This window comes from Budorcas taxicolor, chromosome 5 (genome assembly GCF_023091745.1).
Source record: "Budorcas taxicolor isolate Tak-1 chromosome 5, Takin1.1, whole genome shotgun sequence".
Classification (NCBI taxonomy): domain Eukaryota; kingdom Metazoa; phylum Chordata; class Mammalia; order Artiodactyla; family Bovidae; genus Budorcas; species Budorcas taxicolor.
Genome location: NC_068914.1, coordinates 78,597,076 through 78,741,254, shown reverse-complemented (window position 1 = coordinate 78,741,254; position 144,179 = coordinate 78,597,076). Strand labels below are relative to the sequence as shown.

Sequence of the window (144,179 nt, the reverse complement as noted above, 5' to 3'; positions counted from 1 at the left end):
GGCAAGAGTACTGGAGTGGGGTGCCATTGCCTTCTGGGATGGTTATTATAATTTCCATTTTGTGATCAAGCAAACTGAACCTGATAAAGATGAAGAAAACCTACTCAAAGACACTTTCCAGCAAAGGTTAGTCTGAGTCCAAAGCTGTGTTCTTTCTACATTCTCCTAGACAAGGCATTTGTCCTTGGATCATGTGGCGAATCCTGGAAGAGAAGACCAGGCATTATGTGCATGCATGTGCACACATACACAAACACACACACACACCCTGTAGTCTAGCTTTGCTCCCAATCAGACAAGGGATTAGTGCTTGTAGAGCTGACTGAAGGGCATCTCTGCTCTGCTTAGTGCACCAGGTCTCTCCAAGACACAGCTCTTCCTTGATGCCTCACGTGGTGACGGGCAGCACTGCTGAGCAGTTTTGTTCAGGCCAGTTCTCCAACTCAAGAAAGGAACTTTGCCTCTACCCCAACCACCTAAGGACCACTCTCCAAAAGAGAGGCCAAGACAGCTCCATAAAGGCAGGGCATGATGGATGCCTTGTTGGACAGGATGGAAGACATCCTGGCTTCCATCCATTGGCTTGCAGGCAATGCTGTATCTCTGGTGTGTAACAGAAACTTCCTTAAGAGGACAGACTCCTTTGTCAGTGAGGACTTCACTTTACCCACTTGACATATAAGATGGACCCTCCTTACCAAATTCCTCTCTGTAGTAAAGAATGTTGTGAAGTTCCAGTCTACATTTAATAAATTTTCAAAGCAATCTCTCCGCCGAACAAAGTCAGGAAAATTGGACAAGTAGCCATTTCTACAATACAGTTGTTTTTTTTTTCATTCATCCAGCAAGTATTTATTGAGCTCCAATTATGTACTAAGTACTATGTTAGATATGATTTTTTTACAGCAAAACAGTCATTTGGTGCAAAATTTCTAAAAGATCTTTACAGTCACTTTTGATTAACCAGTTTGGTCTGAACTGTGTAATTCGGGAGACCTGAGTTCAATTCCTAGGTTTGGAAGATCCCCTGGAAGAGGGGATGGCAACCGATTCCAGTATTCTTGCCTGGAGAATCCCCATGGACAGAGATTCCTGGCAGATTATAGTTCATGGGGACTCAGAGAGCCAGACATGTCTGAGCAACTAAGCACAGCACACTGTACTGTACTGTACTATGAAAATGAAAGGTGCTAAGTCATATCTGACTCTTTACAACCCCAAGAATTATGAAGTCCATGGAAATCTCCAGGCCAGAATACTAGAGTGGGTAGCCATTCCCTTCTCCAGGGGATCTTCCTGGAGGGAAGATGCGGTTGCAAAGAGTCGGACACAACTGAGCAACTTTAGCTTTCACAGTACAGTACAGTGTGCTATGCTTAGTTGAAAAGTCGTGTCTGACTCTTTGCAACCCCATGAACTGTAGCCCGCCAAGAACCTCTGTCCATGGGGATTCTCCAGGCAAGAATACTGGAGTGGGTTGCCATCCCTTCCTCCAAGGGATCTTCCCAACCTAGGGATTGAATTCAGGTCTCCTGCATTGTGGGCAGATTCTTTACTGCCTGAGCCACCAGGGAAGCCCAAGAGTACTGAAGTGGATAGCCTATCCTTTCTGCAGAGTATCTTCCCAACTCAGGAATTGGACTGGGGTCTCCTGCATTGCAGATGGATTCTTAACCAGATGAGCTACCAGGGAAGCCCTATGGGGTCGCAAAAGAGTAGGACATAACTTGGTGACTAAACAATAATAGCAAATAGATTTATGGTTGTTGTTGTTCAGTCTCTCAGTTATGTCTGACTCTTTGTGACCCCATGGACTGCAGCACACCAGGCTTCCCTGTCCATCACCAAATCCCAGAGCTTGCTCAAACTCATGTCCATTGAGTCAATGATGTCATCCAGCCATCTCATCCTCTTTCATCCCTTTCTCCTCCTGCCTTCAATCTTTCCCAGCATCAGGATCTTTTCTAAAGAGTTGGCTCTTTGCATCAGGTGGCCAAAATATTGGAACTTCAGCTTCAGCATCAGTTCTTTCAGTGAACCTTCAGGACTGATCTCCTTTAGGATTGACTGGCTTGATCTCTTTGCTGCCCAAGGGACTCTCAAGAGTCTTCTCCAACACCACAATTCAAAAGCATCAAATTTTTGGTGCTCAGCCTTCTTTATGGTCCAACTCTTACATCCATACATGACTATTGGAAAAACTGTAAATTAATTTTTCCTTGTTTTGTTCTGAAATCTAAGATGATTTTGATGTTGTTATCTGAGGCAGCTGAAAAGTAAATGAAATTAGGTGCTTGCCTCAGTCCCCACCTGTATACAAGCACCATTAGATACAATGAAGATTCTCTCAGCCTACCTTGAGGACACTCGCTGTGTGAACAGTTTCCTGCTTCATTTATAAAAGGGTGTATGAATAAACTCTATAATATGAAGATTCACACACATCTTTTCAGATGTTTTGTGAACACAAAACTAAAATCCAATACAGAATAAATAGAAATGCCAAAATAACAAACATTTCAGCATACCCCTCTAAAATGATGTCAAAGAGAGCTCTTCCTTCTAAAAGCCAATGAGGTCTGAAGAGACAGGATGTGGTGAAATTTTCCTGTTCTTTGGGAGAGTTTTGGAATTCTGCTTAATGGTCAGACGTAGTTGGATATTATTTTAGAAAGGTAATTTAACACTGGAAAAGGGTCTGTTTAGAATTGGCCTCAATGATAAGAGAGATGAAGTGGGTGCAAAGAGCTTCCTTTGAAGGCCACTTCCATGAAAGCGGAATCACTTTATTTTAGAGAGAAGCTGGAATGATAAAAATTCTATTACCTAAATTTCCTCTATTGAACCTCTTTAATACATGTTTTAGAAGATCTTAAGATTATCCAATTATTTGTCAAAATCAAATATAGCTCTAACTTTTGGAGGAACTTCCTTAGATATGAGCTTATATCTGTTTGCTGCTTAGTCAGCGGATTGGTCTGCAAGGTGTAAACAGAAAATCAAAATGGAGTCAGTGTGGCCAAGACAGCTCTCTACAATAGAGCCTGAGGTCATTGAGGAAGTATAATTTATGCACATCTCAGCACGAATGGAATCTGACCTTGTGACTACTTACTGTCTTAATGCAGGCATCCAGAACATCTGCCCAGTGTTCCAGAAACTCAAGATACTTATCGGACCCTGACCCTAAAATAGCTCACCACAGCCTATCCCTTCAGGGCAAATACTTCCTTTCTTGTGATAGAAAACAGTCACATGGTTTTTGCCTTTATAAGACCCTGACTCTTTCTCTTATTCTGCATATTCTTTCAGTTTTACTTGAATCTGTATTCCAAATTGCAGTTATTAAGACCTCAAATAAACTCTTTTCTTATTTGCAGCCTTTGTTTTTCTTGGACAACATTACATGGTGTCAGACAAATGGGATATGGAATGACCAACCTCCTCATCCAGCACTGTCGCAAATTTAAGTAACGTATCTACAAAAATTCATTGTGCTCTCTTGTCTCCTGGGTGGCTCCAGGTCAAGGTGGTGAGTCCTGCTGTACTCCAAAATTTGTCTCAGTAGAGGTTATAGCTCATTTGAGTGTCCTCTGTTGGAATATTCTATTCTTAGGACTTCATTTCCCATTTTGTTCTGATAAGTACTTAGTCTGAGACTAGTAAGAGATGTACTTTTTCAAGGATAAGTTGACAGAGGAGCTTCGTTCTGGAACTTCTAAAGCCTTTATGTACAAGAACTATAGGCCAGCCCTCCTCTTGTAATATTTGTCTCTTTGAACTATGATTACCTGGAATGACTTACAGTTAAGTTGGCTAACTTGGGGTTCCTCTGTAATTCCAAAATTAGTCTGTTTAGTCAGTTAGCAAAAAGTTGTAAGAATACAAGAACGAGAAACACATCTCAAATGGTATTTTGAAGCCTCTAAACATAATAATTAATCCACTATTGCTCCCTTCAGTTCAGTTCAGTCGCTCAGTCCTGTCCAACTCTTTGTGAACCCATGAATCACAGCACACCAGGCCTCCCTGTCCATCACCATCTCCTGGAGTTCACTCAAACTCATGTCCATCGAGTTGGTGATGCCATCCAGCCATCTCATCCTCTGTCATCCCCTTCTCCTCCTGCCCCCAATCCCTCCCAGCATCAGAGTCTTTTCCAATGAGTCAGCTCTTCTCATGAGGTGGCCAGAGTATTGGAGTTTCAGCTTCAGCATCAGTCCTTCCAATGAACACCCAGGACTGATCTCCTTTATGATAGACTGGTTGGCTCTCCTTGCAGTCCAAGGAACTCTCAAGAGTCTTCTCCAACACCACAGTTCAAAAGCATCAATTCTTTGGTGCTCAGCTTTCTTCACAAACCAATTCTCACATCCATACATGGTCATTGGAGAAACCATAGCCTTGACTAGATGGATCTTTGTTGGCAAAGTAATATCTCTGCTTTTTAATATGCTATCTAGGTTGGTCATAACTTTTCTTCCAAGGAGTAAGCGTCTTTTAATTTCATGGCTGCAATCACCATCTGCAGTGATTTTGGAGCTCCCTAAAATAAAGTCTGACACTATTTCCACTGTTTATCCATCTATTTCCCATGAAGTGATGGGACCAGATGCCATGATCTTCGTTTTCTGAATGTTGAGCTTTAAGCCAACTTTTTCACTCTCCTCTTTCACTTTCATCAAGAGGCTTTTGAGTTCCTCTTCACTTTCTGCCATAAGGGTGGTGTCATCTGCATATCTGAGGTTATTGAGATTTCTCCCGGCAATCTTGATTCCAGCTTGTGCTTCATCCAGCCCAGTGTTTCTCATGATGTACTCTGCATATAAGTTAAATAAGCAGAGTGACAATATACAGCCTTGATGTACTCCTTCTCCTATTTGGAACCAGTCTGTTGTTCCATGTCCAGTTCTAACTGCTGCTTCTTGACCTGCATATAGGTTTCTCCAGAGGCAGGTCAGGTGGTCTGGTATTCCCATCTCTTTCAGAATTTTCCACAGTTTATTGTGATCCACACAGTCAAAGGCTTTGGCATAGTCAATAAAGTAGAAATAGATGTTTCTCTGGAACTCTCTTGCTTTTTCCATGATCCAGCGGATGTTGGCAATTTGATCTCTGGTTCCTCTCCTTTTTCTAAAACCAGCTTGAACATCTAGAAGTTCATGGTTCACGTATTGCTGAAGCCTGGCTTGGAGAATTTTGAGCATTACTTTACTAGCATGTGAGATGAGTGCAATTGTGCGGTAGTTTGAGCATTCTTTGGCATTGCCTTTCTTTGGGATTGAAATGAAAACTGACCTTTTCCAGTCCTGTGGCCACTGCTGAGTTTTCCAAATTTGCTGGCATATTGAGTGCAGCACTTTCACTGCATCATCTTTCAGGATTTGAAATAGCTCAACTGGAATTCCATCACCTCCACTAGCTTTGTTCATACTGATGCTTTCTAAGGCCCACTTGACTTCACATTCCAGGATGTCCGGCTCTAGGTGAGTGATCACACCATCATGATTATCTTGGTCATGAAGCTCCTTTTTGTATAATTCTTCTGTGTATTCTTGCCACCTCTTCTTAATATTTTCTGCTTCTTTTAGGTCCATACCATTTCTGTCCTTTATTGAGCCCATCTTTGCATGAAATGTTCCCTTGGTATTTTTAATTTTCTTGAAGAGATCTCTAGTCTTCCTCATTCTGTTGTTTTCCTCTATTTCTTTGCATTGATTGCTGAGGAAGGCTTTCTTATCTCTCCTTGCTATTCTTTGGAACTCTGCATTCAGATGGTTATATCTTTCCTTTTCTCCTTTGCTTTTTGCTTCTCTTCTTTTCACAGCTATTTGTAAGGCTTTCTCAGACAGCCATTTTGCTTTTGTATTTCTTTTTCTTGCGGATGGTCTTGATCCCTGTCTCCTGTACAATGTCATGAACTTCCATCCATAGTTCATCAGGCACTCTATCTATCAGATCTAGTCCCTTAAATCTATTTCTCACTTCCACTGTATAATCATAAGGGATTTGATTTTGGTCATATGGCTGTGTAGGCACAGGAGCAGCCGAGAGGAGCTACCCCACATCCAAGGAGTGGCGGCTGTGCCAGCGCAGGAGGGCTGAGAGGAGCTACTCCATTTTCACAGTCAGGAGGGGTGGCCTTGAGGAGATACCCCTCGTCCAAGGTAAGGAGCAGTGGCTGCGCTTTCCTGGAGCAGCCGTGAAGAGATACCCACGTCCATGGTAAGAGAAATCCAAGTAAGATGGTAGGTGTTGCAAGAGGGCATCAGAGGGCAGACACACTAAAACCATAATCACAGAAAGCTAGCCAATCTGATCACATGGACCAGAGCCTTGTCCAACTCAATGAAACTAAGCCATGCTGTGTGGGGTCACCCAAGACGGACAGGTCATGGTGGAGAGGTCTGACAGAATGTGGTCCACTGGAGAAGGGAATGGCAAACCACTTCAGTATTATTTCCTTGAAAACCCCATGAACAGCATGAAAAAGCAAAATGATAGGATACTGAAAGAGGAACTCCCCAGGTAGGTAGGTGCCCAGTATGCTACTGGAGATCAGTGGAGAAATAACTCCAGAAAGAATGAAGGGATGGAGCCAAAGCAAAAACAATACCCAGCTGTGGATGCAACTGGTGATAGAAGCAAGGTCCAATGCTGTAAAGAGCAATATCGCATAGGAACCTGGGATGTCAGGTCCATGAATCTAGGAAAATTGGAAGTGGTCAAACAGGAGATGGCAAGAGTAAATGTCAACATTCTAGGAATCAGTGAACTAAAATGAACTGGAATGGGTGAATTTAACTCAGATGACCATTATATCTACTACTGTGGGCAGGAATCCCTTAGAAGAAATGGAATAGCCATCGTGGTCAACAAAAGAGTCCAAAATGCAGTACTTTGGATGCAATCTCAAAAATGACAGAATGATCTCTGGTCATTTCCAAGGAAAACCATTCAATATCATGGTAATCCAAGCCTAGGCAGGCTCCAACCAGTAATGCTGAAGAAACTGAGTTTGAACGGTTCTATGAAGACCTACAAGACCTTTTAGAACTAACACACAGAAAAGATGTCCTTTTCATTATAGGAGACTGGAATGCAAAAGTAGGAAGTCAAGAAACACCTGGAGTAACAGGCAAATTTTGCCTTGGAATGTGGAATGAAACTGGGCAAAGGCTAATAGAGTTTTGCCAAGAGAACACACTGGTCATAGCAAACACCCTCTTCCAACAACACAAGAGAAGACTCTACACATGGACATCACCAGATGATTAACACCGAGATCAGATTGATTATATTCTTTGCAGCCAAAGATGGAGAAGCTCTATACAGTCAGCAAAAACAAAACCTGGAGCTGACTGTGGCTCAGATCATGAACTCCTTATTGCTCCCTTAGAGAAACTAATTCAGAACTATCTCAAAGGATTCCTATATTGGAAAAATCCTCTGAGACTTCTGAGAACTCTCTCTCTTTCCAGCCCCTCTGTTCCTTCTTTCTGCTCGGAATGTTCACTGTAATGCTCTTCTCCTTGCTATCCATTTCTCTCCAAACTTTCTTTTTATAACATGGAGATTGATCCCCTGTAGAAGGCTAGTCATACTGCCTCTGCCCCCACCTCATAACCTCCCATAATGATAGCCTCTTTTCTTTTTTTTTTTATAGCCTCTTTTAAAACAAGGTGTAACATAACTGCATGGGTAGACTGGCCTGTGACGTCATTTAGGTAACATCTTACGAATCTTTGCAAAACTGGAAATCCAGCCCTACAGGCAGTTCAAATTCCACTCATTCCTTTACATAGATACCCATACCTCCCTTATTTATCTAAAAAAAACCTGTAACCTGGGAACTCTGATCTAGACCATTTCCAATTCCTAAGACAAAAAAGAAAAGAAAGAAAAACAAATTGCTTTAAACACAAATTGCTAAAAGGACTCTCTTGCTCAAATAGCTTTCTTAAATTTCTTGTCAGGTGTCAATAAAGACATTAAAAATCTCCTGAGTGAGTAGTCTTAATTTGTTCCATTTGTTTCTTATAAGCTAATGAGTTTTATGTTATATCTGATTCATGAATAAAGATTTAAAATGAAAATTACTAGATCTTTGTGTTTACCTGTATGTAGGTCTATGTATGCACATTATAGATAAGGTATTTTTCTGTCTCTGGATGGTATTGCCAAAATTAATTTGTGAAAGAGCTCTACTTAATTGGCTTAAAAAAACAAGTGCCTATATAAAACTCTCAGAAACATTATAGAAACTAACTCAAATGAATTTCAGGTTAATGTGATCTAGGAAAGTATTTGATATTAAAGTTAGTAAGTTTGTTGGTTTAATTAATACAGACATCTTTAGAATTATCAACATTAAGTATAATACTTTGATTTTACCTAGGTTTACTAAAAGTCAAACAACTTTATATTATTTCTTATAAAATTTGTCTACAAGAAAAATTACTTGGTATGATGAATTATCATAGACAAATTAAATGTAAATGGATAAGAACTTTCAAATGAACTCTTTAATGACAATTATGTTTTGAAATGGCAACCCACTCCAGTACTCTTGCCTAGAGAATTCCATGGACAGAGGAGCCTGGTGGGCTGCTGCCCATGAGGTCGCACAGAGTTGGACACAACTGAAGTGACTTAGCATGCATGCATGCATTGGAGAAGGAAATGGCAACCCACTCCAGTATTCTTGCCTGGAGAATCCCAGAGACAGAGGAGCCTGGTGGGCTGCTGTCTATGGGGTCACACAGAGTCGGACACGACTCTGAAGCAACTTAGCAGCATATGTCTACTTAAAAACAGTTTCCCCAAATCTTTTTGGTAACTTTAAGCTTCAGAGTTTTGCTAAGTTAAGATAAATGATGGGAATTCATTGATTATCTAGATCATTTCCAAGTAAGTTAAAATACTGAAATATTAATTGGTAAAAAAGTCTAAGGTTATCTACTTTTGACATATTATTTCATAAAGACTAAATATGCATGAGTCTATTAGTAAACATGTGTAGACATGTATACATGTGTTTATGTGTACTCAGTCATGTCTGACCCTTTGCAACCCCATGGACTGTAGCTCATCAGGCTCCTCTGTCTATAGGATTTTCCTGGCAAGAATATTGGAGTTGGGTGCCTTTTCCTTCTCCAATAAACACATATACCTTTTGCATTATTGAAAGATTATAGTATGAAGCAGCATATGTTTCTAAAAAGTATAAAATTTACAAGTTCTCCAAGCTACAAAATGTTAATACATTAACAAATGTTTGCTCCTTTATTTTCACTAATAAAGTCAGATTTCAAAGGATTAAGATTCTTAATTAATATAGGTAATTAAAGCTACTAGAATTAATAAGAAAAATCTTCCAGGCAAGGAAAATTTTTTAAAGGTATAAGGAATGGAAATTGATTTTATTAAAGGAAAAGAAGGTAAATTTGTCCCAAAGCTGGTAAATTTTAAATGGGAAAGAAAGCAAGGGATAAGTAAATGGCCAGAGAAAGTTGTGAAAGATTTGGTGGGGGGGGGGGGGGGGGGGCGGGAAGGAATCTTTAGAGAGGAATTTTGTGTGTAGTCAGAATTGGCTAACATTAGAATAAATTTAATGCAGTGAAAGAGTTTTAATATCAAAAGTAAGATGGTATGGACCTTAAATTTGATTTTTATCTTTTTTTATTTTCATATTGGCCTGCTTTTGACAGTAAGAAATTATGAAAGGCTTCCCCCCACCTCCTTTGAGTAATATACCTCAAAAAAGAAAGAAAGAAAGGAAGAAACAGCAAAGACTTTATATCTTGTCAAGTTAATCTCTTATGTTCTATGTTCTTTATCAGGGCTTTGACTATTTTGGTAAACTTTGTCCTCTTGATATTGAAAGAGCTAAGATTTCCTCAGAACTGTATTTTGAACTTTCTATATTTGTCTATGAGGTCTTTAATTGTTATTTTGGTTAAACAGATAACTAAGCATTGTTTCACAGAGATCTATGATCCTATTTGACCAAGTGTTTTTTAAAACTTTTGATATTTTTGACAAATGTCCTCAAATTGAATTCTAAATGAAGTTCTTTTGACTTAGAACTAATTTTGAGATATGAGAGGGCTGTCATATCTCAGAGGGGTCTGGAAATATCTCAAAGATTGCTCTCTTTTTATGAAAAGAGAGATTTTAAATTGATTAGGCTTATTTAATATGTTAAATTACATGGAAAGCATTGTCAAATTAGAAATAATACTAAGCCTTCTTTGTGTTGTGTCTGTAAAGGTATATTAGTGTTTTAGAAACTATGTGAAATTCCTGAAAACCTGATAAGTCCTGATATGATATTACCAGCTACAATTCTAGTTGTTATTTTTAAATGCTGTATACCACAGAAATAATTAAAATTTCCTGGCAATTGTACTGTAACCAGATCTTTAGCCGTGCCTTTCTAAGTCTTTTAGCATAGTGAAGTCGCTCAGTCGTGTCCAACTCTTTGTGACCCCATGACTGTAACCTATCAGGCTCCTCTGTCCATGGGATTTTCCAGGCAAGAGTACTGGAGTGGATTGCCATTTCCTTCTCCAGCGGATCTTCCCAACCCAGGGATCAATCCCAGGTCTCCTGCATTGTAGACAGATGCTTTACCATCTGAGCCACCAGGGTAATCCTTTTTTTTAGCATATATAGGCAGTTATTGTTTTACTTTGATGCTTTTGCAAAAATGCTTCATCTTTGAGAAAATTCATGGAAAGGACTTTTTGATAAATATAGGTTTCTGATAATTTTCAGATCATACCACTAAACTGGGTAAAAATAACTATATATGTCTAATGGAAAACCTGATGACTTCAAAAAACTGCTAACAAAAGGTCAAGAACTAATTATAACTACAATGATTTTTTGTTTTAAACATTGCTGGTTCTTTTGTGTTTTGCTTTTCTAGATTTAAGGAATCTTTTTCTTTCAAACTATCTATGATTTACAGCAGTTTGGTAGAGTATACCTTTGTAAACAAAGATGAAGCATTTATCTTTTTCTCTCTACCTGACCCCTCCAGAATTCAGAAACTCAACTATTCTTGTTGTAACGGCAATAAAGTATTTGTAGAAGTAACACAAAAATACATTTTCCTTATAATGAATAACGTTATCCAATCTGACATGGTCAGAAACACTGACTATATTACCAAGGCGTTGACTTTAGAGCACACATAAACTCAGATATGATCATGTGGCTTTAAGGAACTAAGATTGACTTTTGTAAGCAAAGTTGTCTTAATTTGGCTACATTTGGTAGACATTAGCATTATTTTTGAGAGAAAAATTATGTTTCAGTAATATGTATTTGTGGATATTAGATTTTAGTGCTATTAATTGTCTCTGAGGTTTTGGTATTTACCTAAACTGGGCTAGATCCTAAATTCTTCTCAGTTCAGTTCAGTTCAGTGGCTCAGTGGTGTCCGACTCTTTGCAATACCATGAATCGCAGCACGCCAGGCCTCTCTGTCCAGCACCAACTCCCGGACTTCACTCAAACTCACGTCCATTAAGTCGGTGATGCCATCCAGCCATCTCATCCTCATCTCATCTCATCTCATGCCTTCTCCTCCTGCCTCAAATCCCTCCCAGCATCAGAGTCTTTCCCAATGAGTCAACTCTTCGCATGAGATAGCCAAAGTACTGGAGTTTCAGCTTTAGCATCATTCCTTCCAAAGAAATCCCAGGGCTGATCGCCTTCAGAATGGACTGGTTGGATCTCCTTGCAGTCAAAGGAACTCTCAAGAGTCTTCTCCAACACCACAGTTCAAAAGCATCAATACTTCGGTGCTCAGCTTTCTTAACAGACCAACTCTCACATCCATACATGACCACTGGAAAAACCATAGCCTTGACTAGAAGGACCTTTGTTGGCAAAGTAATGCCTCTGCTTTTCAATATGCTATCTAGTTTGCTCATAACTTTTCTTCCAAGGAGTAAGCGTCTTTTAATTTCACGGCTGCAGTCGCAATCTGCAGTCGCAATCTGCAGTGATTTTGGAGCCCCAGAAAATAAAGTCTGACACTGTTTCCACTGTTTCCCCATCTATTTCCCATGATGTGATGGGACCGGATGCCATGATCTTCGTTTTCTGAATGTTGACCTTTAAGCCAACTTTTTCACTCTCCTCTTTCACTTTCATCAAGAGGCTTTTGAGTTCCTCTTCACTTTCTGCCATAAGGGTGGTGTCATCTGCATATCTGAGGTTATTGAGATTTCTCCCGGCAATCTTGATTCCAGCTTGTGCTTCTTCCAGCCCAGCGTTTCTCATGATGTACTCTGCATATAAGTTAAATAAGCAGGGTGACAATATACATCCTTGACGTACTCCTTTTCCTATTTGGAACCAGTCTGTTGTTCCATGTCCAGTTCTAACTGTTGCTTCCTGGCCTGCATACAGATTTCTCCAGAGGCAGGTCAGGTGGTCTGGTATTCCCATATCTTTCTGAATTTTCCACAGTTTATTGTGATCCACACAGTCAAAGGCTTTGGTATAGTCAATAAAGCAGAAATAAATGTTAACTAAATTATTCTAGTTACCTCCAATATGTGGCTGTGACTCTCAAAACTAATGTTTCTAGTTTTTCTCCTTGAAATCATTGAAAACTAAAATTGCCTTTTCCCCAAAGCCATACAAGCTAAAATTACACAACTTGATATAAACCCCAGAGAAATCACTGTCACTGTCTACATGTATTGACAATCCTTATGACTCTTGCTGTATGAGACATTCAGAAAGTTTACCTAAACATCCAATGACATCATCAGTTCAGTTCAGTTCAGTCGCTCAGTCGTGTCTGACTCTTTGCGACCTCATGAATCGCAGCACGCCAGGCCTCTCTGTCCAGCACCAACTCCCGGAGTTCACTCAAACTCACGTCCATTAAGTCGGTGATGCCATCCAGCCATCTCATCCTCATCTCATCTCATCTTATGCCTTCTCCTCCTGCCTCAAATCCCTCCCAGCATCAGAGTCTTTCCCAATGAGTCAACTTTTCTCATGAGATGGCCAAAGTACTGGAGTTTCAGCTTTAGCATCATTCCTTCCAAAGAAATCCCAGGGCTGATCGCCTTCAGAATGGACTGGTTGGATCTCCTTGCAGTCCAAGGGACTCTCATGAGTCTTCTCCAACACCACAGTTCAAAAGCATCAATTCTTCAGTGCTCAGCCTTCTTCACAGTCCAACTCTCACATCCATACATGACCACAGGAAAAACCATAGCCTTGACTAGACGGACCTTAGTAGGCAAAATAATGTCTGTGCTTTTGAATATGCTATCTAGGTTGCTCATAACTTTTCTTCCAAGGAGTAAGCGTCTTCTAATTTCATGGCCGCAGTCACCATGTGCAGTGATTTTGGAGCCCCAGAAAATAAAGTCTGACACTGTTTCCACTGTTTCCCCAAATATTTCCCATGATGTGATGGGACCGGATGCCATGATCTTCGTTTTCTGAATGTTGACCTTTAAGCCAACTTTTTCACTCTCCTCTTTCACTTTCATCAAGAGGCTTTTGAGTTCCTCTTCACTTTCTGCCATAAGGGTGGTGTCATCTGCATATATGAGGTTATTGATATTTCTCCCGGCAATCTTGATTCCAGCTTGTGCTTCTTCCAGTCCAGCGTTTCTCATGATGTACTCTGCATATAAGTTTAATAAGCAGGATGACAATATACAGCCTTGACGTACTGCTTTTCCTATTTGGAACCAGTCTGTTGTTCCATGTCCAGTTCTAACTGTTCCTTCCTGACCTGCATACAGATTTCTCAAGAGGCAAGTCAAGTGGTCTGGTATTCCCATCTCTTGAAGTATTTTCCACAGTTTATTGTGATCTACACAGGCTTGTGATCCAAAGGCTTTGGCATAGTCAATAAAGCAGAAATAGATATTTTTCTGGGACTCTCTTGCTTTTTCCGTGATCCAGCTGATGTTGGCAATTTGATCTCTGGTTCCTCTGCCTTTTCTAAAACCAGCCTGAATGTCAGGGAGTTCACGGTTCACATATTTCTGAAGCCTGGCTTGGAGAATTTTGAGCATTACTTTACTAGCTTGTGAGATGAGTGCAATTGTGCAGTAGTTTGAGCATTCTTTTGCATTGCCTTTCTTTGGAATGGAACGAAAACTGACCTTTTCCAGTCCTGGTGCCACTGCAGAGTTTTCCAAATTTGCTGGCATATTGAGTGCAGCACTTTCACAGCATCAGTTTTCAGGATTTGAAACAGCTCGACTGGAATGACATTACCTCCACTAGCTTTGTTTGTAGTGATGCTTTCTAAGGCCCACTTGACTTCACATTCCAAGATGTCTGGCTCTAGATGAGTGACCATATCATCATGATTATCTGCGTCATGAAGATCTTTTTTGTACAGTTCTTCCATGTATTCTTGCCACCTCTTCTTAATATCTTCTGCTTCTGTTAGGTCCATACCATTTCTGTCCTTTATTGAGCCCATCCTTGCATGAAATGTTCCCTTGGTATTTTTAATTTTCTGGAAGAGATCTCTAGTCTTTTCCATTCTGTTGTTTTCCTCTATTTCTTTGCATTGATTGCTGAAGAAGGCTTTCTTATCTCTTCTTGCTGTTCTTTGGAACTCTGCATTCAGATGGTTATATCTTTCCTTTTCTCCTTTGCTTTTTGCCTCTCTTCTTTTCACAGCTATTTGTAACGCCTCCCCAGACAGCCATTTTGCTTTTTTGCATTTCTTTTCCATGGCGATGGTCTTGATCCCTGTCTCCTGTACAATGGCATGAACCTCATTCCATAGTTCATCAAGCACTCTATCTATCAGATCTAGGCCCTTAAATCTATTTCTCACTTCCACTGTATAATCACAAGGGATTTGATTTAGGTCATACTTGAATGGTCTAGAGGTTTTCCCTACTTTCTTCAATTTGAGTCTGAATTTGGTAATAAGGAGTTCATGATCGGAGCCACAGTCAGCTCCTGGTCTTGTTTTTGTTGACTGTATAGAGCTTCTCCATCTTTGGCTGCAAAGAATATAATCAATCTGATTTCAGTGTTGACCATCTGGTGATGTCCATGTGTAGAGTCTTCTCTTGTGTTGTTGGAAGAGGGTGTTTGCTATGACCAGTGCATTTTCTTGGCAAAACTCTACTAGTCTTTGCCCAGTTTCATTGCACATTCCAAGGCAAAATTTGCCTGTTACTCCAGGTGTTTCTTGACTTCCTACTATAGCATTCCAGTCCCCTATAATGAAAAGGACATCTTTTTGGGTGTTAGTTCTAAATGGTCTTGTAGGTCTTCATAAAACCGTTCAACTTCAGCTTCTTCAGTGTTACTGGTTGGGGCATAGACTTGGATTACCATGATAATGAATGGTTTGCCTTGGAGACGAACAGAGATCATTCTGTCATTTTTGAAATTGCATCCAAGTACTGCATTTCAGACTCTTTTGCTGACCATGATGGCTACTCCATTTCTTCTAAGGGATTCCTGCCCACAGTAGTAGATATAATGGTCATCTGAGTTAAATTCACCCATTCCAGTCCATTTTAATTCGCTGATTCCTAGAATGTCAACGTTCACCATTGCCATCTCCTGTTTGACCTCTTCCAATTTTCCTAGATTCCTGGACCTGACATTCCAGGTTCCTATGCAATATTGCTCTTTACAGCATTGGACCTTGCTTCTATCACCAGTCACTCCACAACTGGGTATTGTTTTTGCTTTGGCTCCATCCCTTCATTCTTTCTGGAGTTATTGCTCCACTGATCTCCAGTAGCATATTGGGCACCTAATGACCTAGCGAGTTCCTCTTTCAGTATCCTATCATTTTGCCTTTTCATACTGTTCATGGGGTTCTCAAGGCAAGAATACTGAAGTAGCTTCCCATTCCCTTCTCCAGTGGACAACATTCTGTCAGATCTCTCCACCGTGACCAGCCCCTCTTGGGTTGCCCCGCAGGCAGCAACGTCGCAGGAACAGCTGAGAGGAGCTACCCTGCGTCTGAGGCCAGTGGCGGCGGCTGGGAGGAGACACCCCGCGTCCGAGGTCAGGGCGGCGCCCGGGAGGAGCTACCACATGTCCGAGGCCAGTGGCGGCTGGGAGGAGACACCCCCCCATCCGAGGTCAGGGGCGGCCAGGAGAAGCCACCCCAAGCCCGAGGCCAGGGGCCGCAGCTGGGAGGAGCCACCCACGCCGAGGCCAGGGCCGGTGGCCGGGAGGAGTGGTAGCTGCGCAGGCGCAGGAGGGCCTAGAGGAGCTATCCCACCTTGAAGGTCAGGAACAGCGGTGGTAAGGAGATACCCCTCATCCAAGGTAAGGGCAGCGGCTGTGCTTTGCTGGAGCAGCCGTGAAGAGATACCCCACGTCCAAGGTAAGAGGAACCCAAGTAAGATGGTAGGTGTTGCAAGAGGGAATCAGAGGGCAGACACACTGAAATCATACAGAAAACTACGACATCATCAGAGACATTTAAAACTGCAAAAGATGCTTTGAACTTGACATTTAGAGATCTTTTTCCCCGCTGGACTTGGTATCTTATTGAGATCTAGATTGCAAATAATTATACTGGTAATAACTCTAATTTGTTTGTTAGAATGTTGTTATTTTACCTCTCATGTTGCTGTACGATGATGCCCTCCACAGGAATAATGATAGCTCAGTGTCTGGAGATGATTAACCACTCCTGTGAGATTCCTCCTGATGAAGATTTATGAACTTCTCCTATTTTGAGTGCTGGCTAAGACTCACTTCCTGGATGGTTCCTTGTTGCTCATCTGTGGCCATAAACTCTCTGACAGCATACCTTTCACACAGCCAGCTCTTTCTCTCCTCCACAGGATATGACTCTCTGGGAATGAACCGTCTCAGTGCTGGGAATTAGATGCCAAATAACTAAATGGTTGATCATCAATGCTTTCTAAAGAAAGATTTTAATCAAAAGGGAGAAATGTGAAAGGAAAATAACGCTGGAGTCAATATTGCTGAGAGAGCCTTGTAAAATGCATCTAGGAGGCCGTCAAGGACGTGTGACTTAGGCACACATCTCAGTCTGGATGGAACCCCATCTTTTGAACACTTTTTGTCTTAACATAGGCATCCAAAACAATGTTTCAGAAACTCAAGATACTTATTGGACCCTTACCCTAAATAACTCTAACTCATGACAGCCTATTCCTCAAGGAGAAATATTTCCTTTCTTGTGTCGGATTACAACCTCATAGCTCTTGCCTTTATAAGCCCCAGAAGCCCCTGATACTTACTCTTTCCTAGAATACTTTTAAGGTTTTAATCCAAATCTGTGTCTCTTGAATTGCAATTCTTAAGACCCAAAATAAGCTCTTTTCTTATTTGTAGCCTTCTGTGTTTGTTGGTTAACAGAGGAAACTATAGTCAAAGACTGCAGTTCTTGAATGCTGTGCTGTACCTATTCACTCAGTTGTGTCCAACTCTTTGCAACCTCATGGACTGTAGCCCACCCGGAACCTCTGTTCATGGGGATCCTCCAGCAAGAATACTGGAGTGGATTGTCATGCCCTCCTCCAGAGGATCTTCCCAACCGAGGGTTTGAACCCAGGTCTACAACAATACAGGAGGATTCTTTACTGTTTGAGCGACCAGAGAAGCCCAAGTATACTGGAGGGTGTAGCTTATCCCTTCTCCAGGGGATCTTCCTAACCCAGGAATTGAACCGAGGTCTCCTGCATTGCGGGTGGATTCTTTACCACCTGAGTTACCAGGGAAGCACCGCAGTTCATGAGTACATTGTTCTAAGTAATGTTATAGATGATAGTCTGCCTAACATGGTTTGGTCTTGAGTTAATTGATATTAGTAAGTGAAGTAAAATACAATGGGTCACAGAAATTGTTGAACCAAGTAAATGTCATCCATGACTCCTTGTCAGTCATGAATATGGATTGTTTTCTGAATAAAATCTTCTTTTTAGGTTTTTTTTTTTCCACTCTTTTTTAAAATTTTACTTTACAATACTGTATTGGTTTTGCCATACATCAACATGAATCTGCCATGGGTGTACACATGTTCCCAATCCTGAACCCCCCTCCCTCCTCCCTCCGCATGCCATCTCTCTGAGTCATCCCCATGCACCAGCCCCAAGCATCCTGTATCCTGCATCGAACCTAGACTGGCAATTCGTTTCTTATATGATACATGTTTCAATGCCATTCTCCCAAATCATCCCACCCTCTCCCTCTCCCACAGAGTCCAAAAGACTGTTCTATACATCTGTGTCTCTTTTGCTGTATCGCATACAGGGTTATCATTACCATCTTTCTAAATTCCATATATATACGTTAGTATACTGTATTGGTGTTTTTCTTTTTGGCTTATGTCACTCTGTATAATAGGCTCCAGTTTCATCCACCTCATTAGAACTGACTCAAATGTATTCTTTTTAATGGTTGAGTAATACTCCATTGTGTATATGTACCACAGCTTTCTTATCCATTCATCTGCTGATGGACATCTAGGTTGCTTCCATGTCCTGGCTATTATAAACAGTGCTGCGATGAACATTGGGGTACATGTGTCTCTTTCAGTTCTGGTTTCCTCAGTGTGTATGCCCAGCAGTGGGATTGCTGGGTCATAAGGTAGTTCTATTTCCAGTTTTTAAAGGAATCTCCACACTGTTCTCCATAGTGGCTGTACTAGTTTGCATTCCCACCAACAGGGTAAGGGGGTTCCCTTTTCTCCACACCCTCTCCAGCATTTATTGCTTGTAGACTTTTGGATCGCAGCCATTCTGACTGGTGTGAAATGGTACCTCATTGTGGTTTTGATTGGCATTTCTCTGATAATGAGTGATGTTCAGCATCTTTTCATGTGTTTGTTAGCCATCTGTATGTCTTCTTTGGAGAAATGTCTATTTAGTTCTTTGGCTCATTTTTTGATTAGGTCGTTTATTTTTCTGGAATTGAGCTGCATAAGTTGCTTGTATATTTTTGAGATTAGTTGTTTGTCAGTTGCTTCATTTGCTATTATTTTCTCCCATTCTGAAGGCTGTCTTTTCACCTTACTTATAGTTTCCTTTGTTGTGCAGAAGCTTTTAGTTTTAATTAGATCCCATTTGTTTATTTTTTCTTTTATTTCCAGTATTCTGGGAGGTGGGTCATAGAGGATCCTGCTGTGATTTATGTCAGAGAGTGTTTTGCCTATGTTCTCCTCTAGGAGTTTTATAGTTTCTGGTCTTATGTTTAGATCTTTAATCCATTTTGAGTTTATTTTTGTGAATGGTGTTAGAAAGTGTTCTAGTTTCTTTCTTTTACAAGCGGTTGACCAGTTTTCCTAGCACCACTTGTTAAAGAGATTGTCTGTAATCCATTGTATATTCTTGCCTCCTTTGTCGAAGATAAGGTGTCCATAGGTGCGTGGATTTATCTCTGGGCTTTCTATTTTGTTCCATTGATCTATATTTCTGTCTTTGTGCCAGTACCATACTGTCTTGATGACTGTGGCTTTGTAGTAGAGCCTGAAGTCAGGCAGGTTGATTCCTCCAGTTCCATTCTCCTTTCTCAAGATTGTTTTGGTTATTTGAGGTTTTTTGTATTTCCATACAAATTGTGAAATTATTTGTTCTACCTCTGAAAAATACCGTTAGTAGCTTGATAGGGATTGCATTGAATCTGTAGATTGCTTTGGGTAGTATACTCATTTTCACTATATTGATTTTTCCAACCCATGACCATGGTATATTTCTCCATCTGTTAGTGTCCTCTTTGATTTCTTTCACCAGTGTTTTATAGTTTTCTATATATAGGTCTTTAGTTTCTTTAGGAAGATATATTCCTAAGCATTTTGTTCTTTTCATTGCGATGGTGAATGGAACTGTTTCCTTAATTTCTTTTTCTACTTTCTCATTATTAGTGTATAGGAATGCAAGGGATTTCTGTGTGTTGATTTTATATCCTGCAACTTTACTATATTCATTGATTAGCTCTAGTAATTTTCTGGTGGAGTCTTTAGGGCTTTCTAAGACTTGGTGCTTCCAATGCAGGGTGCCTGGGTTGGATCCCTGACATGGTTTCTTAATGTAAAAACCCCACCCTCGGGGGTTGCTGCCAGCGTTCGAGTATAAGTGCCCAGGTGTGACCTGAAGGTACCTTTTGTTATTAACCTCCCCCCCCCCCCCAACCCCCGCGCTGCCAATGCTCCAGCAGAGAAGGCATTGGCAACCCACTCCAGTACTCTTGCCTGGAAATTCCTGTGGATGGAGGAGCCTGGTAGGCTGCAGTCCATGGGGTTGCTAAGAGTCGGGCAACACTGAGCAACTTCACTTTCACTTTTCACTTTCATGCATTGGAGAAGGAAATGGCAACCCACTCCAGTATTCTTGCCTGGAGAATCCCAGGGACAGAGGAACCTGGTGGGCTGCCATCTATGGGGTCGCACAGAGTTGGACACGACTGAAGCAACTTAGCAGCAGTAGCAGCAGCAGCATGTAGAGGGTCATGTCATCTGCAAACAGTGAGAGTTTTACTTCTTCTTTTCCAATTTGGATTCCTTTTATTTCTTTTTCTGCTCTGATTACTGTGGCCAAAACTTCCAGAACTATGTTGAATAGTAGTGGTGAAAGTGGGCACCCTTGTCTTGTTCCTGACTTTAGGGGAAATGCTTTCAATTTTTCACCATTGAGGATAATGTTTGCTGTGGGTTTGTCATATATAGCTTTTATTAGGCCATGGTTTTTCCAGTAGTCATGTATGGATGTAAGAGTTGGACTGTGAAGAAGGCTGATCACCGAAGAATTGATGCTTTTGAACTGTGGTGTTGGAGAAGACTCTTGAGAGTCCCTTGGACTGCAAGGAGATCCAACCAGTCCATTCTGAAGATCACCCCTGGGATTTCTTTGGAAGGAACGATGCTAAAGCTGAAACTCCAGTACTTTGGCCACCTCATGGGAAGAGTTGACTCATTGGAAAAGACTCTGATGCTGGGAGGGATTTGGGGGCAGGAGGAGAAGGGGCCGACAGAGGATGAGATGGCTGGATGCCATCACTGACTTAATGTATGTGAGTCTGAGTGAACTCCGGGAGTTGGTGATGGACAGAGAGGCCTGGCGTGCTGTGATTCATGGGGTCGCAGAGTCAGACACAACTGAGTGACTGAACTGAACTGAACTGATATTGAGGTATGTTCCTTCTATTCCTGCTTTCTGGAGAGTTTTTATCATAAATGGATGTTGAATTTTGTCAAAGGTTTTCTCTGCATCTATTGAGATAATCATATGGCTTTTATTTTTCAATTTGTTAATGTGGTGTATTACATTGATTGATTTGCAGATATTGAAGTATCCTTGCATCCCTGGGATAAAGCCCACTTGGTCATGGTGTATGATCTTTTTAATGTGTTGTTGGATTCTGATTGCTAGAATTTTGTGAAGGATTTTTGCATCCATGTTCATCAGTGATATTGGCCTGTAGTTTTCTTTCTTTGTGGCATCTTTGTCAGGTTTTGGTATTAGAGTGATGGTGGCCTCATAGAATGAGTTTGGAAGTTTACCTTCCTCTGCAATTTTCTGGAAGAGTTTGACTAGGATAGGTGTTAGCTCTTCTCTAAATTTTTGGGAGAATTCAGCTGTGAAGCCATCTGGACCTGGGCTTTTGTTTGCTGGAAGATTTCTGATTATAGTTTCAATTTCTGTGCTTGTGATGGATCTGTTAAGATTTTCTATTTCTTCCTGGTTCCGTTTTGGAAAGTTGTACTTTTCTAAGAATTTCTTCCACGTTGTCCATTTTATTGGCATATAATTGCTGATAGTAGTCTCTTATGATCCCTCGTATTTCTGTGTTGTCTGTTGTGATCTCTCCATTTTCATTTCTAATTTTATTGATTTGATTTTTCTCCCTTTGTTTCTTGATGAGTCTGGCTAATGGTTTGTTAAATTTATTTATCCTTTCAAAGAACCAGCTTTTGGCTTTGTTGATTTTTGCTATGGTCTCTTTTGTTTCTTTTGCATTTATTTCTGCCCTAATTTTTAAGATTTCTTTCCTTCCACTAACTCTTGGGTTCTCCATTTTCTACTCTAGTTGCTTTAGGTGTAGAGTTAGGTTATTTATTTGACTTTTTTCTTGTTTCTTGAGGTGTGCCTTTGTTGCTATGAACTTTCCCCTTAGCACTGCTTTTACAGTGTCCCACAAGTTTTGGGTTGTTGTGTTTTCACTTTCATTCATTTCTATGCATATTTTGATTTATTTTTTGATTTCTTCTGTGATTTGTTGGTTATTCAACAGTGTGTTGTTCAGCCTCCATATGTTGGAATTTTTAATAGTTTTTCTCCTGTAATTGAGATCTAATCTTAATGCATTATGGTCAGAAAAGATGCTTGGAATGCTTTCAGTTTTTTTTAATTTCCCAAGGGTAGATTTATGGCCCAGGATGTGATCTATCCTGGAGAAGATTTTAATATTTGTTCTTTGTGTTTGATCTTTGTTAATTTTTTTAATATGTGTCTTGGGGTGTTTTGCCTTGGGTTTATCCTGTTTGGGACTCTCTGGGTTTCTTGGACTTGGGTGATTATTTCCTTCCCCATTTTAGGGAAGTTTTCAACTATTATCTCCTCAAGGATTTTCTCATGGTCTTTCTTTCTGTCTTCTTCTTCTGGGACTCCTATAATTCGAATGTTGGAGCGTTTCATATTGTCCTGGAGGTCTCTGAGATTGTCCTCCTTTCTTTTAATTAGTTTTTCTTTTTTCCTCTCTGATTCATTTATTTCTACCATTCTATCTTCTACTTCACTAATCCTATCTTCTGCCTCCATTATTCTACTATTTGTTGCCTCCAGAGTGTTTTTTATCTCATTTATTGCATTATTCATTATATATTGACTCTTTTTTATTTCTTTAAGGTCCTTGTTAAAACTTTCTTGCATCTTCTCAATCCTTGCCGCCAGGATATTTATCTGTGATTCCATTTTTATTTCAAGATTTTGGATCATTTTCACTATCATTATTTGGAATTCTTTATCAGGTAGATTCTTTATCTCTTCCTCTTTTGTTTGGTTTGGTGGGCATTTACCCTGTTTCTTTACCTGCTGGGTATTCCTCTGCCTCTTCATCTTGTTTATATTGCTGAGTTTGGGGTGGCCTTTCTGTATTCTGGCAGTTTGTGGAGTTCTCTTTATTATGGCGTTTCCTCACTGTGGGTGGGGTTGTATGGGTGGCTTGTCAAGGTTTCTTGGTTAGGGAAGTTTGTGCCAGTGTTCTGGTGCATGGAGCTGGATTTCTTCTCTCTGGAGTGCAATGAAGTGTCCAGTAATGAGTTATGAGATGTCAATGGTTTTAGAGTAACTTTGGGCAGCCTGTATATTGAAGCTCAGGGCTCTGTTCCTGTGTTGCTGGAGAATTTCCATGGTATGTCTTGTTCTGGAACTTGTTGGCCCTTGGGTGGTGGTTGGTTTCAGTGTAGATATGGAGGCATTTGATGAGCTCCTATCGATTAATGTTCCCTGGAGTCAGGAATTCTCTGATGTTCTCAGGATTTGGACTTAAGCCTCCTGCTTCTGGTTTCAGTTTCATCTTTACAGTAGTCTCAAGACTTCTCCTTCTATACAGCACAGTTGATAAAACATCTAGGTTAAAGATGAAAAGTTTCTCCACAGTGAGGGACACCCAGAGAGGTTCACAGAGTTACATGGAGAAGAGAAGAGGGAGAAGAGGGTTAGAGGTGACTCGAATGAGATGAGGTGGAATCAAAAGAGGAAAGAGCAAGCTAGCCAGTAATCACTTCATTATGTGCACTCCACAGTCTGGACCGCTCAGAGATGTTCATGGAGTTATACAGAGAAGAGAAGAGGGAGGAAGGAGACAGAGGTGGCCAGGAGGATAAAAGGGGGGAATGAAAAGGAGAGAGACAGATCCAGTCAGTAATCAGTTCCCTAAGTGTTCTCCACTGTCTGGAACACACAGAGATTCACAGAGTTGAGTAGAGAAGAGAAGGGGGAGGGAGGAGACAGAGGCGACCTGGTGGAGTAAAAGGAGAATCCAAAGGAGGAGAGAGCAGTGAAGCCAGTAATATCGCTCTCAAGTAAAAGTGGGTACTGAAGATTGGGTTTTTGAAGGTACAAAATTGATAACAAATACCAAAAAGCAAAGATTAAAAATCTAGAGTAGAGGTTGGATTTTCAAAAATACAATATTAAAGAAAAGAAGAAGAAGAAGGAAAAAAAAAAAAAAACAAAGTCACAAGAATTATTAAAATATATATATATATATATATGAAGTTTGCTTTAAAAATAGGGTCTTTTTTTTTGAAAAGTAATAGTAGGTTATAAAAAATGAAAATTAAAGGAGTAATAGAGGACTTAAAAATTAAAAAAGTTTAAAAAAAGAAGAAAAAAAAAGAATGATCATAAAAATAGTAAAGATATATCTAGGACTTTCTCTGGTGTTCTTGTGGGCAGTGTGGGGTCAGTTCATTTTCGGATAGTTCCTTGGTCTGGCTCATATTTCTCAAGATCTATAGGCCCCTTCCTATGTAGTCGGTACTAATGACAGGGTTTTAATCTATTGCACCTGTCACTTCCAAGGCGGTTCCCTCTGTTTTAGCTTCTTCTGTTTGCTGGTCTCTTCAGTGTCTGATTTCCACCCTGACACAAGGGGGGGCGGTGGTGGACACTTTTTTAGGCTCACTTGCTCAGTCGCACTGTGGGGAGGGAGGGACACTGCAAACAAATAACACTGGTGTGTGTTCACAGTGTCTCAGCCACACTGGGCCTGCCCCTGCTCACGGTGCACACAGCTCAGGCTCAAGGTTGCTCTGCTGGGAACTGTCTGAGGCTGGCCCTGGGCTGCATACACCAACCCCCTCCTTCCCCGCCCCGGTCTAAGCCGCTCAGGTTCAGGCACTCAGGTAGTCCTCAGATGTGCAGACTTGGTTGGGCCTGCATTTTGTGCCTTTCCCAGGTCCAAGTGCTGTCGCTGTGACTTATCACCTCTCCTGTCCCTGCTGCTCAGTTTTCTGGGTGTACAACTGGTGCACATTCTCAGGTGGATGATGACTGTCCAGAACCCCAAGAAGTCTTAGTTAGCAAAGAAGCCTGCTTGCAGTTTGGTAGATAATGTCTCTCTGGGGCTGCAATTGCCTACTTCTGGCCCTTCTGGCTCTGGCTGCCTGTCACCGGAGGGGGATGGTCTGCAGCCGGCTAATTCTGTTCCTTCCTTTGTTCTGTGCGCAGTCCTGGTGGTGTCTATGTTAGAGCTTTTCGCATGGTAGCTATCCCACAGTCTGGTTTGCTAGCCCAAGTTAGCTCACTCTGGTTACACTTGGGGCATTTGGGCCCGATCCTTAAAAAGCACTGCAGCCCGCACCTCCCTGCCCAGCCCCTGCTTGCTAGTGGTGGAATCAGGCATCTGTGCTGCTTCTCCGCTGGGGGAGTTACCGTTGGGCTCGTAATCTGTGGGGTTTAATTAATTATTTATTTATCCTCCCTGTTATGTTGCCCTCTGTGCTTCCAAGGCTCGCCACAGACTTGGCAGTGAGAGTGTTTCCTGGTGTTTGGAAACTTCTCTCTTTTTAAGACTCCCTTCCTACCAGTACTATTGCCTGGAAAATCCCATGGACAGAAGAGCCTGGCAGGCTGCAGTCTATGGGGTCGCAAAGAGTCAGACATGACTGAGCGACTTCACTCCTGGGATGGAGCTCCCTCCCTACCTCTTTTGTCTCTTTTTTTGTCTTTTTTATTTTTTCCCTACCTCTTTTCGAAGACAATGAGTTGCTTTTCTGGGTGCCTGATGTCCTCTGCCGGCATTCAGAAGTTGTTTTGTGGAATTTTGTTTTGTGGAATGTTCTTTTGATGAATTTGTGGGGGTGAAAGTGGTCTCCCCGTCCTATTCCGCCACCATCTTAGGATCACCCCCTTCTTTTTTAATGTTTTTAAAGAGTGACATTAAAAAAGATGAGACACAGAATAAAAGATGAAATAGTATAGACAAATTAAACTAGGGCAAAGTCCCTTCACCTATGATAAAAGGTTTTCAAACTTTAACATGCACCAGAACTCTCTAGGGAGTTTATTGAGCATGCAGATTCCTGGCCCAACCGTATGGCTTAATAGATCTTGGGAAGACTCAGAAATCTGCATTTTTAAGAGACATCCAAATATTCTCATTCAGGTAGTCCAGAGATCATGCTTTAAAAGACAATAAAGCCATACAAGAGAGGATTAATGATGGCAGATGCTAATCAACATTTCTTCAGACAGTGAAATTTTTGGAAGTTGGAAAGACAAACCTGAACACAGAAACTTTGGAACCCGTTTGTTGACTAAGGCTTATATATTGTTTTATTCCTTCTGTCTTATAAAATTATATTCAGGAAAAGTAGAGAGCAGCAACAACACTCTACACACATGCACATCTATAATTTCTAAACTAAATGTCTTCAACAAACATATTCTGAGATGCTTATTTCCTCATTAGTAGAGGAAATGTCCATTAATAAACATTTGACTTTCTCACTTTCTTCACATCCAGAATGTATAGAACAGTTCAAACTCAAGAACTGACAAAGGACTTTCAGTCGAGCCTTACACTGCCCCAAGACTGAGAGAAGCTGCAGGCCTTTTCTCCCTTTCCTTTCACCTACCTCTGCTTTGACCAGACTCTCCTATCTAAATCCTTTGAGGTAGACGATATCTATAAGCTCTAATCTGGTCCAGTCTTGACCCCCTTTATTTTTTTTTTTTTGAAATTAGCAGGATGTGAACAGATTTAGATTCTTACCTCAAACCAGCAGAATTTAACATTGAAATCACCTTCCATTCACTCATCATAATTTGAGTGCTACTCAGTATTTGAGTGCCTACTAGGTGACAGATACAGTTTTAAGACTGGGATACATCTGTGAACACAATAGAAAGACTCCTGACCTTGCAAAGCTTATCTTGTTGGGAGACAGCCAACAAGCAATAAACTTTACTTAGACAGCAATTGTTAAGAGGAAACAAAAAACTAGGGCAAGGGACATTTATGTATATGTATGTGTGTGAGTGGTGGCCTTACGTAAGAGTGGTCGGAATAAGCCTTACTAAGAAAGTGAGAATTGTGCAAGGATTAAAAGGATGAGAGGGAGTTAGCCAGAGGATATTTATGGGAAGAGCTGCAAAGAGCAAAAACCCTATGACACAGATATGACGTGTGTGTTCAAAGAACAGTCAGGAAGCCAGTGTAGCCGGAACAAATTGAACAGGTGGATAATAGAAGAGGATAAAACAAGAGGTAATAAAGGGGAAAGTCAGGAATATATTCAAATTTTTTGTCTGATTTACCAGGAGATTGGAGTTGACATCAACTGAGGGAAGCAGGAGGCATGGAGCAAGTATAGGGAATGAGGGGAAATCAAGAGGTTTGTTTTGGAGATGCTGGGTAGGCACTTGAGTATATGAGCTTGGAGTTCAAGAGCGATATGAAATATGGGAGTTGTCAACATATAGATTTTATTTAAATACATGGGGCTGCCAGAGGTTATCAAGATGTAGATGAAGATAAGATTCAAAACCTGATCTCTGCAGTACTCTAAAGTTAACAGGATAAATTAAGAGAACCAACTAGCAAAGAAACTGAGAAGAAACAACCAGAATAGTATGAAATGTAAGAGACTGTGACATGCTGGAGAGTATGAGGGAGAGGTAGGCAGGTTAAGCTGCTGACAGGTTGAGGCCTGAGGTCTGACCACTGTAATTAATACCAGTGAGCTCAGCTGGTAAAGAATCCATGTGCAATGCAGGAGACCCTGGTTCGATTCCTGGGTCAGGAAGAGCCACTGGAGAAGGGATAGGCTACCCACTCCAGTATTCTTGGGCTTTCCTGATAAAGAATCTGCCTGCAATGTGGGAGACCTGGGTTTGATCCCTGGGTTGGGAAGATCCCCTAGAGATGGGAACAGCTGCCCATACTCCAGTATTCTGGCCTGGAGAATTCCATGGACTGTATAATCCATGGGGTCGCAGAGAGTTGAACACAACTGAGTGACTTTCACTTTCACTTTTCACTTTGACAAAAGCAATTTTGGTGGAATAATGGGGTTAAAGCCTGAAGCAGGTTCAAGGGGAATCAAAGGAATGTAATTGGAGACAGTAAATATAGACAATTATTTTTAGGAACCTTGCTACAAAGGGAAAGGAAAAGAAAAGAGGCAATTGCTAATAAGGAGTTAAAAGTGGTGTTTTTATGGCTGTCATTGTGTCATAGGCTTCCCTGGAGGCTAAGATGGTAAAGACTCTGCCTGTAATAAGGGAGACCTGGGTTCAATCTCTGGATCGGGAAGATTCCCTGGAGAAGGGAATGGCACCCACTCCAGTATTCTTGCCTGGAAAATCCATGGACACAGGAGCCTGGAGGGCTCCAGTCCATGGGGTTGCAAAGAGTTGGACACGACTAAGTGACAGACACTTTCACTTTCACTTTTATGGCTGAGTTTTAAATGGGGGAAATATAAACATGCTAGTATGTCTATTAAGAATGATCCAATAGAGAGGAAGATCAATAGTATGGAAGAGACAAAGGAAAATTGCTAGAGCAATATCCTTGATTAGGTGAAGGAGGGTGGGTTCCTCAAGTACAGAGGCTGGCTTTGTAGAGTGTTCAGATAGTTCATCACGGTAACAAGCAGGAGAGCTGAATATCTGGGAGATAATGCTGGTAGGAGGGTACAAGAGATGGTGTGAGTCTAGGGAAGTTCTCTTCTGATGCTTCAATTATCTCAGTGCAGTAGGAAATAAAATATTCCCTTGAGACTGAAGAAGAGGATGAGGTTTGGGGGTTTCAGAAGAGAGAAGGTGTGAAAATTTTGCTTGAGAGAGTGGGAGAATGAGTGAACTTGTAATAAAAGTTGTGATTGCCTGTAGCCAGTAGGGACCCAGTTGTGATTCCTGGTCATAAATTTATAGTGCAACTTGTCAAGAGTTTGTGGTTTTCCTCCAGTCATATTAAGTTATATACACAGGTGCAGGCACAGAGTAGGCTTTCAGCTGGATTTAACTGAGGGAGAAAAGTGAAGTGACTCTCAAGAAGAGTGATTGAGGACAATTAAATGGCGGGACAGTCTTGAAAGGTAAGTGCAACATGAAGGGAACCAACAACAGTGCAGAAGCATCCTAGGGATAGCAACAGCAGAGAGCTGTTACTACCCCAACGCTGAAAGGGCAAGAGGAATGATAGTCATCAGAACTTTCTGAGTAGTACGGCTGCAGGGGAAAGGCCTGCTGATCTGGAGCTGTGGCCTAAGAGAAAATTAGCCACTGCAGACCTGCAGACTGTAACAAAGGGAGCAGGGAATTAATACCCACACTTCTCTTTCTTCTGCCTTCCATTCTCTTGCCAGTGCCTCTCATTGACTAAACCTAACTGGTAGCTAAAGGGTGAGGAAGCCATGCTGAAGCATCTATAAAGTGCAGCTCCCAGTGCACAGAGTAGAGTGCAGAAGGATGCAGAGGGGCTCTGCAGGAGCAAACATAGGAGAGTACCCAGTCTGACCAGAGCTATGCTTCTGCCAGATGAGGACCCTGAAGTGAGAGAGAGCAAGGGAGGCAAGTCAATATACACAGGAGCCATTATAATGGTTGAATGTGGGATTCAGGTATAACCTAAAACAAATCCCTTACCGTTATACAGTGGAAGTGACAAATAGATTCAAGGGGTTAGATCTGATAGACAGAGTGCCTGAAGAACTATAAACAGAGCTTCATGACATTGTATAGGAGGTGGGGATCAAGACCATCCCCAAGAAAAAGAAGTGCAAAAAGGCAAAATGATTGTCTGAGGAAGCATTACAAAAAGCTGTGCATAGAAGTGAAAGGCAAAGAAGAAAAAGGAAGATATACCCCTTTGAATGCAGAGTTCCAAAGAATAGCAAGGAGAGATAAGAAAGCCTTCCTCAGTGATCAGTGCAAAGAAATAGAGGGAAACAATAGAATGGGAAAGACTAGAGGTCTCTTCAAGAAAATTAAATATACCAAGGGAACATTTCATGCAAAGATGGGCTTAATAAAGGACAGAAATGATATGGACCTAACAGAAGCAGAAGATATTAAGAAGAGGTGGCAAGAATACACAGAAGAACTGTACCAAAAAGATCTTCACAACCCAGATAATCACGATGGTGTGATCACTCACTTAGAGCCAGGCATTCTGGAATTCAAAGTCAAGTGGGCCTTAAAAAGCATCACTACAAACAAAGCTAGTGGGGGTGATGGAATTCAAATTCTAAAAGATGATGCTATGAAAGTGCTGCACTCAATATGCCAGCAAATTTGGAAACCTCAGCAGTGGCCACAGGACTGGAAAAGGTCAGTTTTCATTCCAGTCTCAAAGAAAGGCAATGCCAAAGAACGCTCAGACTACCGCACAATTGCACTCAACTCACATGTGAGCAAAGTAATGCTCAAAATTCTCCAAGCCAGGCTTCAACAGTACGTGAACCATGAACTTTCAGATGTTCAAGCTGGATTTGGAAAAGGCAGAGGAACCAGAGATCAAATTGCCAACATCTGCTGGATCATGGAAAAAGCATGAGAGTTCCAGAAAAACATCTATTTCTGCTTTATTGACTATGCCAAAGCCTTTGACTGTGTGGATCACAATAAGCTGTGGAAAATTCTGAAAGAGATGGGAATACCAGACCACCTGAACTGCCTCTTGAGAAACCTATATGCAGGTCAGGAAGCAACAGTTAGAACTGGACATGGAACAACAAACTGTTTCCAAATAGGAAAAGGAGTATGTCAAGGCTGTATATTGTCACCCTGCTTATTTAACTTATATGCAGAGTACATCATGAGAAACCCTGGGCTGGATAAAGTACAAGCTGGAATCAAGATTTCTGGGAAAAATATCAAAACCTCAGATATAAGGATGACACCACCTTCATGGCAGAAAGCAAAGACCTAACAGCCTCTTGATGAAAGTGAAAGAGGAGAGTGAAAAAGTTGTAAAACTTAAGATTCAGAAAACGAAGATCATGGCATCCGGTCCCATCAGTTCATGGCAAATAGATGGGGAAACAGTGGAAACAGTGGCAGACTTTATTTTTGGGGGGCTACAAAAACACTGCGGATGGTGGCTACAGCCATGAAACTAAAAGACACTTGCTCCTTGGAAGAAAAGTTATGACCAACCTAGACAGCATATTAAAAAGCAGAGACATTACTTTGCCAACAAAGGTCTGTCTAGTCAAAGGTATGGTTTTCCCAGTAATCATGTATGGATGTGAGAGTTGAACTGTAAAGAAAGCTGAGTGCTGAAGAATTGATTATTTTGAACTGTGGTATTGGAGAAGACTCTTGAGTGTCCCTTGGACTGCAAGCAGGTCCAACCAGTCTATCTTAAAGGAAATCAGTCCTGAATATTTCATTGGAAGGACTGATGCTGAAGCTGAAACTTCAATACTTTGGACACCTGATGGGAAGAACTGCCTCATTTGAAAAGACCCTGATGCTGGGAACAATTGAAGGCAGGAGCAGAAGGGGACAACAGAGGATGAGATGGTTGGATGGCATCACTGACTCAATGGACATGAGTTTGAGTTAACTCCAGGAGTTGGTGACCAACAGGGAGGGCTGGCGTGCTGTAGTCCATGGGGTCGCAAAGAGTCAGACATGACTGAGTGACTGAACTGAACTGAATTGATGGATTCAAATAGGTAAAGAAGGACAAGAGGATATGAACAGCATGAGGAACGGTGAGAATAGAAAAGAATTGCCATCTGGTAAGGGGAGAAGACAGTTGTCATTCAGGTAGCAAAAGGAGTGATGATAGGAGGTTAAAGCAGGTGATGGTCAAAAAGTGAGATGGATGGAATTGAGATTTTTAAAAATTATTTATTTATTTATTTAGTTGCAGCACGTGGAATCTTCCTTATGGTGCATGGATTCTCTAATTGTGGTCTACCAGCTCAGTAGTTGGTGGCACCTGGGCTTAGCTGGTGGCGTGCAGGTTTAGTTGCTGTATGGTATGTGGGATCTTAGTTCCTGACCAGGGATAGACCCTGCGTCCCCTCCGTTGCACTGTGGATTCTTAATCAGTGGGCCACCAGGGAAGTTCTTGGAATTGAGATTATGCAGGAGATGCGGTTACTGATGACAACACATTCTTGATATTATGATGTGAGTGAGTGGCTGGGTTAGGGTGAAAAACAAAAGCATTGCCATTATTTCAGAGATTGAACAAGATGGAAGAGGAGTCGATGGATGTGGAATACATCTCTCTCTATGGATACGTCAGGAATACAACTTCAGACACAGAAGTGAATACAGAACACCAGCTAAGAACAGACAGGAGTACCTGACCAGTGGAAAAGAATACCTAGAACCACACAAAACTTGGTAGGATGAAGGAACTAGGGGAAAAAACAGAAGTGTTAGTTGGATTGGATCCACCCTTGGCAGGTGGGGGAACTGAAGCAGGGGTCCAATCCTCACATCAGGACAATTGTCTGAGTCAGAGGAGAAACATTTAAGAGTGAAACAGCTGATCTGTGGCAGCCTAAATGGAATGAGAACCAGACAGTCCTTACCACAGCCATACATACCCTGGACAGGGACGCAGGTCCCCTAGAAGGCACAGCGACTGGGAGGTGGAGTTTAGAGATTGTGGAGCTATCCCAGGGTAAGGGCTGCTGTTGACTGTGGAGAGACAGAGCGAGGGGATGTAAGGGAGGAGATGGTGGTGGGAAATGCCCATGGAGAAAAGCCCCATAGCCATGGAAGAAGGCGATACTGCTGAGTAATGTGTAGGGGGTGGAGCCATCACCATAGCCTCTCTCTTCCCACACACCAGCATCAGCAACTAAACAATGGAGAGGCTGACCCATCAAATGCTTGATGCACTGAACTACAGAGCAGGACCCCAGCCAGGGGGCTCCCTCTATGTGGCTGACGTGAGGAACAACAGAGGACCCCAAGCAAGGGAGCCGTCTAAGTGCCTGAAATGTGGAGCTATGGAGAAAGACTGGCCAAATAGGCCTTCTGATTGCCAGCTACAAGAGGATTGACAAACGAGTCTGATGAGGCCATAAGTCCTGTGGTGAAGGCACTCCACCAGGGTCTCTGCAAGCCAAGCAGCTGCACCACCCTCATGCTCAATTCTCACTAGGGTAGAGCTGCCACAGGCAAAAATTGTCAAGCATGTGTGCACAGGGTTGCTTTGGTAGTGTCCAACTCTTTGCAGCCGTGTAGACTGTGGCCTGCCAGGCTTCTCTGTTGGGGGTGGGGGGGTGGAGGGTTCTCCAGGCAAGAATACTGGAGTGTATTGGCCAATACTGGTTGACATACCCTTCTAGAAAACTATATTTCCTGCTGCCCTAGCCGCCAAGTCCCCTGAGTACCTGGTGCTGCCAGAAGCTCTGCAACCCAAGCAGCTGCAGCACCTCCACAGCTGGCCCTCACAGGGGCAAACCCAAGTCCTCCAGGGCAGCCTCAGGAGCAAACCCCAGTGGACGACCCACATGCAGAGGTAGAAATAAAACCACAGTTGAAACCCAGGGGCAGTGTGGCTAAGGAAGAAGACCCAAAACCTTCCCACCAGCTGTAGAAGCTGCAGATTAAATCCACATGATCAACTAGGCAGACTCCGCGTCTATGGAATATATAAAAGATCATGAGAACTCCCACAAAAGGTGTACTAGTTCTGATAGCTGTGGACATTGGAGGCAAGAACACACAGGAGTAGGACCAGATTAGAATCTGAGCTGCCCCCACAGCAGGTCCAGAGATCAGCAAAGCTTTGGAGGGCATCTTAGGGAGGTGAGGTGGACTGTGACTCCCAGCGAGGGAAAGGACTCTGACAGCAGTGATTCAAGGAAAACATTTATTATTCTTATGTTTTGATTTGTTCTCTAGATATTTTTGGAAATTTTTTTTCCTTTTGTTTTCCTTCCCCCCTCCCCTCGTCCCACCCTGGTGTAGTTGTTGATTTTATTGGCACTATGAAGTCTAATTAAGCTTTTGAGTTTTGCTTTTTTTTTTCTCAGTCACATTTTTCATTGTTGCTATAGTTTTGTTTTCATTGCTGTTATAGTTTTGTTTTCATTGCTTTATTCCCCACTTGGCACCTTGCTTTAGTTTCGTTTTCCAGTTTGTGCTTAAGTTAGTTTTGTCCTTAACTGGTAAATAAAATTTTTATTTCCTTTGTTCACCAGGTCAATATCCTGTATTTTATTTTTGTTGGATTGTTTTGACTTTGCTCATGGGTGCATATGTATATGTGTATGTTCCATTATTTTAATTATTATTTACATGATTTTGTAACTGCCATTTTTCTAGGGTTCATCTTTGGTTTCTTGTTTTTGGACATTTGTTTTAATTTCACTTACTGCTATAACAAACCACCTGTGGAATGTTTGTTCCTGACCAGAGATCAAGCCCTGAGCCTTTGGAGTGGGAGCACTGATTCCAAGACCCTAGACTCTCAGAGAACTAACCCTAGGGAGTATCATATAGTGAGAACTCACACAAAGGAAACCACTTGAATGCAAGACTGGCATCACCAAACCACCAGTAGAACCCTGTGCAGGATGCCTCATCTAAACAACAAACAAAACAAAAATACAAACCCAATCATCATCAGACAGGATCACCACTTCATTCAGCCTTGCCCATCAGAGGGAAAACAAACAAAGAAACAAGCAAAAACCCAGGACAAATCTGACCCTATATGAAGTTTGCACAAACCACTGGACCAACCTTAGGAGGGCAGAAACCAAAAGGAAGGAAGAATTCAACCTTGAAGCCTGCAAAAGGGAGACTTCAAACACAATAAGTTTAAAAAATATAACGAAAAGGCAGAGAAATACTATACAAATGAAGGAACAAACTAGAAACACAGAAGTCCAAATAAATGAAAAGGAAATAGGCAAACTCCCTGAAAAAGAATTCAGAATAATGATAGCAAAGATTATAAAAAACCTTGAAAACAAAATGGAGAAAATGCAAGAATCAATTAACAAAGACCTAGAAGAATGAAAGAATAAACATACAGAGACAAACAATACAATTACTGAAATTAAAAATCCTCTAGAAGGAATCAATAGCAGAATATCTGAAGCAGAAGAACACATCAGTGGGCTGGAAGATAAAATGGTGGAAATAAGGTCTGAAGAACAGAATAAAAGAATGAAAAGAACTGAGGATAGTCTCAGAGACCTCTAGGATAATATCAAATGTACCAACATTTGAATTATAGGGGTCCCTGAAGAAGAAGAGAAAAAGTAAAGGTAAGAGAAAATATTTGAAGAGATTATAGTTGAAAATTTCCCCAACATGGAAAAGGAAATAGTCAATCAAATCCAAGAGGCCCAAAGAATCCCATATAGGATAAACCCAAGGAGAAACATGACAAGACACATACTAATCAAACTAACAAAGACTAAACACAAAAATATTAAAAGCAGCAAGGGAGAAGCAACAAGTAACATACAAGGGAAACTCCATATGCTTAACAGTTGATCTTTCAGCAGAAACTCTGCAGGCCAGAAGGGAATGGCAGGATATACTTAAAGTACTGAAAGGGAAAAAAATCTACAACCAAAACTACTGTACCAGGCAAGGATCTCATTCAAAATTAATAGAGAAATTAGAAACTTTTCAGACAAGCAAAAGTTTAGAGAATTCAGTACCACCAAACCAGATTTACAACAAATGTTAAAAAGATTTATATAGTCAAGAAACACAAGAGAAGAAAAAACATCTACAAAATCAACCTCAAACAATTAAGAAAATGGCAATAGGAACACATATATCAATAATTACTTTAAATGTAAATGGATTAAATTCTCCAACCAAAAAACACAGTCTGGCTGAATGGATACAAAACAGGACACACATTTATGCTGTCTACAAGAAACCCACTTCAGACCTAAAGACACATATAGACTGAAAGTAAGAGGATAGAAAAATATATTCCATGCATGTGGGAAGCAAAAGAAAGCTGGAGTAGCAATCCTCATATCAGATGAAATAGACCTTAAAGAAAAGTACAAGAGATAAGGAAGGACACTACATAATGAGCAAGGAATCAATCCAAGAGGAAGACATAACAATTGTAAATATCTATGTACCCAACATAGAATCACCTCAATACATAAGACAAACACTAACAGACATAAAAGGAGAAATTGACAGTAACACAATAATAGTAGGAGACTTTAACACCCCACTCACACCAATGGACAGATCATCAAAACAGAGAATTAATAAGGAAACACAAGTATTAAAAGATACATTAGATGAGATGGATCTCATTGATATCTTCAGGACATTCCATCCAAATGCAGAATACACTTTCTTCTCAAGTGCACATGGAACATTCTCCAGGATAGACCACATCTTGGGTCACAAATCAAACCTCAGTAAATATAAGAAAGTTGAAATTGTATCAGGCATCTTCTCCAGCCACAATGCTATGAGACTAGATATCAATTACAAGAAAAAACTAAGAAACACAAACACACGGAGATTAAACAACACGTTTCTAAATAACCAACGGATTACTGAAGAAAACAAAAGGGAAATCAGAAAATTTCTAGGAACAAATGACAATGAAAACACGACAACTCAAAACTTATGGGATGCAGCAAAATCAGTTCTAAGAGGGAAGTTTATAGCAATACAATCCTACCTCAAGAAACAAGAAAAACATCAAACAAACAACCTAACTCTACATCTAAAACAACTGGAAAAAGAAGAAGAACAACAGAAAACCCCAAATTAGTATAAGGAAAGAAATCATAAAGATCTGAGCAGAAATAAATAAAAAAGAAATGAAAGAAATAATAGTAAAGATTAATAAAACTAAAAGCTAGTTCTTTGAGAAGATAAAATTAACAAACTTTTAGCCAGATTCATCAAGAAAAAAAGAGAGAAGAATCAAATCAACAAAATTAGAAATGAAAAAGGAGAGGTTACAATAGACAATGCAGAAACACAAAGGATTATAATAAACTACTATGAACAACGATATGGCAATAAAATGGATAATCTGTAAGATTGGACAGATTCTTAGAAAAGCTCAATCTTCCAAGACTGAACCAGGGAAAAATAGAAATTATGAACAACCCGATTACAAGCACCAAAATTGAAGCTGTGATCAAAACCCAAAAAACAAAAGCCCAGGACCAGATGGCTTCACAGGAGAATTCTATCAAATATTTAGAGAAGAACTAATGCCTATTCTTCTAAAACACTTTCAAAAAACTCTTTTCCTGCAGAAGAAGGAACACTTCCAAACTCATTCTATGAGGCCACTATCACCCTGATACCAGAACCAGACAAAGACAACACACAAAAAAGAAAGCTACAGGCCAATATCACTAATAAACATAGATGCAAAAATCCTCATCAAAATTTTAGCAAACATAATTCAGCAACTCATCTAAAAGCTCATATGCCATAATCAAGTTGAGTTTATTCCAGGAATTCAAGGATTCTTGAATATACACAGATCAATCAATGTGATACACCATATTAATAAGTTAAAAGATAAAAATCATATGATAATCTCAATAGATGTAGAAAAAGCCTTTGACAAAATTCAGCACCCATTTATGATTAAACCTCTTCAAAAAATGGGCATAGAAGGAACCTATCTCAATATAGTAAAGGCTGTATATGACAAGCCTACAGCAAACATTATTCTCAGTGGTGAAAAACTGAAAGCATTCCCCTAATATCAGGAACAAGACAAGGGTGTCCACTTTCACCACTGTTATTCAACATAATTTTGGAAATCCTATCTACAACAGTCAGAGAAGAAAAAGAAGTAAAAGGAATCCAGATCAGAAAATAAGAAGTAAAGCTCTCACTGTTTGCAGATGACATGATACTGTACATAGAAAACCCTAAAGATAATATCAAAAAATTGCCAGAACTAATCAGTGAACTTAGCAAAGCTGCAGGATATAAAATCAATACACAGAAATCACTTGCATTTCTATATACTAACAATGAAAAATCAGAAAGAGAAATTAAGGAATCAATCACATTAACCATTGCAACAAAAAGAATTATATATCTAGGAATAAACTTACCTAAAGAGACAAAAGAACTGTACATAGAAAATTATAAGACACTAATGAAAGAAATCAAAGATGACATAAACAGATGGAGAGATATTCCATGTTCCTGTTTAGGAAGAATCAATATTGTGAAAATGACTATACTATCAAATGCAATCTACAGATTCAATGTGATCCCTATCAAATAACCAATGGCATTTTTCACAGAATTAGAACAAAAAATTTCACAATTCATATGGACACACAAAAGACCCAGAATAGCCAAAGCAGTCTTGAGAAAGAATGGAGATGGAGGAATCAACTTTCCTGACTTCAGGTTATACTACAAAGCTACAGTCATCAAGACAGTATGGTATTGGCACAAAAACAGAAATAGAGACCAATGGAACAAGATGGAAAGCCCAGAAATAAACCCATGCACCTATGGGTACCTTATTTTTGACAAAAGAGACAAAAATATACAATGGGGCGAAGACAGCTTCTTCAATAAATGGTGCTGGGAAAACTGGACAGCTGCATTTAAAAGAATGAAATTAGAACACTTCCTAACACCATACACAAAGATAAACTCAAAATGGATTAAGGACCTAAATGTAAGACCAGAAGATATAAAACTCTTAGAGGAAAACATAAGTAGAACACTCTATGACATAAATTAAAGAAAGATCCCCTATGACCCACCTCCTAGAGTAATGGAAATAAAAACAAAAGTAAACAAGTGGAACCTGATTAAACTTAAAAGCTTTTGCACAGCAAAAGAAACTATAATCCAGGTGAAAAGATAATCCTCAGAATGGGAGAAAATAATAGCAAATGAAACAACTGAAAAAGGATCAATTTCCAAAATATACAAGCAGCTCATAGAACTCAATACCAGAAAAACAAACAACCCAATCAAAAAGTGGGAAAAAGACTTAAACAGACATTTCTCCAAAGAAGACATACAGATGGCTAACAAACATGAAAAATGCTCAACATTGTTCATTGTTAGAGAAAGCAAATCAAAACTATAATGAGATATCACTTCACATTGGTCAGAATGGCCATTATCAAAAAACTACAAATGATAAATGTTGGAAAGGGTGTGGAGAAAAGGGAACCCTCTTGCACTGTTGGAGGGAATTAAGTTGATACAGCCACTATGGAGGATGGTATGGAGATTCCTTTAAAAACTAGGAATAAAACCACCATATGACCCAGCAATCCCACCCCTAGGCATATACCCTGAGGAAACCAAAATTGAAAGAGACACGTATATCCCATTGTTCATTGCAGCACTATTTACAGTAGCTAGAACATGGAAGTAACCTAGATGTCCATTGACAGGTGAATGGATAAAGAAGCTGTGGTACTATACACAATGGAAAATTATACAGCCATAAAAAGGAACACATTTGAGTCAGTTCTGATGAGGTGGATGAACCTAGAACCTATTATACAGAATGAAGTGAGTCAGAAAGAGAAAGATGTTTATAGTTGTATTCTAACACATATATACGGAATCTAGAAGAATGGTACTGAAGAACTTATTTACAGGGCAGCAGTGGAGAAACAGACATAGAGAACAGACTTACGGACATGGGGAGAGGGGAGGAGAGGGTGAGATATATGGAAAGAGTAACATGGAAACTTATATTACCATATGTAAAATAGATAGCCAATGGGAATTTGCTCTATGGCTCAGGAAACTCAAAACAGGGGCTCTGATTCAACCTAGAGGAGTAGGATGGGGAGAAAGATGGGAGGGAGGGTACATATGTATAGCTATGGCTGATTCATGTTGAGGTTTGACAGAAAACAACAAAATTCTGTAAAGCAATTATCCTTCAATTAAAAACAAAAAACGAAAGCCTTGAATGTGGAGATATCAAGTGACTAAGAGCCCTGATCAGGATCTATTCCCAGATCATCACTTAGTGTTGTACACATGACATCTGGGCCCTCCTGTTGCTCTATAAATTTCTTAGGAATAATTTTAAAGGGAAGGTAATGGATGGAGGAGACTGGTAGGCTGCAGTCCATGGGGTCACTAAGAGTCGGACACGACTCGGTGACTTCATTTTCACTTTTCACTTTCATGCATTGGAGAAGGAAATGATAATCTACTCCAGTGTTCTTGCCTGGAGAATCCCAGGGACGGGTAAGCCTGGTGGGCTGCCATCTATGGGGTCGCACAGAGTCGGACACGAGTGAAGCGACTTAGCAGCAGCAGCAGCAGAGAACCTATATGAAGCAGATTGTAAAGTCTTTCTGAAAGATATACAATAAGATCTACATAAATTGAGAGAGATTTTTGTTTTAGATGGGAGGAAATCTTGGACTCCAAAATCACTGCAGATGGTGACTGCAGCCATGAAATTAAAAGACGCTTGCTCCTTTGAAGAAAAACTGTGACAAACCTAGACAGCATGTTAAAAAGCAGAGACATTACTTTGCCTACAAAGGTCCATCTAGTCAAAGCTATAGTGTTCCAGCAGTCATGTATGGATGTGAGAGTTGGATGTAAAGAAAGCTGAGAGCCCAAGAATTGATGCTTTTGAACTGTGGTGTTGGAGAAGACTCTTGAGAGTTGGACTGCAAGGAGGTCAAACTAGTAAATCCTACTCAGTCCTGAATATTCATTGGAAGGACTGATGCTGAAGCTAAAGCTTCAATACTTTGCCCACCTGATTTGAAGAACTGATTCATTGGAAAAGACCCTGATGCTGGGAAAGATTGAAAGCAGGAAGAGAAGGGATGACCGAGGATGAGATGGTTGGATGGCATCACCAACTCGATGGATAAGTTTGAGTACACTCCAGGAGTTGGTGATGGACAGAGAAGCCTGGCGTGCTGCCGTCCATGGGATTACAAAGAGTCAGACACAACTGAGTGACTGAACTGAAGACTCAATATTTTAAAGTCTATTCTTAATACTCTAATAAAATAAGATTAGTGTACTGTCATTCCATCATGAATTCCAAAAGGCTTTAAAAAAATCTAAGAAAATTTATTTTAGAATCAAGAGGCAAGATTAAATATCTAAAAGTAACCAATACTTTTTTAAAAGGAGGATTAAGAGGTGCTTGCCTTCCCAATTATCAAAGCATGAAATGACTGTAACTATAGTTGATAGCACTGTGTTGTATAATTGAAATTCACTAAGAGAGTAGAACTTATCTGTTTTCTCTCTCACACACACAAAAGGATAGATATTTGAGGTGATGGGGGTGTTAATTTACTAAATGAGAAGAATTCTTTCGCAATATATGTTTACTCATGATGTTACACCTTAGATATATTACATTTTATTTGTCAATTATACTTCAATAAAGCTAAAAAAGGAAAAATGTCAAATGTAAATTCAAAGTGTTTTTAAAATAAAAAATAAAACAACACCTGGTGGACTAGTGGCTAAGACTTAATCCTCCCGGTGCAAGGGGCCCAGCTTTGATCCCTGGTTGGGAAACTAGGTCCCACATGCTGCAACTAAGAGTCCTCATGCCTGCATGCCACAACTAAAGATCCCACGTCTGCAACCAAGACTAGATGCAGCAAAATAAATAAAAAGTATTTTAAAAATTAAAAGATGGTTAAGATGGTAAATTAGAGAAAACAACTGTAAATTAGATGGCTTTGGCATAGGACTAGAAAAATTGATGGGAAGAATAGAAAGCCCAGAAACAGATCAAAATATACTTGAAAACTTAACAAAAAGTAGACAGAGTGGTTTATATGATAAGTGCTACTGATACCAACCCATTAATCTATATGGAAAGTTATATCCCCACCTCTCACACACACAAGTTTACTTCACATGGGTTGAAGACCTTAAATATTCTAAACAAAATATTAATAATAAACACATTAGATGAAATTTTAAGAAGATATTTTTATTACTTGGTACTAAGAAAGAATTTCTTTATAAAGTCTAGAAATACAGAAAAACCTAAAGCCATCTAGTAAAAATATCTATATTTGATCATATGAAAGCAGAAAATAAAAGGATTCAATATATCACAAGTCCAAAAACAAACACAGCAGACTGGGGAAAAGTAAATATTTAACAATACATGTAATAAAGTGTTCCTTTGTCCCTTTTTATAAGAATCAATTTTTAAAATCCTATTGGACAACTGGTAAAGAATATCAATAGGCATTTCATTAAAAAGGAAATGAAAACTGCTAATATATGAAAAAATGATCAATTTGATTAACAGTTTAGAAATTTAAAATAAAAACACGATCCTATTTATTGGTTACAACTTGGCAAAACTTCATAAGTGTCCCAGTGTCAGACTTCCCTGGTGGTCCAGTGGCTACACCTCTGAGTTCTCAATGCAGAGGACCCAGGTTTGATCCCTGGTCAGGGAACTAGATCCCATATGCTGCAAATAAGAATCTGCATGCTGCTACCTAAGAGCCAGCATGCTGCAGTGGAGGCCCAGCCCAGTGAAATAAATAAATATATATCTTTAAAAAAGTGTCCCAGTGTCCAGGTCTAGTGAAAATGCAGAAAAGGGGAATATATATATATATATATATATATATATATATATGGGCAAATTTATATTATTTGTGAGGAAGTGGATTATTATAACAATTTAGAGAGTAATTTTTCAATTTCTATTAAAAATAAATAAACACAGACCTTTCAGCACAGTAATCTCACTTTTGAGATTTTTATCCTAGGGAAATAATACATCAATTTTCAAGGACCTGCAGTCTTACATATTTATTGTAGTCCTGTATATACTGGTAAAAACTGTAAAAATCTGTAGGTCCATCATTAGGGGAAAGACTGAAAAAAATAATTTCTCTGGCTTTTCCATACCAGGAAATGCTATGAAATTATTCACAGAATGAGTTAAATCTATAGGTACTTTGTTAAAGGGATATCCAAGCTCTACTGTTAAGTGGGGAAAAAAATTAAATCATGTACTTTATACTTACAGTACAATATATACTATTCTAAGTTTTGGTTGTTGTTTTAATTAAGTCATTGAATCCCACAGCAAGCCTATGGAATGATTCTGTTATTACTACCACAAAGGCAAAAACAAGCATCAAAATATTAAGTAACATGTCTGAGCTTGCAGAGCCAATACATATTTTTGGAATCTATGTGTGTAACCACCATACTTAAATTTTTATTTCTCACGTTTAGTATTAGTCTAGTGGTCTAAAAACAAATTCAGCCCCATATCTATTTGAGATCTGTATGAGTGTAAGGAAAAAGGTATTAATTACTGCTGCCTCAGAAAGCAGATTATAAGAGATTATTAATTACTTCTTAATGCATCTGTACAAAGTTTGCCTTGTTGCAAGGAGGTGCTTATAATTTTAAAAATATCTATAAAAAATATTTCAAATTAAACTTAAAAATTTTGTAAAGGGGCAGAAAAACAAATCTGGAAGCATAATATTGAATGCTGAATCAGATTATCACACTTTAAGAAGGAAAATGACTTAATGTAAACACCTTAATTTACTCATTCAACGAATATTTATTGAACACCTACCATGTTCCAGTTTCTGGGATTACAGCAATGAATGAAATAGACATAACCCTGTCTTCTATGCCATGGAGGAGGAAATGGCAACCAGCTCCAGTATTCTTGCCTGGAAAATCCCATGGACAGAGGAGCCTGGTGGGCTACAGTCCACTGAGTCTCATAGAGTTGGACATGACTGAGCAACTGAATATACTCACACTGCCCTCTATGAGTTACAGTTCAGACAGGGACAGACATATCTTAAATAAAAGAACAAAATAAAGCATTTCAGATGGAGATAAGAATTCTAGCAACAAGAAGAAAATAAGATAAGTGATGTAGGGCAATGTCAAAGAATGTTCAAACTACCATACAACTGCTCATTTTGCATGATAGTAAGATCATGCTCAAAATCCTTCAGTAGTATATGAACTGAGAACTTCCAGACTACAAACTGGGTTTTGAAAAGGCAGAGGAACCACAAATCAAATTGCCAACATTCTTTGGATTATAGAGGAAACAAGGGAATTCCAGAAAAATATCTACTTCTGCTTCATTAACTACATGAAAGCCTTTGACTGTGCAGATCACAATGAACTGTGGAAAATTCTTAATGAGATGGGAATACCAGACCACCTTACCTGTCTCCTGAGAAACATGTATGCAGGTCAAGAATCAAGTTAGAACTAGGCAAGAAATGATAAAGTGCTTCAAAACTGGGAAAAGAGTATGAAAGCCCGTATATTGTTACAGCCCTGTTTGTTAAACTTATATGCAGAGTACATCACATGAAATGCCTGGCTGAATGAATCACAGGCTGGAATCAAGATTGCAAGGAGAAATATCAACAACTTCAGATATGCAGATGATACCACTTTAAAGTATTTCCTCTGCAGAAAATGAAGAGGAATTAGCCTCTTGATGAGGGTGAAAGAGGAGAGTGAAAAGCTGACTTAAAACTCAACATTCAGAAAACTAAGATCAGGGTGTCTGGTCCCATCACTTCATGGCAAATAGAAGGGGGAAAAATGGAAGCGGAGATAGATTTTCATTTCTTGGGCTTCAAAATCACTGTGGATGGTGACTGTAGCCATGAAATTGAAAGACATTTGCTCCTTGGAAGAAAAGCTATGAGAAACATAGACAGCATATTAAAAAGCAGAGACATCACTTTGTTGACAGAGGTCTGTATAGTCAAAGCTATGGTTTTTCCAGTAGTCATGTACAGATGTGAGAGTTGTACCATAAAGAAGGCTGAGTGCTGAAGAATTGCTGCTTTTCAATTACAGTGCTGGAGAAGACTCTTGAGAGTCCCTTGGACTGCAAAGAGCTAAAACCAGTCAGTCCTAAAGGAAATCAATCTTGAGTAGTCACTGGAAGTCTATTGGTGAAGTCAAACCTCCAATACTTTGGCCACATGATGTGAAGAGCTAAGTCATTGGAAAAGACCATGATGCTGGGAAAGATTGAAGGCAAAAGGTGAAGAGAGAAACAGAAGATGAGATGGTTAGACAACATCACTGACACAATGGACATGAATTTGAACAAACTCTGAGAGATAGTGAAAGACAGGGAAGCCTGGTGTGCTGCAGTTCATGGGGTGGCAAAGAGTCAGATGCAACTTAGTGACTGAACGACAATATAGAGTGAGGTATGAGTCTTAGATGAGTTGCTATTTTTTAAATAGAATGGTCAGAGAGGGTCTTAGAGAAAGAGATCTGAAAGCAAAGAGGTTAACTACCATGTGGATAACTATGAGAAAACGATAAGATAAAGAATCAGTTCAGTTCAGTCACTCAGTTGTGTCTGATTCTTTGTGACCCGATGGACTGTACCATGCCAGGCCTCTCTGTCCATCACTCACTCTCAGAGCTTGCTCAAACTCATGTCCATCCAGTCGGTGATGCCATCCAGCCATCTCATCCTCTGTTGTCCCCTTCTCTTCCCGCCTTCAATCTTTTTCAGCATCAGGGTCTTTCCCAGTGAGTTAGTTCTTCGCATCAGGTGGACAACGTACTGGAGTTTCAGCTTCAGCATCAGTTCTTCCAATGAACACCCAGGACTGATCTCCTTTAGGTTGAACTGCTTTGATCTCCTTGCAGTCCAAGGGACTCTCAAGAGTCTTCTCCAACATCACAGTTTAAGAGCATCAATTCTTGGGCACTCAGCTTTCTTTTGGAGAAGGCAATGGCATCCCACTCCAGTACTCTTGCCTGGAAAATCCCATGGATGGAGGAGCCTGGTAGTCTGCAGTCCGTGGGGTCGCGAAGAGTTGGACACGACCGAGCGACTTCCCTTTCACTTTTCACTTTCATGCATTGGAGAAGGAAATGGCAACCCACTCTAGTGTTCTTGCCTGGAGAGTCCCAGGGACGGGGGAGCCTGGTGGGCTGCCATCTATGGGGTCACACAGAGTCGGACACGACTGAAGTGACTTAGCAGTAGCAGCTTTCTTTATGGTCCAGTTCTCACATCCATACATGACTGCTGGGAAAACCATCTTTGACTAAGTGGACCTTTGTCGGCAAAGTAATGTCTCTGCTTTTTAGTAGGTTGTCCTGGTTGGTTATAGCTTTTCTTCCAAGAAGCAAGATTCTTTTAATTTCATGGCTGTAGTCATCATCTGCAGTGATTTTAGAGCCCAAGAAAATGAAGTCTCTCACTGTTTCCATTGTTTCCCCATCTATTTGTCATGAAGTGATCGGACTGGATGCCATGATCTTAGTTTTTTGTATGCTGTTTTAAGCCAGCTTTTTCACTCCTCTCTTTCACTTTCATCAAGAGAAAGGATAACAAGTGCAAAGGCCCTGAGGTCAGAGCATGCTTGATATGTTTAAGGAACAGGGAGGCCAGATTGGGGTGGATAGATAAAATTTTAAAATACCATGGAAACACCCCATGTAGAGAAGGACTTCAGCTTTTTCTGTGAGTAATATAGGAAGCCACTGGAGGATTTTAAACACTGATGTGACAGCTGCAACTTCAATACTTTGGCCACATGATGCGCAGAACTGACTCATTGGAAAAGACCCTGATGCTGGGAAAGACTGAAGGCAGGAGAAGGGGATGACAGAGGATGAGATGGGTGGATGGCATCACCAACTCAATGGACATGAGTTTGAGCAAGCTCCAGGAGCTGGTGATGGACAGGGAAGCTTGGCATGCTGCAGTCCATGGGGTCGCAAAAAGTCAGACAAGGCTGAGCTATTGAACTGAACTGTAACAGGTCATTAACTTATGACCTGAAGGATATTTAGTTGGCCATTGCAGTTTGAAGGCAGTACAGTATTTGCCATTTACTCCACATAACACACAGAAACACTGCAGTGTCTCCCGCAAGGGCCTTATGTGAAAAAAGGATGTGGCCTAGAGGGTTTCCAGAGGATTCTGAGAGGGGCCTGAGCGGGCTTGTTGCGGGCACTTGGAAATCCTGTTGTCATTCGTGTGGGCCCTTTCTTACAAAAAGCGCTGTTCTGTGTCATTTGTTTTGTGGCTATCTTGTTCAAAGAAAAGAAACTCTGGAAAATTGATAAGGATATTTCATTCCAGAAGGATGGTTGTTTTTTTGACTTTGAATGAGGGGAAGAAGGTCCCCAGGACTGCACTACTCCCCCCGCCCAAAACCCCCAAAACACAAAATCCCCAGGATTTTGATTTGTTAGAAAGCTCAGATCATTTATTTTATAAAGTGTGTGTGTGTGGTAAGTCACTTCAGTCATGTCTGACTCTGCGACCCAGTGGACAGTAAGTAGCCTGCCAGGCTCCTCTGCCCATAGGATTCTCCAGGCAAGAATACTGGAATGGGTTGCCATGCCCTCCTCCAGGGGATCTTCCGACCCAGGGAACAAACCCACATCTCTTATGGCTCCTGCACTGGCAGGAGAGTTCTTTACCACTAGTGCCACCTGGGAAGCTGAGGCAAACTTCGTGTCTTAAGTTGGGTTCCCTAGAAGCAAATCCTAAGCAGAATTTGTGTAGGGATGATTTATTAAGAAGTATTCCTAAGAAGAACCCTCAAGGGGGATGGACAGGGAGTAGGACTGGGAAGGGAAGGAGTCAGGCAAGGAATTGGGCAGAATTGATCACAGATGTCTGAAGGAAAACTGCCCTGGCCCCCAGAGGAGCTATGCAGACAGTAGGCCTCCACATCAGGCATCTGATTCCACAAGGGTACCAAGCTGTGGTATGTCACACCTGTCGGACATTGCTCATATGCTGTGGGAAACGGGGAGGTTCTGCCTCCTCAGGCATGTGGGCCACACAGAGGGCTCCACTGGCAAGTGGAAATACAGGAATAAGGACATTGTGTGCCAAAGGGATCTGTGAGGTGGATGAAACTGGAGCCAATTATACAGAGTGAAGTAAGCCAGAAAGAAAAACACCAATACAGTATACTAATGCATATATATGGAATTTAGAAAGATGATAACAATAACCCTGTATGTGAGACAGCAAAAGAGACACAGATGTATAAAACAGTCTTTTGGACTCTGTGGGAGAGGGAGAGGGTGGGGTGATTTGGGAGAATGGCATTGAAACATGTATAATATCATATAAGAAATGAATCGCCAGTCCAGGTTTGATGCAGGATACAGGATCCTTGGGGCTGGTGCACTGGGATGACCCAGAGCGATGGTAGGGGGAGGGAGGGGGGAGGGGGGTTCAGGAAGGGGAACACATGTGCACCTGTCAGAGATTCATGTTGATGTATGGCAAAACCAATACAATATTGTAAAGTAAATAACCTTCAATTAAAATAAATAGATTTATATTAAAAAAAAAAGAAAACCAGATTTCACACATTCCTTTCCACTCTTCCAAACCTTCATGCTTTTCCACAGGAAAACACATGTATACCTCAGATGTAAACTTTGATGTGTGAAAAGTGAAAAGTAAGCTGCTTCCCCAAGCTGAAAAGACTGCTTCTCAACTACTGAGAAGAGCCATCTTCTCAACAGGCAGGGACAGTACATACTACTTCCTCTGACACCCGGTTTCCAAGTGCTGAGATAGTCATATAGACCTAGTTTGTTTCCAAAGCCTGAGAAGGAAATAGGCACCAGCTGGTGGTCAGAGACCTATCTCGCTCTCAGATGTGTTTTGTTTGATCTGTGTAATATGTTTAAAAATTGGACTTTCAGTATTTGTCCATAAAAAAGTCTCAAAAATTTTGCCCACAAAAAAGTATCAAAAATTATTTTGTGTCCAGAGTGTTCATATTATGAACAAGAGGTTGAGAATCAAAGATAAAAAATAATCTATGCTTGAGGGAACAGTGAATATGGCAACATAAAATATCATAACAGTGGTAGGAATTTCACATCTTAGAGTTTTCTTAATAGAAGGAATAAGCTCAAGGTAATACACAGCCAATCTGAAGTAAGATAATAAAACCAGTTTGAAAGGCATTTTTAGGGACTGGTTGTTTATCAGCATTTTAAAAAGAATGAAAAGGTGGCAAGAATACACAGAAGAAGTGTCCAAAAAGATCTTCATGACCCAGATAACCACAAAGGTGTGGTCACTCACCTAGAGCCAGACATCCTGGAGTGTGAAGTCAAGTGGGCCTTAGGTAGCATACTATGAACAAAATTAGTGGCAGTGATGGAATTCTAGCTGAGCTATTTCAAATCCTGAAAGATGATACTGGTAAACTGCTGCACTCATTATGCCAGCAAATTTGAAAAGCTCAGCAGTGGCTATAGGACTGGAAAAAGGTCAGTTTTCATTCCAATCCCAAAGAAAGGCAATGACAAAGAATGCTCAAATTACTGTACAATTGCACTCATTTCACATATCAGCAAGATTATGCTCAAAATCCTTCAAGCTAGGCTTTAGCATACATGAACTGAGAAATTCCAGATGTACAAGCTGGATTTAGAAAAGACAGAGGAACCAGAGGTCAAATTGCCAACATACGCTAGATCATAGAAAATGCAAGGGAATTCCAAAAAAATCTACTTCTGCTTCACTGACTATGCTAAAGCTATTGACTGTGTGGATCACAACAAACTGTGGAAACTTCTTGAAGAGATGGAACTCTCACCTGCCTCCTGAGAAACCTGTATGCAGGACAAGAAGCAACAGTTAGAACTGGATATGGAATAACAGACTGGTTCAAAACTGAGAAAAGGAGTACATCAAGGCTGTGTATTGTCACTCTGCTTATTCAACTTATATGCAGAGTACATCATGTGAAATGCCAGGCTGGATGAATTACAAGCTGGTATCAAGATTGCCAGAAGAAATGCCAACAACCACATATATGCAGATGATATATATGCCACTTAAGTGGCAGAAAGGGAAGAGGAACTAAAGAGTCTCTTGATGAAGGTGAAAGAGGAGAGTGAAAAAGCTGACTTAAAACTCAACATTCAGAAACCTGAGATCATGGCATCTGTTCCTATCACTTTATCGCAAATAGATGGGGAAAATGTAGGAACAACTCAGATGGTGACTGCAGCCACAAAATTAAAAGACGCTTGCTCCTTGGAAGAAAAGCTATGACAAACCTAGACAATGTATTAAAAAATCAGAGACATCACTTTACTGACAACGTTCCATATAGTCAAAGCAATGGTTTTTCCAGTGGTCATGTATGGATGTGAGAGTTGGACTATAAAGAAGGCAGACGGCTGAAGAATTGATGCTTTCAAGCTGTGATGCAGGAGAAGACTCTTGAGAGTCCCTTGGACAGCAAAGAGATCCAACCAGTCAATCCTAAAGGAAATCAACCCTGAATATTCATTGGAAGGACTGAGGGTGAAGCTGAAGCTCCAATACTTTGACCACTTGATGCAAAGAGCTGACTCACTGAAAGGGACCCTGATCCGAGGAAAGATTGAGGACAAGAGGAGAAAGGGGTGACATAGGATGAAATGGGTGGATATCATCACTGACTCAATGGACATGAATCTGAGCAAACTCAGGGAGATAGTGAAAGACAGAGAAGCCTGGTGTGCTGCAGTTCATGGGGTCGCAAATAGTTGGACATAATTTGGGACTGAACAATAGTAACAGAAAAGAATGATAGAATAAGATTGCTAAATTAAATACAAAGATTTTCAGGTTTTATTTTGACTGGGCAGAAGTAATTTTCTTCTCAGACAAAAATCTATAAATTAACACTTAACATGTGATATTTAAAATTATGATTTCCAATATTTTCACATTATATATAAAATATGCATTCCATATATAAATATGCAATTATACATTATAAATTGCATATGTAAATATATAATTACATATTATATTTAAATATCACAAATGTAATTATGTATGTTGTAATATTATAAGCTATGGACTATCACAAAATCTGGGCCTATATACTCAGTAGTGGATTTCCGTAGTGGCTCAGATGGTAAAGAAACTGCCTGCAATGCAGGAGACCCAGGTTTGATCCTTGGGTTGGGAAGATCTCCTGGAGAAGGGAATGGCTACCCACTCCAGCATTCTGGCCTGGACAATTCTATGGACAGAGGAGCTTGGCAGGCTGCAGTTCATGGGGTCACAAAAACAGTTGGACACGACACATTCTTATAGATGATTAAATAATCTGTGGGTGGCACTGATAAATAATGTCCCAGTTCGATATTATGTCTTTCTTTTCTTTGTCTTATTTTTAAGTTTTGGATAATTTTGAAAATATCTCTGGTTATACGACTATAGATTTTATGATTAAATTGGCCTGAAGACAAGACTCTAGCATAACTCCTCTGGAGAAGGAAATGGCAACCAACTTTTGCCTGGGAAATCCCATGGACAGAGAAGCCTGGCAAGCTACAGTCCATGGTTTGCAAAAGAGAACAACAAGACTTAGCAACTAAACAACAACAACAAATTCACAAAATATATAAAAGTTACCCATCCTGTTCTGGAACTAGCTATGAAAAATCAAGCTGTGGTTGAACAAGAATCATCCAATTAAAATTTTCTGATGCATAAGATCAGAAAATGTCTCTCATTTCTATCTGGGATGTGGAGCTAGGCTGACTGGGAGCCTGAATATGAAAAATATGGAGGTGGGGCTGGGTTTACTTGTGGGGAAGTGTTAACATAAGGACTGTTCAAGAGTATAGTATGAAGAGACAAAGAAACAGCTGAAGGGAAGCAGAAGCAGGGAAAAAAGAGAGACAGGAATATGAATTGGGATGAATAGATGAGGATCTGATAGTATATTACTCATTTATTTTTGTACCTTTTTGTGAGTTAGAAAAATTCACAGATGTGGAATTGATGGGCAAAAGTTAAGAGTATTTACAATATTAACAGATATTGCCAAATTTATCTCTAAAAAGTTTGCAACAGTTTACACTGTCATCAGTTGCATATCAGAATGGCTGTTTCTTACATCCTTACTAGAATTACATTAGCAATTGCTTTAATCTTTGCCAGGATGAAAGTAAAAATTTTAAAGTTATATAAATGTTATAAACTACATTTATTTACCTATGAGTTAGATTATTAGATTGGGCACCATTTCAAGTGTTTCTTTTTCTGGTAGCTCCTCTTTACATTTTTGTAGCCCATTTTTTATGGGGATTTAAATTTTTTTCTTACTGATTTTTAAAGGAGATTAGCTCTCTGCTATGTAGCCAAGGACTGGGTAGGCAGAACTATAAACTGTTTCTTTGTGAATACAGTTTAGCAACTTTCAAAGAAGAAAAAATCAATGGAATGGCCTCTCTAAAGTTCTAAATAGGAGCCGAACATACAGGCATCCCCTCAAGGGAGAACTGTATCAGAAATATTTTTGTGGTTTAATGTGACTGTTTGAAGCCAAACATCCCTTGAGGTATCGAAACAATGACAGTTGGAAAGTCAGGCAAATTTGCAGAGACATCACAAAGATAGGATTAATTCTGCTACCAGTACCTTCTCTTTTGAATTTTGCTACTTTAAGAACCTCTGTCATAGATTCCCTAAAGAGGAACTCACCATGAGGGACATACAGAATGGAGATCTGACATCAATATCAGGTTTAAATACCCAGCGGAGTGGAGGGGGAAGGGGAAGAGTGGACCCTGATACCATGTGCAGCTATAATGGGAGTCCTGCCTAAGCCAGACAGCCTGGAGGGCATGAGTTGGGAACAAGCTTTGGCAAACTGCTCTTCTTTGCTTGGGCTCCCAAGGTGGCAGTCACCATAGCACTGCCTGCACTAGTCATCCTTTCTCTGTGGCTTCAACCCTGGATGAGTTGTGGACCAGCCAGGGCACCACGGTTAACAGTAGAGGCACGTTAACAAACTGTGCAGCGCCAGTGTTCAGCAGCAACGCTGTGTGGCAGCCACAGAAACTGCACCGCAGTGGGATGAAAGCCTGCTGTGAGCAGATAAAATTCACTTGGAAGTTCGCTTTTGCCTGGAGTTTGGAAGCAGGCACTTCTGGAACTAAATGCCTCAAGGGTTCTTGGGCAATTTGGAATGGGGACTATCAGGAAGGAAGCATGGAGCATCCTGGTAATATGATCAAGGGAATACTTTGAATAATTTCCACCTCAAATTTGAGAGTCAGGTCATAGTAGTCGCAACTGGCATGTAGCAAATGTTAGTTTCATCTATTTGAAAATTTTTTTTCTTCACTTTGCTACTTTGTAAGCCATAGAGAGTTTAAAAATATTTATAGCTCAATTACTTTCTTTGTGACATCTGCATTTTGTATGCAGAAAGGCCTTCCCCTCTCCAAGATACTGTATATATAAGATACAGATATCTGTGTGTTGTTTAGTCATGTCCAACTCTTTGCAATCCCATGGACTGTACCCAACCAGGCTACTCTGTCTATGGAATTCTCCAGGCAAGAATACTGGAGTGGGCAGCCATTTCTTCTCCAGGGGATGTTACTGACAGGGATTGAAATCGGGTCTCCTGCATTGCAGGCAGATTCTTTACCATCTGAACTATAGGGAAGTCCTACAGATACATAGATAGTGACAGGAAAACTCTGAAAGGCTTTGGAATAGGCAAAAAAGATTACTGGGTGTACTTTCAGTGGAATACTACATGGCTCTTTAAGGTTTTCTGGAAGAATAATTAAGATAGAATGGAAACCATTAGTTACCTAGGAAATTAACCACAGCTTTTCAGTCTCGTTATTAAACAGGTTCTATGATTCTTGAAAGTGGTCTGAGGTCCTGCTATAAGCTGCAGGTCAAAGTCTGGATCTTTAGCAGACATTGAAGAAAATAGGGAAAACCACTAGGCCATTCATGTATGATCTAAATCAAATCCGGTATGATCATACTGTGGAAATGACAGATAGATTAAAGGGATTAGACTTGGTAGACAGAGTGGCGGAAGAACCATGGATGGAGGCTCATAACACTGTACAGGAGACAGTGACCAAAACCACACCCAAGAAAAAGAAATGCAAGAAGCAAAGTGGTTGTTCAAGGAGGCTTTATAAATATCTGAGGAAAGAAGAGAAGCAAAAGGCAAGGGAGAAAGGAAAAGACATACCAAACTGAATGCAGAGATCCAGAGAATAGCAAGGAGAGATAGAAGGCCTTCTTAAATGAATAATGCAAAGAAATAGAGGAAAACCATAGACTGGGAAAGACTAGAGATATCTTCAGGAAAATTGGAGATATCAAGGGAACATTTCATACAAGGATGGGCACGATAAAGGACAGAAACAGTAAGGACCCAACAGAAGCAGAAGAGATTAATGAGAGGTGGCAAGAAAACATGGAAGAGCTATACAAAAAGGTCTTAATGACCAGAATAATCACTATGGTATACTCGCTCACCTAGAGCCAGGCATCTTGCAGTGTGAGTTCAAGTAAGCCTTAGGACGCATTACTACAAAAAAAAAAAAAAAGCTAGTGGAGGTGATGGGATTCCAGCTGAACTTTTAAAATCCAAGTGCTGCACTCAATATGTCAGCAAAGTTGGAAAACTCAGCAATGGCCACAGGACTGGAAAAAGTCAGTTTTCATGCCAATCTCAAAGAAGGGCAATACCAAAGAATGCTCAAGCTACCATACAATTGTGCTCACTTTTCATGCTAGCAAGGTTATGCTCAAAATCCTTCAAGCTAGGTTTCAGCAGAACACGAACTCAGAGCTTCCAGATATACAAATGGGCTTAGAAAAACCAGAGGAATCAAAGATCAAATTTCCAGCATTCACTGGATCATAGAGAAAGCAAGGAAATTCCAGAAAAACATCTACTTCTGCTTCATTGACCAGGTTTGACTGTGGTAAAGCCTTAGACTGTGTGGATCACAAAACAAACTGGAAAATCCTTAAAGAGATGGGAATACCAGACCACCTTACCTGTCTCCTGAGAAACCTGTATGCAGGTCAAGAAGCAACAGAACTGGACATGAAACAATGGACTGCTTCAAAGTTGGGAAAGGAGTATGTCAAGGCTGTGAATTGTCACCCTGCAGAGAACATCATGCAAAATGCTGTGCTGGATGAATCACAAGTGGGAATCAGGATTGCTGGGAGAAATATCGACAACCTCAAATATGCAAATGATACCACTCTAAAGGCAGAAAGTGAAGAGGAACTAAAGAGACTTTTTAATCTTTAAATTTATTTATTTGTTTAATTGAAGGATAATTGCTTTATAATATTATGCTTCTTTCTGCCAAACATCAACATGAATCAGCTATTGGTAAAGAGCCTCTTGATAAAGGTGAAAGAGGAGAGTGAAAAAGCTGGCTTAAAGCTCAACATTCAAAAAACAAAGATCATGGCATCTGGTCTGATCACTTCTTGGCAAATAGGAGAAAAAGTGGAAATAGTGATAGGTTATATTTTATTGGGCTACAAAATGAGTGCAGATGGTGAGTGCAGCCATGAAATTAAAAGACACTTGCTCCTTGAAAGGAAAGCTTTGACAAACCTAAACAGCATATTAAAAAGCAGAGACATCACTTTGCTGACAAAGGTCTGCATAGTCAAAGTGGTTTTTCCAATAGTCATGTATGGATGTGAGAGTTGGACCATAAGGAAATCTGAGCACTGAAGAACTGATGCTTTTGAACTGTAGTGCTAGACAAGACTCTTGAGAGTCCCTTGGACTGCAAGGAGATCACACTGGTCAATCCTAAAGGAAATCAACCTGAACATTCATCAAAAGGACTGATGCTGAAGCTCCAATACTTTGGCCACCTGATGCAAAGAGCCAACTCATTGGAACAGACTCCTATGCTGGGAAACATTGAGGGCAAAAGGAGAAGGGGGTGACAGAGGATAAGACGGTTAGATAACATCACTGACTCAATGGACATGAGTTTGAGCAAACTCTAGGAGATAGTGAAGGACAGGGGAGCCTGGAGTGCTGGAGTTTATGGGGTTGCAGAGTCAGACATGACTTGGAGGCTGAACAGAAACAACAAAGCAAAGACGCAGAGGCCCATTGCATCATGGAAAAGGACTTGCCAAGTATATTAAACTACTGATACTTTCACAGAATAGACATTTGGGTACAAGTTTCTGGGCTGACGTTACTTAGATAACTGTCAAGCTGTACCTGTGAAGTGAGTGTGACTTTCCATGACTCCTTTTAGTCCAGAAGCAGGTAAGTTTATGTCAGCAGAACCTTAAACCAAGATCCAGCAGAGCAGAATTACACAGGATGGAAGGCGCTAACGAGGGAGTTTTCTGTGGTTCTGTTGAGACTGTTTTAATACTCTTTTCCGGATAAACAAGGAAGCCATTTCTATTTCTTTTTAAGCTATCTTTAATCTACATTAATTCACTAAACTCTGCTTTTGTAAAATGAAATTAAACTCATTGATCTTCCCACCATCAATAAATTAAGAAGCTCCAAGTTCTTTTACTCTTTCATAGCAATGTATAGTTATTTGCATAGCTTCCTTTCTACCAGTATATAATTGAAAAAAATTGTATATCAATTTCTGGGAATGTTGTATTTGTGAAGGATGTTCATTTAATTGAATACCTCTAGTGAACATAGGTTGATTTTACTTATGAAGCCTGTGCCAACAAAGCCATCCCAGGAAAGCCAGTTCTTGCACCATCCTTATAGATTGTGAGAAAGGGCACTTTCTAGAAGACCAGACTCCTTAGCAAATTTGGGAACTCACATAGAGAGGAATTCATTCAAATTTATAGGCAACATGGGCAAAGTATGGTGGAATTTCTTGGGCTTGATTTCCTAGCCTTGAAAGTGAAAGTCACTCAGTTGTGTCCAACTCTTTGTGACCCCATGGATTGCAGCCCTCCAGGCTCCTCTGTCCATGGAATTCTCCAGGCAAGCATACTGAAGTGGGTAGCCACTCCCTTTTCCAAGGGGTCTTCCCAACCCAGGAATCAAACCCAGGTCTCCCGCATTGCAGGTGGATTCTTTACTTTCTGAGCCACCAGGGAAGCCCTTCCTAGGCTTGAGCTGGCAAATAATAGAGACTTTTAAAAGTGCAATTCAGAGCTCCAGTAGTTGTACAACACAAACCCAAGAAAGCCCTGTTGTTGTTTAGTAGCTAAGTCATGTTCCACTCTTTTGTGACCCCATGGACTGTAGTCCAGCAGGCTCCTCTGTCCGTGGGATTTCATAGGCAAGATATTGGAGTTGTCTGCCATTTTTCTCCTCCAGGGTAATCTTTCAGACCCAGGGATCGAACCTGAGTCTCCTGCATTGGCAGGCACGTTCTTTATCACTGAACCACCAGGGAAGCCCCAAGAAAGTCTACTTGGTTAACTGACACTGCACCTATGTGAATTACCAGGTCAAACCTAACGAGGTCATCTTTTTTTAATGACCAAAAATAATCTTAGAGACTTTATGGTTAAAAAGGGGAAAGATATTAAGAAAATTTGGAAAGAATTTGAAGTTTTAAAAGGAGCAAAAAAAAAAAAAAAAAATTAGTAGGTTTTCTGTGTAATACTAGATGTCTCTTCTGAGTTCTGATTCCAAATGAATTTTGCTCATTTTTTGTTTTTGAGTTGTTTCATAACCCTGTAAATTGTAGAAAGCTAATAGAGACCGAAATGATTATTGCCCAGAGAAGCAAATGAATTCTGTCTGATGGAGATATAATTGATTTCTCCTTGTGGAAAGAGCCAGTTTTACATCTTTTAGCAAATTCATTTCAGCATCCTTCGTTGCTCATATATGTCTCTTTTCTTTGAATTCTCCTTGGAACCAGTTTAAAACATCTTATTTGTTCCTTTGTTAATAATGAGCTAAATAAACATTTTGACACTTGACTACTTTATATGAGAGTCATAGCACTACATTTGTAAAAAAAAAAAAAAGAGGCATATTTACCTGTGTGTTTTAAAGTTTTTTAGATGAGCATTTTTTTAAAGATATAAGGGGCAATATAAGGATGCAGCTTTATTATCTTCATAAAACTAAGTCATTTTTTTCACCATTTATTGAGTATCCCTTATTTTCCCCATTAATTTGAAATGCCACTTTTCTGATGTTATTTGTGTTCTCTATTATGATCTATTTATTTCCACATCATAAGTCTGTTTTAAGTGTTATTGCTTTATAATGCATTTTGATAATTTGGCAGGTTATTTTAATGTTACGCCAACTACTGAAGAACAGATTGTCCTGCCAATTTGGATCAGTCTAAAATTAGAAATAATGAAAGATAAAACACTAGTATACAAAAATTGGCTCAGTTATTTGGGCCTGATCAACTCCTTCTCAGACTATGCTAATGAGAGAATCTAATTATAAATCTAGAAGGTAAGCAAGCAGGTCTTCTAAGTTGCAAGGTAGTCTGTAAGTCCATAGTTTATTCCATTTTGGAAGTCCATAGTTTATTCCATTATGGGTTACTCTCCCCATACCCAAACAATTGTGTATAAAATAGGGCAGAATAGAACATTAGCATGGAATGGTAGTGGAAGCAGTCAGAGCCGTTAAAAGTACAGTAGGACCAGAACTTTCTATTCATAACAAAACCTGCTCATATTCTAATGCACTTTTACAGCTGCTTGGGTTTGAAAGTGAAATGACTCGCACCCTTTGTCCCTGGGGTTTTGATTAAGAAACAGAAACAGGAGTCAGGAGGCACATAAGGATAAAAGTATCAGCTTTATTGATAATGAAGCTAGGTTGGAGTCCACAGCTTGGACTCCTGTCTCCAAATTTCCACCTTGAGATCCACATGGGCAAGAAGGTGGCCCTGAGGAATGAGCTGTCTCCAGGGCAACCCAGTGAGGGTCAAGAGCAGCCTCACATCCAGTCATACCTTGAGGTGCAGGTTGTTCCTGCACTAACCCTGTCCACAGATAAATGCAGACATCAGACTATGGCCATCTTGCCACCTTGGTCGGATAAACTTTGCTAAAATCATGGGGAGGAGCCAATGATGGACAAGGGAAAAATCAGGCTATAGGAGCTTTCCCCTCAATAATTCCTGGAGAAATGGAAGTGTTGATAAGATTTCCTATTTTATGAGTGGTTACAATGTGGGCAGAGAAAGACTAGAGTCCCTCCTACAAGACGGCACAGAAACTGATACTCAGAAAGTTGAACTTGAGTTTAAGAAGAAAATATTATGTTCAACCTACTCTGATTATTAAGGATTGGAGAATTGTAATGTGCTTCAGATCAGATAGACTCCTACTGGAAGTATTTTTCTTTTTTTTAGAATTCTCAGTTGTCTTTAACCACTGAGTTTTAGCTTTTACAAATAATCTTAGAACAATGCAGTGAACTGAGATTTGGGGGAGCCAGTTCTTACTGGCACATGAAGAACTATTCAGTTCCATTGCTCAGTCATGTGACCCCATGGACTGCAGCATGCCAGGCTTCCCTGTCCATCACCAACTCCTAGAGTTTGCCCAAAGTCATATCCATCCAGTCAGTGATGCCATTCAAACATCTCATCCTCTGTTTTCCCCTTCTCCTCCTGCCTTCAATCTTTCCCAGCATCAGGGTCTTTTCCAATGAGCCAGTTCTTCTCATCAGGTGACCAAGTATTGGAGTTTCAGCTTCAGCATCAAGTCCTTCCAATGAATATTCAGCACTGATTTCCTTGAGGATTGACTGATTTGATCTCCTTGCAGTCCAAGGGACTCTCAAGAGTCTTCTTCAACACCACAGTTCAAAAGCATCAATTCTCTGGCATTAAGCTTTCTTAATAGTCCAACTCTCACATCCATACATGACTACTGGAAAAACCATAGCTTTGACTAGAGGGACCTTAGTTGGCAAAGTAATGTTTCTGCTTTTTAATATGCTGTCTAGATTGGTCATAGTTTTCTTCCAAGGAGCAAGCATCTTTTAATCTCATGGCTGCAGTCTCCATCTGTAGTGATTTTGGAGCCCCCCAAAATAAAGTCAAACTACCGCACAATTGCATTCATCTTACACACTAGTAAAATAATGCTCAAAATTCTCCAAGCCAGGCTTCAGCAATATGTGAACTGTGAACTTCCAGATGTTCAAGCTGGTTTTAGAAAAGGCAGAGGAACAAGCGATCAAATTGCCAACATCTGCTGGATCATGGAAAAAGGAAGAGAGTGACAGAAAAGCATCTATTTCTGCTTTATTGACTATGCCAAAGCCTTTGACTGTGTGGATCACAATAAACTGTGGAAAATTCTGAAAGACATGGGAATACCAGACCACCTGACCTGCCTCTTGAGAAATCTGTATGCAGGTCAGGAAGCAACAGTTAGAACGGGACATGGAACAACAGACTGGTTCCAAATAGGAAAAGGAGTATCTCAAGGCTGTATATTGTCACCCTGCTTATTTAACTTATATGCAGAGTACATCATGAGAGATGCTGGGCTGGAGGGAGCACAAGCTGGAATCAAGATTGCCGGGAGAAATATCAATAACCTCAGATATGTAGATGACACCACCCTTATGGCAGAAAGTGAAGAAGAACTAAAGAGCCTCTTGATGAAAGTGAAAGAGGAGTGAAAAAATTGGCTTAAAACTCAACATTCAGAAAGCTAAGATCATGGCATCCAGTCCCATCACTTTATACCAAATAGATGGGGAAACAGTGGAAATGGTGGCTGACTTTATTTTTCTAGGCTCCAAAATCACTGCAGATGGTGACTGCAGCCATGAAATTAAAAGATGTGTGTTCCTTGGAAGGAAAGTTATGACCAACCTAGACAGCATATTAAAAAGCAGAGACATTACTTTGGCAACAAAGGTCCATCTAGTCAAGGCTATGGTTTTTCCAGTGGTCATGTATGTATGTGAGAGTTGGGATATAAAGAAAGCTGAGCAAAGAAGAATTGATACTTTTGAACTGTGATATTGGAGAATACTCTTGAGTCCCTTGGACTGCAAGGAGATCCAACCAGTCCATCCTAAAGGAGATCAGTCCTGGGTGTTCACTAGAAGGACTGATGTTGAAGCTGAAACTCCAATACTTTGGCCACCTGATGTGGAGAGCTGACTCATTGGAAAAGACCCTGATGCTGGGAAAGATTGAGGGCAGGAGGAGAAGGGGACGGTAGAGGATGAGATGGTGGGATGGCATCACTGACTCAATGGACATGGGTTTGGGTGGACTCCGGGAGTTGGTGATGGACAGGGAGGCCTGGCCTGCTGCATTTCATGGGGTCATAAAGAGTCAAACACGACTGAGTGACTGAACTGAACTGAAACTGAAAATAGTCTCTCACTGTTTCCATTGTTTCCCCATCTATTTGCCATGAAGTGATGGGACTGGATGCCAGGATCTTAAGTTTTCTGACCAAACGAGGTCTACTGGAGAAGGGAATGGCAAACCACTTCAGTATTCTTGCCTTGAGAACCCCATGAACTGTATGAAAAGGCAAAAAGTTATGACACTGAAAGTTGAACTCCCCAGGTTGGTAAGTGTCCAATATGCTACTGGAGAAGAGTGGAGAACTAAGTCCAGAAAGAATATACAGATAGAGCCAAAGCAAAAACAATGCCCAGTTGTGGATGTGACTGGTGATGAAAGCAAAGTGGATGCTGTGAAGAACAACACTGCATAGAAACCTGGAATGTTAGATCCATGAATCAAGGTAAATTGGAAGTGGTCAGACAGGAGATGGCAAGAGTGAACATCAACATTTTAGGAATCAGTCAACTAAAATGGACTGGAATGGGCGAATTTAACTCAGATGACCATTATATCTACTACTGTGGGCAAGAATCCCTTAGAAGAAAAGGAGTAGCCCTCATAGTCAACAAAAGAGTCCATAATGCAGTTCTTTGGTGCAACCTCAAAAATGACAGAATGATCTCTGTTCATTTCCAAGGCAAACCATTCAATACCACAGTAATCCAAGTCTATATCCTGACCAGTAATGAAGAACTGTTACATGCTCAATTTTCTGTAAATAATTCAGTTGGTTGGAATAACATTGTCACAGGAACAAGATTATTTTTAAAGCCATAAACAAATATGCATTTCTGCTTACTAGTAGAACTGGAAACATTTTTTAAAGTTTGGACACTTGAATATAAGCTTCCATGAACTCTCAGTGTCCCAAAACACTGACAAGTGTGGCAAATCTCTCTCCAACAATCCCAAATAGTGATTTTAGCAAGTACCCAATTACTCCCCTTGCCCTTTTAGTTAGTGTGTGTGTGCGTGTGTTCAGTCACTCAGTTAGGTCCAACTCTTTGCAACCCCATGGCTCCCCATCAGGCTCCTCTGTCCATGGGATTATCCAGGCAAGAATACTGGAGAGGATTACCATTTCCTCCTCCAGGGGATCTTCCCAACCTAGGGATCGAACCCGTGTCTCCTGCATTGTAGGCAGATTCTTAGCCATTGAGCCACCTTTGTATTGTACCCTAGAAGAATGAACACAAAAATTCATAAATGCTTTATTCCAGGTTTTAATGCTTAAAAACTATGTTAAAAGAGCAGCTTTACAACAGAACTTTTTACATGTCTTTATTTACACCACATCCTGGGGGGAAAAAACAAAACTATGTGTTTAATCAACCATGAATGACCAAGTTTTCTGACATGTGACTCACTTAAATCATCCATCTGAAACTCATTGACAAGGTTTTACATTAGTAAATCAGTGGTGTGCTACTGGTAGATGAAGTCTAGAATACACTGAACTCTAGAGAGTATTTTACATACCAGCGATCAAGATTCAAGTCTTTTGGGAAAAAAAATTACTTAAGACATCCTATGTTGGCGTGGACACTGAAAAGGCAAACATGCAAGACTTTCAAAAGCTTGATAAAGTAATACTTTTTTTTTCTTTCTTTCAAATTTGTGCTCACAGTTAATTTTCAGGTCTTTCCCTTTCAAAGGGATTTGGGAAACAGAAATTCAATTTTGGAAAAAAAATTCCTCTTCCCCAACATCTGTTTTCATAAATACTGTGTAGTAGTATCAGTGTTAACAGTGAAACAGTATTGTGAAGAAATAACTTATTATTCTGGGTATTCTATTTCTATACAGCAATAATTTGGGTCTAAAATGTTCCTTATTATTTGTAGCTCAGAGGACTAGCTTTGAAATAATTAATCTTAATACCAGTATAAGAAATCAACATAACTATTTCTCAGACATTTCTTTCTCTAAACAAGTAAGATTTGTAGGTTCCAAGTTTACTTTCAGAGAACTGTTACCTGGGAGAGAATGTAAATTTTTCTAATTCCCAAACAAAACCACTAATATCAATGAAGACATTTATTCTTGATACGCAGATACTAGCAACTTCTATTTCAATGTGGATCAACAACTTCAAAAATATACAGCCTCCTATTTATTTACAATGTATTTACATACAAATGAAGTATTTCCTACAATAAGCCTCAACTGCATAGATTCTTCCTTTAAAAAACACGAATTCAAGCCTGTATGCACATGGGCCCAGTTTCACAGTCCTTCCTTATAGAAAACTCTAAAGAAGGAGGTCTGAGCCCTGTGAATTTTACATGCTTTTCAAGAACTTTTCCTTTAAGATTTAGTGGTATTTTTCAGTTGTCAGCCACCCCGTCCCCAATTTTGTATCTGAAAACCTTAGATCATTATAAAGAATTCACTGTATTTTAGAGGAATGGTGTTCTGTTGCTAAAAGATTCTCAGATTGGCCATTCCTAAGGAAAACATTAACATCTTTAAATGATAAAATCTCAATCTTTATTTTGAAAGTGGATAGAAGTTTACCATGAACTGGAATGGAGGAATTACATTCTTAAGGTTTACATCCTAAGCCTCAAGCCAATTTACATTGAAAAACAGAGGGAAACTGATGGCTTTTGCAATAAAAGCATAAAATCAAATACCTGATCATTTCACCAATCTCCTCCGCACCCCCGACCCAACAAGATGTGCCATGCAGCACTCTGATCCGCTGAAAGAGTGGAGCACTAACCTTTTCAGAGCAGTCTGTAACCCCTTTCAGCAGAGAACTTCCTTTAAAGGGAGGATAGGATTGATCATCGTATGATGAACCCAAACATTCTAGAGAAACTTCTGACCTAAATTCACTATTTCCTCCAACAAAGGGTATATCTTTTAACTGCTTTCAAAAAAGAAAAAAAAAATCTAAAACACCTCATTTTCATTTCTTCACAGCTGCCAAAACTGTAACCTTACTGTGTCTCAGGCCCCGTGCAGGCAGCCTTATTTGCAATGATGCACCTATACCAGCATTTCCAGTGGGAAGGGGGCTGCATTTCTCCCCTCCGTAAGTCCTGGTTCCCATTCTTATCCCTCAAGTCCCAGGAACCACTGTCTGAGAATGACAGATAGGACTAATGGGGAGAAAAAGGACAGATGAATTGGCTGTGTGGGTCTCTAACTGGACCTGTGCCAAGATCACTGGGAGTGATTATAAAATACAGTTTGCTGGACCTCCACCCCCAAAGTTTCTGATCTTATTTGGTCTGGGCTGAGGCCTGAGTATGTGCATCCCATCGAGTTCCCAGGTGATGCTGATGCTGCTCATCTAGGGAGCCCCACTTTGAGGAACACTGACTTAGAGGCTTGAATCCAACTCTAGAAAGAAGCTAATTCTGGGGTGACTACTAAGGTGTCCTCTGAAATACCATGACACCTTATCGCAGCCATTAGTCCACCCCAAGCTCTATGGCCATCACCCACGTATGTCTTTCTCAACAGGGTCTGCAAATGTAAGAGGAAAAGTGGGTAGGGAGGTTTTTACCCCTCTTTGACTATTGGGCAGTTAAACTATGACTTCCTAGCACTAAATCCATTGAAAGTGCTGTGTGCTGGCATCAGCGACTGGCATGCAAGAGAAGATACACAGTGACATCATCCATGGTAGTGGGCGTGAAGGAGATAAACTCCAGGAGTAAAAGGTCCTACAGACAGAAGCAGGCAGGCCAGGTCTGAGCCTCCAGAGAAAGGGGTGGCAGCGGAAGATGTCCCTGGTGATGTACGGCCCACCAGAGGACCCCTCCTCCTCCTCCTATAAGATCTCTGGTTGCCCTGGACCTGGTCCCCTTCCTTGGCTGGGGACCCAGCTGTAGGCCATCTGGGCACTTCTAATTGGTGGCTATTCTGGTGCCACCACCCAGCAGGCAGTGTGAGGTTGGAGCGGTTGATCCAGATTCCACTAACAACACGAGGGGCAGATTCTCAGCAACTCTGAGCAAACATCTGCTAGGAACAAAATCATATTCATTGCTTTGATTCCTTAGCAATCTTGTTAATATAGTATCCTATTTCAGCTAAACTATGAGTTTAGATCATCTTTTCTTTGATTTCTGAAGGAAAATACATTTCAGGTTGCAAACAACCAACCGACAGTTCTGCACTACGCTCTGCCTATAAGCTGGCTCTGCACTAGCTTATAAATTGGGGACTGCCTATGATTAACAAGACTGAATTTCTTTCCTGTACATATGCTGCTGTCCTCACTTCCAATAAGTAACATGAAGGAAATTAGGGATTTACAGTGTGCTATGTTATTACAACTAGAGAACAGTTTATACCCCAAAGCATGAACCTAGCACTGTCCACTGGTGCTGAGATCCCGTCTCCCCAAGGAAAACATGCTCCCAAAGGCTTAAGGTATAAAATTCGTTAGTCTACTCACATAGCAGAAAAACTTGTACAGCACTTGACTGTGTGATTTAAATTCTACCTAACATCTGTGGTACATGTATTTTTGGCTAAGGGTTCACTACTCTGAAGAAGAATAAGAACAGTACACTTTACAGCTAATCCCACACAAATCATGAAATTAATCACTGATATCTGACAAATTACAGTAGGGTCTATTATATTGTCAACAATAAACTTAAATAAACATACAAAGGTTTTAAAAACCTGTAGTAGTGCAGACATCAACAAGTGCCTCCTCTAAATAAGCATATTTTAAATAATTTAAAAAATCCCGTTCTGACACATAAAACCCAAAGATCCAAAAATATCACTATACATCCCAAGAGCTAATGATAATCTTCTAAACTGACTGTATGGGCAGAAAGTGAATTTTTATAAGTTAACGAAGAAAACAGGAAGTAGCCTAATATAGCTTGCAAATGAAATTTGTATTTTTTTAATGGAGGGTCATCCACTATCTTGCTATTACATGACTGGGCGCCCCCGGACAAGGTCCAAGGCCCATGCATCTTGTTTGGTTGAGTTTCTCTTCTGCTTATTTATGGAAGACTGTTGAGAAGGACAGAAATGTCTGTGGGTTTCACTGGGTTAGGAATTCATACATAGGTAGGTACTCATTTCTAAATACCTGAACTCTGATCTCTGTGGATGTAATTCTGGAGCATGACATTAGAAGCTATGATGATACTACTAAGACAGGCAGAAAATAATCTTTCCTTTTCCCCCAAGAGGGTCAGGAATGATCCTGATGCTTGCTTTCTGTATGGGATATTAGTCTGTAAAGGGGAGGGGAGAGTTCTGTGTTACTCCTGGTAAGTGTGGAGGCCTCAGTGCAGGAGGAACAGAGCCCAGAGTTAAGTGCCTCAAAACTCTGCCAAGAGTCTGTGGTTAGAGGCTACTTATCTCTGGATAAGAAATCTGTTCAGTGAACTGACGTGTTTGTTGAATTCAACCAGGATGTAGATATAACACAAGCCCTGTTTCAAGAGACTAGCTCACAGGGTACACATGCTTCTCGTTGTGTGACACAGACAATCCAAGCACGGGTGATGGCCCAGCACAGGGGGAATGTGGTACTGGGTTTCTATTCTGTCCCCAGTGCCTTTCCAAGCTACCGTGCCCCAAACTTCTCTTCTTCTGCAGTCTCTCGGGAAATTCCTTCACTTGCTTTTAGGAGAGGGGCTGGGGTAAGAGTGTCAGCAACTCTGTCCCCCATGTGGGTCACATCAGGTAGGCAGTGACAGCCCACCCTTGACCAGGGATGAGGAGAGGGACAGCACTGCCACCAAAGTCCCCATCTTGGGGGAGAAAGGTACACAGTGCTTTCATCACATGCTGTCCTCAAAATCACCTCTGAAGGCTCTTTTTCTTTTTTCAAGACTGGACGGATGGCTAGTGGAGAAGAAATAGGAATGAGGCTTATTTAAGGTACAAAAATCTTATATTTGCAATAACCTAAATTTATAGATACAAAGTGTTAGTCGCTCAGTTGTGTTCACCTCTTTGCAACTTCATGGACTATAGTCCGCCAGACTCCTCTGTCCATGGACTTCTTCAGGCAAGAATACTGGAGTGGGTAGCCATTCCCTTCTCCAGGGGATCTTCCCAACCCAGAGATGGAATCAGGGTCTTCTGTACTGCAGGCAGAATGGGTTCCCTTGGTGGCTCAGACAGTAAAGAATCTGCCTGCAATGCAGGAGACACCAGTTCAACCCCTGGGTGGGGAAGATCCCCTGGAGAAGGGAATGGCTACCCACTCAGTCTTCTTGCCTGGAGAAGTCCATGAACAGAGGAGCCTGGTGGGCTATAGTCCATGAGGTTGCAAAGAGGTGGACACAATTGAGCAACTAACACTTCCACTTTCATAGGTATAAAACAAATATTTTAAAGACCCCCCCCCCCCTCAAAGTACCTAATATAAAACAGGACTTACTTTCCCTAGATCAGCCTTGGTTAGATACACATGATTTTCTGTGCAAAAAGCTGATGGACATGAGTAGAAGCTGCTGGGTTTATAATTAAAGAAAATGTTTTTCCCCCTTCAACAATATAGTTGTTGGGCTGAAGGCTATCTGCATCTGAAAAATATTTCCTCATGCATTTTGGACAATCTTTTTGTAGGACTCTTGCTTCTCAATTTGTTATAAAGATGTCGTGGGTCTTCCCCAACAAAAGCTGACTCAGATTATATAGAGTAACTTTGACAGAGGGAAACAAAACTTCATTTGCTAGATAACCCATATGTGTAGTTCAGTATATTTACCAAGGTAAGAATCATTCCCACCCCTTTCCGAGCTGAGAACACTCGCTAGAGAAGGTCTCTGCACAGAGTGGATGGAATGCCAGCGAGGTCATGAGCTGCTGAAGCTCGCCTGCCAGGTGATCAGAGCTGCCTCAAATATTGGGCATTCTCTGATCCAACAAGGGTATGTGCCCTGTGACTCTCATCTGATTATCCCTATGTGCTATTTTAACCAAAATAGGCAAATTATTTACGAAACCATTTTTTTCTGTAAAGCAAAATAAATATATACAATTCAAGATTCTTTTCTCTGCTAAAAAGGTACAGATATAAGCTGAACATCAGTAGGAAAATTATTTCAGAATCTGGATGTACAATAAATAAACACGATGGATGATCATGTCTTCAAAGTTCTAAGAGGCGATGAAATCACAAAAAAATAGAGTTAGTAGAGTGAAAAACAATCAACTGTGAAAAGTACTGGAAAATATGATTGCATGAAATTTGGAACCAAAAAATCCACAATCTTAAAATTGATCCCCAATCCTGGAGGGGCATGAGGCATGATAGAAACAGGTCTCTTGTTTTGCTTCCAAAGTATTATTTCATTGTGTATCTTGTAAATTTCTGTTTGCTTCTGTAAACTTGCAGACGAAGTGATGAAGGGTTGCTGATGCGTGGTAACTTGACGGTTTTTCTCAGCTGGTCTCAGTGGCCTTCGTCACCACTTGATGAGTAGGCCCAGTCGTAGATGACCAAGGGAATGCTTACCAGGGAAAACAACACCCCCAGACCCAAGAAAAGGGCAGCCTGGAGTAACAGAAAGGCAAGGGTTATTTTTAGGGAAGCAAACATTTTCCACGTACACCTGGGAAAAAACGAAAATGATTTCCCTCTCTTTTCGTGTCCCCTCATATTTGGTTGGTTACATCTATTATCGAACTGTGAGATTCTTTCTAAAGTTTCGTGTACCTGATTCTCCAAGGATGGGATACTAAGAAAAACTAGCTGTTTTCTCTGTATTCTGCTCTTTGACTTCATGGTCATCTTTGAGTGAATCTGCTCTACAACTGACTGGGTATTACTCTTGCTAGCTTCTTTCAGACTAAAGATGAAAACGAAAAAAAAAAGATCATCCTTCGACAACATACAGGTCATGTCATCAACCAGCCTAGTTTATCACTGGCAGGTAAACATTTCTGTTTGAAAAAGTGTTAAAAGGATATCTAAAAGCAGAGTAGATTTGATCGAGTGAGACAGGAAATGGGTATACAAAATTAAATGATTTCTAGGGTTGATGCAGGCCCAGGGGGCAGGTTATTAAATCTAAAATCTGGAGAACACAAGCTTTTAAATTGCTTGGTGCTGAGAGTTTCCAACGAGAGCTGAAATTCAGGGAGAAGGATGAAGCGTCATGAGAGCCAGGGCGGGCTGAACTGGAGTCTGGAGAAGGAGACACTGTTATGGGAAGGGGAGGGGGCGGAGAGTGGGGTTGAGAGGGTTGCATCCAGGCTCACCATCACCGGTCTGGTGTAACTCCCAGTGAGCCCCTACATAGACTGGATCTCTTGTTTAATGCTATTTGGTAGATCTTCCCAGTGGTTTTATAATGGGAGCAAGGTTAGAGAGGCCCAGAGATTCGTGATTAGTAGGTCTCCACCACTGTCAGATTGAATCTTAAGTTTACTACCAAAATTTAAAAAGCAAAAGCAAAAAGCAAAAGTCCGCGACCAGAAGACTGGTTCTTCCTCTCTATTCTCATGAAGCCCCCACTGGTTAGATTCAGAAGGATTTGAGATTTACGGCTTTAGGGATAGTCCTGTTGGGGAAGCAGATGCTCCAGTGGCATCAACGATGCTTCCTCCAAATACACAGGGATGTTCCCCCGTGCCTACACCCCTCACTGGGGTCTGTTGACTCAGGTAACGTGTGTGACTGGAGTGCTTACACTATCTGGGAGGGCGGCCGAGAAGCCTTCTCCAAGGCCAAACATAATGGTGCTCCAGAAGGTGCTCATGTAGCAGCCACTTCACCCCTGCTTCCCTCACTGTCTCCAAGTGCACCACCTTCAAGATGCCCTTGAACTTCACCAGACCTGGAAACAAGAATTCCAATATGGAAAGGTAGTTTCTGAATCCAGGTCTGTTGCTCCAAGCATTTCTGTCAAATCATAAAAAGACTCAATGCTAACTCAGCTGTTTCAATTAAGGCATTGCAGGTTCCCTGGGCTGATGGATGGAGTTACAGGACCAGGGACTATACAGAAACAGTGGACTGCAGAAAAGTTTGAGTCCCTTTCCACTTCAGATCTTGCTAATGACAAGGCATCACCCTGGAGAGACAAAGGATGATCAATGTCTAATTTCTTGGCTGGCCACTCTGACACAAACGGAGCAGAACCTGAAGATATTTTGAGGGCATGGAGAAGATCCTGATATGATATTTTAAATTTCCCGAATGGGCAAACACTAGGATGGTTGCCTCCTTTTGAGGTCACTGTAAGTACTGGTTGGTGGAGATGGACTATTTACCTGGGACAGTTCAGTGAAAAACAAATTAGAAAAATGAGAGTGGCCGGCATGAGACATACCCAAATTCGCTGAGTTCCCTTATCCCCATCTTGGCTTGTGATTTTTAAATAAAGAGATGAAGGAAGAATGAAAATAAGCATATTAGCAGATGTAACGCCTGGAAAATAAGAAAAATTGAGGTTACCATTGTGAAAGTTTAACTTTCTAAACAGCTATCATAGAATAAGCGGCAGGTCAGAAAGCCATACCAACGACTCCAAAAATATCCTTCATGGAGGGTATGAAGATCACCAACAAGTTCATAATAACCAGGAGTATGAAGGTCACCGAGACATGGTGACATAAATTAAACTTTGTTTTCTTAGACAGTTCAAATAAAGAAGATCGAACCTGCAGAAAAAAAAGGCAAAAGGTTCTGTCATGCCTCCAGCTCGATGCCTTTTGTGTTTCTCATCAGTTACGGACGGACTAGGGTGTAGGCATTTGGACATGTTCAGTCCACACCTCGTGAGTTTACAGATGGCTTAACTGTCTGGGGAGCCAGGGGGCTGGACATAAGATGGAAAGTCCTTTTCTTTATGAGTAGGTAGTTTTCTTTTGCAGGGGGCGGGGCGGGGCGGGGGACAGTTTCTATTTTATCTGTCACTGAGCACTCTCTTCTGGTCCTTCTATACTGCCCTGCCTTGGATGACTGGGATTCAAATAGTCTATCTACATTTCTCTGTAAGGAGGAGGGATAGATTAATCAAAATTAATTCATCTGTCAGAAGCCTACCCTAACTCACTGATCCTACTTTCTTTCCAAAGACCCTTGAGATTCTTCCCTGAGGCAGTTTCAATGATGCAGGAATTCCCCACAGCAGCCTTGCTCTGCAAGCGGCTCCTGAAGGCAGCACGGAAGAGGAGCCCTCAGCTTTTCTCAGATTGCACTAAGGCCTTTTACTCACCGTGAAAAATAACACGGGCACGGTGAGAATGACGGCCACAATGACTGCCAGCCGTACCGTCAGGATAAGGATGTCATCCTTACTCTGATACTTGTGGAGGAGGTCGGACTGCACGTTTTCTAAAATGAGGCGGAATGTGAAAGGGCGTTAAAACAAGACAGAAGAATTATCATGGAGTGACGGGTTTTCTGAACCACAAAGGATCTGTAAACTAAAGGAGGCAAGGAAAGCAATGTTCTGGGGACTGAAATGTCTATTCAGTTTATAAAGTTGAAGAGCAAAATCCCCCATGTGAGACATGCCCCACCTGTCCATACCTGCAGCAAAAAAGAGTGTAAGAATAATCACCAGAAATTACACAGAATGTAATTTACACTTAACTAAACCTAGGAGTGAGCTGAGGTTAGGAATACCATACAGTTGAAACACAAAGCCCTTCTTCATCTGGATTCTCTTCAACTTGGTGCCACTCATCCAACAACGTCCATCAGCCTCAGTCTAGCTGTGTGGGCTGCAGGCCACCTGGAGCCTCTTTCAAAGACTTCTGTTATCACTCAACATCCAAGCAGAAGTGCCCATGGAACTTCACTGCTGCAAGGAACTCATTCTTCTCTTCCAGATATGTTTTCTTCATAAAGCTTATATACCAACCACTTTGAACTTTTTCTTAACACTGAACTTTAGAAAGTGTCATTTCAAAGACAATCAAAGCTAGAAAAGCAGTCACTGAGCAAGAAAAAGCTCACCCCCGCCCTTTTTAAAAGAATAATTGCTGTTTTTTTAATATTTATTTTTATTTATTCACTTGGCTATGTCAGGTCTTAGTTGCTGTGTGTAGAATCTTTAGTTGTGGCATGTGGGACTTAGTTCCCAGACCAGGGATCAAACCCAGGCCCCCTGCATTGGGAGCGTGGAGTCTTAGCCACTGGACCACCAAGGAAGGCCCACTCCTGTCTTTTCTTAATCGATGACTGTACAGTAATTAGTTGTAATTTGGATGTGCTCTGGAGAGGAGCTAAGCTCAAGGTCCTTCTACTCTGCCATTTTGTCTCCAACTCAAAAATCCACTCCTTTGACTAGAGATAGTTTCGTTCCTTTCCCATCTCAAGGTTCAGGGTGTGGAATTCCAGTTCCATTTAACAGTCTGGGCCAGAGACAGGTTTCAATTTTAGAAAAAGGAACCTAGATTATAATAAAAATCTCCTTAGTTGTAATTTCCTTGATTCAAAATTCATAACCATCTAAAAACAGCTGAGCTTTTTTTCTTTGACCTAAGAGTATTGAAAGGCTTTGGTATTCTATTCTATGTGGAAAAAAAATGGATTTGCCAGAAAAAAATCATAGCTTGAACAAGGCAACAGTGAGACCAGTCAACCAATATTAGCCTCTCTCTCTCTCTTTCCCTCCCTTTACCCACCCCCAAGCCCTGCAACTCTGCAGGAAACCTGAGAACACCATCTTTATGCAGAAATTAAATGTGGTATTTATGGATTCCTCAGACAATGCTCTTCTCCACTGCTTGTGAAAACAGTAATTAGGGAATTCCCTGCAGGTGCAGTGGTTAGGAGTCAGTGCTTTCACCACCAAAGGCCTGGGTTCAACCTCTGGTTGGGGAACTAGGTCCTACAAGCTGTGAGGATTCTGGTAATGGTAATAATACAACTGTATAATCAGGGAAGCCTTTCCAGGCTGAATTAATCATCTCAAATGTGTTTAAATTTTGAGACATTTGTGTTTATGAAAAAAATAAGAAAGAAATGTTATTTAATAGGGAATGTAATGTGAAATTTATTTATTCAAATTTAAACCAGGTCCCAGACTGTAATGATAATGAAAGCTGTTAAATAAACCTGCAGGATGACTGGAATAGGAGAGGATGAAGAGGCAGTAAGGTAGACTATTCATACAGGGTCAATACAAGTTACAAATGAACCTCTGTTCTTTTCTATATTTCATTTAACTCTGTCATTGCTTCATATTGAAGCAAAGCTCCACCTGCTGCTGAACAATCAGGTGTTTTATTCTTAATTAACGCACAGTGTCATGAGTGTAGCACTCTACTCTTTCTCACTTTCAAAATCTGTCTCTGTCTCTCTTTTCTATTAATGGAAAATGACCCAGTTCACAACAGCAATTAGGAAAGCCTGCTCTGATATAGTTCTAAACCTTCCTTAGTAAAGGTGACATGCTTATAAAATGCATTTTTTTTAAGGACAGTATTAGGAGAAAAAATAATGGCATGTTGTTTCAGTAATTATTCTATTGCATAGTCAGCATGAATATGTAAAGGAACCATAGCCATTTGCTTTAAGCAGAAGAAAAGATCAGTAAAATCAATGGATAGATTTGTTGCTTTTGGGGGTTATCACACTGAGATATCAGTACATATTTTGATACTGATTTTTAATAATTTACTTACTATTACCTATATTTAGGTACTGACAGAAGGTACTTACCATAGAATGTCAAGTAGCCAAAAATGGCAGTCAAGAAATACATAACAAACATGGCAAAAAAGGAGATATTTGAAACCATCTGCATCTTTTTCTGTGATCGACTAAAAACAAAGAAAAAGAAATTTGAAAAATTAAAAACCATGTTATTGAATGTAAGCACAAATATTAACCCTGAAGAATGGAACTTAACATTCTTTCTATCAGGCTTGGGCTGACTTGAGCTGCTGTAATTACCCCCAGTAATTATACCAAATATGCCAGTTTCCAATAACCTTCTTTACACTGATTGGGTATTGTGAGAGAAAGAGCCATGGAACAAACAATCCCTTGAATGTTCTTCCCCATTCTTCTGAAAGAATATTGCGTTCTCATCTGAAGGGCAGAGTGTATTTTTTTAACATTTGTTTGATACTATCTCCACACTCAGGATGCACAGGAAAAAGGCAGAATAAGTTTCAATGCTGTTTTCTTGGCTCCAGAGATCAGGCGCTGAGCTAGAATTTGACTTTGCGAGTTTTGTCATTAAAGCTGCTATTTAAGGTCTGATTTTCCCACCGAATAGCCTCAGGGAGGGTTTCCCAGGTGGCTCAGTGGGTAAAGAATTCACCTGCAGTGCAGGAGATACTGGTTCCATCCCGGGGTCGGGAAGATCCCACGGAGGAGGGCATGGCCACCCACTCCAGTATTCTTGCCTGGAAAAGTCCCATAGACATAGGAGCCTGGCAGACTGCAGCCCACGAGGACGCAAGGAGTCAGACTGAAGTGACTAAGCACGCACGCACTCACACAGCCTCAGGGAAGCCTGTATGTCTCCACAGCAATTGGTGCCCAAGAACTCACAGCTGGGATAAGGAAAGCCTCTCTCTCTCTTAGGTTAAGTTTTTCTTGGGAGTTGGCATGAACCTCTAAGTTTCTTTAGCTGCCTAAACAATTAATCTCCAAGACTTGTACTCAAAGAGTAGGCCACCAAGAAGCACGGCATTTGACTATGTCATAACACGAAGTATGGAAAACAAGACAAACTGAGAAGTACCCACATAAGAAAACTACAAACTAAAAGCAGGACTATGAAGTTTAAAAGATGCCGAAGAAACCTTAAATATAAGATCATAAAGCAGGACTAATGTATGCAAAGATAGGCAGATGTAAATACTTCAAAACTTAGTCATAAATCAATTTAAAATGAAAGAGGAACAATCATGAGTGAATTCAACCCTGAATAACATCATCTTTCTTTCAAAATGGAAACAGATAACTATACTGTTAATCTTTTCTGAGCTTAAGACTATGCCATGATGCCTATTTCAAGAAACAAGAAAAATGTCAAACAATCTACCCTGACACCTAAAGAAACTAGAAAAAGAAGAACAAAGTCCAAAGTCAGTATAAGAAAGGAAATAAAAATGAGTGGAAATAAATAAAATAGAAACTAAAAATAAAAAGACAATAGAAAGGGTCAATGAAACTAAGAACTGATTCTTTGAAAAGACAAACAAAATTGACAAACCTTTAGCCAGGCTTACAAAGAAAAAAAGACAGAAGGCCCTGATAAATAAAATCAGACACAGAAGAGACTAAGTACCAACAAACACCATCGAAATACAAGGGACGAGTATTATGAAAGTTATACACCAACACACTGGACAACCCAGAAGAAACGGACAAATGCTTAGAATCATATAACCTTTCAAGACTGAGGCATGAAGAGACAGAAAATATGAACAGACCCATCACTAGTATAGAGATTGAAGCAGTCAGCAAAAACCTCCGGAAAAACAGAAGTCCAGGACTAGAGGGCTTCACTGGTGAATTGTACCAAACAGTCAAAGATTTAATACCTATCCTTCTCAAACTCTTCCAGAAATTTGAAGAGGAGGGAATGGTTCATAATATATTATGAGGCCAACATCTTTGTGATACCAAAACCAGACAAAAACAACACAAAAAAGGAAAATTGCTGGCTATTATCTCTGATGAATATAGATGCAAAAACCCTCAACAAAATATCAGCAATGACAAACCCACAGCAAACATCACTCTAAATGATGAAAAATGGAAGTTATCCCTCTAAACTGAGGCAGAGGACAAGGATGCCCACTCTGACCACTCTTATTCAACCTAATAGCAGAAGTCCTAGCCAGAGCAATTAGGGAAGAAAAAAAATAAAAAGCATCCAAATTGGAAAGAATAAAGTAAAACTGTCACTATTTACAGGTGACATCATTTCATATACTGAAAACCCTGAAGGCTCTACCAAAAAACTATCAGAGATAATAAACAAGTACAGTAAAGTTGCAAGGTACAAAGTCATACAAAAATCTGCCATGTTTCTATATGCTAACAGTGAGATAACAGAGAAATTAAGAAAACAATTCATTTACAAGTACAACAAAAAGAATAAAATATCTAGGAATAAATTTACAAGGATGTAGCTACAGAGAATAGAGCACTGGTTACCAGCAGGGAAGGGGTAGAGGGAGGACAAAATGGGTAAAGGAGATCCAGTGTATGGTGATGGATGGAAACTATATTTTTGTGAGCAGGACATAGTGTGTATGGAAGTAGAAATATCAGGTTGTACACATGAAACCTATATAAGTTGTAAACCAGTTATCTCAAAAAAAGAGACTATGACATGATAAATATTTTTATGTAGAAAGTCTGATAACAGTAGGCCAAGAAGAGAACCCATGAGGGAATTCATAAGCAGTCCTTTCGTTCTCTTAGAAGAGCAATCAAAAACTAATCCGTAATCACTGCAACAGTTTAAAATGAACAATATTCTTCTGTCCAGTTTGTGGTCTTAACATTCATTTCTTCATGCCTGATTTACCAACCTTTTCCAACTAAACCAAAAGGCAAATCATATACAATGTATTCAGTGGTTCACAGATGAATCTGAAGATTACCATTATTCATCTGCAAACTAATCACAAGTAATATAAAGCAACACAAACACTTGAACTCTCTTAAGTAACACAGTATTTGAAAAACCAAATTAATAAGAAAAAGCCCACATAATAAACACTTTTTATACATTTCTGGCCAAAATATACTGCAGGTTTGTGTCTTGCTCAAGAATGACAAAGTAAATGTTGAAGTTCATGATATGAGTCCATTTATTTTGATACAGCACTTGTCTAGTAATGAGGGGCTATAAAATGATTCAGTTTGCAAAAACAAAAACAAAAACAAAAACAAATTTCTTACTCTTTAAGCTCACTGTAAATTGGCAGGACCGACGGGTGGCAGACAAAAGCGAACGCAATTGTTGGTAAAGCGTACACGGTCTATTTGAGAAGAAAAAATAAACATTATGGAAAGGCATTTTTACCATAAAAACTGTATTGCTCCAGTATTTCTGAGTTGTCTTTTTATCTGACAGCCCTTCAGAATCCTTGGATTATTTGGTTATTAGGGGAGCTTTGATATCTAAAATAGGAGTAGCTTTTCTAAGACAGCTTATCTAGCTTGAGACATTAGGCACTTGGCAGAGAGGGGTTTTACAGCCAGGCTCACCTACAGTGTATCTTACATCCCCCAGGCGTTGCGTCACCTGTGGCACTAGCTGGTTACCAGCACTTTCCTCTGTTATTTCGCTGAGTCCCCACAGTCCTGAGACAGACCAGCACTATTCTCCTGGCTCCCTCCAAGACAGGCAAGGCAACACAGCCAGAACATGCACCTTCGTGTTACTGCTCTGTGCTTTATAAGGGGTGCATCAGTCAGACTTAAATATGGCATCTAAAAAGAAAATGACTTTCTTAAAAGAAAACTACTTTACTACTTTGGGGTACTTCTAAGAGTTTAAAGAGAGAGCAGGTGAGAGATCAATCTAAATTAGTTTCTCAGAAAAAGATAATTCAATATAGTAACTTCTTCTGCAAAAAGAAGCTGGCAGAGAAGAAGGGAAAAGTAACATTTCTCATGCTATAATTTTGCCCAAGTAAGGTATCAGGCACATTCTAAGAAACCCTATAAGATACACAATAGAATCATTGTTTTACAAATGGAGTTGACAATTTGCCTGAGGATTCAAATCCAAGCCTGACTGTTTCCATAGTCTACCCTTCCCCAATATGTCGTAAGAACGTTCCTGAAGTGTCAATTTGTGGTAGAGTCTATATTTTAACTGTACAAGCTGGGGAAGTTTGAGGTATTCCTTTCTGTCACCATGAGACAGAAGCAGTGAGCTGTGGGATGGGGATGGGTGGGAGGGAGGCTCAAAGGTAGGGGTATACATATAGTCAGGACTGATTCAAGTTGTTTGGCAGAAATCCACACAACATTGTAAAGGAATTATCCTATTAAAAAATTAATTTTAAGAAAAGAAGAAGCAGTGGGCTAAGGATGTTATTAATTTGTTTTTAAAGAACTGTAAGAAATAGCAGAGCTGAGATAACTGTGCAGAAAGAGGTTTTCACAGAGAATACTTTAGGTTGTCCTACACTAAACTGGGTCAAGGGGAGCATGAAATACACCATTTGTATATTTCTTCAAGGTCATTAAATGGATTGTGGCATTTGAAACCTGTGGTACCCTGTTCCTTTGAGAACAAATACGTCAAAGACAGTTTAATTAAAACAAGTTTAAGAAACACAATGTCCTTTGTAAAAACACTCCTATTTTTATATCTAAAGGACAAGAAATGTACCTTTGAATTGAAGGTAACATATTTTGGCGTACACATGTCCACATTTGTTGAATTAGGACTTGTTGAATTTAGCTCTGGAACAAAACAGGCAATTTGAAATTTCTTGTAGATAACCTGGCATTAAAAAAAATAAAGGAGAAACAAACTTTATCAAATAAAGCCCAATAATGCATAATTATTACGTAGCATCGTACTATGGCAAAACCAGGCCAACCATTTCAACCAGCACTTACCACAATTAGGAAAAAAACCATACAGCTCAAGGAAAATCCACTCGTATAGCCAAGATAACCTAAAAAGAGTTTAAAGAATTATTATTATTATTTTATCATCACCTCTTTCAATGCATTATTTCAAGCACAGTTTGGGGTTCCAATAATATCCATACATGCTAATATGAATATAAGATTTTCTATTTGATAGGGCTACCTTATTTGGCAAAAAAATGGTAACTTTAAATTGAAACAATACAGTAGTATGTGCTTTGATTCCAGTTCTTCCTGACACGCTAGAGAATGCAGATTTCCAGAATCCAGGGGAAAAGAGCCTCCCAAATTTGGCTCTAGTCTCTGCTACTGTGTTCTAATGAATTCCTATAGCCAAATCCATTTACTCCTTGATCCATTCAATAGTTCTTGATTATGTACTTACTGCGTACATACTGAATATGCACAGAAGAGATGAAGTGATTTCTAGGGATAAACTGAGCACCTGAGGCACTCGACCTCGTTCCCCTTAGAATGCCTGGGAGATCTCTGAGCACCATAAGCTCCAGAAAGGCAGAGTTAAGTGGTCTCTGGGGGCTGCATGGTTCTCACCTCTGGGGGAGAAGAGTCTTTCTCCATTAGCACTAAAAAGAGCTATATATACACAGAAAAGCTTAAACACAGACTCAGAAACCAGAAAATTAAGTAGCGGTAAGAACTTGAAATGTCTGCCTCGAATGAGCCCAGAATTATAAGGAAATGCATTTCAGAGGCATTGGACTGGATAGAGGTCTGGCTGCATTATTTCACACATGAAATTTTCATAACATCAGGGGTTCTTGTCTCCAAATATAAGCACACATGCAAAAATGTCAAAACCAAGTGGATATGGCTTAGTGATCATCTACCACTTTTCACTTCTCTCTCTCCCTTCAGTGAGACTGGTTAGACTCTGATCATTTAAGATTGATTCATAGTATCAATTTTTGCCTGTTCAGTCACTCAGTCATATCCAACTCTTTGCGACCCCATGGACTGCCAGGCTTCCCTGTCCTTCACCATCTCCTGGAACTTGCTCAAATTCACATCCATTGAGTTGGTGATGCCATCCACCCATCTTGTCCTCTATTGTCCTCTTCTCCTCTGGGTAAAAATACAAGCCACTTTCTGTCTTGGTATTAGCTGTAAAATTCTGTCCATCTAAACAATCAGAGTGTGTAAGACCTTCTATGAGGAGAATTCCATTTTTTGGACTTTGGGCTTTTAGACAGAGCATTTTCTGCTGCTGGTCCCGGGACCCCCTTTACACTTCCATGGCTTAGAAGAGGGACTGCTTACAAAGTCGCATACAAGCCAGTGTTTTTCTCCCCTATTAAAGTCGTGCCTCATTAATACTTACAATTTATTATTCAATCTTTACCCTACAAGTCAAAGTAGGGAGCAAAGTTGTTTGTTTTTATTAGGTTTCTGATTCATCTGAGTGCTGTAGAAACTGTGATAAAAGCAAGATCTTACCTAAGTTCTTCAAGAGACACAGAGGGAGAATTATGCCAAAGGTAACTACCACCACCATCAGGCGGCCATCCACGTACCAGGCTCTGGAAGGCATTTAAGCAGATAGCCATATTTTCTTAGAAAGCAACTTTTTTTCTCACAAGTAAAATTTCACAATGTTAAAAAAATGTTTTTATTATTAGTGTTTACCATTAATTGTAATTATTATTACAAATAAATTAATTGTTAATTAATTATTATTAAACACTTTAGGCCAACCACTAGTCATTTACTATCATCTGTCTCTCCATGTGACTGAGGAAGAGATACTGCTTTCCCCCTGCTCTTCCCCACTGGCTAAGTGTGCCATTCCTCTGAATTATTTATATGACTTTAAAGCTGAATGCATGCATTACGTTTTGTCAGATTACAACTTGTCTTATCAATTATTTAAAGAGAAAGTTCCTTTTTGCTTGGCTTGGTGAATATCGTCAAAAAATAAGTCACCACGGGTAGGCATTGCTTTCTCCCTAATCGCTTGTATTTGACCTTGAATCCTGATGCTAGAACACTAAGAACTCTGCTTCTACAATTCTCCCTTGAAAGACGACAGAGAAACTAAGACTGACAAGAACTGTTCAACAAGAGGTAGTCAAAACATAACGGTGTGCCAAATGCAGAGGCAACATCTTCCAAGGTTAGCTGGACCTTTAACGAGGTTGGCTCATGTCAATTCTGCTCCAAAAATGTTCTGTCTCTTCTTTAAGGAAGAATTTTGGATCTTAATTTTGCATGTTCTATTTCTGCATTAAAAATACTCCATGTCTGTTTTATTTCATAGAAACTAGATGTCAATTTCAAGCTCTTGGGAAGTTGCAGGACTTAGCGTCTTAGCACGGCCGATGGATCTGTTTTTTAAATGCTCAGATTCAAACGGTTCTCCTTGCTTCCTTCATTTATATACCCCCAAGCAAACAAGAAACAACAAGAAAAACAAGAAACAGGAAACCAAGAAAAAACAGCCTAGGGAAAATTCTGTTTCTGCAGTCTTCATAGAACAAAAACTTGGGTTATTAGCCCACATTTCAATTAAAAACATTTTAGTTATCTTTTAAACAACAGTCTATAACTTACGAAAATTCCTCTTCCTTTCCCATTAGAAATTTTATGGCAGAAGGTAGCTCATTTTTTACTATGAAGAGGTAGCTCAGTATTGCTAGAAGAAAATGAGAACATTTTTAGAAAGAAGATACTGAGACTCATGTTGCAAGCTATACAAAAGGTGACCAGACTCTAGAGTAACCTTCAGTAGTACATAAAGATGGCTGTAGACACTGTCCAAATACCCCTGGCTGTAACTGTAACTGGGTGTAAGTGACTACTGTCTCTGCTTCACTTTCATTGCACAACTGTAGCAATGAGAATGACACTGCTTGAATTGTGTTAAAATTCATGTGGCCACCCAACCACTGAGATTAGAAAAAATAGTAATAACATTCACAACTTTAATGTATAGAAAAAACAATCTTTTTACCTCCAGTGTTCTGTAGGGAGGTGGCTCCAAAGATGACGAGTTTCCCTGTGGTGCCAAAGACCTGTTCTCCCAGCTTTTCATAAACCATGCAGCCTGTTTAAAAAACCATAGTTGAGAACAGAAAAAATGATGAGTTCCCTACATTAAAAATAGCCAAGATTTCACCATTCTATTGACTATTCCCCAAGTTACTGGGTCTTTATCAAAAATCGTATACATAGTCTTCTTGGCTTTGCAAGGATTAAGGGATTCTCACTACAAAACAAAAATAACTTGTTAACTTTTAAAAATGTCAGACATGACCACCATTTTTTTTTCAGGTTGGCTACAAAAGCATTACAAGTAAGTGATTAGGTCATAAGCCTTATTTTCATTTTAATTATCTCAAAAATCTCCCTACTTTACTGGGGGGAATTCCCATTCTAATTTTATTTTCAGGTCTGGTGTATATCATTAAAATAAAAATTTGATTTAAAAATAAAAACCCTGATGGGAAGAAAGGTTCCTTTTGAACTGATGAGCTTAACAAGGAATAATAATATTCTAACAATGCCTTGTGGGTTCTAAATATAATAACATAAAAACATGTAATAACCACAACATTAGAATTTTGATCTTTATTTCAGAGATTTGACACTCACAAAAGACAGCAGCAGATAACTCTTTCAAGAGAATAATTAGGCTATAGTAAAATTCTAAAGTCTTCAACTGGCTCATCTCAACAAATGTTAAACCATTCATTAAAAAAATGGGTTTATGTTTCTGTAACAGTTCAGCTCACATTTTTCAAAAGGTTCACAGAAAGAAATTGGGTTCGACTATAATTAAACTTTCGTTTATTCTTTCATAAGACTGATGTTTGAACTAGACAATGGTTAGATCCACAGTTTATTACAAAATGTTCCAGTTAAATGGAGTCATCTATATACAGTAATGGTTGGCCAATGTGGTTTTAGCTAACGTAAAAGTCAAAGTATTACAAACATAATCCAGTGTCCCAGGAATAGAAAATAAACACTTCACGTATTACACTGCCCAGAGAACTTAAAGTCTTTTCACAGCACACTGACGCCCACATTGCTCGGGAGTCACATCTTCTCCTTGGAATATGCACAAAAGAGAATGAAAGCTCTGTTTACTTTTAAAACCTTGGAGCCTATAATATAAAAGCATGGGATCCTTGGTCTGAATTTATAAACACTTGAGGAAAAACCAAGGCCTTTAAAATGAAGTCATCTTAAACTAGAAAAGCAAGTATATTTGAGGGTTCTCTTTAAATTGCAATGTTATTTGCTTAGTATTCATAACAAGTTCATTTATATGTTCCTGTATCTACTCTAAGTAAATACCACTATAGGTCTTCCAGCGACAACAGGTCAAAGTACTGTTTTTCTTTAATATACAAGTTGTTGAACAGGGAGAGTATCATTTGTTCATAATGTCACTGTGAGAATTTATCACTTTGGCTTTACAAACAGCTTACCTGTTTCCTTTGAACAGATCAACAGCAGGTTGATTGAATATATAGACAGCAGTGTTACTGAAGTCAAAAGTACCCTAAAGCAAAGAAAATAAGTCTTGTGATAACTATAAAGACTCTACCATAAACTGTGGAAAGGCCAAGGCTGATTCATAGGTTAACACTATTCACTGATAGAATCCAAATACTGGAACCTATTAGTCACACCCTCATTAACATCTTCAATAAAAATGTTCTACCAAGTAAAGAACTGCTCATTGGACTGTAACTCCAAGAATTCAAATCTTTTACGAAATTCTAAGCTTAAATATAAGTGGCACTCTGGGATCATTTCAATTGAGATGACTTTTAAAACAACATTGTGAAAGAAAGCTTTTGTGGTCTATGGTACACTTTCTGTGACATCTAAGTGAGGAAGTGTGAGAAGGGAGGGGTGGGGGCTGGGAGAGGAAGGCATGAAGCGACCTTTAGGTCAGCGACGTGACTTTGGGCACCTTGCCTGAGGTCTCCCATTCCTAGATTCCTTGCCTATAATATAAAGGCAAATGGTGTCTAGGGTTCTTTCCATCTATTTGCTCTATGGCTATTTCTGAATAAATAAACCACTGAGATAATTCCCTTTTTTTTTTTTTTTTGCTCCCAGTGTCTCTTAAAAGAACCTCCTTTAATGGATGGGAAAATTCTGACAATCAGCTGTGATGAAAAGACGGTTGAATGGTGAACTCATGGTTTTGTTTTAGTACATCTGGCTCATGGCCGAACCTTCCTCAAGAAAAAAGCACAGTTAAAAATGATGTGGGAGATGACACAGATTTCAGAATCATTTGGTTAAAACAGACCTAAAAATTGAAAATAAAGCTTATTTATTAACAAGAACAAAATTCCAGTCTTCTGGATGAAACCATTCACTTCCTGATGTTGGGGAAAATGTCCTGGAAACGCTTTAGTGTAATTGATTCCATGTCTGAGTAATTATGGCAATTATTTTTCTGGCAAGTTCTGTTGGGCAGTGCTTGGCACCTTGTGCACTTCTCTCTGCAAGGGCCTCTTCCCAGACCTCCCCACATCCCACATACCTGCTGAACCCCTGCTGAGATGCCACCTCCTCAGGTGCCTTCCCTTGCCCCAGGCAGAAAGACAGCTTCTTAGCTTTCCCCTGTCTTGCAGCATTTTGTTTCGCCTATGTTTCAACCATGGGGAGATAAATGGGGCAGCAAAGACAGTCAAGGGCGGAGGAGATGAAGGGCCGGAGACTGGCCAGGACACGTAAGAGTGACAGGGCTCACCAGACGTAAAACAAAAACTGGGGGAAAGATCAGAAAACCTAACCCTTTGGGTGAAGGTACAACTGACCAGCTAACAAAGGGGAATTTAGGTATGACTGTAAGGAAGTGCATCTGGATATGTATTGACTCAGATCTCAGAGTAAGAGGGTGAATAAGAGGGTAAGTCCCTTATTACTTATTCTGGTTGAGGGACATGAAAAGCTGAGAGCAAGCATTTATTAAGCAATGGAGCAGTTCTGAGATAAGCAGTGGAACGTGACTTGATACGCCACAGAGTAAGACACAGGACACAACTGTGCTATGACTTCTCTTTCATCTTGTAAGATAATATTTATGTTGAGGAAGCAGACCTTGAGTTTCACTCCGAGTTCACTCACGGTGACACTGAACCCTAAACGGCAATTTCTGCATGTGCCTAGGCCAGGCCACAGGGCATTTATTTCTGTGTGGCACAGAGAGCTTGGGCTTCCCAACTGGAGGCTGAGTGGGCAGAACTTGAGGATTAGCCATGTGCTCTTCTGGAGTGACTTTGTCCTCTGCTCAAGTGACTCTCTTGGAACTGAGCTGGGGAGAAGAGTGCATATTACTACTGGCCCCGAGCTATGGAGTAAAGAGTATGACCTCTCAAAATACATACCTGGCAGGAGGGATAATTACTAATGTTTACCTGTGGTGTTGGAGAAGATGCTTGAGAGTCCCTTGGACTGCAAGGAGATCCAACCAGTCCATTCTGAAGGAGATCAGTCCTGGGATTTCTTTGGAAGGACTCATGCTAAAGCTGAAACTCCAGTACTTTGGCCACCTCATGTGAAGAGTTGACTCACTGGAAAAGACTCTGATGCTGGGAGGGATTGGGGGCAGGAGGAGAAGGGGACGACAGAGGATGAGATGGCTGGATGGCATCACTAACTCGATGGACATGAGTCTGAGTGAACTCTGGGAGTTGGTGATGGACAGGGAGGCCTGGTGTGCTGCGATTCATGGGGTCGCAAAGAGTCGGACACGACTGAGTGACTGAACTGACTGACTGACCTAACGGTTAACCAAAGGCCCTCAGCCAGAAGAACTGGGTATTCAGTAGCAAAAGAAAGATTCTAAGGAAACGTGTTCCCCCAGCTAGGACCATGTGGAGTTCTCATACCAGAAGCCACTTTGCCTTTCTTTTGGGTGGACTTTCTTTGGAGATGATGCACTTGTATCAGGGCTTCCCCTGGTGGCCCCAGTGGTAAAGAACCCGTCTACCAGTGTAGGAGATGCAAGAGTCTTGGGTTCGATCCCTGGGTCGGGAAGATCCCCTGGAGAAGGAAATGGCAACCCACTCTAGTATTCTTGCCTGGGAAACCCATGGACAGAGGAGCCTGGAGGGCTACAGTCCACAGGGTCATAAAGAGTCGACACCACTGAAGTGACTCAGCACGCACGCATGCATATCACTTCCTTTTCTTTTCCAAGTGGGAGAAAAGGGTTGATCAGGGAAGATTTTAGCAGGAAACTCAGCTATCTTCTTCCCCACACTTAACACTGGCAAACTGAGGTCATCCTACAGTGATGACAAGCCCCTTGCTTCCATGTCTGAGAGCCATCAGGCCACACCCCCAACCAAATGACCCCATAGTAAGTCTGATAGCCAATCCCTGAAGACCCTTTTCTCCATGCCTTCAAACATATACACCTTCCCTTCCAAGACTGAAAGCTAATATAAAGCAAAAAGTTTTTTCTAAGTTGTCACTAAGAGGCAACTTCTGTATCTATTAAAACTCTAAGACTGCTTTAGCATGTAACAGAATCTAGCACTAATGGGATTAAAATTTAGAAAAATTCACCCCCCTATTTAGATTCTTAGAAGAAGTGATAAGGTTATCAGTTATCAGTTATCACAGATTCCAGAATAGTTTAAGAGGCTCCAGTGGGAGTTGACGTCTAAAAGAAAGACCAGGAAGAATGACTTGAGATACAAAAATGACTTATTTGAACATTTATTTTGAGCATAACTGTGCCCTTATTTGGGCTTCCCTGGTGGCCCAGAGAGTAAAGCGTCTGCCTATTATGCGGGAGACCTGGGTTCAATCCCTGGGTTGGGAAGATCCCCTGGAGAAGGAAATGGCAAGTCACTCCAGTACTCTTGCCTGGAAAATCCCATGCTACAGTTCATGGGGTCACAAAGAGTCGGACACGACATTTATCCAAGTAAACATCTGGACATATAGCTTGGTTTCCTGGAGGAGAAACATAAGCTGGTATCCCTGAACTAAGAGCAACAGAAGTGATTCATGTTTTCATCTCATCTGGGTGTCATATAAGCTTTCATGCTGCTACGTGTGTGCGTGCTCGGTCGCTCAGTCGTGTTCAACTATTTGAGACCCTGTGGACTATAGTCCACAAGGCTCCTCTGTCCATGGAATTTTCCAGGCAAGAATACTGGAGTGGGTTGCCATTTCCTACTCCACGGAATCTTTCCGACCCAGGGATTGAACCTGCGTTCCTTTGCATCTCCTGCACTGGCAGGTGGATTCTTTACCATTGCTCCACCTGGGAAACCTTTCACATTGCTAACCACTGACCGAAAGTTTTCATATGGCTGGGGCAAAAGCTGCTCACTGAAAAAGGCCTGTTTCAATGGGAAGCAAATCTTAGCACCAGACAGTTGTCAAGGTATGAACAGTCCAGACTGATGTTCAGCCTTGAAGAGGAGGGGATCTAGAGCATGACTGGACACAGGTCCTGGGGAAGCAGTGGAGGCGGGGGTCAGTCTTGTGAGGAATGTGGCCAGGAATTTTGAGAACCCTGATGCATCAGTGATACTTTGTAAACACGGTGCAGGGACACTCCACTAGATTTTGTGTCACCTGAGAACCAAGAGGCTGGTTCAGTTCAGTTCAGTTGCTCAATCGTGTCCAACCCTTTCAGTTCAGTTCAGTCGCTCAGTTGTGTCTGACTCTTTGCGACCCCATGAATTGCAGCACGCCAGGCCTCCCTGTCCATCACCAACTCCCAGAGTTCACTCAGATTTATGTCCATCGAGTCAGTGATGCCATCCAGCCATCTCATCCTCTGTCGTCCCCTTCTCCTCCTGCCCTCAATCCCTCCCAGTATCAGGGTCTTTTCCAATGAGTCAGCTCTTCACATCAGGTGGCCAATATTGGAGTTTCAGCTTTAGCATCAGTCCTTCCAATGAACACTCAGGCCTGATCTCCTTTAGGATGGACTGGTTGGACCTCCTTGCAGTCCAAGGGACTCTCAAGAGTCTTCTCCAACACCACAGTTCAAAACCATCAATTCTTCAGTGCTCAGCTTTCTTCACAGTCCAACTCTCACATCCATACATGACCACTGAAAAAACCATAGCCTTGACTAGACGGACCTTTGTTGGCAAAATAATGTCTCTGCTTTTGAATGTGCTGTCTAGGTTGGTCATAAGTTTCCTTCCAAGGAGTAAGCGTCTTTTAATTTCATGGCTGCAATCACCATCTGCAGTGATTTTGGAGCCTAGAAAAATAAAGTCTGACACTGCTTCCACTGTTTCCCCATCTATTTCCCATGAAGTGATGGGACCAGATGCCATGATCTTCGTTTTCTGAATGTTGAGCTTTAAGCCAACTTTTTCACTCTCCTCTTTCACTTTCATCAAGAGGCTTTTTGTTCCTCTTCACTTTCTGCCATAAGGGTGGTGTCATTTGCATATTTGAGGTTATTGATATTTCTCCCGGCAATCTTGATTCCAGCTTGTGCTTCCTCCAATCCAGCGTTTCTCATGATGTATTCTGCATATAAGTTAAACAAGCAGGGTGACAATATACAGCCTTGACGTACTCCTTTTCCTATTTGGAACCAGTCTGTTGTTCCATGTCCAGTTCTAACTGTTGCTTCCTGACCTGCATACAGATTTCTCCAGAGGCAGGTCAGGTGGTCTGGTATTCCCATCTCTTTCAGAATTTTCCACAGTTTATTGCGATCCACACAGTCAAAGGCTTTGGCATAGTCGATAAAACAGAAAGAGATGTTTCTCTGAAACCCTGGTTAGGAAACAGAATTCTAGACTCCTGGACTCAGGAGAGACCTTGAGAGACGACCCTGCCCAGCTTCTCAGCCAGGATGAGAAGCCTCTCTGCTCTGTGCCAACACAAAGGCTTATAGGTCTGCCAGGTCTCCTATCAGGAGACACAAGTACCACCCATCCTGATTCTGGAAAGTGCTGTGCACTGGAACTGAGGCTGAGCTGAAAGCAGTGCTGCTATTTTCATCCTGAGTCCTTATTTTACCCTCCGGACCTACTTCAATCTACTTGAAATCTATCCCCTCTTCCACCTCAAAGTCCATCTGACGGTGCTCATTTTACAGTGCTCATTTTAAGACGGTGCTCGTTGACCTGAACATCTCTAGTACTTTCAGCTGTTCATCCATCCTTTTTAATGGCTGTGTGCATGATGATGGTCTCACATTAGTTTTGGTCCAAAAAGTGCAAAGCACAATAAGATGATTAATTTGTGTTTTACACCCTGCTTCTTTTAAGGCGACCTATTTTGGTTTTCATTTTTATGGAAGCAGGTCACACTTTTCATTCTTATTGAGTTTCTGGCAGGAGCTGCTGTTAGGCCAGTCTTCCTAGTTCCATCCTGTGCACTTTTTGAAAAGTCAAGTATAAGGGTCTGTACTTATTTTCATTACCTTTTATCTTTCCAGTCTCCCGATATTTTTTAAATTGTTGAGCCTTTTTACTTATGTATCAATTACCTCATCCAGCTTCCTATCTTGAGTTTGCCTTCATCCAGTTCTTCACCCAAGAAGACTCGAGCTTCATCCTGAGTGTGGTTCTAACTCTGAATGGAACAAGACCATCTGGAAAGTGGCCCCTTGTCCACACAACTGCTCCAAGCAGACATCACCCCTGACTTCTCATCCACTCTCTCGTCCCTTGTGTCGGGCAAGTGTCTTATTTCTGCCTCCAAAATATAACCCCAATCCATACACTTCTTTGTTTTTCCTATCCCCACATCCACTACTCAAATCCGAGCCACTATCATCTTTAATTTCTGGGCAGCTGTGATAATCTCTCTGTCTCCTTTTTCTTGATTTTCCTGGATCCAGCAGCCAGAGGAATCTGTCTGATTGCTTTATTATGTGTCTCCGCCACTGGACTGTAGCGCAGGCCATGACGGTTTAATTCACAGCCATGGCCTGTCCTCGGGCTTCCCTGGTGGCTCAGATGGTAAAGAATTCACCTGCAATGCTGGAGACATGGGTTCAACCCCTGGGTTGGGAAGATCCTCTGGCAAAGGGAATGGCTATCCACTCCAGTATTCTTGCCTGGAGAACTCCATGGACAGAGAAGTGTGACAGACCACAATCCATGGGGTCACTAAGAGTCAGACCCCGAGTGAGTGACTAAGCATGCACTCATGGCCTGTCCTATTTACCTATACTTATAATATCACACACAGCACATAGCAGACGCTTACCTAAGAATAAGTGACTTTACAAAGGTTACAATCTCATTTTTAAGTCATGTGAGATTCTGCCAAATATCTTACAAAAACCATGGTACACTCTGCTTAAGCCAGTCCTGTGACCTGCCACTACACTCTTCTTAAAATTTTTATTGGAGTATAATTGATTTACAATGCTATGTTAATTTCCACTGTACAGCAAAGTGAATCAGTTATACATATATATATATCTCCTCTATAAGATTCTTTTCCTTGTTACGTCATTACAGAGCATCGAGAAGTATTCCCTGTGTTACCAGCTCATTCTTCAAAAGATAAATTAGTTTAGCATGACTATTTAGGACATACTTATTTGGCCCATGGAGCAATATTTTCTGCAGTAACTGCACATAAATAAGCTATTTAGTAATTTGCTCTGGAATGATGTTTGGGCTCTACTTTTTACCACTTTTGAAACCTGGGATGGGATTTGTCAATTTTCAGTCCTCTGGCAATATATTCAGAGACATTTTTCCTCTATTTGCTGCAAGAAAATTTTGTCTCATACATTAAACAATGAACACCTAAACATCTACTTTAAAAACATTTATCTGTCATTGTTTGAAACATATTCATAGGACTGTGATTCTTTGTTCTTCTATAATATATACAAAGATTATATGGCTAATTTTTAAAATTTTTCATTTTTAAAAGTATTTTATGCTAATGAAATAGAAAGCTGTGACAATAAACGGAACCAACACTTAAGATGATTGAAATGTTCTATACCATGGCTGTAGTGATTTCACAACTGTATTTGGGTAAATTCATCCAATTCTACATCCTTTAATTTAAATTAGGAATTTTATAAGTTATACCTTCAAAAAAAAGAAAAAAGAATAAAACCCAACCTCACAACACTGTAAGGCAGATGAAACTATCTTTTTAACAGCCCAGCTATATAACAAGAAATCATATGACATCCTCTAACCAAGCGTCAGAGCCCTTGAAAGAGGTGAAGATAAAGCAGCCATCACCGCTGTGGATCCAGAAATAGCTCAGATGGCGGTGTTCAAGGCTGCCACGCAGGTGAGGGCTTTCAACTCATCCAGGCCCCACTTCTCTCAAAAAAGAGAGAACACTTAACCAATCCTCCCAGCATGACTCTCCCTGTCCTCTCCCTTGCCAGAGTTTAAAGCAGTTATTCTCAAGCTTCGAGTCTATCTGAATCTCCTTAGGTTCTTGTTAAACTGAAGACTCTCAGTCAGCAGGACTGGGATGGGACATCAGGTTCTGTATTTTTCCCAAGCTCCCAGGTAAGCTGATGCTGCTGGTCCATGGACTGCACCTAGAGTAGCCACGATGTAAAGCTACGAGCTCTGGTCCCCTGGCACGTCCACCTCAGTGTTTATTTCTCACAACCTCTGGACCAGCGCCACCACATCACCTGCCACACTGTCTGCATGCTCAGTGTGATTACCCGGAACACGGATCCCACCGCTGTCCAGGTGAGACTGGGCTGAAGGGAAGCATTTACAGCTGAACCAATGCCATTCCTGTGGGGCCCTGACCGACTCTCAGCGTGAAAGTGAGTCCTGTCTGTTTCCTTTGGTTGACTTCCTAAGGGTATTAGGGCATGACTTACTTCACTAGGATAAATATATTTTAAATTATTTTTAACTTCATACCCCTCCCCAACTGCCATGTCCTTTCTTCCAAAGGGGCCCTGAAGTTGACCACAGGGCCCCTTTTAATTAATTAAATTAAATTAAATTAATCTCCCCTCTTCTATCTAAACCTGGATGAGAGTATAAAACCTTTTTAAAAAACAATGTCCAGAGATGCCTGTTTTATTTCTTACCAGGTGATGGCATTTCAGGCTGGTAACTTATTATATCAACTACTTTTATACCTCTGAAGTACAATCCACAAGCCAGCTCAGCAAGGAGCAATAGTGTCTGCACCTAACTGCGAGGGGTGGGTGTGGGTGTGGGTGTGGGGGTCAGGGATGGGGGGCCAAGCTGGATTTTCCAAGTAAAGATCTTGGCTGGCAGAGTGCTGTGACTGGAGCCAAGGGCTAGGCCTGAGGTTGTTTGAGAGACCCTGACACTTGGAACCCTGTGAATTCCTAGGCCTAGTCCTCCAACCCAAACCTTAAGAGCGCAGTTATTATCTTCCTTTTTATAGTCAATTCAGCCCAAACAAGGAGCTGAGCTGGTCCTAGGAAAGTGGATCTGGGGCCTATTTTCAGCTGACCCGTCCTCCGCCTGCACTCCCAACCTTAGGGCACTGCCCTTTCTGCAAGTTCTTAGGAAAAAGCTAGGTTTCTGGTAATTTCCTGTCTCTTTTCACTTCTGCTTTGAGAAGAAAAGGGAACACAGGGGCAACCAGGGGTGGGCACAGGCATCTCGGCAAGAGTTCCGGCGGCCCGAGGCTCAGAGCCACGCAGAGTCGGGTCTGCACTGGCCCGAAGTGTTCCTCTGGGAACTCAGGGCCAGGGCACCCTCCTGGGAGGGTGTCCAAGAGGAAGAATTTACTAACCGCATTCTACACCAGTAGCGGCTGTTCATCTGAGAAGGCAGAGGCTGGGAGAACATCAAGATCAAGGAAGAAGACCTAGAAGGGAGGATTGAACAGCTCTTTCTTATCACAAGGGAGGCTGTGAAAGTAAGCAGTTACTAGGTGAATCATTACTGTAGCTCCTCTTCTTTCCTCAACAGAAAAGAACACCAGCTTCCTGTGAGATCTGGAGAGCCCCTGCCTAAGAACCAAACAACAAGCTGGTGTTTTTCTCTCAGACCAAGTCACTCAGGAAAGAATGATCTTACTAGCATCCCTACACTAAGGCCTCAGGCAGCCGCAGACGCCTTTCTGCTCTGCCTGCACGTGTCTCTGAGCTGTGGGGCTCTGCGCGTGCGTGCTGGCACCTGAGATGGAGCCAGAGCACCAGTGCTTTGTGACTTGGTGCCCACGAAAGCTTTCTTGAATTGAAAAATATTCTGACATTCTAACGTTATTTTATCATGCAGGTATCTCTGTTTCTATATCCTTTGAAATCCCCAGTGCCTGGGAGAGTGTCTGGCACATAAAATGTACCAATAAATATTTGATGAATAAATGAATTATTTCCTTAAAAAATATTAAACTTTTGCCATCCTCATCATTAGAATAGTCCATGTGAAAACTTCGCTGGAGAGAAAGTGGTCTTTATTACTCATCCTGCTTTTATCTAACATCGTGTTCCACCAGACTGTAGCCCCTCACTCTCAAACTCATAGACAGAGATGCTGATTAAGGCAGAATATTTGCAAGAAAATGTAAAGCCCCAGGACAAGGGAACTGAACAAAGTGTAGGAAAAGCTCTGTTTCCTGGCCAATCATCTTTCTCCAGTGCTTCCCTGTGATGCTGGCCTCTCCCAAGCTCTCTTCTACCTCCCAACTTTCTTCCACATTTCCAGGCTGTCTCCACCTTCCCCATTTTCTCATTCACCTCTCATCTCCACTGACTCTCCCCACTCTTTCACTCCACCCTCAACTCTTCATATAAGAAATATCTCTATGAAGTGAATTCAGCTCAGTCGCTCAGTCGTGTCCTACTCTTTGTGATCCCATGAACCGGACCACGCCAGGCCTCCCTGTCCATCACCAACTCCTGGAGTCCATCCAAACTCACGTCCATTGTGTCGGTGATGCCATCCAACCATCTCATCCTCTGTGGTCCCCTTCTCCTCCTGCCCTCAATCTTTCCCAACATCAGGGTTTTTTCAAATGAGTCAGCTCTCCAGATCAGGTGGCCTAAGTATTGGACTTTCAGCTTCAACATCAGTCCCTCCAATGAACACCCAGGACTGATCTCCTTTAGGATGGACTGGTTGGATCTCCTTGCAGTCCAAGGGACTCTCAAGAGTCTTCTCCAACACCACAGTTCAAAAGCATCAATTCTTCTGTGCTCAGCTTTCTTTACAGTCCAACTCTCACATCCATATTTTAAAATACTGCTGAAGAGAGCAGAGTGCCTGCTGGGGATGAAGGAAGGGCTGGAAAGCCCAATGAGGTGACTTTGAAATGTCATTCATCTGTGTGGTCAGGGAGCTCAGGTTCAGGGCTTTTCCAGGCTAGTGTGATACAGCACCAGTGGAGGAAGGGAATTTCAGGCATGGGGAAGCGAGGAGTTTAAGTGAAGGGCTGTGACATCTAAGCTGGACAGGGAAAGAAGCACAGAGGTCTTAAATGACATACAAGGCACAGTTGGGAGTATCCAAAGGGAAGTCCCTGGAGGGAAGTTGAGGAGGCTGTGGTCTGGAGCAGGGTGTCTGGAGGGTACGTGCAGAGTGGGTGGTGTAGTATAGTTTCTGGTCTGGGTAGTGATGGCAGTGGAGAGGCTTAAGTGGAGAGGAAAGGGCACACAGAAGATGTTTTTTTTGATGAGAACTTAAATGGAAGAACACACGCCTGAAAATTAGGAGAGAGGGACAAGCTGCTCTAATTCATGAGAAAATTTAAAATATTTTGAAAAATTCAAAATTATTTTTTACATAACAAATGCACCTCCTAGAGCATTCATTTACTTCAATGAGAATTCAGCATAATTAAGCACTTTGTTGATCACTGCTAACAATAAATTTATATTAACAATAAGACCCTGATGCTGGGAAAGACTGAAGGCAAGAGGAGAAGGGGAACGCAGAGGATGAGATGGTTGGATGGCATTACCAACTCGATGGACATGAGTTTGAGCAAGCTCTGGGAGTTGGTGATGGACAGGGAGGCCTGGTGTGCTGCAGTCCATGGGGTCACAAAGAGTCAGATACGACTGAGCAACGGAACTGAACAGAACAGTAAATTTAAATATTCACTCTGTCAGGCCCACACTAAACACTTTTAACAGTACTTTACTTATGAATAGTACTATTACTACCTATTTTACAGATAAGGAAACTAAAGTTCAGAGAGGTTGAATATTTTATCCAAGGTCACAAAGCCAGCATCATAGCCCTCAAACTCTGGTAGTCGAACTCCAGAGTCTTTATCCACCATGCTTTACTGTCTGCCAAAGTCAAATGTCCACAGAAGAATACCAGTGTGAAAAGCAAGACCCTAGCAGAAGACAAAAAAAACTTAGATTAAAATGTATCCAAGCATTAATAATTGAGCTTGTTTTAACAGACTCTGAGTGATTTTTTTATATTTTATACATTTTCAAAATGGCCTTAATGATTATCTTACTTTTACAATAATAATATTAAAATAAAAAATATAAAGAATCTTTCAAATGCCAGTATCATTATTCCAAACCCTTTTTTGGGGGGTGTACATCTGTTTAAGCCCAAAGCTTCTTAATATAATTCCCATTTAATTTAAGGAACTCATGAAATACTTATGGAAAAGAGCAGAAAACATCTAGTTATTCAGTCCCAAAATGGACTTCTTAGTCACGACACCCTGATTAAATTTCAACATTCTGAGGATCAGAAGACCAGCACACTAGGATCTGGTAGCATGTGATTATTTATAATATTTACAAAGTGAACAAGAGAATTAAAGGGATGGTTTTTAAAGGCTGGGCAGGGAACAGGTGAGGATCAATTATTTGTACAATTCCATTACTTTTCTTGTAGGCAAATCTAAATTCTGTGGTGCAAAGGTTCTCTTAAACTAGCCTCACCGTGGATTCAGTTCAGTCGCTCAGTCGTGTCTGACTCTTTGTCACCCCATGAATCGCAGCACGCTGGGCCTCCCTGTCCATCACCAACTCCCGGAGTTTACTCAGACTCACGTCCATCGAGTCAGTGATGCCATCCAGCCATCTCATCCTCTGTCGTCCCCTTCTCCTCCTGCCCCCAATCCCTCCCAGCATCAGTCTTTTCCAGTGAGTCAACTCTTCGTATGAGGTGGCATCATTCCTTCCAAAGAAATCACAGGGCGTATCTCCTTCAGAATGGACTGGTTACAACTATAGGCAAAAAAAATGGGAAGTGGTGGCACATGGCTTTCTTTCTTGCTGATACAACTTCCTCATTTAAACTCAGACCTCCTCCTAACTTTCTTAGCTTCTCAAAAGCATCAACTAAACTGATAAACTCTATCTGACAAAACAACACTGTTGATTAGGTACTTTGTTTCGTCTAAGGCAAGAAATGTATATCACTGGTGATCAAATCAAATAATATCTAATATAATCCTATATAGAGAGAAGTTTTTAAAAGAGATACGCAGATAGAAATAGTGTTTATCAGTTTAGTTGATGCTTTTGAGAAGCTAAGAAAGTTAGGAGGAGGTCTGAGTTTAAATGAGGAAGCTGTATCAGCAAGAAAGAAAGCCATGTACCACCACTTCCTGTTTTTTGCCTATAGTTGTTGATAGAAGGCTGTGGGTTTTGTGAGCGCTCCATTTTTAACTTGAGAAATGGCTTCCTTCCTCTCCTTCCATTCCACAAGGATCACTGGCTTCCCTTCTCCTCAAACTTAGATCCTTACCTTTCAAAATGATGCTGCCTTTATTATACTCTAAAGATGTGACCCCTGAGTGATGAAAGAATTCCATATAACCATTAGGTAAAGGAACCTGCTATGCTTGGACTGTGTGGACTTCCATTCCAGTATGAATAGTGGAATACAGGCTCAATTCACACTTTTTCTTTTTCCAAGGTAACAACCCATACACTTAAGGTGAGTTAAGAGGAATACATCATCATTGTCCTCCCGTCTCCCCTCCCACTCCCAACTGGTGTCATCCTGGGCAAGTTACTTAGCCTCTGTAAATCTTAGCTTCTTTATTTGTAAAATGGGATGAGAAATAGAATTGTTATAAAGACTCCATGAAACAATGCATACTTTATAAGTATCTTCATTTTTTAACCCTTAAAAAAAAATTAAGCCATTCTCGTCTTGCAAGCCATACAAATAGAGGCTGCAGGTGGCTTTTGTCTGTAGACTATAGTTTGCTGACCCTGATACAGATGTAGATCACTGATACAGTGTGCCTGACCAAAGGTGAAGCCTGGAGCCATAGAACAAAGCCAGACTAACTGGCCCACACCAGGGCAGTTTTCCAATCTACTGAACTACCTGCTACTCTGTGAGTTCAAGCAAATCTGGAAAATCCAAATTTCTGGACTACTTGGACCTACTGTGCGACACATCGGTCTTACTGTAACCCAGAAGAGTAAACATTAAAGGCATTCTATGCATCACGGCCATGAATAGTACTGTTAAAACCTCAGGCAGTTTAGTTAAGCTGCTTCATGCAGACTAAGAAAAACACAGGGCTCCAAAATGGGGCCACGCTGTTGCCCTTGGGTAGCACCAGGGCACTGGATGCAACTCAGCATAGGAAGATCTGAGTGAAGACTCAGTGTACGTGCTGCATGTTTATGCATACATGCACACTCACACACACACCACTCCTGTATCTCTGGGGCCAAGAGAATCGACTTCTTGGCAGCCCTTATCAGACTCATCTCAGATGATTCATCAACTAAGCATAACCACTCAATTTTTAAAAACAGTGGGTGGGACCTATCTCTTACACTTGCCAACTCCTTCTGTTTACAAAATAGGCACTCATTTTTAGCACAACACTAACCCCTTTCCTATTTCCCCATTTCTGAAAAGCTTCCTCATCCAGTGAATTTCAATAGAGTTCAAGGGCACTGCTGCTGTCCTTTCTACATGTATTTCAAATGCTGGCAAGGCTGAATGTGCCACTGCTCCCCTTCCAGTATCATTATTCCCAAACAAGAGACTGAGGCCAATGATATTTGCTGCCAGCTGAAGGACAACAATTTTCTCTTCAAATCATTTCTAAGGAACGGAGACCATAACTCAAAGAATTTTGAAAACAAGTAAGTGACTGACAAGATGGAAGATGAGTGAGCCTCTACCCAGGGACCTCCTAGGATCATCAGAAGAGCAGCATTTCCTACTGACTTCCTCTTTATTGTGCTTGTTTTGATATCACAACATCCAATTTGGTCTTTCCTTAGGAGGCAAAGAACTGCCTGCTTCAGAGCCCCCAGAGAAGACAACTCAACATCTATCAGGAATGACTTGACAAATATCACACAGACCATCTTTGTTATGGCTAAGAGAAAATTATCATCTTTGGTGGGTATGATTCAAACTTTTAGGAATATATCTGAAGTAATAACGCAATGGAAGTTCAAGATCATGCAGAATATTTGCAAAGGTACACTGCAATCTCACTCCAATTTGGTAAAATTTGCAGAAAAAGATTGAGAGACTCCAGAGAGCTATGCTGAGGTAGTTGTTTAAGACAGTAAATCTCCTGATAGAACAAGAAGCCCATATTTGTGATACGACAGTAATGATCAAACAACCATAATATATGAACAGGACTGAGGGCAATGTGTTGGTGAGTCTGTTGTTCTAATTCCATTTCTGCCTACCCCTTATGCAGGCTGAACTGTAAAACACTAGAGAAGGCATCTGGTAGTCTGATCTTGGCTTATAGCATTCTTCATTTTTTAGATTTATCTTTACTGAATGGCTATTTACTGATTTGTTTGCAAACACTGTGATTATAAGCAATACTGTGTTGCATCTTTTTGGTGGAAGGATAATGATAACCATCTACAAAGGTAAATATTAAGAGAGGGACTTTACCTATAATTGAAACAAACAATCCACCACAAAGTGAAGGTAATTGCTATAAACTGACAATGAAAATTACTGTCCTTTCTGCAAATAGCAATTTAGCAACAAATGCCCTTTTAGCGATGCAGTGCTAACCTCATACAGTATTTCTTAACAGTCTCTATTTTGATTTCTCAAATGAAGGAGGCATTCCCAGGAAAGTAACCAAAGGGTGGTGAGTCCCTGGCTAACCTTCTATAATTTTCATTACATCTCCACAGCCTACTTAAAATTGGAGGGTGAACGAAATCTCATAGCTGATTTTTTTCCTTCTGATAAGTTGGCAAAATTGTAAGGGACACTGTTTGCCCTAAAGCCTTTGTAAGACTAAGCTAATTCTTACATAGTCATTCATTCATTTCAGGAAACCTTTATTGAGATCAGCTATAGGCAAGCACTGTTTTGGATTTTATGGTGGGGGGGAGAGATAAGGAAGAATTAGACATTAATCCTGCCTTTGTAGGGATCAGTGCTCAACAGGAAATAGAATATATATGCCTAAATAATGGAAGTATGTGTGCTGTGCTGAGTTGCTAAGTCATGTCCAACTCGGGTGATCCCATGGACGGTAGCCCACCAGGCTCCTCTGTCCATTTTCTAAGCAAGAATACTGGAGTGAGCTGCCATTTTCTACTCCAGGGGATCTTCCCAACCCAGGGATTGAACCCATATTCTTTGTGTCTCTGACACTGGCAGGCAGATTCTTTACCACTGCGTCATTTGGGAAGCCCTAAATAATGGAAGTGCCATTTGCTATAAAGGCTACACCAAAAAAAGAAGAAAGGGAGATCCTTCCCTGTATCTTGGAGGATCAGAGAAACCTTTTTGGAGATGGCATCTGGCCTGGGTCTTATAGGAATGTCAAGATTCAGAAGCACAGGGATGGTATGAGAGTGGGATGGCCCCCACTGGGTAGCGGAAAGGCCAAGGTGATGTGCACAGTCCTGGTGGCCTCTGTGGCTGATGCAGAGGCAGTCTGCAGGGAGATGAGGGGGAAATGCAGATTGGAGCAGGTGGCACTGTACTGATGGCTCATTCTAGCTCTTGTCGTCTAAATAACCACACTGAATTATTTTTTTCTCAAGTTTTCTGTAGGTAAGAGAAAAAGTCTCATTGCAGTGGTTTTAAGTTCTTTAAAAAACAATTATCTTAACTAGTTTCTTCCCCTAAAGCATATGGTGAAAAAGATACTTTAAAGAGTGTAAATTTTCCACTCCCATTCCGCCCCCAGGCCCTGTGTCACACTCCTGAAGTAGCCACTGTCAACAGTTTTCTTGTGAACCTTCCCCACAAAGTCTAGGTAATAAACGTACATATACACAATCTATCCCCATGCTTACTTCCACCGAATATTCAGTTTGCTTCTACATAATAACATCCCTGGAAAATTTTTCCATACCAGGACATATAAGTCTATTTCACTCTTTTAAATAGTAGTCTAATATTCCATTTCATGGAACTAGTATGGTTATTTAACCAATTCCCTAATAATGAACTTGATGTTATTTGACTTTGCTATTTCTTGGTTTTCAATTCTTAATTACAAAAAATTTAGTTAAAGTCCTGGAAGGAATTAGGGTCAAGGGCAGTGAGCAATCTTAACTAGCGCATGAGGCAAAGGCAAGCACAGGTAAAGACAAATATGAAGCAGTTCACAAAGCCTACTGGTTTTACAACATACTGGAGGCTTGTCTAGGGTGTCCCAGGCGGCTCAAGTGGTAAAGAATCCAGTGCAGAGCCACAGGAGACCCAGCTTAGGACTGGGAAAATCCCCAGGAGGAGGAAATGATAACCCACTCCCAGGCAAGAATACCTTGCCTGGGAAATCCCATGGACAGAGGAGCCTGGCAGCCTACAGTCCATGAGGGGGACTGTAGAGTCAGATATGACTAGGTGACTGAACACATGAGGCATGTATTATACTTGCTGCAACCAGGAACTTGACCACCCCTGACACACAATTTGGTATCCTTGGTATTCCTGATCTATTTTCATTACAAAAAAGGTGGGTGATGGTTCTTGGTGGAACAGCAGTAAAGTGGTTCAAGGGTACTGACTGATTTTACAAGGTGATTTTGAAGAGTTAAGGGATTAACTTGCAAATACCCATTGATAAGAATAAGATTTGTCTCAAGAAGTACATTAATAATGTAAGTTTGGCTTCTGAAAGCATCACTAAAAGGCAGCATAGTGTTTTAGGTCACTCAGGTTCTAGGGTCAAGAGATCCTGAATGCAACTCTGGCTCCCCTACTTTCTAAGGTGTAATTAAACATCAGTTACTTCATCATTAAAATGGGGGTAATATTTGCTTCATAGTGTTGCTATGGGGATTAGATGAGATAATATGGCATATATAGTTACCGTTCAACAAATGTTACCTACTATTTAGTAGCTACCTAGTTAATACTTTAGCAAATGCTTAGGACATAGTGTTACTATGTACCAGGCACTCCTGGTTATCTCTCCATCTCCCTCTCTCTACCTCCCCTGCCTGTCTATATTCACACTCATTAGTTTCTTAAAGGAGCTTGATGGGGTCGTTACTAATTAATACATGTTTTCTTGCATGTCATTTTTCAAAGTGTGCTTTTAGACATTATCCTTTTTATTCTCATCACCACTACCTAAGTGAGACAGAAAATGGAAAACACCAAAAATAGGCAGGAGTAATAATAAGCCAAAATAAAATTTAAATTATTATTCCACACAGATTATAATGTTATTTCACAATGATCATTTTGAACAGATAGTTTACAAACTCAGTGTTTACAATAAACTGTGATATCTCTTTGAGCTCCTAGGAATATCATGAATTACATTCTTCTTTTTCATGGTTTTAAACTTAAAGGTTACATGATTAAAATAATAATGCATGCTAAGAAGTTAAGGAAAAATATAAAGCATTTATTACTTTATCAGCTTCTATATAGTGTAATTAACCTCTCATTCACCTGGCACAGTGAGATGACATGCTCTTCACAGATTAATTTTCTATAAAATGTAGGCCTTTAATAGAAATCTTCAGAAAATGCAACTTTCCTGTTTTGGGAGATGGTAATGTGAAATAACAAACAAAACAAAAGCCATCATTCTTCCATGCTAATATTTACTTTTAATCCAACTTTTGCTATAATGAAGTTATGGGGAAGCTGTGCAAAGAGATTAGCAAGAGAGGAGGCGGATACAGTGCAGAGAGATTTCTTCAGTATCCACTGCCTTTCCCTTGGACCCCACTCTTAGGAAAACTTGATTCGATAGGAGCATCTCACCCTTACTTTCACGGGCTCCTTGGTGGCTCAGATGGTAAAGATTCTGCCTGCAATGTGGGAGTTCTGGGTTCAATCCCTGAGTAGGGAAGATTCCCTGGAGAAGGGAATGGCAATGACTCCAGTATTCTTGCCAGGAGAATTCCACAGACAGAGGCTACAGTCCACGGAGTTGCAAAAAGCTGGATACGACTGAGCATCTAACACTCAGCACATCGCCAAATTGCTGCTTCAGGGAACAGCCCCATTATTATTATTATTTTTTTAACAAAGAACATATACATTCAGAACAACTGTAAGCAGAGATTCCCCATGACCATATTTCCTGTTTCTTAAGATGCCAATATAAAGCCTCAGAAAGGCTTTGGATAACACAAATCCTCACAGTATTCTTATAATAGGGCAGAATTCACTGAGTCTAACTGAATCAGATGTGCTTTAAACATGAATGATAGCCATTATAGTCAGGTCCCCCAAATAAGCCCCAATCTCATCCAAGGAAAAGCAATCACCCCAGCAAGTTTCCAGATGACCCCAGTGAAGAGTCCAGCACCCAGCCTCAGTGAGACACAGAGGAGCCTTCCCAGCTGCTTTTCTAAAGAAAACTGGGCAGGCTTCGACTCCTTCTCGGTGTTGGCCAATAAGAGTCTGGAACAGGGCCCTGTACCACACGAATTATCTTCATCCTGCCAACTGCTTCTTGGCTTTGAGCAGCTGTGGGAGCAGCTGGTTTACAACACAGAGGGAACCCTTGTTCTGAGGTAGGAAAGTTCTGCCTTCCGTGAAAAACTTGTAAGTTTGGGTCTCTATACAACTACCTTCATGAGCTTTACCCTGAAGATTTGGTGTGTGGTGCTGGCTATTCATGGATCTTACAAAGAACCAAACAACCTATGATGGTTTTATCCAGAGGAGATCTTCCTACAACTATAAAAATCACCTTTATCTAAGTCTGCGCCTCAATCAGAAACTGCAGAGTCATAAGAAGAGGCTTATCCCTGAACCAGTGTAACTAAAAATCAACCACATTTTGGGAGTGGATGATGGAACGCTGGAATTTACCCCTGCTTCCCCTGCTCCAATAAACCTGTAAAGGGATTTTTTTTTTTTTTTTTTAAGGCACAAAACTCCTAGGATAGTAAGAATAGGAGAGAAGAGACAATTACAAAGTTTCAGAAGCTGGAAAGCAGACAGATCTGAAACTTAAATTTGCAGTGGAGAAAGCCAAACCAGTTTACACCAGAGAATTCCCAAAGGGCCTGGGGGCATTACTGGAAGTGGGCAACAATGGACACGATAAGCTAAAATAAAGAGGATCTGTCAAACTTCAAGAAATAGCTAGATTCCTCAGACCAGGTATCTACTCTGCAAATTGAGCTGACTGCTCCTCTCCCATCTAGGCAAAAGATACATAAATATATTCTCTGAAACGTATAAACTGTAAGTCTCCAAGTGAGAGACCCAGTACAACTTGTGGGGGAGGGGTACTGCAATGAAAACCAGGATTGGGTGCACACATGCACAGATATACTCCCCCAAGCCATTTCCCTCTACTTGGTCCCCAGAAAGACGGCAGCAATGCCCAGGCCTTACAGGAAGATCTCTGGGTGATGCGAACAGCCAAGGAGAAACTGACATGGCTGGTTCCCCAAGAAAAGGGCTACTGACAGCATCTTTAGTTAAGCTATTTCCAACAAGCTCCACTCATGTATACCAGATCTCAATTAGCCTCGTTCTCCCCCCACCCCCTAGCAATTCTTGAATACAGCAGACAGAGAGGGACAACCTGATACCTAAGGCAAGATTCTAAAATGAAAGAGTCCAAAACAGAAAAGTCAGCTTGCATCACTAGAGTACAATCAGCAGAACTCAGATTATAGAAACTCTATAGGACCAACGTCCTAGTTTCTTCAACAAATAAATTGCACAGACGAGAACAGAAGAGAATGGGGGGCCTACAGACTCAGAGACTTAAACCACATACCAAACACTTGTGCTATATGGACCTTATTTGAGTACTGATGTGAACAATCCAATTGTTTTTTAAAAATGAGATAATCAGAGCAATTTAAATATTGTTTCGATATTTGATGATATTAAGGAACTGTGGTTAATTTTGGGGGTATGACATATTATGGTTATGTTTTACAGCCATATATTAGTGAAATACACTGAAATATTTTTGAATGAAATGATGGCTTGGATTTGCTTCAAGACAACCTGGAAAAGGGGCTGACTAAACAAGCAAGGTCATGAGATAAAGGGAATAAGGGGAGCTTTTAGATTCTGTACTTGGTGTTTGAAATTTTCCATAATAGAGAAAAATGATCACTAGAATCCTCAGGGAAAACAATGAAATCATAAAACAGAAACAAAATAATATAAAAAAAGGAACATTCAAAGAATGTTTAAAACCTCCTGTAAATAAAAAAGAAGAAGAAATAAAACATTCAGTAAAGAGTTGGAGAAAAACTTGATGGCATATCCCAGAAAGTACAGTGACAAAGTATACAAATTAAATAAAGAAAAGAATAAAAAGTTAGAGGGCTAGTTCAGAAAGTCTAAAATCTTGGTAACAGTTTTAGAAAGAGAGAAAAAGAGAAAGAGCAGGAAGAAATTCATCAAGACAACAATGTAAGAAGATGTTCCAGAACTGAAGACCATAAATTTCTAAAAGAAAAGCTGTACCAGTTGCCTGAGACAATGGATGGAAAGAGATGCACAGCAAGACACATCACTGTGAAACTGCAGAACGTTAGGAACAAAGAGATCTGTCAAGTTTCCAGGAGAGACAAAATAAAAACAAAAACCCTGGCTATATATAAAAGATCTGGAATCAGAAGCATTTTGACTTCATAACAAAAAAAAAACTAGGAAGGAATGAAGCAATGCTTTCCAAATTATGAAGGAAAATGACTGCCAATAGAGAGTTTATATCTAGCCAAACTAGATAGAGTTTATATCTAGGCAATCAATGATGAAGGCAGAATAAAAATATCTTTCAGATATGAAGGTCTCAGAAATTTTATTTCTATTTACCCTTTTTCAGCAGCAAACGCAAGGAAGTAAATCCAGAAACAGCAAGAAATGAAAATACAGGGAACAAAGGATCTAGCAGAGAAGAAAGGAGGAGGGAATTACCAGGGTGGTGACAAAGAGAGATTCCAGAGCTGAAGTCTACTCTCTAAGCCTCAGTTCCCTTATCTGTGAAACTGGGAACTGACAGTAATACCTGCCTCATAGACTTGTCAGGACTCAGCATAAAACACTCTGAGTAGTTCCTGGCATAGAGTATAAGCCACAAGAATTTTCTCATTATCCTCATTAAAGAATTGACACTTTGTATATTACAATAGCTAAAAAGAAAGAAATCAATGTAAAACACTTACATTTGAACCAAACTTCCTTCCAGCTTTGGAATAACTGAAAATTGTCACAGAACTATAAGGTGCTGGAGGTAAATAGAGTTGTGAGATTTTTTTTCTAGTGCAATTTTCTTGCTTCAAAGCATAGGGAATTCCAGCTCACAGTAGCGAAGTTACTTGCTGGACTACATAACTATTTAAAAAGAGAGACTAGCAGTCAGGGGCTTCATGTCAATGCACTGAAAATCACAAGTGCAGCTACTCAAACTCCATCTATGGTATCCTCACAGGGTCAGAGTTTCACATATACAAAAAAAAATATCACCATAGAAATATATTGTTCACCTTCTGTCATTTTAAAACCTGGCACTTGGCTCAAGATATACATACACAGAAAGACCACCCAGAAAGACTCAGTCTGGGCAATAAAGAGAAGCGGGTTTCCTGAATTAGGCTGACAAAAAAGAAGGCAACATATTAGATTCACTGTCCTACACAGAGTTGCTCTGATTCTAGGAAGGACACCTCTAATGGGTTTACACACAAAAGTAAGAATATTAATCCCTATAGCACAGCCTGGGTAGGCATTTCTGATGCCTGAGTAGTGGGATGGGTAGCAATGTACTTCTGTCAGGTTTCTAAGTCTTTCTAAAGAAATAAACACAATCTGCAGGGTTAGTAGTCTTTCCAGAAATGCTTCCAAAGAAATGATGGATACAACAATGAGGACTATTGGGCAAACCCAATGAAGAGGGGAAGTGTCGTCAGGGGCAAAAAGGCAAGATCCCAGGAGAAGGGCATTTTGTACTAGCCTCAGCAGGCAAAGCACTACTGATACTCCTTTGAGGTGTGAGAGGGGAATGAGATTGGGTAGGAATTTTCCTGGCAAAAACAATGATTTCTATAATCTGCCATCTCATTCCAACTGAAATTAAGCCCTCTGTACATTTGCAGAAAGTCTTCTTCAACAGTTTGAGATGGATTTATTGTGAAATAAAACTGTCCATTTTCTTTTCACTGAACTCAGGGGTAAAGTACACCCTATTTTCTCATCTTTAAACCACTGAAAACTTCTGTGCTTCTTGAATATTTCTTACAAACAAATTTGCAGTTACCTTTGGATATAGTTTATGTCCCACAGCAGTTCAAATACCAAAGTGGTGACTGGATGGATTAAACACCTCTTAGTATTTTCACCATTTAGCTGAGATTTAAAGTGACAAGTCAAGTGTCCAAAAATACAAGTGCTATTTTCAAATCTTTTATCCTCTTTACAAGTACTTATTTTGGTAGTTTTGATTAATAAAACGATTTTCTATTTTCTTAGCTGTACAAATATTAGGTGCTTCTTGGAAAAAACCATTCAAACAAACAATACAAAAGTATGCACTATAACTTAGTCAAGCTAGTAAAACATAAAAAGAAATAAGAACCATTTAAAAATATTTCCAATGTCTTCTGGGTATGAACAGAAACACACAGAAAATACAGTTTTTAAATGGAAAGTATGGCTGTGTCAACACTCACAGAAAAAGTAGGATTCCAGTGTTTGCCAGGGCGAAGGCGAGTCCTAAAATCCCACTGCCCATAATGGCGTTGCTTAGGTTAAAAACAGACATGCCCAAGGAGGTTGTTCCTGGAATCTGAACAGAGACACAGTCACCAGTCCTCCAGAAAGATCATCACTCCAAAGCCTTTAAAGCACTATCAGGAATCAACAGGGAAATGAAACTCGAGGAATTCTTTCTTCATGGTCTAGTTATTTTTTCAAATGGGTTTCAGGAGAGAATACACAGGCTCCGAGGAATGTCTTGGTGAGTAAATAGCTACGCTTTTGGTACTATGCTGGATGAATTAAAAACATCTGTTGCAATTATTGTAATTTAAGAAATAAGCAAACTTTATTAAAATGACACTTACATAGTCATCACATTTCTTTTTTTCCAAGTGGCTGTTGGTGAGACTTCTTCTGCTTTCACGATCAGAAATAAACTTGCTGTAAAGAGAAGCATAAAGATTTAATCTCATTATGATGACTTGGAGCTTAACATCATGACTGAATGATTTATTATTTACCAAAACATCATGCATGAAAAATTATCAATCAGTTATCTAAGAGTTTATAGTCCTATCCAGCTGCTCTCACTGACTTGTTTTTGTTTTGTTTCGTTTTTTGGGGGTCAGGACTGTTCTTGTTGTTCAGTTGCTAAGTTGTGTCCCATTCTTTGTGACCCTACTAGGCTTCCCTGTCCTTCACTATCTCCTAGAGTTTGCTCAAACTCATACTCATTGAGTTGGTGATGCCATCTAACCATTTCATCCTCTGTTGTTCCCTTCTCCTGCCCTCAAACTTTCCCAGCATCAGAGTCTTTTCCAATAACTCAGCTCTTCACATCAGGTGGTGGCCAAAGTATTGGAGCTTCAGCTTCAGCATCAGTCCTTCCAATGAATATTCAGGCTTGATTTCCTTTAGGATTGACTGGCTTGATCTCTTTGCTGCCCAAGGGACACTCAAGAGTCTTTTCCAGCACTACAATTCAGAAGCATCAATTCTTCAGTGCTCAGCCTTCTTTATGGTCCAACTTTCACATCCGTATATGACTACTGGAAAAACCATAGCTTTGACATTATGGTCTTAGTAAAGTGATGTCTCTGCTTTTTAATACGCTGTCTAGATTTGTCATAGATTTTCTTCCAAGGAGCAAGCGTCTTTTAATTTCACGGCTGCTTTTAATTTTTGTCAGGATTAGTTGCTCACATTCTTGTTTTACCTAATAAACTAAAACTGCTCCAAGGGCAGATACTTTGCCTCATTCCTTTTTACATCCCTCACTCTCAGTTCAGTTCAGTCGCTCAGTCATGTCCGACTCTTTACAACCCCATGAATCGCAGCACACCAGGCCTCGTGTCCATCACCAACTCCCGGAGTTCACTCAAACTCATGACCATCAAGTTGGTGATGCCATCCAGCCATCTCATCCTCTGTCATCTCCTTCTCCTCCTGCCCCCAATCCCTCCCAGCATCAGAGTCTCTTCCAGTGAGTCAACTCTTCGCCTGAGTTGGCCAAAGTACTGGAATTTCAGCTTCAACATCAGTCCTTCTAATGAACACCCTTTTAGGATGGACTGGTTGGATCTCCTTGCAGTCCAAGGGACTCTCAAGAGTCTTCTCCAACACCACAGTTCAAAAGCATCAATTCTTCAGCGCTCAGCTTTCTTCACAGTCCAACTCTCACATCCATACATGACCACAGGAAAAACCATAGCCTTGACTAGACGGACCTTTGTTGGCAAAGCAATATCTCTGCTTTTTAATATGCTATCTAGGTTGGTCATAACTTTCTTTCCAAGGAGTAAGCGCCTTTTAATTTCATGGCTGCAGTCACTATCTGCAGTAATTTTGGAGCCCCAAATAATAAAGTCTGACACTGTTTCTACTGTTTCCCCATCTATTTCCCATTAAGTGATGGGACCAGATCCCATGATCTTCGTTTTCTGAATGTTGAGCTTTAAGCCAACTTTTTCACTCTCCTCTTTCACTTTCATCAAGAGGCTTTTGAGTTCCTCTTCACTTTCTGCCATAAGGGTGGTGTCATCTGCATATCTGAGGTTATTGATATCTCTCCCGGCAATCCTGATTCCAGCTTGTGTTTCTTCCAGTCCAGCGTTTCTCATGATGTACTCTGCATATAAGTTATATAAGCAGGATGACAAGATACAGCCTTGACGTACTCCTTTTCCTATTTGGAACCAGTCTGTTGTTCCATGTCCAGTTCTAACTGTTGCTTCCTGACCTGCATACAGATTTCTCAAGAGGCAGGTCAGGTGGTCTGGTATTCCCATCTCTTTCAGAATTTTCCACAGTTTCTTGTGATCCACACAGTCAAAAGGCTTTGGCATAGTCAATAAAGCAGAAATAGATGTTTTTCTGGAACACTCTTGCTTTTTCCATGATCCAGCAGATGCTGGCAATTTGATCTCTGGTTCCTCTGCCTTTTCTAAAACCAGCTTGAATAGCAAGGAGTTCACCGTTCACATATTGCTACTTAGTACCAAACAGTGCAAACAGTAGATGCTCATCTTGAGAGGAAACAAAAGACAACTCTAAGTCAAAAAGAGCTATAGATGTAGAGTAATTTTAATACCAAAGAATTAAAACACTATATGCAATGCAAGTTAACTTTTATATAGGTTTTTCTCTAATGGAACATTAGATAAGGTCAAAAATACTATAAGGCTGGCATTTAAAAAGGATACTGGAGACAGGACTCTTTATAAGCTCACATTCTTGGAGTACAAAGTTATTACACAGGAATTCTCTCCTCTCACCCCTGCAAAAATGGAAAATAACTCTTTCCCCATGAAACATTACTTTAGCACCTGCTTATATATGGGCAATGTGGGAGGCATGGAGTGTGTCATAAGTGATGTAGACACTAGCCCATAGGAGTTCAGTTCAGTTCAGTTCAGTCACTCAGTCGTGTCCGACTCTTTGCCACCCCATGAATCGCAGCACGCCAGGCCTCCCTGTCCATCACCATCTCCTGGAGTTCACTCAGACTCATATCCATCGAGTCCGTGATGCCATCCAGCCATCCCATCCTCGGTCGTCCCCTTCTCCTCCTGCCCCCAATCCCTCCCAGCATCAGAGTCTTTTCCAATGAGTCAACTCTTCGCATGAGGTGGCCAAAGTACTGGAGTTTCAGCTTCAGCATCATTCCCTCCAAAGAAATCCCAGGGCTGATCTCCTTCAGAATGGACTTAAGATGAGGAAATTATGGTAGATGAGGAGGGGCATGTGGTCCATGGTCAGGGGCAGAGCTAGGGCCTAAAGGGATTCAGACCTTGAGCTCAGTCCTTACTTGTCCTGAGGGCGTGAGTATGCTACCCCTGTGAAATGGGAATGACACTACTGCATTATCTCACAGTGTTACTGGGACAGTTACATGAGAGCACATGTAAAATATCAGTACAGCTTCAGGCACAAAATGAAAGGAACACTTTCTGAATCTGGGGAAGATTCGGACAGGCTGAGTAGAGTCAAGTGTATACAAAACATACAGAAGGAGGCAATCAGAACGCTCTAAGAACCAGCAAATATATTATTGGGATTAACATTAGAACTTTATGGCCTAAATTTCTAATTTAAAAAATTTCCCATTAAGAAAAGAAGTGCTATTGACAAGGAAAAGTCCATCCATAAGTAAACTGCTACATGTAATAGTAAAACAGGAATTCTTTTTGGCTTTTCTGGACATTTAATCATCTGGTTTTAGTAAGAACTAACCCATAAGTTTTTCACTAATAAATATAAAGACACTTGAACTAGACTGTTTTAAAGAAGCATGTATTTTTGAACTCTACATTTTCAGATGCTTTTCTGAATGAAGCTGTATTTCATAGTAAACCATTTTTTAATGAAAGATATATATCATCAATGTTGGTTTTATTTATCTACCTTTTTCATCTTGAATCCATATTCTTCAGGTTTGCTTTTTCCACCTGGATAAACCCAAAGGCAGGCAACATATTAACTATGAATTTCCCCTGAGGCCACCACCTGGTATGAGCAACACAATCTGTGGGTGATTTCCTTCAGCATCTGCATTTGCCTAGGACCTTTCCAGTGACTGTCAGAAATGAAAAGGAAGTGAAGAAAACCTTGGTCTCCTGAAACACAGGAGGTGATGTTCCAGTTAAGGAGCATTTCTTATAGTCCTGTATGGATGTGAGACCATAAAGAAGGCTGAGTGACGAAGAATTGACGCTTTCAAATTGTGGTGCTGCAGAAGACCCTTGAGAGTCCCTTGGACAGTAAGGAGATCAAACCAGTTCATTGGAGGGACTGATGCTGAAGCTGAAGCTCCAATACTTTGGTTACCTGATGCAAAGAGCCAACCCATTGGAAAAGACCCTGATACTGGGAAAGATTGCAGGCAGGAGAAGGGGGAGGCAGAGGATGGGAATGCTGGATGGCATCACTGACTCAATGGACGTGAGTTTGAGTCAACTCTGACAGTAAAGGACAGGGAAGCCTAGCGCGCTGCAGTCCATGGGTCACAAAGAGTTGGACACGACTTAATGACAACATAGCAACTGAACGACAACGACAGACCAAAACACCAGACTAGGAACATCAGACCATGCAAAACGGAGATGAGATAAGGAAGCCAGACAAGGAAAAACCATTACTGGGTGGGATTAGCCAGAGGAATCTTAAAGGCTGAGGTCTGGGAAACAGCATGGCAGGGTATTAGCAAGAGAATGACATAATAAAGCCACTTCTCTGGAGACCCATCTGACAGTACTCTAACCCTGGCCCTTCTTTTACCCTTAACATTTTAAATCTTTCCACAGAACTGAGGTTTACAGATCTGGCTGGAGAGGGACAAGGGAGAGCAACCTTCCTTTTCATCCTGGCAGCCCAAGGAAACGGGGGTGCTGGACTTGCCAAAATGAAATGGACTCTTATTGAGTGCTGCTGTTAAATAAAAGACTGCATGTAATCAGATTAATTTTAACAACCAACTTAAGTCTGCCAAATCATTATCCAGAAGGTCCTGTTTGCCTTTCTTGTGGAGGGACTGGCTTTCCAAAGAGAATTTTCATTATTTTTAAATAAAGGGGAAAATCCCCAACATTTTCAAATCAACTAAACCAAACACCAATAAGCCTCCTGTTATGGCAGGTCTAAGCTCCTGGCCTGCCTGTGCACCCCAGACTTGGGGCAGAAAGCTGACAGAGAAAAATGGATCAAGGCACCAGGACTCAGGGGCATTCCACAGGGTCAGAGGCTGCACCAGGAGCAAAGAAAGATGAAGCCCCTGCATGCCTGCTAGCTCCCTGCTGCAATGCTTCCACAGGAGGAAAATAATGCAAGGGACTTGCAGAGCTGTTGTGATGAGTAACCATGAAAAGCTTATTAAAACACATTGTGCCTCAAGTGCCTCTCAATTCTGCCTCTTTCCGTCTATCCTATGCAGCCAAGCTTAATAGCTTTTCCCAAAAATCTTTACTAGCGCTCCTACTGAAAGTTTTCAGTACAAATTGCTTGGCCTGCAAATTACGGGTACTGCTGAATTCCTCACGATCAATGCAAAGAAATAGAGGAAAACAACAGAATGGGAAAGACTAGAGATCTCTTCAAGAAAATTAGAGATACCAAGGGAACATTTCATGCAAAGATGGGCTTGATAAAGGACAGAAATGGTATGGACCTAACAGAAGCAGAAGATATTAAGAAGAGGTGGCAAGAATACACAGAAGAACTGTACGAAATAGATCTTCACGACCAAGATAATCATGATGGTGTGATCACTCACCTAGAGCCAGACATCCTGGAATGTGAAGTCGAGTGGGCCTCAGAAAGCATCACTATGAACAAAGCTAATGGAGGTGATGGAATTCCAGTTGAGCTATTTCAAATCCTGAAAGATGATGCTGTGAAAGTGCTGCACTCAATATGCCAGCAAATTTGGAAAACTCTGCAGTGGCCACAGGACTGGAAAAAGTCAGTGTTCATTCCAATCCCAAAGAAAGGCAATGCCAAACAATGCTCAAACTACCACACAATTGCACTCATCTCACACGCTAGTAAAGTAATGCTCAAAATTCTCCAAGCCAGGCTTCAGAAATACGTGAACTGTGAACTTCCAGATGTTCAAGCTGGTTTAGAAAAGGAGGAGGAACCAGAGATCAAATTGCCAACATCCACTGGATCATGGAAAAAGCAAGAGAGTTCCAGAAAAACATCTATTTCTGCTTTATTGACTATGCCAAAGCCTTTGACTGTGTGGATCAAAATAAACCGTGGAAAATACTTCAAGAGATGGGAATACCAGACCACATGACCTGCCTCTCGAGAAACCTATATGCAGGTCAGGAAGCAACCGTTAGAACTGGACATGGAACAACAGACTGGTTCCAAATAGGAAAAGGAGTACGTCAAGGCTGTATATTGTCACCCTGCTTAGTTAACTTCTATGCAGAGTACATCATGAGAAACGCTGGGCTGGATGAAGCACAAGCTGGAATCAAGATTGCCGGGAGAAATATCAATAACCTCAGATATGCAGATGACACCACCCTTATGGCAGAAAGTGAAGAGGAACTCAAAAGCCTCTTGATGAAAGTGAAAGAGGAGAGTGAAAAAGTTGGCTTAAAGCTCAACATTCAGAAAACAAAGATTATGGCATCCGGTCCCATCACTTCATGGGAAATAGATGGGGAAACGGTGTCAGATTTTATTATTTGGGGCTCCAAAATCACTGCAGATGGTGACTGCAGCCAAGAAATTAAAAGATGCTTACTCCTTGGAAGAAAAGTTATGACCAACCTAGATAGCATATTCAAAAGCAGAGACATTACTTTGCCAACAAAGGTCTGTCTAGTCACGGCTATGGTTTTTCCTGTGGTCATGTATGGATGTGAGAGTTGGACTGTGAAGAAAGCTGAGCGCTGAAGAATTGATGCTTTCGAACTGTGGTGTTGGAGAAGACTCCTGAGAGTCCCTTGGACTGCAAGGAGATCCAACCAGTCCATCCTAAAGGAGATCAGCCCTGGGATTTCTTTGGAAGGAATGATGCTAAAGCTGAAACCCCAGTACTTTGGCCACCTGATGCGAAGAGTTGACTCACTGGAAGAGACTCTGATGCTGGGAGGGATTGGGGGCAGGAGGAGAAGGGGACGACAGAGGATGAGATGGCTGGATGGCATCACCGACTCGATGGTCATGAGTTTGAGTGAACTCCGGGAGTTGGTGATGGACAGGGAGGCCTGGTGTGCTGCAATTCATGGGGTCGGACACGACTGAGCGACTGAACTGAACTGAATCTTAGCTCCCCCTGCTCTTCCAAATGGTCTTCCCAAGAGGCAGTGAGGACGGAGATAAGACCAGGGCATTCGGAGAATAGGGACTGAAAAGCAGTACCACTAGGAATGCACTCTCCCCTCACGAGACCCTCCTTCCTCCTCTAAGCCAGTGTTCTCCTGCCTGGTGCACGACCCTCATCCTCCGTGTGTGTGCTGGATACTCTCAATTGAACGGATTCTTCTGACTCTGACCTATTTACGATTTTTCTGTGGCACCAACTGTAGCGTAGGCACTAATCTCGCATTCAGAGTGGTGGCGTCGTGTATCACTCCTTCTATGTACCTGCCCCTCTCATTAGCAACTCAGAGGAACCCTCCATAAATCTAAGGTTCCTCTTCTATTGAGGAACCAGACTGGCTTAGGCTATAGGGAAATCTTGCTCGGTAAGAATGAAGTACTCAAAGAAAGCCTCTGTATTTTCTTTATGGTGTTTCCACATTTTTTTCTCTTTTGTTTTTCAATCTTTGCTTTGTATTGCTGCAAATTTAAACACACACACACACACACATACAACAAAAACAATCTTTTTTTTTGTGATGGAAAAGTCTGCTTACAATAACTAGGTCAGCGGCTTATCACAAGTTTCTGTTATTTTACCATTTTAAAACTGCAATTGCCTGTTAAAAAAGCACTGACCTCTGGCAAAGACCTCGTTATTGACTTAAAAATGGGCTATTGGAGAAGGTGTCTTTGACATGTGGTCTCAGGATGATAAGAGTACTATTAAGAAAGAGTTTTCGCTGGGTTGGTCTGTACCCATAAAGCAGAATTCGATCAACTCTTAGGTAGGCAACTGTTCTGTGAACAAAACAAAACAAAAATCTACAGTGGCCATCATGCTGACCTTCAATAGACAAAGGCTTAAAAAAGGATGTAGGCATTATACTGAGGTATGTGAAGGAGGCAAGCAATATAGAGCAGTTATTTAAAACCAAAAATAAACCAACAACAACAATCCAATTAAGGATGGGTTGTACAATGGGAAAATAATCTTCCTATTTTAATCTCCACCAGTCAGGTTCTTACTAGATTATAGGGTTTCACTGGAGGATTTATAACACAAAAGAGATGAATAGCTGAACTTAAATAACCTTTCCTAGCTCCTCCCCTGAAGTACTACATTCTATATGAAGGAAAGAGAAAAAGAGGAAAAAGCATGTATGAAAGAGCCTGGAAAACATGAAAGAATTAAAGAAACAGTAGGTATTTAAAGAGAATGAGAGGTGAACAAAGCCTTATTTGGTGGATAAACCCCTCTGAAAATAGGAGAAAACAGACTTCTGTTGTAGCAGAAGTGGTTAAAGCGAGGGAAGAATTTTCCAACATGAAAACTGAATATAAGAAAAAGTTATAGCCTCTTCTACCCAAAGGTACAGAAAGACATTAGAAGAAAAGAAGTGATAACTTTTCAAGACTCCTCCCAACAATACAAACGTAGTTCATCAACTCTGAAAGATAAGGGACCAAGAGAAAAAAGGCTGATGCAAGTGTGTAGTGAGAAGAGTTTCTCATTAAGGAAAACCTTAAGGAGAGACTCTCAAATTTTGTTACAAGCTTCCTGGGTCATAACAACAATAACTATACATGGAGATGAGAAGAACAGTATATAAATATTAAAATATGTGAATATTTGCCTGGATAGAGTTAGTTTCATCTATGACTATTTCAACAACTTTAGGATAACGATAACCAACAATCACCCCAAACCTAAAATAGTTTTGTTAGTCCGTGGGTGGAGAAGATGTGCTTGCCAAAGAAAGAGGTCTGTAATTTTGTTAGACTTTCCCATATCTTGCCAGACCCTGTGCCAAGTACTTTAAATGAGTTTTCTCATCTCTTTTCATAATAATTAGCTCCGTTTTATGGAAATTAAGTAACTTGACTAAAGTTACATTACTAATAACTAACCCATTGAGCCAGGATTTGAACTTAAGCTGGCTGATAGTACAGCTTGAGTCCTTAACCTACAAACAGCTTTGCATTTAATATTCCCGAGCAATCCCAGGAGATCAGGTATTATTTTCATGCTTGTGGTACAGAGATGGAACTAAGGCTCAAAGCACAAGATCACACAAGACCTATGGATAGAGCTAGCATTCAATACAAGTTGAAATCCAAACCATGTACTTAACAGCCCTCTCTGTCTATCTCTGTCACTTTCATTTAACAAATGCTTTGAGATGTTTGCCCTGTACCAGGCACCATTATAGTATCATAACAAGGTATAAGAGATATAAAGACGGTTAAGATGGTTCCTCCTCTCCAGAAGATCACATCTGAGGAGTGTCTAGAGCTTCTTACCCAAAATGAGGTCCACGGACCAGTTGTAAAGGCATCACCTGGGAGCTTGCAGGAAGTCAGAATTTCAAGCCCAGTTCCAGAGCTACTGAATCAGAATTTGCAGGTTAACAAGTTCTCCAGGTGTTTCAAATGCACATTAAAATGTCAGCAATACTGGCCCAGTGGACATTTCAAAAGGTTTTGCTGTTCCAGGGGTAGATTTCTATGACTGCAGGGCTTCTGCTGTCTGGCTTAGACAGTAAAGAACTCTCCTGTAAGGCAGAGAACCCAGGTTCCATTCCTGAGTAGGGAAGATCCCCTGGAAAAGGGAATGGCTACCCACTCCAGGACTCTTGTCTAAAGAATTCCATGGACAGTGGAGCCTGGAAGGCTACAGTCCACGGGATCACAAGAGAGTCGGGCACGATTTCTATGACTACAACTCCAAAAATTAGGGCATGAAATAAAACAACTGAACTGGAAGAAGGGCAGGAGTCCTAATACCCAAAGGGCTCTACTCTACTTTTAACTAAACTTTAAAAAATGCTTCTTAAAGTATCCTAGGGGGAGAAGTTTCCAGGCAAGTCTATCAGCTGGATGCCAAGTAATCAGGGTTCAACATTCGCTTTCAACATTTTCTCTAGCTTCCTTACAAAGATGCACCATTACCTAGAAGTTCACTGTTTTGGGAGAGGATTCTCTTAGATTCATATAATCAGGCCTACCTTCTTCCCACCAATGTGAAAAAGCTACCAGAAGAGTCAGAGGTACTCAGGTGTAGCTTTGCAGAAATCATGGGGGTGGGGGCTCTTTTCTGATGTTTATTTACCTTTTGGGCTTCATGCTATAATATGTTATTTTTAATTTTTATTGGTCTACAGCCAAAAGTGAAGCAAGATTCATAAACCATGTCAACCAAAGAGGGGAGATAAATAAATGCATCATACTGCATCTGCAACAGTGGAATCAAATTCCAAAAAATACAAGGCTGTACAGCCCATGCCTGGTAGGCAAGTGGGCTCTCTTGGCAGGCACCCAAAGGGGTGAGAAGCGGTGCCTTCTCTTATTGCAAGGGGTTATCGCATCCAAAACAATACTTTTTCGTAGTAAAACCCTTAAAGATCAAGTTCAGAGCCTGAACCGAATATTATAGAAGACTCTCATTTTAAGGTCCTCAAGGCTTACACTGATTTGGGAATGAAGCTGTTACAAACCCAAAATTTGCTATTTGTGAAACAGCTGATGGATCTCCCATCCATTGTTCAGTGGAAATTAGTAGTGACTACAGAACACCCCAGGAACCCAGAGCAGAAAACAGCACTAGTAGAGTTTAGCCGGGTTTAAACTGAGAGTAGGAACTATCCTGTTCATTTATGCCGGAGCATTTTAATCAGAGGTAGCAGAAAAGGGTAGAAAGACAGATTTATTACAGACCTGTATGTGCCCTTGAGCAAGTTATTTTATTTCTCTGAGCTTCCACGTTCTTATTGGTATACTGAATTTTTTAATTTTCTTATTTGCAAAGGAATACATTGCATGATATTGTAAGGATTGTTCTAAGGATATGTGTAATATATAATGAAAACTGGCACTCAAGAAATGGCAGTTATTCTTAATAATTATGCAGAAAAGGTGAAAGAGGCAAACTTGGGTCCAACAATAAGAAATATCACCGCACAGTAAATGATACTTGGATGTTAGTGAGGAAGTATTTGGGTTGGAGACTTAATTTCTGAGAACATTTAAGGAAGAGAATAAGGAGGAGAGGGGGCTGAAACTTCTGAGTGTATGTAAATGAGGGCAGCCCAATCCTACTCCTGACTTTCAATTACGCATTGTATCAGAATGCAGAGATTATCAGAAAGGATGGCTGCAGAGAGGTCTGGTTAGCTGACAAAATGTTTTCATCCTCCTCCTCCCCAATTTCCTTTTGATCCTGCCCTCCCAAGTGCAGCATGGTCTATGTTCTAATAAGCAGTCCCCACATATTTCACTTTTCTCCCAGCCTTTTAGGAGGCCTCAACTCCAAACAAACCACACACAAACTCCCAAGCTGAAAAGCTTTCCGATAGGGATCCACATGAGCTGGCAGCGACGTGGATGAACCTAGAGATAATCATACTAAGCGAAGTAAGTCAGGCAGAGAAAGATAAATTCCATAAGCTATCACTTATGTGTGGAATCTAAAAATACGACACAAGTGAACTTATCTATGAGATGCAAACAGACTCACAGACACAGAGAACAGACTTGTGGCTGTCAGTGGGAAGGGGGCGGGGGAGAGAAGGACAGGGAGCTCGGGGTGAGCAAGTGCAAACTACTATACATAGAATGGATAAACAACAAGGTCCTACTGTATAGCATAGGGAATTATCAATATATTCAATTTCAATACATTCAATTTATCCTATGAGAAACCATACTAGAAGGCAATATGAAAAAGAGTGTATATACATGTAAAACTGAATCACTCTGTCATACACCAGCAACTAACACAATGTATAAATCAACTACACTTCAATAAATTAGAAAAAATAAAATCAGGTCAGATAATGCCCCGAATCATTAAATATATATACATATACATATTTATGTTTAGTCCTACTCTTGTAACTTAAGAAACACAGGACCCAAGGGTTGGAAGGACTTGTGGTCACAGCTGAGGGTGTGAGCCGCCAGGCCAGCATTCTTCCTATCTGCCCCCTACCTCCCCTCACTCACAGTATCTCTTTATTTCTCTCTGTTTCATGTACTATTTCTCTAGTTTCTCACAGAGGCATTTAGCTCTATGTTGTTATTACTTAAAATCCATGTTACAAATGACGCTGATAATGACTTATTTGTCATTTTAACATGGGAACGTTGGCAAACGAGACTTTGACCATTTCTTGATGAAAATGTGGGCGAAGCCAGATGACTGTAGTACACATTCAGATGGCATGCAGCTAAATTCCAACAGTTGGTCTAATTCATAAGCATAAAGCTTTTGAAAAGTTAGGGCTGGTTGGGGTCCAATGTATTTATACATTTTTATTAGACTCAATTGAAAGATTCGAAAGGATGAATAAAATTCCTTTCCTATTTGCTTCATCTGCTATTGCAGACTATGCCCAACAGATGTCACATATGAAATTCAAATTACATCTTTAAATGGAGCGTAACTTTAGTAATGAATAATTCAAGAGAATAACTGAAAAACCAGAATAATATTTTAGAGACATTTCTTTCATTGGAGAGAAAGTGTTAATGGAAAAATACTCACCTGTTTATCTGACCATTTTCTACTTCAGTGAAATCATTGGAATCATTGCTAATGTTATCATCTTCGGGCACTGTCATGTTTTGCAACTCAGTTAGTTCGAGTCCACTTTTGAAATGCATCATGTTTAGAAACTACCTGTCGTCAAAAAATGGGTCCAAATTCTCTTTTTCTGAGAGTATTTACAACTGGACAGCAGCAAAAATATAAGGCTGACACCCCTAAAATACAACACAAGGAAAAATAATTAAGCATAAAAATACCACTGATTAAAAATTAACTATTATACACAAACAATTACTTTACTGATAACATAACTTTTACATTTTGTTATTCAATGTATTAAAGCAATCTTGGCACATCAAATTATAGAAACTGTAAATTTTATGTCTTTCATAAATCTCCCTATATTTTTAACTATAAAAGGAGTCATGTCCCATAATCTTTATGTTCACGTTTATAGAAATACCATGTCATCTTTAGGCAATAGAGATGCCCTTTTATGAAGCAGTAAGTTTAAAAGGAAAGCGATTCAGTTGTTTTAATGCGTCAGACCACAGGGCACACACATACCTGGGTACAGATTGAACAGACACAAAAGCACCTTTGATTTAGCAATCCCAGTTTAATAAAAATGCAAATCCTCAATAAATGGCATCATGCAGGATCAACCACCCAACTTGGAGGTCAAGCAGCAAAGGACAAATCTGTGTTTTGAAATTTAGCTAACAGTTTATCCATCAACTGCAAGAGATTAAATCAATCTCTTCAATGAAATCACTCCATGTCAGGGAATTAGGGAATTAAAAACTCATACCCTGGGGATTTAGGTTAATCCACCTGAAACTATATTTCCTCACAGAAATGAAAGACTTGCCGAGTTCACATTTTCCCCGACATGGATGACTGTGACTTAAATTTCAAAGGGGTCACCATTAATATAAGAGTTTCAGGCTCCCCAGGTGGCTCAGTGGTAAAGAATCCACCTGCCAATGCAGAAGACGCAGAGGATGAGAGTTCCACGCCTCAGTTGGGAAGATCCCCTGGAGGAGGAAATGGCAGCTCACTCCAGTATCGAGTGAGACATGACTGAGTGACTTTCACTGTATGACTTTCACCTTCCCTTCTCCAAGGGATCTTCCCAACCCAGGGACTGAACTCAGGTCTCCCACACTGCAGGCAGATTCTTTACCAGCTGAGCCACAAGGGAAGCCCAAGAATACTGGAGTTGGTAGCCTATCCCTTCTCCAGCGGATCTTCCCAACCCAGGAATCGAACCAGGGTCTCCTGCACTGCAGATGGATCCTTTACCAACTGAGCTATCAGGGAAGCTCCGATTTGTTAGAAAGAATACATATTTGATCTTCATTCTTACTTCTGGCTCACAGCTCACCAAACCCTTAGAGCTCAGATAGTTAAGAATCTGCCTGTAATGAGGGAGACCCAGGTTTGATCCCTGGGTCGGGAAGATCTCCTGGAGAAGTAAATGGCAACCCACTCCAGTATTCTTGCCTGGAGAATTCCATGGACAGGGGAGCCTGGCCAGCTACACCCCATGCAGTTGCAAAGAGTCGGCCATGACTGAGCCACTTACACACACTGTAACAGTGATAAATGTCTTTTGTTATGTTAATGAGACAACTCTGGGAAAGCACCTAAGGATGGGGGCTGGTTGCCAGTGGAGTCAAACATTTGATTAGAGGACTGGATTTTTCAGTCCCATCCATGAATTCCAGGGAGAGGAGAGAACTTGAATCAATCACTCATGGCCAATGAGTTCATCGATGATGCCTATGTAATGAAGCCGTGAAAAAAAATCAATAAAGGAGGTTCAAAGAGTACCCATAGTAGGGACCCAGAACTCCCCCACGCCCTGGACCCCACACTCCACAAGGACAGAAGCTCTTTTGTTGAGGACCTCGCCACTGTACCTCTACCTTTGGCTGTTGGTCTGTATCCTTTCGGGCTTCCCTGGTGGCTCAGCGGGTAAAGAATCTGCCTGCAATGTGGGAGACCTGGGTTTGATCCCTGGGTAGGGAAGATCCCCTGAAGAAGGGAAAGGTTACCCACTCCACTATTCTGGCCTGGAGAATTCCATGGACTGTATAGCTCATGGGTCCCAAAGAGTCAGACACCACTGAGTGACTTTCACTTTCACTTCACTTGTATCCTTTGATATCCTTTGTAATAAATGGGTAACGAAGTGAGTAAACAGGTTTTCCTGAGTTCTGTGAGCTGTTCTGGAAGATGAACGGAACCCAGCGAGGAGGTCATGAAAACCTCTGACTTATGGCCAGTCAGTCAGCAGCACAGGTGACAACCTGGACTTGTGATGGCGTCTGAAGTGGAGGGCAGTCTCATGGGATGAAGACCTTGACCTGCAGAATCTCCTTCTATCTACTGGTAGATAATGCTGGAATTGGGTCAACAACTGTTGGTATGGGGAAGCCTACACCCACGCACATCCACGCATATGCACATGTTGGCACTGGGTCCAGGAATCCTTTTAAGAAGGAAATGCAACTGTCAAAGTCAGGCCTGTAAAGGTATGGGAGCCTGGGGACCAAGGGATGAAGCAGAATGTCATGAATTGTTTTTTTTCACCTCCAATGGTAAACCCCCTTGGATGATGTTTTGATATTTTGTCTGACCCTGAATTCCACAACTGTAACCTAGTCAAGAGTGAAAACTCCAATGTGCCCATGTAAGCATCCTACAATACCCAGGAAGTAATATTTAAAATATGTAATATTTAAAATAGTAAAAATATGGTAATATTTTCTGGACCCTCAGAAAGTACTCTGGAATGATAATTCTTCAAGGATTTCTTTTTTCTCTTCCAAACAGCTAGGCCACACATTACTCCTTTTCATTCACACATTTAGAACAAGACTTCCCTAGTTCCAGGATCCTTTAAAGCTTCCACAAGATAAATACTGTCTACTACCTCAGGTTCCAGAAGGCTCACCCTTTCTGCAGAGCAGGGCCTCTTCTGGAAACCGGGAAGCAGGGACAAGAGACCAAACCTCCTTGAACTCCTGATCTAAAGCCAACCTGGCAGCTCCGAGCTGATTCTTCCAGCCAGGGTGGCAGTGCTGGAGCTTGGGCCATGACTAATTGCTTTTAGTGCCTTCACACAGCAGCAATGTCTACAGCCTGTGTTTTCTTTGCAAAAGTTGAAGTGCACTAAAAAGGCTAAAGCCCCCGTCACCTTTTGGCCCCCTCTAAAGAAAGCCACACAAGTGGATCGGACTGGGTCATTCCTAGGAGTCTTGCCACCCTGGCTCTCACCTAAATGACTCCCTCAGAGGTTACTGAAGCGATCCTGCAGGGCTTCTAGAAAGTTCTCTCAGCGGATGGCGATTCCAATCTAGGCTAAGGAGTCCTTTTCTCTCCATAAACTTGTAGGAAATAGGGTACTAGACGAAAAATTTCTAAGGAGAGGAAAAGGAGACTAACAACAGATTTGGGTCTACTGTTTGTATCCAAACTTTTATATTAATATACATGTGTGTATACAAATATATACTAGGTACACACACACACATGCGTGTGCAATGGACAAAAGAGGAAAAGAACAGAAAGAATAGATGAAGTTCTGGCTGTTAAAATTATGTCAGTATTGGGCAAATGCCAGTACTAAGCTAATCACATAGGATACATTTATTTTTGCCTTTGGCTTAGAAATTCATTTTTTCACAGTTCCAGAAGTCCAAAATCAGGTGCTGGGAAGTCTTGTTTCTTCTGAGGCCTCTCTCCTTGCCTTACAGGTCGCTGTCTTCCTGCTCTGTCCTGACAGCTTTTTGTCAGTCTCTGTTTTGTCTACATTGTAATCTCCTATTTTTTTTTTAAGAATAAATTTTTATTGTTGTGAAATAGCCTATCTGAAATCTAACTTAGTCTTGAAAACAAAAACTGGAAAAATGCGGAAAAGTAACAAAATTAGTGACGTGTGTCACTAAAAAAGTTAAGGCCATACTTAGAAAATACTACCCATTCAATTTATCGTATATTTATTGAGTGCTTGGTGATGAAAGGATTTTAAAAGCTTGAAAGGGTCAAATTCAGGGATCTGAGGCAGTTTCACAGAAAAGTCACATTTGAACTGGCTATTGAGAAAGGGGGGAAAAAAAAAGTTCTGGTTCTAAAGCTAATATATACCCATTGCAGAATCTTTAGAACAAACATTGTACAAGAAACCCAACACCCAAAATGGGGACTGTTAAAGTTTAATGTGCTCTTTCCTCCCTTCTTTTCTTCTTTTTCTTTTCCTTTCTTTCTTCCTTTTTATCTCTCTTTTATTAACTTTGAGATTTTAGTGTTTTTAGTCTATTGTTTTTCATGTAATACTACATAGTACACATTTGAAAAATAGACATGTTTTTTAAAAAATGTTAGTTCCATATTAATAAATAATATGTGTAGAAAAATTAGAAAATACAAGCTTGCAAATGAAGGAAAAAACAAATAAAAAGAAAAAAAATCACCTGTTATCTCAGCAAGCAGAGATGATCACTGTATATATATATATTGGAATATCAGCTTCAGGGGTTTTTCTATGCACATAGATATAGTGCCTGGCACACAGTAGACACTTGATAAGTATCTGTTAAATGAAAAGAATGAGTACAGATTTTTTAAAAATATGTACATTTACAAAAATGGAAATCATACCACAGAGTTTTTAAGATGTATTTTTTCACTTAACAAGATATAGTCTCCCATCCTGAGTTATGTCCATAACACAGTTCTACATCATTACTGAAAATGCTCCTTAACTGCTTGACTGTGCCATAAATTGACATCCAGCCTGCTATTGCAGGCCAGTTGCAGTGCCTGGTGGACGGGATACAACAGGTGGAGACGGGCCCTAAGCTGAGACTTATCAATGAAGGGGAACATGGCCCATGACAAAGAGACAGGAAGTGCAGGTCAAGTTTAAGAAACAAAAGAATTACAGTTTCACTGAAGCACAGAAGCAATTATCAGACTGTACAGTCAATTATAAGATTGAATGAGATCATCACGTGAAGATTTTGACGTTAACCCAACTACAATGACTATCCCCCAGCGTCTATAACAGGTTACAAATGACAGCTGACTAAGCACAGAACATTTCTGATCCTTCACTACAAAATTCAGAGATATTCTTAAGAAGCAGTATTATCTTGGTATGCTTATTGGTACATTTTACTAATAGTACCCATGTAAAAAACATAAACTTCTCTACTCTTCATGGTGATACATATCAAAGAAGAGGTTATACAGAGAATTTAACATTGCTTACAGGTTTCCTTGGTAGCTCAGCTGGTAAAGAATCTGCCTGTGATGCAGGAAATCTCGGTTCGATTCCTGGGTCAGGAAGATCCCCTAGAGAAGGGATAGGCTACCCACACCAGTATACTTGGGCTTCCCTGGTGGCTTAGATGGTAAAGAATACACCTGCAATGTGGGAGAACTGAGTTCGATCCCTGGATTAGGAAGATTCCCTGGAGAAGGGCATGGCAACCCCCTCCAGTATTCTTGCCTGGAGAATGCCCGTGGACAGAGGAACCTGGCAGGCTGCAGTCCATGGGGTCGCAAAAAGTTGGACATGACTGAGGACTAAGCACATACAGCCTACTGAAACAAGCAAGACCTTTTCATATAAAGTAACAATAATAAAACACTTGCATGAGAGAGACCAAACTGTACCATAAAACAAAGACTAAGTCCAGAAAGATTTCAGAGCCATACATATGTACACGTGGGAAGGAAAGAAGGAAGGAAGGAAGGAAGGGGGAAGGAAGGGGGAAGGAAGGAGGTTGAAGCCTGGAGAAATCAGGTAAGATTTTACAAAGAGTTAGGATATGAGCTATGCTTAAAAACAGGATTTAGACTGGAGTAGGGAAGGCATTCCTTGCACTAGAAACAGCACAGGCAAAGACATGGTGGCCAAGTGTGCACAGAACACCCATTCAGATGAATCTAGCTGAAGCACAGAGATCAGGGAACACAGTCTTGAGTAGGAAGAGGTTGTACTGTTTGGGTAAAAGCTGGTTAAAAACTGTAGCGAGGAAACCAAACCAAAGAATATACTATAATTTAAACATTGTCCAAAATTACTTTGGGGGATAAATAAGCAAAAATACATTTAGATTCCACTAACAGAAAGCAGAGTTCCAAAGAACAGCAAGAAGAGATAAGAAAGCCTTCTTCAGCGATCAATGCAAAGACATAGAGGAAAACAACAGATTGGGAAAGACTAGAGATCTCTTCAAGAACATTAGAGATACCAAGGGAACATTTCATGCAAAGATGGGCTTGATAAAGGACAGAAATGGTATGGACCTAACAGAAGCAGAAGATATTAAGAAGAGGTGGCAAGAATACATGGAAGAACTGTACAAAAAAGATCTTCACGACCCAGATAGCCATGATGATGTGATCACTAATCTAGAACAGACATCTTGGAATGTGAAGTCAAGTGGGCCTTAGAAAGCATCACTACGAACAAAGCTAGTGGAGGTGATGGAATTCCAATTGAGCTGTTTCAAATCCTGAAAGATGATGCTGTGAAAGTGCTGCACTCAATATGCCAGCAAATTTGGAAAACTCTGCAGTGGCCACAGGACTGGAAAAGATCCGTTTTCATTCCAATCCCAAAGAAAGGCAATGCAAAAGAATGCTCAAACTACTGCACAATTGCACTCATCTCACACGCTAGTAAAGTAATGCTCAAAATTCTCCAAGCCAGGCTTCAGCAATACGTGAACCGTGAACTCCCTGACGTTCAAGCTGGTTTTAGAAAAGGCAGAGGAACCAGAGATCAAATTGCCAACATCCACTGGATCATGGAAAAAGCAGGAGAGTTCCAGAAAAGCATCTATTTCTGCTTTATTGACTATGCCAAAGCCTTTGACTGTGTGGATCACAATAAACTGTGGAAAATTCTGAAAGAGATGGCAATACCAGACCACCTGACCTGCCTCTTGAGAAATCTGTATGCAGGTCAGGAAGCAACAGTTAGAACTGGACATGGAACAACAGACTGGTTCCAAATAGGAAAAGGAGTACATCAAGGCTGTATCTTGTCATCCTGCTTATTTAACTTATATGCAGAGTACATCATGAGAAACGCTGGACTGGAAGCAACACAAGCTGGAATCAAGATTCCCGGGAGAAATATCAATAACCTCAAATATGCAAATGACACCACACTTATGGCAGAAAGTGAAGAGGAGCTAAAAAGCCTCTTGATGAAAGTGAAAGAGGAGAGCGAAAAAGTTGGCTTAAAGCTCAACATTCAGAAAACGAAGATCATGGCATCCAGTCCCATCACTTTATGGGAAATAGATGGGGAAACAGTGGAAATGGTGTCAGACTTTACTTTTTTTGGCTCCAGAATCACTGCAGATGGTGACTGCAGCCATGAAATTAAAAGACGCTTACTCCTTGGAAGAAAAGTTATGACCAACCTAGATAGCATATTCAAAAGCAGAGACATTACTTTGCCAACTAAGGTCTGTCTAGTCAAGGCTATGGTTCTTCCTGTGGTCTTGTATGGATGTGAGAGTTGGACTGTGAAGAAAGCTGAGCGCTGAAGAATTGATGCTTTTGAACTGTGGTGTTGGAGAAGACTCTTGAGAGTCCCTTGGACTGCAAGGAGATCCAACCAGTCCATTCTGAAGGAGGTCAACCCTGGGATTTCTTTGGAAGGAATGATGCTGAAGCTGAACTCCAGTACTTTGGCCACCTCATGTGAAGAGTTGACTCATTGGGAAAGACTCTGATGCTGGGAGGGACTGGGGGCAGGAGGAGAAGGGGACGACCGAGGATGAGATGGCTGGATGGCATCACGGACTCCATGGACGTGAGTCTGAGTGAACTCCGGCAGATGTTGATGAACAGGGAGGCCTGGTGTGCTGCGATTCATGGGGTCACAAAGAGTCGGACATGACTGAGCGACTGAACTGAACTGAACTGAACAGAAAGCAAAATTGATGGAATCTAAATCCTCTCTAGAAGTGTAGCTGCAAATGAATGTGGGAAATGTAGTTTTCAATTTTTCATCCACTGCAGAACTGGACTAGAAAGAAGTGGGAACAAATACCGACTGGGCCAATCTATCACAAAGTGTCTTTGCAACTGAAATTGTATTTTTGCTTATTAATCCCCCAAATTAGAAGGAAAGTTATGACCAACCTAGACAGCATATTAAAAAGCAGAGACGTTACTTTGCCAACAAAGGTCCATCTAGTCAAGGCTATGGTTTTTCCAGTAGTCACGTATAGATGTGAGAGTTGGACTATAAAGAAAGCTAAGCGCCGAAGAATTGATGCTTTTGAACTGTGGTGTTGGGGAAGACTCTTGAGAGTCCCTTGCACTGCAAGGAGATCCAACCAGTCCATCCTAAAGGAGATCAGTCCTGAGTATTCATTGGAAGGACTGATGTTGAAGCTGAAACTCCAATACTTTGGCCACCTGATGCGAAGAACTGACTCATATGAAAAGACCCTGATGTTGGGAAAGATTGAGGGCAGGAGGAGAAGGGGACAACAGAGGATGAGATGACTGGATGGCATCACTGACTCAATGAACATGAGTTTGAGTAAACTGTGGGAGTTGGTGATGGACAGGAAAGCCTGGCATGCTGCAGTCCATCGGGTCACAAAGAGTAGGACATGAATGAGTGACTGAACTGAATTGAACTAATCCCCCAATCTATTGATTAGCAAGGTGGGATTTCCAGGTGGCTTAAACAATAAAGAATTTTCCTGTAAACGCGGGAGATCCAGGTTCTATCCCTAGGTCAGGAAGATTCCCTGGAGTAGGAAGTGGCAACCACTCCAGTATTCTTGCCTGGGAAATCTCCTGGACAGAGGAGCCTGGCAGACTACAGCCTATAGGGTCACAAAGAATTGGACAGAACTGAAGTGACTTAGCACTCACACAATAAAGAGCAAAGTGGTGGGACCCAGCACCCATTCTGCTGGTACAATTTTAGCAGGTGCTGCAGAGGTGTCCTCTGCAGCCAACAACTGTGGTGGTGAATTCCTGACCATCAGATTTGGCCTCAGTGATGTGTTCCCGGAGGATGCAGTTCAAACAATGAGAAGCTGGCTTCCTGATGGAGGCATAAGAGAAGATCCTTAGGTGAGCTGAGTGGTGGTACTCAGTGTTTATTCCTAGAGACTGAGCCCAAAGCCTGGTCTGCCATCTTTTCTAGCAATTTTACAGGTTTTAATACCCTGTACTCAATCCCTTTTGCTTAACATACAAGAGATCTCTGTTTATATGCAGTTAAACCCTGACTGATATTCTTAATTTTATTTTTTTCAATCTCTGAAATTTTTTATTATGAGAACTTTTAAACATATACAAAAGTGAACATAACATAATAATGAACCCCCATGTACCAACTTCAGGCCGGTCTTGTTGAAGTTTTACTCCCAGCATCACCTAGAATTATTTTACAAAACATTCCAGATATCATCTGTAAATACTTCAATACATATTTCTAAAAAGTCAGATCCATTTTTAAAACAATACCACCATATCACAATCACATCTAAAACATAACAAGAACCCCTAAATGACACTAAATAGCCATGCATGTGTGCTAAGTGACTTCAGTCATGTCCCCCTCTGGAACCCTACGTACTGCAGCCTGCCAGGCTCCTTTGTTCCTGGGATTCTCCAAGCAAGAATACTGAAGTGGGTTGCCATGCCTTCCTCCAGGGGATCTTCCCTGACTCAGGGATCAAACCTGAGTCTTACATCTCCTGCACTGGCAGGCAGGTTCTTTACCACTAGCACCACCTTGGAAGCCAAATATCCAGTCAAGTATACTTAGCTGCAAAACTGCTATGAATGACTATTGGTGATTAAGAAGAATAAGATCATACCTCTCCTAGTTCAGCTCCTGGGAATGAATTACGACAGCTAGGTCAGTGGTTTTGAGAATCTGTTAAGTATAAGGCCAGTTATGGTTCTGTCTTCCTGACAACTCTTCCCACGACATCTCTTCCCATAACCAACTGAGTCTATTTACATACTGGGGGTCCCTGGCTCACCGGACTCTCAGATGGTAATACTATAAGCTATGAGCTGCTTCACTATATTTCAAAAGGCCTTAAACAAGCTAAACAGGTTAATTAAAATGTCATGAGTCCTTACTTTTGACAAAACTGCCTTAACTTGGTGTGATAATCCTAGATTCTGACTGGCAATGTTATATATCTTAGAGTAACAAAAGTGGGAAGTGAATTAATATTGATGCTAAAGCTGAAGCTCCAGCACTTTGGCCACCTCATGCGAAGAGTTGACTCATTGGAAAAGACTCTGGTGCTGGGAGGGATTGGGGGCAGGAGGAGAAGGGGACGACAGAGGATGAGATGGCTGGATGGCATCACGGACTCGATGGATGTGGGTCTGAGTGAACTCCGGGAGATGGTGGACAGGGAGGCCTGGCATGCTGCGATTCATGGGGTCGCAAAGAATCGGACACGACTGAGCGACTGAACTGAACTGAACTGAAGTTATAGTCAAAACTCTCTGAACAGTATGCTTCAGATCCAGCTGTTGCACTGCGTATAAATTATACTTCAACTAAAATAAAAACTTAGAGTGGATACAATCTTTGAAAACCCAGGGTCCTCGGGAGGTGGGGAATGACCTTCGGTAGTGAAAGACTGGGATTCAGTAAGCAGTCTCAGCAGAGAAGGTGTTTTCTCTCTTCTTACTCAAAACTCATGACTTAGCCAGCGCTCCTGGTCTCGGCTCTGCTAGGACCTGGCCTCCCTCTCTCCCTCTGCTGGCTCCCCCAGCTTCTGTCAATCACGCTTAGCTCCGTATTTGGAAAGCGACTTTGAACAATCAGCCTGCTCCTGTCTCTGCTGCCAACAGTCTAAACAGCTTACCCCTGTTCTCATCGCTCCCTTGAATCCTAGTTCTACTGGCAAATCCTGGCTCCACCCCTCAGGAGCTGTGCTGTCTCTGGGCAAGCAGGTTAATATCTCTTTGTCTCAGTTTCAGGGGCTTCCGTGGTGGCTCAGAGGTTAAAGCGTCTGCCCGCAATGCGGGAGACCTGGGTTCGATCCCTGGGTCGGGAAGATCCCCTGGAAAAGGAAATGGCAACTCACTCCAGTACTCTTGCCTGGAGAATCCCATGAAACAGAGGAGCTTGGTGGGCTACAGTCCACGGGGTCGCAAAGAGTTCGACACGACTGAGCGGCTTCACTTCACTTCACCTCTGTCTCAGTTTTGCCATCTGTAAAATGGAGATAAAACAGTATCTACCTCGCAGAGTCACTATAAAGCTTCAACTGGGTCCGTGCCTGCCCTGGTTCTGGTAAGCGAGGGCGACTGTCACTGCGACTATTGCTACCTCTTCCTAATCAAGGCAAGAGGCCTTTTCTCAGTTCTCAGCCTTTCACCTCCCTGCGCAGGAGGGACACTGTTTCCTGAACCCCACCACCTTGCTTCTCACTGCATCTGCAAGCATCCGCGCTCTCAGAGGAACTGTTTCCAGCCTCCACTACCAGCTCCTGCCCTCCTCCCAGCCTCTGTGCTCCGTGTGGGGGCAGCCCCAGCCCCACCCCCCTTCCCTTCACACACTCCAAACTCTTTCCTTTGTAAGTTTCAAGCCTTTAGTGTCAGTCTTCATCCCACAGGGGCCTCTTTCAGATCTCCTTTCCCCAGGGCTTTCCGTTTTACAAAACTAGAATTCCTCTAGAAACTAGGAGATAGGATTTCTGTCATACTTCCTACTTGCTGATGATGACGTCATTTAACATGCCATTTATTTCTTCATCTGTAAACTGAGAAAGCTGGAGGGGAGAGACAATCTCTCAGGTTCCCTCTTCCTGCTCAGAAAAATTTTCACAAATTCTTGTCAGACCCCAGCTGTCTGGGAGACTTCTTCACGTGAATGTTTGTCATGACCTCCGACTCCACGTGCCCCACTGAACATACCATCTGACCTCACACATCAGCTTTTCTATTTCTGTTCATGATAATGTTGGTTCCCCTCATCACTCAGACTTGGAACCCAGGTATCTAATCAGTCTCTGAGTCCTATCAACATTTCATACCATCCCTTCCTCCCTCTTGTTCCTTCTGGCTCCACAATCGTAGCCTGGCTGGCCGCTTCCTCCCGTGCTGCCTACTGAGCCCAGCCCACTCCATTTACAGACACAGATTCTTCTTCAAAATCCATGTCTTTCGTATTCCTCTTTTCCCCTTGCCAGTCCTAAGTGTTTCTACTAGTCAAACCCCTGGAACAGCAAATTCAAAGCCAAGATTGCCCTGCACTCTTCTTTTTCCCCTTAATATTTATTTATTTATTTGGCTGTGCTGAGCCTTAGTTGCGGCATGTGGAATCTAGTTCCCTGACCAGGTATGGAATTCAGGCCTCCTTGGGAGCGTGGAGTCTTAGCCACTGGATCATCAGGGAAGTCCCCTCTTAACTCTTTAAATTTCTCTCCCAGGATGTTCCTTCTGAACCTTTCATTCCTGTAATGGATCTGCTTTGCAGTTTTCAGCTTTCCTCTCATTGCCCCCCACCTTGGCCCTGAACATACTTCTCAGCCACCTCCTTTCCCATTGAGCCTGTGCTCACTGAAGTACATTTCTTTCAAAAAGCCCAGCTTGCTGGCTTGAGTGTTTTTTTTTTAAAAAAAGATTATTTCAAGCCAACCTTCTCTTAAGGTCTTCCTCCAATGACCAACTTGTGATTATTTACATAGCACTTTTGTATACTCATTGGATTATAGGAAGGGGTCTTGTATGTTTTCATGATCTCTTTATGGAGTTATCCTCTTTCCTAATTACATTCTCAACTTCTCGAGGACAGGGAGCACAGACCTTCTAGCTCCCTAATACACAGTGATAGTACAAACGTTAACAATAATGATGACTCAACTGATCATCTGCCTGCAGGCAATACAGCACAATCCTCACAAACACAATTTCTCAGGAAAACAAAGAAGAGAAGTTAAAAGAAGCAACATGTACAGCTGCTCCATATAGTTTTCATTAACTCTGCCACTGTATTTTACTTTCGATCTGAGCATGCACAAAGTATGTGATAATATATTTTAAATTGTAAAGCACTATATTAATGAAAGGTACCTGTCATTAACAACCCAGTCACTATGGCTGGAATGTTTAAGAATTCTTGGTATGATTGCTACAAGCCCACAGAAAGGGCTACATTAAAGTAGTGGTTCTCAACTAGGGACCATTTTGGCGCCCGCCCTCAATGGACATTGGCCATGCCTGGAGACATTTTTGGCTGTCACAAGTGAGGGGGTATTGTAGGCTTCTAGCAGAGAGAGTTCAGAGGTGCTGCTAAACATCACACAATGCACAGGACAGCTATTCACATCAAAGCTTTATCTGGCCCCAAAGGCCAGGAGCACTGGGGATGAGAAGCCCTGTGTTACAGGAAGCTCACAGGGGAATAAGGACTGACCACTCCGGTGGGGGGCAGAGAGGAACAGCTCACTTCCTTGAAATGATGGACCCCTGGTCCTGTCTTGTTTACAGTATCCCAACACCTGCTCCACAAGAACTCTGTTCAGGTTCCTAGATGATGTTTTATTTTTATTTTTGTATTGAACTATTTCATTTTATTAGAAAATATTTGACTAGGTAATACATGTACACAGTACACCATTCATAAAGTACACAAGCGTCTACAGTGAAAAAAGCATCTACAGTGAAAAAAGCCTCCTTCACTGCTGTGCTATGTGCTCAGTTGTGCCAAACTCTGCGACTCCACGGACTGTAGGCCGCCAGGCTCCTCTGTCCATGGAATTTTCCAGGCAAGAATCCTGGAGTGGGTTTCCATTTCCTACTCCAGAGCCTTCACTGCCTATCCCCCCAAAAGTTCCGTCCCATGTTTTCTTCTGTAACTTTCACAATTTTATTTTTTACATTAAAATCTTTGACTCATCTAGATGGATTTTTCAAATATCTCTTATTAACATGCCCAGCCTAAGATGTCTAGGAGTTAACCTTCCCATTGAGATCTTTTGGAATTATTCTCATTTCTCAAAGAGAGAAAATACTAATAAACTTCAGAAGTTAATGAAGTTAACCTGCAACTCTGGATACAGGAGGACAGACTGTATTGCACACTACATTTAAAAATTTAACTTTAATTAAAACAGTGAGTGTCTGAGCAGTGTGAATACACAAAAGTAAAAATCTTTCTCATCAACTGAAAATTAATAGATTTAAATAATTATGTACAGAGTTCAAAAACAGCCCAAAATATATTCCTATAACCTTTGAGAAAGTCTCTTTCTCTGCACATGTACTTTTTGCTCTAGCAATACCTCTGATCAAGAATTACTACTGGACTAAAAACAATGAATGGCAATGTATTATTATTTTTTTTAAGTTCTAGCTAACTCCAAACAAACTACTTAAGGAAAAATAGAAATCATGACAAATTGAAAGCACCACAGAGTGGTGCATATAAAGAGGATCACTTATAAACATTTAAAAATATACTTTTATTTGAAAAGAGAAAATATAATAAAACACCATAATTCATACTAAATGATGTTACAGTCTTTGAACAAGCTTTTTTTCTTTTTGGACGTTTTCTCAGGCAAAATCTGAAGTTCGGATTAACAGATGCACTCTCAAAGATCTCTCCTAGTTCTAAAATCCTCTAAATTTATGATTCTATATACTGTTTCTTAATGGATCACTTTCAGAGATAAGATGGGCTTGTACACAAGTCTTTTGAATAGGTGACGCAGACTAGTAGTCCTCAATTCTAACTACACATAGAAATCACCTTGGGAGGTTTGGAAAAATAATAGTGATAACATGCCCCCTAATACACACCAGTTTCTGATTCAGTTCGTCTAGAATGGAATCTAGGCATGGATATTTTAAATGCTTTGAGAAGATTCTAATGTGTTGCTAATATTAAGATCTGCAGATTATATTAAAAGCTAAAAACAAATGTAGCTGGAGCCCAAGTAGGTAAGACAAATGAGCAAAGCAGATTGGGTACAAGAAACTGGAGAACATGTGTCTCATCTATTTCAGTAAAAGTAAGACAGATCTTTTTATTTCTTTTCAAGAAATGCCAGAAATCAAGTTTTAAGTGAAATTTAGATACTTAAATGTTGACAGCTAATTCCAAACAATTTTAAGAGAACAAGTCTTACAAAATACACCCACAGGTTTCATTTGGTTCTATAGTCACCAACATAACAAAACCAGTTCAATAAATCAAGCCCAACTTTTCCTCTATGTTCTGTCCTGCCATTCTCCCAACTGAAAGGCCCCTCCTCCCAGACCTCAGGCCATAAACTCTCCCTTTCCTTTTCCTTTCCATTGTTCCCTTCTTTTCCAATCTTCTTTGTCTTCCGTCACTCCTAAGAGATGGAAACTGAGATCCACACATTAAATCTTTATGTGGCCCTGGCTGCATCACTCCGACGGGCTTCTCTACCTGGGAAAATGCAAGTTATAAATTGTAACCTGAGGCTGTGACTCCATGATGTCAACAACCAGTTGGTTTCGTGAAGTCGGGGGGAAAAGCCAATCAAGCTCATAACTCCATATTACCAAGAGGTTTATCAAACAAACAATATATGTAAGTCGTCATTTAATTTCTGCTCTTGTTTTGTTTTTAAATCTAAATCACTTATAAAAATTACACCAGTATTGTTTTTTAAAAATTCCGCTGTCTGAGCTCTATGCCAGTCCAACTAAATCTGAATCTCTGGAAATGGAGTCTGGGCATTGGTAGCTTTTAAGAGACTTTAGGTGAATCTGCTGTGAAGCCTGCTTTGAGAATCATTAATCTTAACCTATCCTAAACCTGCAGATTACCAGAGTTTGAACTTGTTCAAGGATATTCTCAGCTCTGTTCTCATTGTACGTTCACAACTCAGACACTGTAATTAGTATCGTACAGATGAGAAAAGAAGGCATTAAAAATGTTAGCTGAGTTACCCAAGGGGACCCAGTTAGTTACAGGCAAAGATACACTATAGCATTACCTGAGGCAGAGTTCCTTGACAGGAACCTGGGTGCTTGCAAAGTTTACCCAAACCATGTTGCTTTCCTATCACTGGATTCCTTTATGCTTAGTAAGTAACCCTAACACACAGGTGCTGAGCTGAAACCCAATGACTAAAATGCGATCAACTTCCAGATATAAGTTTTTTAAAAAGACTTAATTTAGGGCCAGTGTTCTAAGGTGTCCTTCTCTCAAGTCTATGATGCTATTTGGATTTCACTTCCTTCTATGCACTTGCTTCCCCCACCTCCATACTACCTTTCATAGACAGATGCACGTTCGCCCAGGGACTAAAAAGTTTCAGGTAGCTTCCGTTAAGACATTTTCAGAAAAATATTTTTAAATGATTAAATATTCATTGAACATTAGAGGTAAGGGAACTTTCCTGATCAACTTCCCCCACCTCCTCTGATAGATGAGAAACCTGAAGTCTCTTTTAATTCAGTACCTATGGAGTACTAACAGTGTGCCAAGCTCTTCACATCTATTATCCTCACTAACCCTTCAGGATAACTCAATAAGTACCACTATTATCACCACCATCACTACCATTTAACAAATGGGGGCAGGAAACTGAGGCTCAGAGATGCCAAACAACTTGCCCAAGGTGTCTAGGCTGGTGAGTTGAGACTGGGCATTTACATTTGACTCAAAGTATCTGTAAGGACAGATACTTCACCTTCCATCACCTGGACTGATGGTGCAAAATGTGAAAGATAAATATGAAAAGGCTAGGAGGTGATCAGTGAACACTTATTTGAAGAGGCAGAAAGTGGTATTTGGGCTAAGCCTTTTACAGATATATAGCACTTCAGCAGGCATTCCAGTTTGGAATCAGCATCAATATTGAGGCAGAAAGTGACAGCGAGGACATAGGGTGAACTGGGAGAAAGTGATGGAAAGAGGTGAGGAACAGATTGTGGAAGGTCCCAGGTGCCTGACTAAGGAATTTAGACTTTAATTGTAGGCAACTGATTTTGACAACCAACGGTTTTAAGAAAGATTAATTAAAAATTAGTTTAAAAAATACAGATCCCATGGAAGTGTTGAGACTGAATTAGGGGAGCAGAGCTTGATACCAAGGAGGCCAACTAGAAGCCCATTACGCCTCCTTTGCTGGCTACTTTACTCTCTACCCTTCGCCGTGCTTGCATCTGCTCCCCTGAGTGCTGGTTTCTTCAGGGCACCTCCATGTCTGTTTCACCATTTTTGAATCCCAATAAACTCCTTAAATTGCCCCGTCTAAATCAAGTGATAGAGACCTGAACCTGGGCAGTGGGAATGGAGATGAAAAGACAGGTTTATGCGTCATTTGCAGGTTCCTGGTAACTGCTCAGAAATGGAGAGAAGGCATGAGAGACGGAGCAGAGTAGAGACTCTGATGCTTCAACTTAGCAGAGGAACAAATAACGAGATCTAGAAAGAAAGGGATGGTCAACAGCAGCATTAAAAGGTGAAAGATGTTTTGACGAAGATCTCAATCCAACAGGCATTTATTAAGCAGTTATTCTGTGCTGGGCATTAGGGAACAATGGTAAGTAAGACTAGTTTCGCCCTCTTGTATCACCCAGAGAGAAAAAAAAAGACAGTCTGGCAATAATCAGGTGTCTGGTCTCTTAGTCTCAGGACAAATGTACCCTCTTACAAAGACCCACCTAGAGGGTCATCTATCTCAGGCATCAGCCTTCCTCACAAGATTGATCTGGTTTTATTTGTTCACTGTAAGAACAAATCTCCAACATTCATTTATAGGTGTATTTACTGTCTGTCTCCCCCCAGAAGAAGGGATATCTCACAGAAACAGGAACTTTATCTTGTAGTTGCTAACTGCCATATAAACTCTCAGTAGGAAATACTCATTGAATATGTTTAGGGGAAAAAAAGTGAATTCACTTCATCAAGGTTAAGACCTCAAGCCAAACCAGGTGAGTTTCCTGATGTCTAAGGAACTACTGAAAACTACATAACTCTTGAGGAGTAAAGCCAATTTGAAGTTGGGGCCCAAACTGAAATCCAGGGGGCCTACTATGATCAGAGAGAGCCCTAACTTGGCTGATAGATTTCAGGAATACCCAGCCGGTGAGAGATTCATTTAGCAATGAGGCCAGCCAGCCACCTAGCTCAGGTTTTATTTCCGTCGTCGTTCTGACGTCAGAAAAAGCACGAGTTGCCGCAGTTTCTTCTATCAAGGTGACAAATTACAGTCTTGTTGGGCCCTGGAGTCTGCAAACGATGCATTTATTCTCTCCTTCCCCTTATATTAAAAAGTCTTAAACCCACGGCAGAGATGTCAGATCCTTTTCCAAACGCAAATAAATACGGTTTCCTAGCGCTGGGGTCTTTTCAACTCATGAAATACATCACCAGGGATTCGTCAGCGAAAGTATGTGATGCTGGTGGCAATTAGGTTTTCACCGGAGAACCAGAGCAATAAAAACCCGGTCAGACACAAAGGACTCACAATTGTAGCACCAACTTCCCAAGCCGAAGACAGCCTGTGAAAGGCACCGGCGAAACGCCGGGACGCGGTTACCGCGAAATTCCTTTTGCCGCCATATGTACTTGTACCTTCTAACTACAGTTCAGTCCAAACCCAGGGCTGGGCACTTCCACAGGGAATCGGCGCCCAGGCAGCCCTGTAGCCTGGGGGTACCAGTGGGTGCTGAGGACCCCGCAGCTCCGGGTGGTGGGGGTGTGCACTGGGGCGAAGGAACACTTTCCTCCGGGCACCCGCCAGGCGAGATTAAATGCCTATTGTGGTAACATTTAGGGACACGAGGGTGATTCGGGGGTGGGGGGAAGAGGTGGGAGTGCTGGGGAGACCACTCGGCGCTCGGGCCCCGCGCAATCGGTGCCCTTTTGTTCGCCAGCTCCAGCAGTTCCTAGCTTTCAGAACGACACTTCTCTCTTTCTCTCCTTCCTTTGGGAAAGAACCTCTTTGGGGCGGGAAAGGGGAGTGAGTCACTGCCAGCATCGCTTAATAATCCTCCTCACCCTCCACCCCGTCCCCCAACCTCATAACCCGCATCCTCTCCGTTACTGAGAGCCGGGCAGAGCTCGAGAAGGGCCGGCGAGCGTGTTCCTGTTTACTCGGGCTCCGTGGCTAGTCCCCGAAACCCAGCCGGCCTCACACTCAACCCCGGGCACATCACATGCCTTTCTTGGGGCTCCTAAGACACAGGAAATTCCCCGCAAATGCCCAGCACTCAACCACTGCTCGGCAATGCAGTGGAGCCCTCACCTCGGCGCGCTCTCTAGACCCGCGTGGTCCCTAACCCGCGAATGATTTAACCAGATCCGGCACCACAATCTGCCACTAAGAAAACAGACCCCAGAAGTAAGCCGCAGCCCACGCAACGCTGAAACCAGGGGCTCCGCGCCTCTTTACACTGCCGCAGGGGTCAGCAGAACCGTGGATCTGACTTCTCTTGGTAAAAGCAAAATCCGAACGCATCCGGCTCAGCCGCGCACTCCTTCCTTCCACGCTCGCATGGATGACTTCTGCGTTACCGCCGCCTCTCACATCTAAAACGTCCCTTTCCTCCCCACTGCTGCTCCCTCAGCTCTCCCTGGGAACGGGAAATCCTCTTACCTTGGGGCCAAAAAAAAAAGGGGGGGGGGGGAAAGTGGTATCCGCCCTTCCCGGATTTTCCCCCAGCCTTGCGACGTCCTTTGTGTCAAGGTCTGGCTGCCTTGGCGGATGAAAGGTGCCCTCCGTCAGCGAGGGCTGGGCGGGGAGGCTCGGCTTGGCGTGGCGGATTTCCGAGGAAGGTGAAGGGCGGCGACCTTCAGGCGGAGCGGCGTGCCGCCCCAGCCCGCGCACTCCTGGCTCTCCTCCTCCTTTCGGGGCCGACTGCATCAGAAGCTCCCCCCACCAGCAACCCGTACCCACACGGTACTCGCCAGGCTCGCACTCACATCCGCTCGCTTGGCCGCAGAGGGTTTCGAATCAAATCAGTCATCTCCTACTGGGGGACGCGTCGCCCTTGCGCATCCATGGCTCGCGATGGTTTAGCTGTTCAGGCTATTCATCCGCGTCTCTCCTGCCGTCGCCTCCCCTCCTGCGCGTCCGCTCTTTAACCGAAGCTGCGTGTCACTGAGCGATGCCCATCACACGGTGTCTCTTGCCTAGGCGGCCGCCCCTGGCTGCCTCCTTGTCGCCGTCCGCCGAGGATGCGGCGACCGCAGCCGGCGAAGGTTGAGCATCGGAAAGAGAGGGAGCGAGGGAGGGGCTGCGGGGCGCTTGTGTGCCCGGAGCGCCGGCGGTGGCGCCGGGAGCGGAGTGTGCGCGCAGTCTGGACACCTGCCCCACGCCCTCCTGGTGCCCTGCAGCGAGCCCAGAGCCCAGCTGCAGCGGTGGCCGGAGCCTGGGGGCCCTGGAGATGGAGAGGGGAGGCGGCTTGGAGGGCACGGAAGGAGGCGAGGAGGGCTGTGCGATGGGGGGCTGGGGGTGCATTGGGGGTACGCCGGAGCCGGGCCGGGGCGCGTGAGCGAGGGGAATTGCATTGTGGGAAGGGCGCCGCGTCAGGATGGCCGCCGGAGTGGCTCGTCGGCTCCCAGCCCTGCAAGCAGCGTGGGAGCCGCTGGCAGCGAGGGAGCGGCGTGGAGGCTCCCGAGGGACTGCGCGGAGGAGGCCGGGGACGGCCGGGAGCGGGGGCACCTCTGGAAAGCCTTTGTCCGTCGCCGGCAGTGGGAGGCGCCTCCCCTCTTCCGGATCCAGCACCCGCAGTCCCGGCCAGCCCCCACCCCGAGCTCTATGCTGAGGGGCTCTGTTGAGGGGACTGCGTGGTTTTGCTGAGCTGGGGCGCGCTCTGGGCTGGGGGGAGACCCCACGTGATCGAGCCCCGGGCTTGGCGCGTCGGGAATCAAGAAGCCGGGCGCTCGAAATCGGGGGTCAGCGGGGAGCGAGGGCGCAGGATGGAGGGGTCTGGGGCCGCTGGGCCCGTTCCCCTTTCTTTTGCTCTCTCTTTGTTCCGGGCACAGCCCCTCTGAACTGACTGGCCACTTCCTTGCAGGGCAGTGTGTTTCCTTAAAATGGCGACAGGAAATCCCACCTGCGCGTCAGCCAATGAGACAGTCAGCGCCGCGCGAATTTGCGGGGTGGAAACTCGAGCCTTCTATTGACAGGAATGGTTGCGTCTCCGTGTTCCATGAAAACAGGAAAAGGAAGGTGAATCATCTTTCAAAAATTAATCTACCAGGCGCATTTCAAAAGGGCAGACGGAGTAGCCTCTGATGGAGTGGCTATGGCTTTTTAGTCACCGCTGGAAAAGCGAGAGGAAAACCAAACGCCTCATAACTAGAATACTCGTTCCGTCGAGTGGCAGAAATTGGTCTTGGTTAGTTCGACAATGGCTGACTGAGAACCCTATTCAGAAGGCCAGCTCTTGAATAAACCGGAGAAAGTGAAAGGCCTTGCCAACAGAAAGGGGAAGATGATGGATGGGGAGCCTCGCTCAAACAGACCTGCGATCAAATTCGGCCTCTGACACTGCTTCCCTCGCCTGCTTGACGTTGTCCTTAGTTTTGTTCCCAAGTTTGTTTAAAAAAAAAAACAACAAAAACCACACACACAGTAGTACCGATATCATAACAATATTATACATGTCGCCCAAAAGTTGGGTTTTCTTCCCCCTCCTTTTCTAGAGGAAGCTAATTTAGAATGAAATTGCTAATTATAAGTAGTGTGCCCTTTGCCTGGCAGGGATAATGCTTATGAATAAGGAAATCTGAACATGCAAAATGATAGACCGAGCATGGCTCCATCAGCTGGTTGAAATATTTACCTTATCATCACTGGTATATTCCCCAGTGTTTAGAGAGCATGTCTGATCCTCTGATGGAAAGCTTATCTTTTGATTAGGGTTTTAACATTTCTGTGCACCTAAGGCTGCAGTTAGGTAGCATCAAAAAAATTTTTTTAATTGTGGTAAAAGTCATATAGTGAGTGAGTGAGTGAAGTCGCTCAGTCGTATCCGACTCTTTGCGACCCCATGGACTATAGCCCACCAGGCTCCTCCGTCCATGGGATTCTCCAGGCAAGAATACTGGAGTGGGTTGCCATTTCCTTCTCCAGGGTATCTTCCTGACCCAGGGATTGAACCCAGGTCTCCTACATTGCAGGCAGACATTTTTAACCTCTGAGCCACCAGGGACTGGCCTATTTTAACTGTATTTAACTGTGTAGTTCCGTGACACTAAGTACATGCATATTGTTTTGCGACTCTCACCATCATCCATCTTCTGAATTTTTCAGCTTTCTATACTGAAGCTCGGTTTCCCTTAAACACTTAATTCCCCGTTCCCTTTCCACCCCCAAAGTACTTTCTGACAGCTGTTGTAGCTACCTTGTATAAGTGGAATCAAGCAGTATTTGTCTGCTCTTAATATATGTTGTAATGCATTTTTTAAGGTTAACTTATGTCTTATAAACAGATTGTACCTTTTTATCCCCCTCCCTGTTCTCCCAGTAGACTCTCATTAGTTATCTGTTTTATACATAGTAGTGTATATATGTCAGTCTCAATCTCCCAATTGATCCCACCTGCCCTTTCTGCCTTGCTTTCCATACTCTGTCTCCTCTGCATCTGTGTCTGTATTTCTGCTTCGCTAACGGGTTCATCTGTACCATTTTTCTATATATGTGTGTTAATATTCAATATTTGTTTTTCTCTTTTGACTTCACGCTGTATGATAGTCTCTATGTCCATCCACATCTCTGCAAATGCCACAATTTCATTACTTTTTATGGCTGAGTAATAACTACTGGTGCCAATCAACAAATTTGGTAAAGTTGCAGGATACAAAATTAATGCACAGAAATCTCTTGTATTCCTATACATTAGCAACAAAAGACTGGAAAGAGGAATTAAGAAAACAATCCCATTCACCATTTTAACAGAAAGAATCAAATACTTAGGAACAAACCTACCTAAGGAGGCAAAAGACCTCTACTCAGAAAACTGTAAGATACTGATGAAATAAAGAGGACACAAACAGATGGAGAGATATACCATGTTCTTGGATTGGAAGAATCAATATTGTTAAAATGACTATCCTATCCAAGGCAATTTACAGATCCAGTGCAATCCTATTAAATTACAATGGCATTTTTCACAGAATTAAAGCAAAAAATTTTGCAATTTGTATGGAAACACAAAAAACCCTGAACAGCCACAGCAATCTTGAGAAAGAAAAGCAGAGCTGGAGGAATCAGGTTCCCTGACTTCAGACTATGCTACTACAAGACCACAGTAATCAAGGTAGCATTTTACAAACTCGATTCAGTAGTTGAATTGGGCTTCACTCCTTGCCAACTACTGTGCTAAGCACTTTACATGTAAATATTATTACATGTTATCCTTTTAATTACTCAATACCATATTAGCCTGTGTGTAAACAAGAAAACAGGTTTGAAGAGGCTAAGTTCACATTAAGACAGTAAGTGGTGATAGGGGGCTTGAATTCTTGTTCAGGCCCAAATTCAAAGTCCACGCTCAGGCTTAACCATGATTCTACAACCGTTTGCAACTAGACACTCTTGGGCTTTGAGTGTGGAAAGATCTTCACCCCTCATCTGGATTTTAGTTGACAATTTGAAAATGGAGTGTAGATGTCCCCTTGGAGGCTGAAGTGAAGAAGCTGCTGTGGAGACGATTGCCGGGAAGGAGGATGGGATGGTATTCAGGAAGAGTGCCCAGTCGCTTCAGTGTGGCTTTTCCTCCAAAACCACTTGTAGGTGAAACTTCCTGTAAGAGGTCCTTTCAGTAGCTCAGCATTTAAACCCAATTGCTACGGTCTCAAATGGAAGCAAGGGGTATCGTGATGATGACTCTCCTCTTCGCTGTGTGCCTCTCAAGAGACAAGCAACAACAAAAGCACCTAATCATTCCTTAATCCTCACATCATTCCTAGGAGGTACAGTCCATTATAACCTCTGATTCAAAGTCTAATGAATTTATTCCAAGTCCACTCAGCTCTAACTGGCATATCTAGGTCTTACATCCAGCACTGATTCCAAAGCCAGTTTTCTGTGCCTGGCTCCAAGATGTTCCCTGATGCTGGAACAACCTCTTTGGAGGACCAAGAGGATGAAGGACCTCCTGCCTTCACATGGGGATCACTGCCTTATTTCCAGGCAGCCCAGGAACCAGTTTGCTTTGTAACAGAGTTATGAGCCCCGAGGGCATTGTTGATTGCATCTAAAATTACTGTGGACCTTTGCAACTGAGTAGATTTCCCCAAATGATACTCACCTAGTCAGGACATATTAATGGGTTATATAGTGGGCTGCCCTACGGTACTGAGAAAAGAAACATTTCTGTATCTGAAAGTGAGGCTGGAGCAGGAATCTGTAGTGTGAAAAGAGAATTGAATCACCTCAGGTCACCTGGGAGTTTTCTAGTAGCTCCCATTGGCCCTTTCTGGAAGGTTCCAGGAAGGAGTGGCAGCTTTGTGAAGAAAGATTAATCACATCCCCAACAAGATTCAGCCTGAACTTGAGCCACACCTGTTCTCACCACAGCTTCACCCTGTACTCACCTGGGTTGTACATGCTTCCCATCTGCGTGCCCAATAGGAGAGCTGCGCACTTACAAAGAAAAGGTGCTTTCCCCCATGGGTTTTCAAAGGTGTCCAAATATATCGGTAGGTAGATATATATATATATATATATATTTGTGGATGAATTTTGAAATGGGATCAAAACTAT

General features: G+C 41.3%; 1 protein-coding gene across 1 annotated transcript; it reads right to left on the bottom strand.

Annotated features, from left to right (window-relative positions):
- Positions 1-68,363: 68,363 nt before the first annotated feature.
- SLC38A1 (solute carrier family 38 member 1) lies at positions 68,364-119,561 on the bottom strand. Its single transcript, XM_052640440.1, has 15 exons — positions 119,440-119,561; positions 106,946-107,021; positions 106,553-106,668; positions 83,034-83,107; positions 81,551-81,643; positions 81,151-81,232; positions 80,038-80,120; positions 78,550-78,608; positions 78,317-78,430; positions 76,873-76,952; positions 73,663-73,763; positions 71,207-71,325; positions 70,508-70,649; positions 70,319-70,416; positions 68,364-68,538 (listed from the first exon to the last, which is right to left on the bottom strand). The coding sequence occupies exons 1-15, from the start codon at positions 119,559-119,561 to the stop codon at positions 68,437-68,439; spliced, it is 1,461 nt and encodes a 486-aa protein (XP_052496400.1). The 3' UTR covers positions 68,364-68,436.
- Positions 119,562-144,179: the final 24,618 nt, after the last annotated feature.

Excerpts from the sequence above, each read along its gene's own strand:
- SLC38A1 (XM_052640440.1), bottom strand. The coding sequence starts at position 119,561 with ATGATGCATTTCAAAAGTGGACTCGAACTAACTGAGTTGCAAAACATG. Across the intron at positions 107,022-119,439 it reads GAAAATGGTCAGATAAACAG|CAAGTTTATTTCTGATCGTG; the intron begins GTGAGTATTTTT and ends TTCTCTTTACAG. Across the intron at positions 70,650-71,206 it reads TGCCCGTGTTATTTTTCACG|GTTCGATCTTCTTTATTTGA; the intron begins GTGAGTAAAAGG and ends TTTTTTCTGCAG.